Consider the following 144,179-nt stretch of genomic DNA (forward strand, 5'->3'; position numbering starts at 1 on the left):
AAATTCATCCTGATTCTCTATTTAGGATTTCTAATGGGAATATTGGCCTTGTCCCTACATGGGAAAAGAGGCCTTTGCCCGGTGGGATATTACAGGCTGAAGCGGATCTCTATACTGTGTTGAATTGTATCGCCAAAGGTTCAAGTCAAGACGTTCATGCTGACTGGATTTAAACGTTTTTTTAATCAAAAAACAACGCCTGTTCGCTGCGTCCACTTAGTGCCGTTGGCATGTTTAAAGAAGAAAATAAAAATGTCCCAGTACTCATTTCTATGAAAAAATTATGTAAAGTGTTCATTATCTCGTGTCTATTTTAAGATTAGCTTTCAGTTTTGTTCAAAACATTTTGTGATTTTTTTTAAAGACAAACTTCAGAATTAGGCGAAGTACCCACTTTGCGTCCACTCGTTGGACCACTTGGCATCCACCAGCCTAGAGAAGGAATTAAGAGATGATATTTTTATGATAACTTAAAGACAGGTGGGATTTTAATAATTTATTTATTAAAGAATTAGAGTTATTTAAAATTCAACATATTAACATTAATAAATCACTATAAAGAAAATAAAAATACCTATTTATTCTTCTAAACATTGATAGAACTTATAATTTAAAAACAAATTAGGTACCTATTTAGTAAGTAAATAGTAATTCCATCTTTGAAATTCAACAATTATCTGTTGTGTTAATTTTACCCTATAATCAGAAGGAATGTAAGTAAACTAAAAATCAGTCTTGATTAATAATAAGTTTTTGGCTTTATTGTAGCAACAAAACAATACAATCATTTGGTCTAATCCTACTACTAAAAGAAATGTTAAATCTTAATAATTATGAGACAAGGTGTAATTATTATAGCCCTAGAATTTTAATTAATTACACAAGTCACATTTAAAAGACTTATCTTTGGCCTGTAAATAACTTAATCCTACTCATCGCATGCATTTCAGATGATACCATCTAATACAATTGTCAAAGATAATGTTTTTCTCATCGTCTTCTTCTATACAGGGAATTAGTATATAGTCACATTCAGGACATTTCACTCGTTCCACGGCGGGTAAATTTTCTTTCTCAATTTCCACATTATTGAAACATTCGGTGACTTGAAACAGACTAAACAATAAATAATTTATTACTACAGCATTACATCAATGTTGCCAGTATACAAGTATACAAGTATGTATGTGTTTTAATAGTGCTATAACACACTCCCATATAAAAATAAAATATACGTTCCTAAACTTAGCAACATCACGTTACAAAGAATAAAAAACCTTTGCAGTTATTAAAGTTATTTCTCAGTTACACCTAAGTCTTTTATAAATTCAAAATGTTTTTGACAGCTATCTTTTGTGAGAATACCTGCAGGCATATCTTTTGTATTTAAGTAATTTGACAAAACATATTTACTTTCAATATCAGTTCTTACAAAATAATATCTGACATCGATATGCTTGCTTCTGTTATGAAAAACATAGCTTTTTGCTAACTTTTGAGGACTTTGAGTATCATTAAACAACAGTACAGGTGAATCATTTATATAAATATTCTAATAATAAAGAAAAATGGGCAAAATTGTATGGAGCGTGGGCTATTCGCGGCCAAGATTAATTTTGATATTTCTTGATATGGCGTAGTCCTACAATTACTGTGTAGAAGTTTATCGCCAACATGTACTTCTAAAACGGATAAAATACATTATTGTTTTAGATCGTTTTACTATGTGTTTTGGCTTATGTGCAGTGCAAAAATTGAAAAAGAAAAGTAAAATAAATAATCTAGATAGTACCAAAATATATTATTAAATAATGAAGCAAATGCTACACTATAAATAAATACAATTAACATACTATGTATACAAAGTATATTAGAAACTATATTACAAACTGTGTATTACATTTTTAATGCCTAGTCATGCTCTATAATGAGATTTAATTCAGCTGCTTGTAATCGAATTTCTTCCGGTTGGTTTCTTGCCCAGCCTAAATACCATATTACGCACATAATATGTGCACAGCGTCCGATTGTGCGCCTTCCACTCAGACATGAACATTGAACAATAATAATGGGCGATAGCTTGTCTTCCGTTTTTTTGCTGGTCAATTACTATATAAGAATAATAAGTCCTGGACCTTACATGTCTGGACTGTATCTGACTGACATGTACGGACACGTAACATCTAAATGTCTTGTTCTTCAATATATTTGCCAAGACCCGTTATTTGTTGCTCTCAGTACACTTAAATATTATGCAAGCTTTGTTCTAAGTGCTCAGCGTAATAACTGCGGGCTAACTTGTTTTGGTATGTACCAAGAACAAACAGAACAAGATCGTCTTCTGAGAGACTAGGAAAATCATCGAAAATACGCTGATCGTCACTGATGCTTTGGAACGTTGCTCTTTGTCTATTAATATTATAACGAACAACATAGTCCGCTAGATGATTCTGCATGTTCATGCATGCTGCATGTTCACTATCACGTATGGGCTAAAAAAAATTAAAAGTTCGCTATAGGTGCGAACACCAATGCTCAGTCAATTACGATCCTTTAAGATATACTCGTATATATAAAAAAATATAACAGTATTTAATTCATAGCAATGTAAAGTAAAAAATGCTATAATATTTCATATTATAAAATATAACAAAAAAGTATAATTACATGTAAAAAAATTTTAATCATTTTTATAAATTTCATAATTGTTGCCGATATTTTCATTTTCTTCGTCACTACTCCGCCAGTCGATGGCATAATTCGTTAGTTTCTGAGAAAAAAAAACAAGTGTATAAAATTATGAATAATTAGAAAATTATCTACAATAATAAAATATATCATAATAATTACATAGGTACTTGATTGAGTTTTGAGCGAATCACTAACACAACTTTGTAGTTGATCCCCTATAAAACCATTTGAACTTTTAGAGATTTGTATGTTCTGGTTTTTTTTTAAATCTGTTTCACAATATCTTTAAATCCTGAAAAGTCTTCTCCATTCAGAGCGTTAACAGTATATGGGCCCGGGTTTTTTCGAGAGAATTGAATTATCGCAGGTTGCTTTGACGGTGCCCAGACTATTGAATTTTTTATAAGAGTTTTCAATTGAGGCATGCTGCAATCAACCGGCATATACGTATGGCCCAGGACAATGTAGTTTATTTGAATTGTATCTATATTATCAGAAATAGATAAAGCATAACGCAGCATTGCCAGGATAGTTTTATTTTTATTCTGACCAAAAGCCGAGTCACAGTAGAGTATAACCCTTTCAGAACGACAAAAAATAATATCGATTTTGAAAACAAAAATTGGTAATTTAGCTTCTTTAATGAATCAAGTGTTTATTAAAAATAACTAAAAAAATCCCCCTCTTTTAGGTTGCGTTGGAGCCCCCTCCCCCGCACGAACGTGCGTTTTCGTTTTCAAATGTGCTAACGCACAATCATGCTTAAATGGAATTCAAGGTTCAACTTAAAACAATTATTGATATTTTCAATAAAGATTTAGTGTTAGCACAGCACTTTGAGATCATTTTAATACAGTTTTATGACTCAAAGTCACATTAAAAATGCAAATCGTGTACTTAAATTACTCAGTCTTCGTAAGTTACTAACAAAGAAACATAAAAATTCTCTTCTATAAAATTAAAAATATTATAACAAAGCAAAACAAAACTAATTTAATTACTAACCAATTAAGTAACGTAAAAAATTTTGAAAATTACAATCACTGAGTGATATTCTAAAAAACAATTTTGGTTTCTCAAGATGCACAAATACACGTTGCATTTTGTGCATCTTATTTTGGTGGAAGACGAACAGCTTTCTAGGCGACATTTCCTGCCTCTTGATAAGTCATCAGAAACAGGGAAATGGCCAAACTGATCGTATCGCTTATCAAAGGCAGGTGGTAATGCCGGCCTGTATCTTTTGTGAGGCCTCTCAACACATGGCAATGACTGAGCATCTTCATCCAAGTTGTCTTCATGGGTTTCTGTATTGCAATTTATAAGAGCATCAGCTAAATTTACCCTAAACCACAGCAAATCTTTGGCCTTAGTTTTTTTTGCATCACAAGCAATCTTATATTGCCTCCAAGAATTAACGACTGCAAGGTCTAAGAAATGGATGAGAACCTTTACAGTCCATTTCTTTGTCTTCTGGTACGTCCTATAATACTCAATGAGCTGGTCGAGAACGTCGACACCACCCATATTTTTATTGTAGTTGAGAACTATGCTTGGTGCAGCTACTGACACGTAAGACTTTTGTTTCTTGTCCCATCTAGGAATCAATGAAGTCTGGTTCCCACCAGTGCAATTGGAAGCCATTAAAACCCCTCTGTTGTCCTTCAATTTTACTAAAACCACATCGTTGGACGTAAATTGTAATACCTCGCCACGTTTCATGGCTCTGTCGACAACAAACGAGGTACTGTAGCAGCTGGTTCCCTCTCCGTCTGACAGCTCCAGGTCTGATAGGCACCCATCTCCAAGCAAATCTTCCAATAAATCGTGGTCCAGAGGAAGCCCTAATGACAAACAAAACACAGTTAATTATATGAATAATAAGCTCTATCGGAGCAGTTTAGAACGAAAGCGCACAATCGTGCGCTCGAAGTTTGTCATCGAGTTGCAATACGTTTTACGTTTGATTTTAATAAAACTGTGCACCCTAACAATAGATAAACAATCAAACTACATATTTTGATACAAAAGTTACCAAATCTTAAGGCTTCATTTAAAAAAAAAGGTACTTACGTCGACCATCACCGTCAATAAACATAACGTCCATCTTGACCGAATCTTGACGCGTCACTGGAGCGCCCCGACCCCGCGCGGCCTTTTACACTATGAAGCTAGATTAATGCACGAATCATCGCGCCCGTTTCCGTGCAGTAAAACAAAACATAGTGGCCGCTAGAATTTTTTAAAGAGTAACGCACGATTGGTACCGTGCGTTCTGAAAGGGATAATCTGTTTTACAGTGCCACGTTTGTCAACTTTTTTATGTACTCCAGCAAACATGTGGCAATTTTATTAGCTCCTCTTTTAGTCTGCCTACGCACTGGCGACCATAGACGCGGCCAGGCCGCCGCGGCCATGGTCGCCGGTGCGTAGGCAAGCGCGACATGTGGACGGCCGAAAAATTTGCAGTCGACTTCCAAGGATGTGTCAAGATGGACGTGCAGAAGATAATCACGCTAACTGTGCTTGTGTATTTACTACGAAAACGAAAACGGAAGATTTCACGTAAAAGACAGTTTTGGGTGCATCCATTACTTTGCGAGAGAAAGACTAAAGGATTATATTATACTTATTTTTTGGATTTAAAAATGTATGAGAAGAGATTCTTTAATTACATGAGAATGTCAACGAATACTTTTAACCTGTTACTGGATACAATAAAACCAAAAATTACTGGAACTGGTAACAACTATCGGAAATGCATTCCAGCAGAAGAAAAATTAGTAATAACAATAAGGTAAGCTTTTTCTTTTTTAAATACAGAATGTTTAAAAAATACGTGATATATTTTAAAGGATGTTTCGGAATGGAGTATTGTGTACAGGAAAAATAAAAATAATGTGATAGGGCCTTTTTTTTACTTAAACTGCTAAACGGATTTTTTTGTAAATTTGAATTATACAAGACTTGATTCTGAATCACCCTAAACCACCACTGTTGCGTTTTTCACAACAACCTGTATAATTCATTGACCAAGGTTTTGCCACTTTAAAAAATTTATGAACTATTGTTCAGTAGTATTCTACTTTACGACTTTGAAAAGGAGAGGAAAAGGGCTTGCTTATAACATGTTTTTAAATATTAAAAAACTGAAGTAGATAATCAAATTATTTGTATTTTCATAACTTAAAAAATGGCAATTGTGAACAATTAATCATTCAAATTGGGAAATAGGTCTATCATTTCTGAATTTTGAGAAATATCAGAATAATGAGTATGAGTATCGCTGTAATTTGAATCATCTGATATCCTGTTGGTAGTAGAATAACCTGAATAACTCGGTCGATGCGGGTCATATTCTTGGTCGTTAAGAGTATTGAAATTACTTGAATAGTTTATGCGCGCTGTTGTAGGTGTACAGTTCGGTTGGTATTTTTCTATAATTTCCATGATTTCCATTTTCGCTTTGGTCTTCATTGCAGCAGGGATTGTTTGAAATCTTTCGAGGAGGGATAAAAGAAACAGTCTGTCACAATTTGAATCATTCTGTGTAGTCGCTATGGTCTTATGCAGAACTGAAATTAGAGGGTCTGTATCGGATTCTTCGTTTGGTATTTTTTTCTTCCTTTTTGTTCTAAGCGACTTTGATGCAGACTGTTGAGTCTCAAGATCAGAAGATCTTGCACTTTCATTTTCTTGACTTGCCTCTTCGAGACTATTTTCTGTTGCGTTTGTGTCCAGCACTGATTTCAAAAACAGTAATTGGTTGAAATAGGTGTATTGTGATTTACGTTTTGCAGCAGAACCACTTTTGACATCTTTAAGACGGCGCAGCTCTCTTGTGAAACAGTCTCTAAGGTTTTTCCATCTTTTTTGGAGAGTAATGCCTGTAAATCAATAAATAAATGTAGTACATATTACAAAACTAATATTATGTTTATTAATGTGAATTTTATTTTCAGGTATTTGGCTACTGGGTGTTCTTTATCTCATATAAGTCATGAATACCGTATAGGGCTTCCTACAGTATCGGAAATAGTATTTGATGTTTGTGAAGCAATATGGGAGATATTAAAACCAATTGTGATGCCACAATTGACCAGAGATAAGTGGATTCAAACGGCTGAAGGTTTTCAAAAATACGCCCAATTTCCTAATTGCATCGGAGCCATCGACGGCAAGCACATTAGAGTTATCAAACCACAACATTCGGGATCTCTTTATTACAATTACAAGAATTATTTTTCAATCGTGTTACTTGCAATATGTGATGTAAATTATAAATTTCTTTACGTAGATATTGGAGCATACGGCAAATGCAGTGATTCGTCAATTTACAAAGACTCTGTATTTTATCATAGGCTTTTAAATAATGATCTCGATATTCCGAGCAATAACCCCATCAAAGAAAATGGCCAATCAATGCCGTTCGTTTTAGTGGGTGATGAGGCGTTTTCACTATCGGAACATATGATGCGACCGTATGCTGGGAGAAACTTGAATAATGTAAAGACTAATTTTAATTATCGACTATCCCGTGCCCGCCGCTATATTGAATGTACATTTGGAATATTAGCCAATAAATGGCAGATTCTTCACCGACCCCTAAACGTCAAGAAAGAATTTGCAGTTGTGATTATAAAAGCTCTATGTGTGCTTCATAATTTTGTGCGAGAAAGAGACGGATATGATTTCAAGGACACGTTAACTGTACCAGAGGCTTTATTAGAAATACCTGCATGTTTACCTAATAGAGCAAATAGAACATCAACCGAATATCGAGATATATTCGCAAACTACTTCAGTACCGATGGTCGCTTGCCCTGGCACAATTTGTAAATATATGGGTGCTCGCCGCGAGCCGCCATTGCGCGCCGTAAACAAAATGGCGTCGAACGCACATGCGGTATGAGTAATCTTTTTAAAAAGTTATTCCAATCATTACGAAAACCTGGGAAATTTTAGCAAATAATTGTCAAAACTCATGTGCAAAGCGAAAAATAGTAGAAATAAAATAGTTATACTTTTGACAATTACCTATTTGCTAAAATTTCTTAGATTTTGAATGAACGGAACAACTTTAAAAAAAAATCACTCATGTCACATATACGTGTCGAATGCTACTACAGCACCTGCTGCGTTTATTGTAGTTCATCGCATTATTAATTTACTTAGGCATAATAAAATAAAATACTAACCAAGTTCTGCCTTTTCTTTATCTTCCATGGATTCACCGCCAAATATATCGACCACTTCAAGCCACAACTGCCGCTTAACATCTTTATTGGAGTAATCATTTGATGCTAAATCCCATAAACCTCTTCTATTTTCAACTTCAATTATGAACCTTTCCGTGTCGAAATTGGCCATTGTAAAATAATCACTCTGTAGCTAGCTACACGTCTGGTCGCCGCGGCCGATGCGGTAGCACTGATGAATTTTAATACAGAAGTGATGTTCTCGACGGCCACGATTGGTCGCTGGTCGCGTGGCATCAAATTGGACGCCGCGGCCAACGGTGGCCGCTGGTCGCTGGCCGCTAAGTGCGTAGGGGCTATAGCGATTGCCATATAAAGTCCAGAATTCACTGGCCGCCGCGGCCAGGTCGCGGCGACCATGGTCGCCAGTGCGTAGGAGGCCTTAGGACCCGCTTCAGTCCACAAATTACAAACTCCTAGTTGTGTGTCGCTTTTATATATAGTAAAATTATACACAGCAATCTTTCTACTGTAATATAGTCATGCTCTCACCGTAAAGGGTATACATACTTTTTGAAAATCAAAGTTCGCGCATATGGTTCCTTTTTCTTTTTTGTGGAGCTGAGAAAAAGAAATTAACAAGGTACTAATATTTTGACATGAAATATGGACATAATCTTAAAAAATACTGACATTGTGAATGTTAGACGTACAAGAGTTATAGACTTAGTTGAGCTATATGTAAAACGAACAACGGGGTTGAAATAGTCATGAGTATACTGAAGAGGTTTCTGAATACTTGGTGAAAATTTTCATCAGCTTCCGCTGATTTTGTCTGGTGACTTTACGTCAATTTTGCAGATGAAAAATCAAAACCACTAAAAACATATCTTTTAGAAAAGTTTAGCTTACGTAGTAACAACAATCGAAAGGAATTGACAACGAGATATCGTACTACTATTGATATTGTTTTTTCAAGATATTTGCACAAAATAGAATCGCAAGCATATTATAATAAAACACAGTGGTGGCTTGACAAAGACTTAATTATTTTCATTTGTCATAGACACAGTACAGAGTACAAATATAATTTAATATTCAGTAAGCGGCGCTAGTGTTGCTAGAATTATTTTGTTATAACCTGTCTAAATAACACCCTGACCTAACAAAATAATCGAACACAGATATAATTACAAGTTATTTATTTACTAGTGACTCGCCCCGGCCTCGCACGGGTGCAATGCTGATACTAAATGATAGCGTGATAATATGTAGCCTATATGTTGACCAGACTTCCTAATAATAATCGTGTCAAACTTGAACCAAATCCATTCAGTACTTTTTGAGTTTATCCCTGACATATATACATCGATTGCAGATCACACCCCAAGTATTCTAAAAAAAAAAAAAAATATTCAATGTACAGTTTTGACTTTCCTACCATTTTATTATATGTATTTATTTATCAAATTTCTACCATACCAAGCATTTTTAAAAACTTATACCGCCTTATTCCAAAACGAAGACTAAATATAGTACCGAGTTTAATACCAACTTTAATTCATGGACTAAAATAAATGTTATTACAAAAACGAGTTTAACGCTAATACGAGGATTATCTGTAGTACTAAAGTTAAACCACTGTGACCCCTAGTTTAACTTCAGTACTAACCTCAAAACGTCAAATTCTCATTTCTCAGTTGTCGTAAGCGTTGCATTTGTATTTTATTTTAAATAAAAATCGACAAAAATGGACGTGAACTCGATTGATTCCATGGATTTCGAAGACTTGGATGTGTTGGAAGCATACCGGCGATCTAACATACCTCGTAATCGCGTGAATCCATTTGATTTAAATGATGATGAATTCCGGTATAAATATAGGTTCAACAAGAGGTTTGGATTAAAAATAATTGATTTAATACGCGACGATTTAGCTTACGATACTCGTGGACAGGCTCTTAGTCCTGAGTTGCAAGTAGTTTGCGCGATACGCAACTGGGCTCGTCATGAAGTAAGTATAAAAACATGATATATAATACAAACAATGCTAGCATGTCTCAAAGGCTAAAAGGTAATTTTTGTATTATTCACAGATTCAAGACGATACTGGTGATTTGCATGGAGTATCCCAGTCAGTAATAAGTAAAACATGCAAAAAAATAGCAAGCATTTTAGCACATATGTCTCAAAGATATATAAAAATGCCTACAACTTTGGATGAACAAGAAGAAAGCATGCGGAAATTTCGTAGCATTGCCAATTTCCCAAAAATAATAGGCGTAATAGACTGCACTCATATTCAGATTAAAAAAATAAGAGCTGATGGAGGTCTATTGTACATTAATCGGAAAGGATTTCCATCAATTAATGTACAGGTAACTAAAATAATTCACTTTATGAAATAACATTATTTAATTTAGTGTAATTAAAAAGTGTAAATAATTATTTACAAATTTCAGGTAGTCTGTGATGCAGATCTCAAAATCATGGACATTGTGACACGATGGCGTGGCAGTGTTCATGACTCTAGAATCTTCAGGGAGTGCCGTTTGAAACAGAGGTTTGAAGCTGGTGCATTCTCTGGCTTACTCCTAGGTGATAGTGGCTATCCCTGCACACCATATCTTTTTACCCCATTGTTGAACCCACAAACAGAGGCAGAACAAAGGTACAACAGGAGCCACATTCGCACCAGGAACACCATTGAGAGATGCTTTGGTTTGTGGAAACAACGATTCCGCTGCCTGCTAAGAGGCTTGTATGGGGATATCGAAACCGCCAGGAAGACTATTGTTGCATGTGCTGTTCTTCACAATATAGCCATTGACATGAAGGAAGACCTATTTCCTGGTGAAAGGCATGTTCATACTGAAAATAATATACCAGTGCAACCATATGTTGCAAACCCTATTAGAGGAAATATAAGGAGAAGGCAGTTTATTGAAACATACTTTTCATAACTATAATAATTAATAACATATATATATATATATATATATATATATATATATATATATATATATATATATAAAATTTACAATATATATATATATATTGTAAATAATAATTATAATTATGTACCTTAGTTGTTATTTTTTTTTTCTTTTTTATAATTATTTTGTTTGATATGTTATGTTTTAATGTATGAAAATTGAATTTTATTTATCTCTGGACTAGGTTTTGATTAATTTAATGTTTTAATTCATGACAACTTGACTCTGACTTGTCCTACTTAATTCAGTTTCACTTACAGTTTAATATCTTTTGATTTGATTTGATTTGATAATTTTTGATTTCACTGATTAATTCAAACCATTATGTATCTTGTCTGAGCTAAGTGTAATTTGAGTTCATTTTATGAATTAAGTTCCACTGATAAATGTTCTTGTAAGCTTTACTATTTTGGCTTAGTCAAATACTGGCTTATACAAATTTCTGCATACTAATCTTGATAATATTTCTCTTATAATAATATGTTACTGTTTGGCACCACAAAATTTAAAGAAAAAAAAATTCATCTTAAAATTTTATGCCTTATTTTTGAGCTCTTGCTACTGTTTGATCAAGTTCTCTACTATTGTTACATTAACAGGATAACTATGCATGTCGTGTTTGCTTTAATATGGTTGTGCATTTAGAAATGTAGTCTATGATAAAATTAATATTGTAATGTATTATAAATGTAGCAACTGCTAGCAAACCTTATTAAATAAATAAATAATATTTGTACTTAAATCTTTATTTATATTTATAATTATTTCTTTTGCTTTAATTAAATACATACTTTAATCACAGGATAAATCTTTTCAAATATAAGAACCCAGCATTTATTATAAACAGTAGTAAATGTGGCTACATGTTATGGTACTATTAAATTTTTATTGTTATCTGAAATTTTAGTTATAATTTTACATAATCACATTTTATTTTTCTAACTGTTATTTTTTTCTTGTTCTTTAGCAATAGATATTTTTTGATTTTCCAAAAGTTCAATTTCTAATTCAAGTTTCTTAATTTTTAATTCCGATATTTTTACACTGAATTTGTGCTCCACCTCCAACATTTCCAATTGTTTTTTCTTAAAATCTATGTTACTGTTTATTATAGCTTGACGGCCTTGTTCACTTCTGTAAAATTAAAATATTTCATTATTAATTGTTTTTATATTTAAATTTAAAGTGTGAATATATTATTTATTCAAACACATGTACATACCTATTATGAGAGACCTTTTTGTCCTTCTTTTCAGTATTTTTAGGCATATCTATAACAGCTTGAAAAAGAAAAACAAAGATAAATAAAACCAATTTTCTTACAAACATTAGTCTAGGAATATAGTCTAGTAGGAATCTAGTTTACCTTTAATTTCTTTATTAGTTGAGTTAATTGTATTATCTGCAGATAAAATTGGTTCTTTGTACTCCGAACTAGAGCCAGGCATAGGACTATCATCTATCTCGGGTGGAATTGTAATCTGAAGGAGGTATTACCACAAAGATTACACTTGGATATATGCAAATCATTTCTGTTTATAAAAAAATTATCAATTGAATTGAGGAGATTGGAAGTTTTTGGAAACACCAAAGAGATATGCATATGTATATATTGTACAGTACAGCATTTTTTAAACATAGACATATATTGTGAGTGCTACTCACATTTTTTTATTATATATATATATATATATATATATATATATATATATATATATATATATATATCTTTTGTTTTTATAAATAGAATAGAAATTCTTTTTGTATGCTTTAACACTTCTTACTTACCACAGCATCACTGTCATAATTATTTACGTCTACGACAAAGTCACAGGGAGCAATCGATTTAATTTCCAAGTCCACTGGAGAAGGTGATGGGGGCTTTTGACCACCTCCTGTCTGGAACTGTTCTCTTCTGTGAAGAGACAAGTTAGCCTTGGCTGTCAACTTCATTCGTTTCCAAGCCAATTTTACTTCTGTGTCAGTTCTTGCTTTTCCTACAATTTCATTTAGCCTGAAAACATGTAAAAAAAAAAAAAAATTATTGCCAAAGTAACAATTTCATACATAGTATAGCCAGGTATTTACAGGTAGGCCAGTTAAATTACATACGTTACACATTACTTACTTCATGGTTACATTTTTCCATTCTTTAGATTTCAACATATTTGTGTTCGTTTTTGTTGACTTATCTTCTAATATATGTGCAGACTGGGAAACAAGTTGACGTAATATTTCCTAGTATAACATGAAAATTCGTATTAATTATATTGAGAGGTTATTAAATGAACTAGATGTATGTTGATTTGAACATTAAAAATAATTCCTGTGACATCCTTAATAAGTAATTTAACATTCTATTTCTGTAATTTTGTTGTATTGTATTTTGTCATTGATATACTTATTTTTATATAATATATAATAACTCTATTTAATTCTGATATGTTTCATGTATGTTTGTATTAAATAAATAAACTAACCTTTTCTTCAGAAGTCCAATTATCACCCCTTTTTTCTTTTGTTTATGCATTTTACAGCACAAGTAACGTTCGTCGCACACAAATTCAGAACAAAAAATATTATAGGTACTATTCTTAAGAACAACGTACCGTCTATTAAGAATCAATCAAGAATCAATGAACAATAGCGGCTGTGTTTTTGACGCGACACGTTACAATAACAATATATAAATTTTCGAAAATTTTCGTTAACATAAAACTACTCGCGCTTTGTATTTCATTCCTTCATACGCTAGCTATCTAAAAAACAACTGAGAAATATACGTGTGTCATAAACAAGAATTAAATTCAAACTATTTCTAAGTACAAAGTAATAAAGATTTCAGATGTTTTAAATAACATAATAAATTTTATTAGCAAAAATATTGATGTATTCTTCATTATTTTTATTACACATTAGCAAGTTTTGAATGAAAAGGAACGGTGTAACATACTAATCAAATATTGAACGAACGAATGAATGATTTGTTGCTCATCAATCTGTGGATACAATTTAAGCCAGGGCGATCTTTGGTACTTGATAGACCACGATTGGTACTCGATTTGTAATAAGAATGAATTTTAGTCCGAGGTCTATCGTTAATACCGTAACAAATCAGGACTTCTTAGTCTTGATTTAATCTCGGTACTAGGTCAGTTTTTTGTAATAAGATTAATAATGTTTAGTTGCACTTAAACTTTTTGTAAATATGTCTGCTGGCATTTCCAAAGTTGATACATATTTAATTTCTATTTTTTTTCTTCAGATATACACGCTCTAACAAAGTGATGTCTTGTGTCAATATGTTTGATGCGCTTATTATGAAACATTGGCTTTGTTGCTAACTTAATAGAACTCTGTTTGTCACTAAACAAACATATTGGCACATATACAGTTATTTCATTTAATATATTAGTCTGATATATTGCCTCCTTGGATTATTCAGATAGGGCCATATATTCGGCTTCCGTGCTAGATAATGCTACTATAAGAAATATCTGGCCTTGTAAGCACAGACAAGTACATCAAACTTCCAATTAATTGTTGATATAGATAATTTTTCTCAAATTTATTGTTTACATCTTTTTCTAGTTTTAAATTAATTTCCATTGGTGTATCTGAATGTGAACAATTCAACATGTTTCTTTAAAATAGCCTCAACGAATTGCTGTTCAACTGTCATACTATCATTATTAACATTAACACGCATTCCAAGACATTGTTTAATTTGACCTAAGTCCTTTATTCTGAAAATTGTTACTAATACATTTAAAATTTCTTCATACATATTCTGACAGTTATAAAAAAAAAAAAAAAAAAATCTACAAACAGTGCTACATAGATTTTTGTATTTTTATCATTCTTTTTGAAGAGACATGGTTCATATAATGATTTTTTTAAATTTAAGCCTTAGCAAACATTCTTTTACTTGAGACCACTTACCACGCTCTAGCCGATTGCTTAAGGCCATAAATACATTTTTTTTTAATTTAAGAACTTTATTATTACAATTTTCAATATCTGAACATTCTGGTATTTCCATATATACTGTCTCTTGAAGGAGACCATTGAGAAATGCAGTAGGAACATCTAGATGATAATTTTTAAAACTTGTTCAACACTGATAGCTAACATTAGTCTCAAGGTAGAATATCTCAAAACTGGAGAAAAAGTTTCATTAAAATCAATACCTTTTTGCTGTGTAAATCCTTTTGCCACTAGTCTGGCCCTATATCGCACTTCACTATGTATGTATGTATTTTATATAATTACCACAAGCCAATAGTTTCAGTAATAGAATTTAATAATGAGAATTAATAAATAAAAAATTACCTATAATACTAATATTTTTTTTTTTTTTTTTTTTATATATAAATTTTCACTTTATAATTTGAATTATTAATTTTTTTTGTTTGACTTATTTTATTTTACATTATTTGTTATTTTCTAACATACTGAATTTCTTAAATACTATTATGTATTTAAATGAAAACTAATCAATAAAATAAAAATATATCAAGAACTAGAAAATATATATATATATAGAATTAAACAATTTTTTTGCAAATTATGGTGCTTTTACACTATCCGAAGGAACTTAGTTCCTACCTGGTGTCCCATGACTCCTGTCTAGGGTTGCCAACTGTTGAAAGGACCAACCCGGGAGACTTTGGGGAAAGAAAAACTCAATTAATTTTTAAATTTATATTTATTTTGCTTTCTAGCAGCATATAATATTTTACGGTTTTTCATTACAAAATCGTAAAAGTTTTTACATGTAAAATCGAAGTTTGTGAGTACTTGTAATTCTGCTTTTATTAAAGAAATACTCATTTGGTTTCTTTCCTTGCTCCATGCTTGTTCCATTATGCTGAATATACGTTCGCAAGAAGCATTAGAGACAGGAATGGAAAGAACAAACGTGATCATTTTTTTCAATTCAGAACAAGGATTTCTATCTTTCGATTTAGTAAAAAAGTCAACCCAGCGTAAATCAACTCGCTTCTCTTCAACGAGATGTGGCTGCATCTCACGCAAAAGTCGAAACTCATCGTAAAGATTGTCGCTATCTAAGTCAACATTTAACAATTCCTGGAGTCTAGTAATTTCTGACCATGTGATTGGTTCTTTTAGAGATAAAATTTTCATTGCTTGATATTCCAGATCATCAAAGTTGTACCACTTTTAATATGTTAAACAACGAGTAAAAAAGTTATTGACAACAGTTTTCAGATTTGTTTTTTGCTGTTCATCAAACTGCTTTAATAAATCCATGGCAGATTTACCATAAAATTGATCAGCTTGTCTGTTTTGTAACTTCGTTCTCAGATCAATCATTATGTCATGAATTTCAGTGCTTGTTACTCTGTCGGATTCCAGAAGCTTAATAGCGTTCTGAAAGACGCATTAGATTTTGCATAAAATAAAGAGTAAATAAGACTACATTAGTTTCGGCATCACTGACACAAAAAGTATTCCATAGAAATGTAGTACAATTTTCTTGACCTTGGTCTTTGAAATAAGCAATTAAAGCTGCCCACAGTGATAGAATTCTGTCTATGGCAGGTAGTAACGATAACCAACGAGTTGGCAAATGTCTTAATATTTCTCTAAACTCAATTTCTGCATCTAAGCAACTTATCATCAGCTCATTTCTCCTTTTAGCAAAAGCCAAAAATTCGCTGTAAACTTTCAAAACAATAAATTCCACATCAACTGACAGACCCTTCAAAGAATTTTTAATGCAGTTGTGGAGAATATGGCACTTGCAATTTGCTTTATATATTTTTGAGTTTAAAGTTTTAAGCTTTTGGTAAACAGAAACATTTATTCCATAATTTACTGCAGCATTGTCGGCAGAATATGCTGAAATTTGACTCACTTCAAGGTCATTTTTAGATAAAACTAACGGCCCGGTACGTGCTTCGCTACGTATAAAAAAATTAAATCAAATTCATTTATTAATAATACAAAAAAATATTTTATCAATTGCTAGCTATTTTAGAACTTAATCCAAAACATTTGGATAAACAATATTTTCTGTTTTTCCATTATGAATAAACAACCACACAAAACAGTATGAATAAACAAACGGCTCTGGAACAGGCAACATAAAGTTGGCCATGTGAAAAACATAATTCCTCCAAATTCCATTATAACGTTATCGATTTGATCAGGAGTTATTTTATGTACCAGCCAAATTAATATATGTGCGTGCGGCAATCCCCTTTTTTGCCATTCGATGGAGTACATATGGCAACGCACCTCTCCAAATACAATAATTATAAAATTAAATCCATAAGTGCTTTCAATTTTTGCCGAAAAACACGTGCTGTACAGTCATGACGATCAGTTGTTGACTGTCCTTCAAATAAATTATTTTTGATGTCATCCCACTGCGGATTAAATGTAAATGTAATGAACAGATCTGGTCGACCGTGTTTTCGTACATAAGACATTGCGTCTTGTGCATATTCGTTCATATGCCGTGGGCTATCAATATACGAAGATTGCAATATAGTTAAACGTCCAATGTCATTAACATTAGCATCATTTGCTATCGCATCTTGCAAATTAATATATTCTTCGGATCTTAATTTTGCTCGGTTGAAACGAATAAAATTAAGACGTTCAGTTTCTATTTTGGCATACATATCAATGATGTATTGATGATATAGTTTACTACATCTCAAGATATAATTGTGTGCTTGTGGATGAACCATCAATCGATACGAATAAAAATTCGTGGCACTAACTTTTTTCTGTATACATAGACCTGAAAATAAGTGCAAAATGTGACTTTAGAAAATTATATAAATGAAATGTTAACACACTGAAAGAAGTTCAATTATTTTTACCTGTTCGTCGATCAATCATTGGTATATTGATATGGTAGCCATCGTCACCTTTCCAATGCAATATTGGGTATTGTAATGCATCGTAACTACGATGAATTTCCGAAACACGTTGCAAATGCTCATTTCTGCGATGAAGTACAATATCACGGGATTGGAACTGATCACCAATAATTACAATTGCAACCTTGTCAATTGTCGGTGCATTGAATCGCCTTGCGTGCTCTCCAAAAGGTGTTCTATCAGCCCTTATTACGATTTTGTGTTTATCAGATAGCATAGATCGAGAGCAATTTTGAATAATTGAACTAATGCGTTTTGCTGATGGAAAAACCTTTGTAGCTCACGAATAATTTCTCGTCTTGACTAATCAATCTGACTAATGACAATCTGAATGTTGTAATTAAAAGCAGCACGCATTATTTCCGCCAAAACAGCACGACGTATTCGTGATTGCCGTTCAAGATTCAGTACAGATACAGAGTCCACAGATCTATTTCGTGCATTACGTTCACACTGCGATGCATTAGCTTGTGCGCGTTCATCTGCAGTCTGTTATCGTCTTAGTAATGCCACATCGTTTGCATTACGCTTTCGCCGACCCGTATTTGCTCGTCTGGCCCGTCGCATTTTTCCTTCATATAAAAAAGAATAAATCAAATTAAAAACAAATTGCTACATTAATAGTGGTGTATCAGTATTTACACATGAGCGTATATTTTTGTATGGAAATATATATGACTGCATACATCAATGTATATAAAAATGTCATTAAATAATTCATTTTTAAATCTGCGTGCTTCCATCTGTTACAAATGAATAAAACACATGTAAGCGCATAATATGTTTTTTCAAGTAAAGAAACACACATGCATACATGTAATTCACTTCAACAGCTCTAAAGTTACCGTTGTTTGAAAATTTAATTTAAATAAAGCCTGTAAACGATATGAAACACAGGCGACTCGCTAAAAAACTGAGAAAAGTACGCGCACATATATACATAGTACATTTGAACAATTCAAGACTCACCGTTTGTATTAATGCACTCAACAATATGTTTAAAAATATAAACACAAAGCAATAATTATCAATTTGCTTTAATCGAAGCACGTCCAAAATTAAATGACCTCATTAATCACATAACAACATGCTTATACTGTCAACATTGAAATAAGTATAAATTTGACAGCACAATCCCCATCTTAAAAAAAGTTTCAATTTGACACAAAAATCTCCATTAACAAAAGGATGATGTTACAAAAAATGTGATAAATGAAGAACCGCTCGACGGATTTTGTGCAAACTTCACACATACCATCTTCTAAATAGTCCGAACAAAGACTAAACATTTGGTTTGGATAAGTGAGCCCGTTCTTGAGTTATAAAATTACAACGAAAAATGGCATTGATTTTTATATATAATTTGTATTATTTGATCTTTTATTGATTCACTGTTTTCTTGGTAATCTTCGTAAAAATCCAACAAACCAGTTTGAATTCCATTCTCGAATGAAAAATATTTAATCAATAACGGATACATTTTCAAATTACCTTTATTTGACGAATCAATCGCTACTGAAAAATATTGACTTGTTTTTAAATTACTAAGTAGGCATTCTTTACTAGCCGGCCCTAAAACGTTTTCGGCAATACTGCTCGCTTTTGTCCTTCCTCATGATACTTTTTTCGCTGTCATCGAATCAGAAAACATGATAGCGTTTAATTTGTGTCCACAATCTTGACTATTATAACTGTGATGATGTTTAATACCATGGAAAGTTGAAGTAACTTCAGCAGCGGTAATTAAATCTTCTTCTTTACTGTTTTTAGACGAAAAAAAGACGTGATACCTTGATTTGTTTTGACATTCTTCATATAAGTTTGATGCTTCAAGGATTTTTCATGTTGTTTCACAGATCCAACACCGTCAAACTTAACCGAAAATAAATGCTGACATATGTTACATTTTGCTGTGAACTCATCTTTTTTTGATAACCACGTATGTTGTTTTAACCACAAGTCATTGAAAGAACAATAATACTTTTTTTTTTGCACCTGTACTACACTCACCTCCCGAGTTATCACGATCCATTTTTTTCAAATTATACCTACTTAAAATAATAATATGCAATAACCTCGTTAACGCAATACGCATTCATTGAATGAATTATCTAATTAGACTGAGAAGAACAAAACAAACAAACGCGCGCACATTTGACAAGCCGCGGCCTCTTCCTACAGAGCGGTGTCTGTCTCTGTCACGCCGAGGCGCACGCGGCGTGCGTGACAGAGACGACACCGCCGAATCGTCAACGCCGACGGCGCGACGGTGAGACGAACAGGTTTATACATGCAGCGGCCATGGTGTTGTGTGTGTGTGTGTGTGATTGCAAAGCACGCAAAGAGAGCGAGTAGTGACGTGCGAGCGAAGGATGTGTATAATTTTTAGAAAAACCGGAAAAATTATTGTTCCCCGGGAGGTCGGGAGATTAACTATTATTTCCGGAGTCTCCCGGGCGATCCGAGAGGGTTGGGAACCCTATTCCTGTCCTGATCATTTCATGATCATACTGTTACTTTTTGTCTTGAATATGACTTTAAATTTTTAAAAGAGTACCGAGACTTTTTTTCCTCCGGTTTTTTTTTCTCTCGGCCTACATACACTAGGGACATTGGTTTATATTATTTATTGTAATATTTAAGGGCGTCCCCTATCTGAATGACCTCGCGCGTTTCAACTCGCTTGACCGCCCCCTTCCCGCTCTTCACCTGACAACTTTTACGTATTTAAGCGCGTGAAGTAAAATACGACATCTAGCGGATTTGTTGCGTATTATTACAAAGCGCAGTCATCAATCGATTTTATAGGCCGAGAGTTGATAACGCAAACAGATTAAAATACCTAAATATATTTTATTTATAATTCACTTTGAAATATATGTGAATACTAACTTTGCAAATTATTTAAATACGCTACAGAGTTAATTTGCAATTAGGGATGGACTAAAAAGAAATACCTGGATATCTATTTGTTGGTAAGTAATTTAATTAGTATAGATGTGCTGATTATATATAGCTTTGGCCGACTAGCCGAATAGTCGATTGTAAAGAGACCAACTAGTCAGCGGGCCGAATAAATTAAAAAAAATCCTACTCTTTTTAACCGACTTCAAAAAAGAGTCAGCGGGCCGAATAAATTAAAAAAAATCCTACTCTTTTTAACCGACTTCAAAAAAGGAGGAGGACCGTGTATATTTTTTTATGTATGTTCGGGGATAACTTCGTCGTTTATGAACCGATTTTGATAATTCTTTTTTTTTTTTTTGGAAAGGAGATATCTTAGGTGTGGTACCATGATAAGTAAACTAGGATCTGATGATGGGATCCCAGAGAAATCGAGGGAAACTCGAAAATCCGCATAACTTTTTAGTGTACCGATTTTGACAATTTTTGATTTAATCGAAAGCCGATGTTTATCATGTGGTCACATTTAAATTTCATCGAGATCTGATTACAACTTTTGGAGTAATCTTTGATAATGCGTATTTACTTGACTAATTTTTTGTCTACCTGCGTTTTATTACTTGTCGATATAACTGAAGTCGGTTTTTTTTCGTTTGCCTGCAAACACAATTATTATATTGAGTACACGTGATTAAACATACACTCATTGATTTAAAATTGTGATTTTTATTTTTAAATATGAATCGGTTACATTTTTGCTTTTATTTATTTGAGTATATTTCTTAAATAATGTGTTCGGATCAATCAGTTCTGGAAGTATGCAGTCAATATAGAATTTTGTCAACTTTTGTTTTATTTCCTTCTGCCAAAAATTATCGTCTTTATTAATAATTTCGATTCTAAGCGATTCATTTTCACTGCCCCATACCGCATATATACATTTTTTGCTTTTTGTTACATGTAATTGACCTTGAATTTGGTAATACCAATTTTTGTTAATGTGGTATTGACCATTCTTATTTATTTTCCAGACGGTTATTTTTTTCTTCCTAATAGCTTCGTCTATGCCGATTCTATGCGCTGTAATGGGACATTTCACCTCAATGAGATGACGATGTTTGCCAATAACCTTGTGATTGTGGTCGTACGTATTTTCAGTGAAACTAGGCAAATTTATAGCTGACAACACTTCTTCACGTTGTGACCGGCCACATCCTATTGCGATGGTACCAGCTACTGCACATGCATTCAAATTTAAATAATTGTCTTCACAGATATCATTTTCGATTGTAAGAGTTACGTTATACATTTTACACTGAAAAGTAAATAATGATATCAGACTATTTGGATTTTCTTCTGTTAGTATTATATCATTCGATGAATACGCTAGATGGCCATGTTTACAAAAGTTGAGTAATTTTTTGCGTGAATTGAGATATGGCCACAATCTTCCTTCCGACGTGTTTAACGAATATAATTTCTTCCGGTTCCGTAGTAACAGTATACTGAAATTAAAAAAATAACTGAATCGAGAACAAAAAGTTGAACACATATTTTATTTGTTTACCAGAAAGAAAATGTGAAAGGTAAAATAATACAGTGATAACTAAAATGGAAATACTTCTTTTTCTTCACTTTCTAATCCCTGACAATAGGTTGAATTAAACCCATTAGTTGACTCTGCAAACTTATTCTTATGTGCCATAGGCGTAATTAAATCTAGACCTTGTGGCACTTTTTTGAAGGTAGTCCTAGAAAAAAATATACATTTATTAAGATAATAACATATTTTACATTTTGTACACATTGAATTAAGATAACACAACGTCTATCGAGACATTAGAAATTTAACACGTTCACTGCGTAGCTCAAAAATACAATATTTCCACTGGTGCGGTACAAGACGATATTGCTATGTACTATAATTTTTTCTAATGCGAAACAAGACTAATGTGTCCGGTACTCCATTTTTTTTTAAACTTCTATTTCTCATTAAGTTTTTACTTTATGGCAACTTTTTGACTTTTATCGGTATCTAAAAACCTTAAACTATATTCATTTCTCTTGGTTGTAGAATTGGACTACTAATTTTACATTTATAGATATAAACATCTTACAGGACTTAAATGTCATGTAGCGCACCTAAAGTGGTGAAATTTTCTAATAGTCGATAAACAGATAGTGATGTTAATAAGAAAACAAATATTTATCGATATTATTTTTATTTATAAAGAAAATTAATTAACAATATTTTCATGAGCTTTATTAAAACAGGCAAGACAAAAAACTTTCTTACACTCAACACACATCAATTTAACTTTTGGCACCTTTTTATCAGCTTCCCGGCTAGTCATTGTTTTACGTAATTCCTGATAGCAAAGTGTGCATTGTTTTCTTTTTGCAATTTTTTCTAAGCTATGGTACTTCTTTTTTTCTGAAGACTTAATATCGTCGTGGAATGTACATCCAGTGATGTTTTGTATAATAGATTCAACAAAATCTATCAATGTTTCTTTTTTCTTAGATATATTATTATGAATTATCCACGCATTAACAACACACGTACCGAAAAGAAAACTCATCATAAGTTTTCGGTACCATTTGATGCCCCTTCTTAATGACGAATAATATGCTGTCATTTGGTCGCTATAATCGACTCCTTTCTTATGCAAATTATATAAAGATATACACTCTGGCTTGTAAATTCGCTCACCATTTCTTTTCTTTTGGCCTATCTCTTTTACAGCTGCAACATGATTCTTACAAGTTGTTATCATCGTAACAGTACGTTTATCATGCCATTTGATTATTTTAACTCCGTTTTTGTTCATTTTGCCAATACACTGACCTCTCTTCAGTTTAGTCGATATAACATTTTTAGGAAGACCTCTTCTATTTATTCTGATTGTTCCACACAGTTCTGTTTTTTTCTTTAAAAGGTCTTCTGCCAAACCCAATGAGGTATAGAAATTATCAGCTATAATAGTTCTACCGCTTCCACCTAAGTCTTTTATTAATCTTAGGACGATATCATGGCCATGTGGCTGGTTTCCAGGTCTATCATTTTTACCTGTATAAACAATCATGGACCATGTATACCCTTCAGGTGTACATAATTTATATAATTTTATTCCGTATTTATGGCTTTTATTTTTTATATATTGTCGGAATTTCAGTCGTCCACGCCACGGAATCATAGATTCGTCAATTACTAAATACTGGCCGGGTGTTAAAACTTCATTAAATTTGCTCAAAATCATATTCAAAACATCACGAACTTTGCATAATTTGTCCGTTGGATCAATTGCATCATTACTGAAATGCCAGCATTTCAATAGCAATATAAATCTATCTCGCGTCATTAATGATTGAATGTATTCATTTTTATAACATGTCTTTTTTGACCAATAGTTACATAGGCTTGGTAGTTTCACCACTCCCATTGTCATTAAGATACCCATAAAAGTGCACATTTCCTCAAAACTTGTGTCTACCCACTTTTTCAGTCTAGACTTATTTTTGACATTTTCATCATTACAAACATTATTTGCATAATAATTTGTCTCTGCTACCATTTTATGTATAATGTCATCAGTAACAAATAGCTTATAGATTTGAAATGGTGATGTCACATTGGGTGGAATATTTATTACAGTTTCATTTTTAAAATGACCAATATTTGGCATCGAAGAGGTAATATCTACCCATTCGCTATCTTGTGGCGTAGTCAACGGACTCTTAATACTGACTGTATTTTCATCACCAATCATAGATACCGTCTCTGTATCACTTGAAGAACTTTCAGAACTAGAAGGCTCATAATTTCTGTCACTGTCTGTACTTATGTCGCTATAATTATGTGGGTTTTCATTTACAATCTGATTAGTCTCTGGATGACGAGCTATTGCATCCGTCGCGCAATAGTTTGAACTAGTATCCGGTAATGATAAATCTATTGCTTGCGAGGTATTAACTGCATTGCTACATTTTTTAATCAAATATTTGGACGTTATTGTGCATGTCTTATTGTTATTAATCTCCAGGGTTTTTTGTTTAGGATTACTATTCATATATGTATGATGAATATGATCTGTATCAATTTTTTTCTGTTTATTTGACTTTGGTGTAGATAATAATTCTTTTATAGATTCTGGTGTCAGCTTGCAATCAACATTTAATAAATTATTATAAGATAAGTCACTAAGTGAGCCAGCTTCACTGGAACATCCAGAAAAAGAGACATTGTGTAATACTGTATATGTATTACTAGTCGAGGGACTTTCATATGTATTTTTTTGATTAATATTTTTATTTGTAATTGACTGCTGAAAATGTGGCCCAGGTGATGTAGCTGTAACTGAATGCGATGGAATCTTTATATTATTTAAAACTTTGATTTTCTTACCAGGAGGTAAAATCTTTTGATTTGTGCCTGTGCCGTCCGATTTTATATTATCATCTTCCTTTTTATCTTCGAAAACACTCGCAAGCATTTTTCGGGAGCGCTTCATTTTGAATTTAAAGTTTTTAACTATTACGTATTTAAAGAGCGGGAAAATATAATAAATATCGACAAACGTCTAACTGCAATCAAAGTCAGATTATCACTAACACATACGCCCCCGCCACCAGTGCGATACCGGACATGCACAGACAAGTCGTATTCGTCCGGTAACGCACTGAACGCAAAGTTTTTTCGTTCTGTGCGTACAGGGCCAATATGCTATGTATTTTTTTTTCTATTGTAATAAAACCGTCGTAAAGTAAGAAGCAATAATATATATTTGTCTTCTTTTAACTCAGAGAATATCGTACCTAAAATTAAGCCGCACGAGCGAGAAAAACTGGTTTTTGACGCTCGCACCGCGGTAAAGTTCATTACCGGCTACATATGTCCGGTAACGCAGTGAACGTGTTAAAGTAACTTAATATTTTGATTATTTTGACTAAGTTAAGGTTGCATATAACACTGGGTATATTACCTAATTTTGTAATGTACCCAATGTTAAGATATATATTTTTTTTATTTTATTGTTTGATTTTTTGCTACCTTAATTTTCTTTCATTATTGTCGTTTATTTATTTACTTATTTGTATTATTATTTTTGTAAATGACATTATTTTGACTTTCGTTAAGTGTGTATATTTGACTTATGACGAAATAAATGTTTTCATTTCAATTCCACTTAATTTTGTAATTAAAAATGTTTCGCTTTTATTTTATATATGTAATTATAGGCAAATAATTTATTGCTAATTACTATTTCTTCCCATAATATCGTATAGAAAGATTTTAGAATTTATAGTAAATATAGATAATACTGCTTCTGTAACTGTGGATAGCTTAGAAATGCAATTTTTATTTTGTTTTGAAAATTGATTCTTTATCAATTATTTATATTATTCACACACATTTTACTGAAAAAAAAACTAAAGAATAGAATAAAAATTACTTACTATGTAGTTGTAAAATTATTTTGTCAAATGTTGATTTTCCCTGGCTGTCCGGTAAAGAGTACGACAAAAAAAAGGGGGAGGTAGATGAAAAGCTGACCCACAACATATTAAAAAATAACCTTAGTAAAAGTTTCACCGTTTTTAAGATATTAATTTTTTTGTACTTTTTTGGAAAAAAGACATTTTCTTATCTATTTTTTGTTGCTGTGTGTATTTTATTATCAAATCAAATTATATATATATATTATATGTCAAATACTCTCAAGCGGTTGATTTATTATTTCAAATATCATTTTCGGTAAACACAATTTTGGAATGTCTACAAAAAATTAATACTTTGTATTTTATCTTTTGAAAATTGATTTACACAACTTTGGTCTCTGCTACTGCCTATTATAGCAATAAATTACCTGTTTTATTAGGAATTTGGAAAGTTATAACAATCGTACCTATTCTGAAAAGTAAAAAAGTTGAAGCCTTTTTACTGCCGTAAGGGAGAGTTTAGGAATAAAGAGTAAATTTGATCAATAATTTAATTTCAATGCTTAGCAGTGTTACCACTGAAAACTTAAGTCAATTTTAGATTTTTTAAGATTTAATATAACATTTAATATATTTTTGTTATTTTCGGTATAAAAAGTCATGAATTAAACAGTATTTTACTCGAATGAATCAGCGAGCAGTGAATGTGCTCAAAAGAGTAAGTACCTAAAAGAAATGCAAAATAAAACAAACACTTAAGACAGATAAACATTTTATAACAAATACTAAATATTAGTAACATTTAATAAGTGTTCAAATTGGTGGCACTCCACACTGATACAGTCTGCGCCTTTTATGAAAATTGTCGTTTTAATTTTCTAAGATTTAATGTTGAAATTTCTTGAGCAGCTGTAAATATTTGCTCACGTAAGTGCTTTTCGTTTTGTATTGTTTTTTTATAAATTTTATCTTGTCAGCAGCCTCAGTAAAAAAAAATCAAGGGGATTTAGATCGGGCGTTCACGAGGGCCACTCTATTGCGTCCGATCGGCCAATCCATCGGCGTGCGTACAGTTGGTTTAAATGTGTTCTCACTTGACGGTTGTAGTGAGCAGAGCAGCCATCGGGTTGGTACCACGACGCACGCCGCAACTCCAGCGAGATGTCTTCTAACAAAATTGATAACTGTCTCTCCAAAAACTCTAAATAATTCTCAGAATTAATTGTTGGCGACAGTTCGACGGGTCCTATCCGCGTCCACAAATTTATTTTAAACTGGTATTGAGACCGACATTCTCCCATTTCATGCGGATTAACTGTCTGCCAACTATGGAGATTGTGAATATTGAAATAACCGTCCTGCTTGTATCCGGATTCATCGCTCTAAATGATTTTATTAAAAAAGTCTGGATCAGATCGGTGCCTGTCTAGCATTTCGCGGCAAAATCTTACTCTGTCGGGGTAGTCCCTTGGTTGCAAAGTTTGAACTTTCTGTACGTGATAGGGGTGAAACTCATGTCGTTGCAAGACTTCGTGGGCTGTGGATTTCGGTATCCCTGTACGTCTTTCAATAATTCTTACTGATGTTGATAGATCTGTTTCGACTTCGCTTAAGACAATATCATCATCGAACAATGCAAGCCGCACAGCCCACAGGCACTACGTTTTCCAGAAATCCTTTCTTCAGAAATTGCAATATGAGTTCGGCTAGAAACTTCATGGCCTGAATGCCAACGATTGGGGTAGCGTTCAGCATAAAGTCTCGCCGCAGCTCTAGCGTTGCATCGAGCTTCACCATAAATTAAGTGCATATCCGCATATTCATGCGACGTGTACATACCGGATGGTGATGCCATGGCCAAAATTTAACGAAATCCAATCACAAAAGTAAAACTAAAGTCCAAAGGTGTGCAAAACGTAGGTAAGTAAAATCATATTCAACAATATCCAAGTAGTTTTACAAATGAAAAATCGCAAATAATAATTTTGTAGATTATTTAACGCTTTTGTAGATTTAAGCACGCAAATGATCAGTTAAAATTTTCATTTTAATTTCAATCCCAATATCGGATTTAATTGTTAATGCCTTTGTCATGCATGAGCATTTTATTTTTGGCAAGGCTATTGAACATTCACAAAAAAAAAACATGGGCATCCTCTAAGCCTTTTTCGGGAGCCTCTGGTTCTTTTAGGTCTTGTAGTGTTTGTTTTGCGGTTCCACTAGTTGAGGGTAATGGTTCTATAATTTCTCCGCTGAGTCTTTCCGTTACGCATTGATCAGTGTGAAGCATAGCTATAGGAGCAGCGTACTGATCAGTGAACTTATCAGGATTTACAGGCCAAATTCCAGCGGCTGCAAATCCGTTGACTGCTTTTTCTGGAATAGCAACTTTTAAATATACCTTGTTAAAAAGAGGCGCAATGTCATAAGATGTCAACTTTCCATAGTTATTGGTTTTCATGTACAGATCACATTCTTTGTGATATTGCAGCTTTAGCGGTCCAAAAAATGTTAGGTCAAGTGGCTGAGTTCGGTGCGATGTATGAGGCGGCAATGAAAGCATCAGCACGCCTTTTTGACGACAAAATTCGTAAATATCTAATGATATGTGGCTCACGAGATTATCCAGTATGAGGAGGATGACATCCTCCAAAGTTGGCTTTGTATGTTCAACAAAGTGCTTCAGCCAATCCAAGAACAGTTCCTCGACCATCCATTCTGATTTTGAGCACCTGTATATTGAACCTGCAGGGCCACCTCTTTCTAACGCTGACGTCATTCGAATGCGCGGGGAAATGAATAGCGGCGGAATGAATTGTCCTGTAGCGCTCATACAACAGCAGACTGTGACGTTCTTGCCCCTTTCCCAACTTGTAGCAGCACCAACTTGTTTGTGGCCCTTGGGGGCAAGTATTTTGCCTGGCTTATGGACAGTTGTAATGCCCACTTCGTCGACATTAAAAATTCTATTCGGTGGTATGGTATTTTTTTCAAGCAAGTGAATCAAATTCTTAAAAAATAACTCCATTTCAGTCTGATTGAAAGCAGTGATCCTACTCACGCTAGTAGCTTCAGGTACTCGGACACTGATTTCTGGATTTCGTTTAAGGAAACCATAAAACCAAACTTTTCCTGCTTCTTCCTTCCCTCTGTTAAATGGATGCTTCATTTTATTTCTCTCAGCATACCGATAAACGCTTCTTCGCAATGCTTGTAGTGTTAACCCATAAAACATTTTGGATAACTTAATTAGCTCATCCCGGATCTCCGCTTCTTGCTCTGTAGTAAATACAGGCTTCCCTCCCAGTCTGGGTTTATATTCAGGGCCCTTTTTTACATGATCGTGAAGAGTCATTACTGGTACTCCATATTTCTCTGCTGTTTTACGTAATAAGGAACCTGTTTTTACTTCCTCTATAGCCAGTCTCATTTTGCGAGGTGACCAGATAAGTTTCTTTCCTTGAGGCATCTAAAAATAAAATTAAATAAATAAAAAATTGAATCAAATCAGAACATGCGGGTGATACCGTACTTGCGGCTGATATCGTACAAAAATGTGCGAACCGAACCGAAGCCGCCATTTTATGAGAAATGTTCGAACAAGCGAAAACAATCTGCGATTTTATTGAAAAATGACTGTACATCGAACCATAGATTAATAACGTACAACGTAGTTATAAAAATAATACAATTAAATAATAAATATAATTCTTACAGCGTAAAATCTTCACGACACTTCTTAAAAGAATTGGCGCGTAAATGTAAAACATGCTCTACTCGCGAAACCTGACGACTCACTGGCGCGGGCGGGAGCCAAGACACAACAGTGCCGTGTTGCGACCGTTAGACAAAGATACGCATATTCTCCATTCGGTCTCTGTTAAACACGTACGGTATCGTCCGCTGTACGGAATGAGCCGCCGCTCCCCTATATCGAGTAGGCCTGAGAATCGGTTAACATCTAATTGTTATACTCATAAATGATAAGAGTTACCCACCCTTAGATAAATATTTTTGTTTTGTTAATAAAAATGTATATTTTTATTTTAGTATAATTTGGTATTGAAAAATTCATACAAAACTAAATTTTCACCCTTCTACCACCAACCCCTATTTTTAATAGCGTTTAGCGGCAAGACAACGTTTGCTGGATCAGCTAGTATACTATAAACTTTTTGATGTGAATTTAAATAAAAGCAGTGTATAAATTCAACTCTTTAGTTAATACAAAGTTACAAAGAGAGTTTCCAGAACGTTACACACACAGCGAGAGAACTAACGTGATCGTTAAAATTAAACTTATTAAAAATTAACGGATGCAGTTTTACCAACCTATAAATCGACAATAATTTACTATAGATAACCTTTACTAAATGTATAAACATTGCCATATTCAACACTTTTATTTTGATTAAACATATTTGATAGCTTTTAGAAGTTTCTCAAATGGATCTAAATGTTTTATATATACCCGCCTCCTCCGCGAATACTCTGCGAGCCAAAGAGTACTAAAATAAACTAATAACTAAAATAGTCTTATAACTAATAAATAAAATATATTTAAGTAAAAAACCTAACATGAAATTAGGCTGTATGGTCTTAGACCTTTGTCTTTACAGTTATTTAGACAAAAACAATGAATTTATGCTTACATTGCTTTGGAGCGGAACGATAGGTGGCGTGCCATTTTTTTTAAGCATCTGTATTTTATACATTATGGAGCCTTAATTTGTTAATTAAAACTCAATATAATTTTTAAATTTAATTAATTGCTTTTAATACAATGTGACACCGTGAGAAGTTGAATTAGGAAGGGCCGGAAAAAGTTATAGACAATATAAGACTATGCAAAAGACAATGAATTCTATAAAGGAACTACAGATAATAATTATGCAAAAGATAAAGCAAACTACAGATACTAATTAATTAACTAATAATAGATACTACAATAATTCTACAATTACTACTATTAAAAAATATATAAACTAAATTGCGTTGCGCGGCAACAATGCTATCTCTCAGTTGTTAAACTTCAGTCGTATCGTTTGTTAAAAAATCGTGTGAAAACGATAAATTAACGTGTGAAATTTTAATATCACGACGAAGCATGAGTAACGCAAGTTGTATCGTTTATTAATCTTGCAGTCGAGATCGTTTTTACGTTCTCCTGTTCGAAAATAATTTATTAAAGTTGCAGAACGGCGCATGGGTGGCACTCCCCGCAGCGCCGGAGCTAAAATGAAGCCAGACGCTCGAAGGTATTATAATAGCTTTAAATTCTTCCTCTAATCTCAAAACTTTAACCATGGATATCTCCATAACCATGGGCTTTCGAAGTGTGGCAGTGTTAGCCAGTATAGGTCCCCCTACACCTTCCGCCCTCCACCCCCAAAAACCCTCATAATTCGATGGTTCTTAATCACAGGATCATGGTTGACATCATCCAACCTTGTAAATAAAGTTAAATAAATAATATACCGCGTAAAGCGTTATAAACATCGCAATATAAAAAAATATCGCCTACTAAAGGGTATAAACGCAAAGAACCATAATTTTACAAGCAGAAAAACTGTAGTAATCCGCACTAGATATGGAATTATTGATGTTGTAATTTGTAGACTATTTTTTTTTTGTAGAAAACAAATTGTCCTACCTATTTTTTGTTATTTACATCGTTTTATTGCTACAAAAATGAAAAAAATATGGCAATTTTGAAAATCCCATATTTTTTATTATCAGTCGTACAGTTACTGGGCATATACCACTCGACGCGTATTTTTTTTCTGACTTTAATGACACAATAAAAAAATATTTCGATGGGTGTTTTTACTACGTGTTTGCTTTCTCGCGTCGATATATATAGAGTTTCAATTTGAGAAACAAATAATTTAATATATCTGATTCTTCAAGATCTGAATTTTCTATACTTTCTTTCGTTAAATTATGAATATTTTTTACTGATATAGGTAATGTTGAAGGTATTTTTTTTTGGCAAGTAATTTGAAAGTAACGGCACAGAGTGTTGGCAACAACATAAAAATTTAAATTAATACTGGCAATACCTCGAGGTGTCAATTCTTTTTTTACTTCCCCTTTTTCGATGTAACGTGTAACCGTGTGTTTGATTTTTGTACCAATTTGCTTATAATCTCTAAACAATTAAAAATTCAGTGATTAGTGTGTTTACTTTCTTCCTGCCTATCAATAAAAAAAAATTCAGTCCACTCAATTAACTCTCCCATTACGCTTTTTATGGTCACACCATAAAAAATTGGTCCTTCGATCCGTCTAAAAGAAAAAGTGGTCCTATCGATCCGTCTAAAGAAGAACAACGGCGTGTCTCCGTGCTACCACGCAAATAACGCGCAATACCCTGTGCCCTGCAAGAAAAGGTAATATAATCCCTAATACAGCGGCGCAGCCACGTGTCTTCGTGCTACCACGCAAACCACGCAGGATTTTTCGGCGATCGCAAAGGAGTCAGCAGAGGAAGCATTTTAAAAGGAAATTTCGATTACACGCACTCAAAAAATCTTCGCATTTGTCGATTCATCCCTGCAAAAAAAGTCATCCATTTTTAGAGAAGAAAAGGTCATTAAGGTCAGTCAGCCATATTGTATCTTCAATCGATCTCGCAACCTATAGAGAAACAATCGTGCGCTTCACTTTTTAAATATCGCGCGCAATCAAGATTGATAGATAACCAATCGCTGCAAGTTTTATCTGATCGCTCATTGGACAAATTGGTACTCTCAAGTTGTTGCCACTGCGCGCAAACTTCACTTCGCGCAACAACAACCAATTACAAGCAAGTTTCTTCAGTTGGAAATACTACGTCATCCCACGATCCAATCGCGAGGCGAGCGTCCCGGCGACTGTGCGAGCGAGACAGCTGCCCTCGACTGTGCGTCGGCGTCCTTCGGCTGTGCTTCGGCATCCTTCGACTGCGCTTCGGCATCCTTCGGCTATCCTCGCAACGCATCGCAAGCGCAACGACGCCACGACGACGAACGAATCCCGCCATTTTGTACAATCCTTTTGATCGTGAGTCAACTAAAAGTGTGTTGTGTTACTAATTTCTATTATCACAAGTTTCCATTTAGAGACTGTAAAAGTTTTTTTAGTAATACTAAATCGTTACAATTAATTATACTATATAAGTTATTGTAATAAGTAGAATAGGTACTATGGCAGAGTTAAAAGCTTTGGTGGCCGGTAGGGGTTACGCAAAGGCGTCCATTACGAAATTGAAAAAGAACGTGGATACAGATGGCTACAATGACGCTACCCCGGAAAAAATTAGGGCGTCACTAGCCAGACTAGAATCTGTTTTTTCTGAATATAATGAATATTGCATCAAAATACTAGCTGTCGATATAAACGACTCTGAAGATTCTAGTATAATCGAGGACACCTATCTAGACCTAGTAACCAAACTAAACACTTTGTTGAATAAGTCTGCATTGCGGACAGCTACTCCATGTACCTCCAAAATAAAGCTTCCTAATGTAGTCATACCTACATTCACTGGTAAGTACACTGAGTATTACGAATTTATTAATATTTTCAATGCAATGATACACAATGACATTTCTTTAACACCAGTGCAAAAACTTTATTATTTGAAAGGTCTTTTAAGTGGGGAACCGCATGCATTAATTAACAATCTGCCCTTGCAAGATAAAAGTTACACTGAGGCTATAAAACTTTTGCAGGAAAGATATGACAATAAAACTAAAATAGTTCACGAGCATGTTTACACACTTTTAGATTTACCTTCTATGACGAAGTCAACAACTTCAACTCTGCGAAATATGATTTCGGAGGTGAAGCAACATCTGGCTGCACTCAGAAACCTGGACGAACCAGTAGACTCCTGGGACAGCTGGGACCATTGTATGTATTTTATCCCGGAAGCTAGACCCCTTTTCCAGTCGAGCTTTCCAGATGGACAGGGATAACAAGTCTCGTCCCACTATTAAAGAGTTTTTGAGTTACCTAGAAAAACGAGCACTAGCTCTGGACAACTTCTCAACGGGGAGCAGCTTCACACAACAGAAGCAACAGCCACAGCGGCTTGCCAGTCACGCCGTAGCTGCAAATCCTGCTTCTGCAACATGCATCTATTGTAAGTGTGCACACAAGCTTTTTCAATGTCCCTCTTTTAAAATGGCAGCACCAAGCAAGCGCATGGAGTTCGCTATTGCTAATAAATTATGTAAGACATGTCTGTCTCCACATAAATACAAATGCAAATTCCATTTTAGATGTGCGGAATGCAAACAGGAGCACAATACTCTGCTGCATCAAAATAGCTTTAACAACTCTAAACAAGCATCCCTAACGCCCTCTGTCACTCTCTTGTCAAATGCTTCGCATGGTCATGTTTTATTGCCTACTGCACGCATTAAGCTAATATCTCAGTCGGGTACAATAATTTATACTAGGGCACTGCTTGACAGCGGGTCACAAGCTTCTTTTGTCACACAAAAGGTTGTTGATTTACTAGGCATGAATACAAACACTAGTAACACAACTATAGTAGGTATTACAAATGCGGAACAAACAGTTGACCGAAGCATACGACTTGATGTGCATTCTATTGTCTACCCCTTCAAGGTCAATGTCAACTGTCATGTTGTAAAAAATATTACAACCAAATTGCCACAAGAACCGATAGACATCTCAAAACTAACATTCCCTGTAAACTGCAAATTGGCTGATGAAAGCTTTAATAAACCCGATGATGTGAATCTTTTACTAGGAGCAGATGTATTCTTCCAGGTCCTGCTACCACAGCCTGAAGGGAAAGCTTGTCCCACTGGCCAGCGTCCTGCAACAGTGGATACTCTGCACTCCAATGTACCAATCGTAGTTCACACATCCTTCGGATATATTGTTGCTGGTCGCAGTAGCAGTGCAGCAATTAACAATAAAAAAGCTAACAAGGTTGTATCCTTATTTTGTCACGAATGTAATGATAGTTTGAGTGATTCTTTGAGTTCTTTTTGGGCAACTGAACAGGTGCCTGAAATGTTTCCTGAAAAATTACCAGAGCATGAATTTTGTGAAAAACTTTTTAATGAAACTACTAAACTAGAGAATAATAAATTTCAAGTTACCATGCCTATTAAAGTTCCATTACAACAAGTTAACTTTGAGCTAGGGGAATCATTTCATTTGGCCTACACAAGATTTCTTAACTTAGAAAAAAGACTACATATGGATCCAACTCTTTTCTATCAGTATAAAAATTTTATTGATCAATATGTAGAACTAAATCATGGTGAATACTGCGATATAAATAGCTATGATATGTCTAAAGACCCAGTTTATTTTCTACCACACCATGCAGTAATTAAACAAAATGCTGTCACCACCAAACTTAGAGCTGTCTTTGATGGATCGATGCAAACTAATAAAAAAATATCTTTGAATGATATTTTACTCAACGGTCCAGTGGTGCAAAAGGATCTTTTTGATATACTTATTGCATTCAGACTAGAAAATTATTTCTTTATCTGCGATATAAAAAAGATGTTTAGGTGTATTGATTTGGATCCATCCTATAGGCCACTACAAAACATTTTATGGCGCGAATCTCCCGAACAAGATATTAGATGTATACAACTTAAGACTGTCACTTATGGGCTAAAATCATCATCATACCTAGCCACTCGTTGTTTGATAGAGCTCGCTGCCAGGTATAAAGATCAGTTTCCACTAGCATCTTCAATTTTAGAAAACAATACATATGTAGATGACATATTGGCAAACAGCTGTTCAGAAGAACAACTGCTCCGTATGCAAACTGAATTAATTCAATTACTTTCCCTAGGAGGGTTCGAACTCCACAAGTGGGCATCCAACTGCAATTCAGTCCTTATAAATGTTAATAAAACTTGTCAAAATTTAAATGAGCTAGACCTGCAAAAGCATGAAATTTATGTAAAAACATTAGGTATTACATTTGATATTGAAAAAGATGTTTTCAAAAGTACATGCCCCGATTCATATGTTAGTCGAAATGACTCGAAACGTGATATACTTAGTTACATAAGTAAGTTCTATGACCCATTAGGACTTATTGGGCCAATATTTGTACATGCAAAAGTAATTATGCAAAAGTTGTGGGCTACTAATACTGGTTGGGACTCTACTCCCCCAGATGACATACGACATACTTGGGTCAATTTTACTAAGAGCTTGACACAGATGGAGCCACTTAGCATTACTCGTTGTGTTAAATTATCCAATTCCATCACCACACAGCTGATAGGTTTCGCTGATGCCTCCTCCGTGGCTTACGGGTGCTGCTTATACTTAAGATCTATTGACGCTCAAGATAATGTACTCGTACAGCTACTATGTTCAAAGTCAAGGATTAATCCACTCCGAAAAAAGCTAACAATACCTAGGCTAGAGTTGAACGCAGCGCTATTACTTGCTAAGCTATGTAAAAAAGTACTCAATACTCTTAGTAACAAAATAAATATTAATAAAACTTACCTCTTCTCTGACTCTCAGATAGCTTTGGCGTGGCTGAGAACCGATGACGCAAAGTTACAAACCTATGTTGCAAATAGAGTCAGAGCAATAAGGGAGCTCTCAGAGAACTGCCATTGGCAATATGTAAATACTGAGGACAATCCTTCTGATTGCCTTAGCAGAGGTCTTCAGCCCCATGAGCTTAAGGAACACAATTTGTGGTGGCATGGCCCACCCTTCTTACAAAACAAAAGTCATACCTTTCAATCATCAGCTGTGTTAGCAGTGCCAACACAATTGTCTGACTTAAAGACCGATAATACCATTTTGTGTGCCGCCGCTACCACAACTGATTCCAGTATATTTGAAAGATTAAAAAAGTTTTCTAGTATAAACAAAATGACTCGTGTGCTTGCATATGTAATAAGATTTTGCAAAAATATCAAACCGCAAGCCAATAAGCAACAAGGCTTCTTAAAGGCCTTTGAACTTAATAGATCACTGATGATGATAGTTAAACATGAACAAGAGCAATATTTTTCAACTGAAATTAAATCTCTTAAGTCTCAAAAAGAGCTAACAGGTAATTTAAAGGCATTGACTCCTTTTCTAGATGCGAATGGTTTGATGCGAGTAGGTGGTCGTTTACAAAACGCATCAATCCCCTACACAAGCCAACATCCAGCAATATTACCTAAAGGCTCAGAAATCACTGCTTTGCTAATTAGAGATGAACATATAAAGTTAATGCATGCAGGGCAAAAGCTATTACTTTCTTCCCTCAGACAAAGATTTTGGATCATAGATGGATTGCGTACAATAAAAAAGATAATCTATAAATGTGTAACCTGTTTCAGATTGAAGGCTGTCGCTACAACTCAACTAATGGGTTCCTTGCCTACGCATCGAGTCCGTGCATGCCGCCCGTTTCAGAAGGTTGGTGTTGACTTCGCTGGGCCGGTCTCAGTAAAAAACAGTCGTATTAGGAAACCATTAATAGGAAAAGGTTACATTGTTTTATTTGTATGTTTTGTAACGAAAGCAATTCATCTAGAGCTCGCTTCCGATCTAACAACTGATACATTCCTCGCTTGTTTCAAACGCTTTATCGCGAGACGAAACCTGCCCAGTGATGTACACTGCGATAATGGGTCTACCTTTAAGGGGGCAAGGAACCAATTGGATGAATTGTACCGATTGCAAAATTCTCAGAGTCATCAATATCAAGTGCAATCTTTCGCATCGAAAAGATGGTTGTGTCAGAACTGTTGAACTTAAAACTCCCAATGGTCACGTTCACAATAGGTCAATAACAAAAATTTGCCTATTACCTATAGATGTTTAAATTATAGATGTCCAATTGTTTTTTTGGTATTTTATTTTATAAGTATATAGCATTAACAGTGTAAACTATAGTATTAGCTAAAATATTATAATAATCTAATATCTAATGTAGTGATAAATGTAAAAAGGATCTTGTGTTACTCCAAAGTGTAATTTTGTATTTTTTATATCATCGTTATCAAAATGTTATTATTTCATCATATTACTGTGTAACCAAAAGTTATAATTATTGTAAAAAATTTCTTATATTATACTGTGTAAGTAAAAACTATAAACTAAAGTTGTAAGAATTTGTTATATTGATGTGTAAGCAGTTAAAATGATATAAAAACAAATTATTGTACTATTAATTATCAAAGTAGATGTACATACCTGTGTAAGCAAACATACAATGATAATTATTGCCTACTTACCTGGAATGTATTTAAATGTAACTTAAAATTGTATACTTACTGCAACTTATATCTAGAAACCTAATAGAGTATAGATTCAAATCTATGTACATGTTTATTCGATGTGTACACATGCATTGATTTATAATGTAACGTTAATCATGTCGTTTGCAGACAGTTAACATGTTGTTTGTAACTAGTTAATTTTTCCTTTTTGATTGAAATTTGTTTCTCGAGGCCGCAGCTTATGTTGGCAACAACATAAAAATTTAAATTAATACTGGCAATACCTCGAGGTGTCAATTCTTTTTTTACTTCCCCTTTTTCGATGTAACGTGTAACCGTGTGTTTGATTTTTGTACCAATTTGCTTATAATCTCTAAACAATTAAAAATTCAGTGATTAGTGTGTTTACTTTCTTCCTGCCTATCAATAAAAAAAAATTCAGTCCACTCAATTAACTCTCCCATTACGCTTTTTATGGTCACACCACAGAGCAAAAGAACTTTATATAAATTATATTGTGATAATTCTCTTGGTATTCTAGATGTGGTGTTTGGATACGTAAAATGAAAGTTATTAATTTATTCAATTTTATTTTTAATACTTCATGGACCTTGCTTATCAACTTGAAGACTAAGAGCTAGTTCAGACATGGCGGATTCCGCGCGGATGCAAATCGCGCGGTTCTAAACGCAAGTGTTCAGACAGGCGCGGATGTACATGCGGAGTGCCGTTATTCGCATAGGGTGACAGTCCAATCATGGAAGTCGAAGAAGCAATATGTGTGTACTTGTTGCTCCGTAAAAAAGAAAGAAAGAAGAAACGGCAGTATTGGGTGCATCCAATATTACGCGATCGGTTTACTCATGGTCAGTTTCAGACTTTATATCCAAAATTAAGAAGTTTTGAACCAAAATTCTTCAATTATTTGAGAATGTCGATAAATTCATTTGATGAATTATTAGAAATGATGAGTAAACAAATTGAATCTAATGATACCCATATGAGGTCAAGCGTGTCCCCAGAAGAAAAACTCGTGATCACATTAAGGTAAGATATTTATTTTATACGTCAGAATATATATTTTGTACTATAGAAGACTGTGAATCGTCAGTGCTATTGCATGATAAAGGCGATGGAGACTCTCCTGGTACTATTGTAGAATATCCAGTGAAATATCCTTGTGGGTTTGAATATTGTTGGTTTTGCCAAAATACTGCATTAGGCGTGTTTTGCTGGCTCGTGATATGAATAGGCGATGGTAATTTCTGCCCTTTCTGTATTACCTGGAGCAATTCAATTTTAGTAGCCAATCGTTTATTTTCTGGAACTTTCTTTAACTCTTTATACAATGACATGCAAAAAAGTTTATCATCATCATCTTGCTTTGACATACTTTCTTGTATTTGTCTTTGTATTTTATCTCTTGATTCAATACTATTTTCTAATATGTTAGCCAATCGCTCTTCTGAAGTAATTTTAGTTTTCTTCCTTTTATTGGGTACCGGTTGTATTTCACGTGCATTTACAAAATTATCTAGCTTTTGGTCAATGTTCCGAATTTCTTCATTTTTGGCTTCATCTATGTTTGTGATAGTTTCTTTGTTTTCTATCGTCTTCTGAAGAAAAGAAAGCCGGTCGAAATACATGTATTTTGAACCTTTACATGCACCAGAACCAGAAGGAATTGATTTGCCTTTCTTGAATTCCTTATTATAAGCATCACGGATGTTCTTCCATTTTTTTTGTAATGATACACCTGGAACAGAAATCACTATCTTTAACAAATATAAATACAGTAGCGGTTAGGTAATTCAAGACACTCATTATGCTTTAACTAGCGGACCCGGCAGACTTTCAAAACGATACAGATTAATATTTTATTTTTCAGATATCTGGGTACTGGTTGTTCCTTTGGAGAACTACATTACAACTTTCGTCTTGGCAAATCTACAATCACAGGAATTGTCCGTGAAGTATGTGAAACTCTGTGGGAAAAAGTCACAAAAAACGTCATGCCTGAACCCAGCGAAGATATATGGAAGAAAATAGCTAAAGATTTTGAAAAATATGCAAATTTTCCCAATTGCATAGGCGCCATAGATGGCAAGCATATAAGGATTACAAAACCCAAAGATTCGGGTTCTTTGTATTATAATTACAAAACTTTTTTTTCCATAGTACTGTTGGCACTTTGTGATAGTAACTATTGTTTTACTTTCATAGATATCGGATCTTACGGAAAAAGTAGTGATTCTGCAATTTTTAAAAATTCAGCATTTTATAAAAGGTTAATAGAAAAGTCATTACACATACCAAAACCTAAACCAATATCTGAAACAGATCCTAAACGCGTTTGGTTTATCCGAAAATGTAATGCGACCCTATGCAGGTAAAGGGCTATCATATGAAAAAAAAATATTTAATTACAGGTTATCAAGAGCTCGACGTTTTATTGAATGCACTTTCGGAATTCTGGCAAACAAGTGGCGCATTTTTCATAGGCCTATAAACGTGAATATAGACTTTGCCGAAGACATAATAAAGGCCTGTTGCGTGCTACACAATTTTGTTAGAACTAGAGATGGTATACAGTATGAAGATACTTTACATACTGCGCCAATGAGTAATCTTATTACATTACATGCAGGAAGGGGTACACCATCATCATTAAACATTAGAGACAAATATGCTAATTACTTTGTGAATGAGGGTCGTGTAGAATGGCAAGACACGAAAATATGAAATTAAAATTGTTACAGTTCGCGCCAAATAACTAAACTCAAGATGGCGCGTCGCGTTGGTGGGTTGTACATATTACAGTTAATAGCTATACGTTACTGTGGTAACGTGATAGTTTTCCCGCGCTCGTTACGTACCGCCAAACAACGTTATACACATTTCAGTTATTTGGGGTGGACTGTCTATTACAAAACATGTAAACTACCCTGGTAAAATGTATAATTAAATGTCTACTGACCAAAAAGAACCTTCTTTTCCAAAGAATCCTCATTTTCTCCAAAAATCTCCACCAGCTCCTGCCAAGCTCCGTTTTTAATCGTTTTGTTAGAATATTCTGCACATTGGATGTTCCACAAAGCAGGTCTTTTTTCCACCTCATCGATGAATAGCTCGGTGTCGAAGCGATCCATTGTCACCGTCCGATACGCGCGGCTTCCGCGGAGCAACTGAACGCCCTCTAGGTACGTCAAGTAAATAAAACCGAGCGGCGACCGCGCGAATTCATTTTCTAGCGGTTGAGCCGCGCGGATTGTCAATCCGTGCGGACAGGTATGAACGATTTGTAAGGCGCTAATGTAATTAGGATCCGCGCGGTTCAACCGCGCGATTTGCATCCGCGCGGAATCCGCCATGTCTGAACTAGCTCTAAGAAATTGCTCCAAGTAGAACTACTCCAAGTAGAACAGCGTGAAGCTTGAATATGCGAATTCCATCCGCGAATCTCGGCACTCGTTTGAGCAACTCTTCCAAATTATTAAAAAATACTGCCACAGTTTCACGGTTCAATGAGGTAGCTCGTTCGAGACTTAGTCTGCCTACGCACTGGCGACCATAGACGCGGCCAGGCCGCCGCGGCCATGGTCGCCGGTGCGTAGGCAAGCGCGACATGTGGACGGCCGAAAAATTTGCAGTCGACTTCCAAGGATGTGTCAAGATGGACGTGCAGAAGATAATCACGCTAAAGGATTACGCAGACCGGGACGGCATGGCAAGGGATTTTGCCGTGAGTCAGCGCACACTGGCCGCTTAGATACCGCGGCATTCCAGCACTTTGCCACGAGGTTTGTTTTCTGTGCTGAATGAATTTTTTCAAAAACTCCAGCTCTTTTTCAAACTTGATAGGGCGTCGCTTTGTGTACGGGTCACCACTCTTTGTTTTTCTGTTATTCAGAGCTTTCCTAAAATTATTACGTATATTACCCCATATTTTCTGGCATTCTTCACCTAAAACAAAACGAAGGGCCGAAACACATAACGCAAACTGCTTATTTTTGCGGCGCCGCAACGCCAAAATCGGCAGTTGCGTTGCCGCGTTGCGGCGTCGCGAAACAGGGCATTATGGTAGGGCAACCATTTTCTCGTGATTTTTGAGTGTGGATAGACGTCTCTCTGCGATGGATCGTAATAAACTTATTGCTTATTTGTTATTAAGAAGACATTATTCTATCTTAAAAATACGGCAAAGAAGATACTGGATACATCCATTAAGTAAGGGTATGAATCCAAATGGCGAGTTCTTTTCTAAAAAATACGAAGCATTAAAGATAGACGAAAAAAAATTTGTTGCCTACTTTAGAATGAGTATATCATCATTTGAAGAGCTATTAAGCGAGTTATCAAAATATATACAGAAGAAAAAAAATAAAGGAAGAAAACCGGTTACTGCTTTGGAAATGCTGGGCTTAACTTTAAGGTAAAACAAATAGGTTTCTTATTTTTTTTTATTGATGTTTATGGCACTCGGAATCAAATGTTTAGTTTTATTTGTACCCCTGGCTTTATACACCTGTGGTACTAGCGGGGTGTCGATAAAAATTTTGCATCACTAGTGTTCATGGTTTGGGGGTACCTAGTGGTACAAAGCCAGGTTCAAATGAAACAAGACAGAATCAAATTAAGCTTTTTGCATTATACAATTTTCTTACTTTAAGAATACTTTAATAGGCCTTAAAAAATGTAATGATCAATTTAAGAAAAATCAAACTCCTCATCTTGTGAAACATAGGAAGTAGCTGACGTTTCGTCCAGTAAAAATGGTGAATTTATTGGACGTTGTTGGTTTGATGATGAGGTAGTCCTCTGTTCAGTAATCGAACTTCCAGGAGTAGAAGTGTGGTAGCCACTCTGAACCGTATTATCGTATCTCATAGTTGAATATCCTTGATTGTAACCCTGATGCTGATATTCTTGATTATAGCCGTGATGTGTATTTTGATGAATTGAAGGTTGAAGAATGTCGGTTAATATTTGAAGCACCCGACTTTGAAATATCAATGTTTGATTCTCATTTAACGATTGTAGAGATGGTAAAATCCCCTTGAAAAAATGCAAATGTCTATTCTCCGGTGTTTTTAATATTGCCAATAAATCTTCTTCAATATCATCCTTATCATCTGCCTTTCGTTTTCGTGGTTGACTTTTATAACGAGGCAATGCCGTTATTTCATTCTCAATATCTCCTTCCGCTACGCATAAACTGGAATCAGTTGCATTTTGTGAAACCTTTTTCAAAAACTGTAATTGTTTATTCAAGTGATATTCTTTAATTTTTGCAGCTCCAGCTCCTGATCGATTGGCATCTTTTAGTTTTTTTTGATATTTAGCAAAATTATCTTTTATGGCCTTCCACTTCTTGACTAAATCATTACCTGCAACAAAAAACTTCACAAGTGAAAAATAGTAATAAAGACTAAAATTCCCTAGATTCCATTTATACTACATATAAAATTTGATATAACTTTCATAAGTACTTTCGGTCCATCCAATTTCATATAAATGGCTGGCCGCCGAAAAAGAATAATTTTCTGCTTTTTCTTGACTTAGGCAAGTTAAAAACTGATTGACTTTGCCTAGAACAACCATAATGTAAAATATTTATTGAGTACTTCTTTGAAAAACTACCTGTCTATCTTTGAAAATCTATTCCTTTAGCAACACTATTACCTGCGCGGTTTGAGTTTGATTATACCTACATTTGTATTATTTTATTATTTGCCTACTAATTATTATTTCATTTTAGATTTCTAGCAACCGGCAGTGACTTTAAAACCATGCATACGAATTACTTCCGAGGAGCAAGTACAATAGCAAAAATTGTAAGGACAGTTTGTCGCGCCATATGGAAACATCTATCAAGTCAAAATATACCTCCTATAACAAAACAGGTTCTAGAAGATGTCGCTATTGAGTTTGACAAGAAAGCAAATTTTCCTAACTGCATAGGAGCTCTTGATGGTAAACATGTCCGTATTACATGTCCTGCGCACAGTGGATCACTGTTTTACAATTATAAGGGCTATAATTCAATAGTTTTATTAGCTCTTGTAGATTCTAGATATAGATTCATTTTTGTCGATATAGGAGCGTATGGCAAGGAAAGTGACTCCACCGTTTTCCAGAACTCTAAACTTTATGATTTGATTATGACACGCAAATTACCTATTCCTGTACCAAAGCCTTTACCAGGTTCTCAAAATGAAACTCCATTTGTTTTTGTAGGAGATGAAGCATTCTCAATTTCGAATAACGTCATGCGCCCTTACTCAGGAAAACATTTGTCGGTACAACAAAGAGTTTACAATTATCGACTGAGTCGTGCCCGAAGATATGTCGAGTGCGCTTTTGGCATCCTAGCCAATAAATGGCGCATATTTCATCGATCTATGAATGTGCAATACGAATTTGCGACAGACATTATCAAGGCATGTTGTGTAATGCACAACTTTGTTTTGAATCGAGATGGAGTACAAGCGACCGATGACATTATCTTTGATGATTCTGATCTGCAAATGTTGCATTTGACCACAGCAAATGAAAATAATTTAAGCCCACATCTAATACGGAATGATTTTTGTAATTACTTTTCCAGTGATGTTGGCGCCCTAAGTTGGCAATTAAACAAAATATGAATGTTCGTATACCTACTCAGTTCAAAATACAAATAATACCTTAATACATTTGATTCAAACTATTTAACATGTTGTGAACTGCGAATAAACAATTTAAATGGCAATTTGGTTTTATTTATAGTATTTGTTTACCTTTTTGAATAAGAGCGCGAGAAAAAAATATAATTTTAACTTAGAGAAAATCTTTTGCATAGGGCATTAAAATAAATGGTGTATTTCATATGATTAAAAAAAAAAGATACATGCTACTTACATTAAACTACAATTTAAACCGCGGATCAGATTTTTACGTTTTTACTACAGTAAAAATTGTAGTTTTATTGTGAATAGTGATCGCGTAAACCTAAGACCAATGATATTAAATAAAACAAGTAGCAGATATGTTATAAGCGCGCGCGCTGTGAAGATTCAAATACGTCCCAATTGGGACGTCTTGTAATTAGTCTGCATTGAGCTCTATCACAAGCGTACCGCATTGTAGGTCTCTGTGTACTTACCAAAAATAAATAAAAAATGCCATCGTTTGTGTTTCGGAAGTGTACCAATTATGACTCTAAAGTAAACAAAATACAAGGGATCTCTTACCACATGTGAATATGCAAAGAAACTTAGAATATTTTAGTATATTTCAATTATTTTTGCAAATTATCTAGTAACTAACGCAAGACGCCATGTTCAGGTGAAGAAAGAGAAAGCGATCTAGTTTTGACGCTAGAGCGATAAGGATGCGTGCGCTGCGACATAGATTAGTTAGTGCAGAATGAAATATTGATGTTAGCTTAAATGCCTACAGTTAAAGTTCAGTTGTTCTTTATGTTTACTTCGTTTTTATAATAACTATCTATTGTATGTAATGGACTAATGTAATCAACATAAAAATAATTTCACTTTGTTCTTTTCTTTACTATTAAAGTATACATTATACTGCTAATTTAGGATTATTATTGTTTTTTCTTTTAATGAATTAGGTTTCCGACTGATCCGGTCAGACTACAAGTTTGGATAGCAATTGTTCGTGACAAAGAAGCGAATCAGGCTGGATACCATCAAAAATCAGCAGAATTTGTAGCAATCACTTCAAAACTACTAACAAATATGTTTCGAAAAAAGGACGAACACTACTCAAAAAAATGATGTTCCATTTATAGAGGTAATACATCATTCTATAAAGTAGTAAGTATGTAGCAGCTGTGGCCTGCATTTTCATTCACGTTTAATTTGTTTGTTCAGCATAGGTACAATCTACTTCAATAATATGTCATTTTTCGAAAGAATTTTCTCTCACCTCCTAACCAGAGTTTCCCTCGATTTCCCTGGGATCATCATCAGATCTTGACTTGGTGACAATGGGACCACCTCGGAAGTATAAACTTTCGACCAAAAAAATAATATCAAAATCGGTTCATAAACAACGAAGATGTCCGCGAACAAACATAAAAAAAGCATATATACGGTCGAACTGAGTAACCTCTTCCTTTTTTGAAGTCGGTTAAAAATGTGTATTTTATTTCTTTTCTTTCATTATTAATTATTTCACTGTTAAAATTTTCAATAAATGTGATTTACTTTTGTAAGATGTTTTATTTCTTATCTATGTACTTTTGAATAGTTTTGAATCAAGTGTCCACTCTACGACTATAAATGTTACTCTATGCACAAGAAACGTTTGAAGTGCAACCATTAAAATTATAGCTATCTCTTTCAATTGCGTTTTATTTCATATCTTTTGGTTTGCTTATCAGTAAAACTTGCAAATGTGTGCAGTTTTGGATTGCTGGGAGGTAATGATTTAAACACAGGAACAGATTTAAAACGTAAATTACTATGAACGTAACTTATCTTTAGTTTAAAATATCATTGCCTAAGACTATATGTTACTACTTACCCAGTTTTGATTTTTCGGTTGAGTTTTTTTCCTTGTAATCAACATAAACGATCTCACAAATGCTTTTCCATGCTTCTTGTTTTATAAATTTGTCTTTATAGGTTTCGTCACTAGTATCCCACAAACAACGGTGTTCCTGAACCGAAGATATAAACAGATCGACGTCAACGTCAGACATTTTAATTTTAAAACTGCTTCTCGGTTGACACGTGTTGTTTGCAAGAGTGTTAGAAACAAACTGCATCCTTGTCAACAAGTATGACGTCATAACGCTGGAATTCACGTCGTGCGTTGCGGCGCCGCACCGCTATAGCGCACTGCCGATTTCAGCGGCGCGGCGCCGCAACGCGCTTATGTGTTTCGGCCCATAAGCAGGTAAAATGGTATAGAAACAGAATAAGTAGGTAATGGGAAAAGGCCTTAGATAGTGACTAGGTTAGCACCAGCTGTGTTTATGGGATTATATTGAGCTAATCTTTTTCTAAGTAGAAATTACCACTGGCATTACGGTGACGGAAAAATATCATGAGGAATTCATAATTATATATAAATACGTAAACTGTATTATTTAATTGACTTTGTTTAACTGTGCCCTGTCTTTCACTCTGCCTCACTTACCCCTAATTATATTATCTTTCAGATTTTTGATCACGGGAAGTAGCTTCAAGTCTCTAGGTTACAGCTATCGCATGGGGTTTAGTACAGTGCGCTCTATCGTACATGAAACCTGCCGAGTCATTTGGAATGCCCTAAGACCTAGTGTTATGCCAAAACCAACAAGGGAAAAATGCACGCGAATCGCGATGGAATTTGATGAAAAATGGAATTTCCCGAACTGCATCGGTGCAATAGATGGTAAACATTTCAGGATAAAAGCACCTCGCAATAGTGGAAGTCTCTACATAAACTATAAAAAGTTTTTCAGTATCGTACTACTAGCGGTTGTGGATGCAAATTATAAATTTGTGATTGCAGATGTAGGATCATATGGACGAAATAGTGATGGAGGTATAATGCAAAACTCAATATTTGGAAAAAAATTGACTTCTAATGCCCTCGATATTCCCCCAAAAAAACGTTTACCGAGGACAGATCTTGAGTTGCCGTATGTTTTTGTAGCAGACGAGGCTTTTCCGTTAACCACAAACATTATGAGACCATTTAGTGGCGATCGATTGACAGATGAAGCAATGAAAATATACAATTATCGTTTGAGTAGAGCCAGGCGTATCGTCGAAAATGCATTTGGTATACTTCAAGAACGTTTCGAATTATGTCAAAAAGGAATTCAGGTTCAACCAAAATATGTTGATAATATCATTTTAGCATGTACTTGCTTACACAATTTCATCATAGGTGGTACAAGCACAGAAAGCCAAAATATAGCAAGTGTAAGCATTAATTTAGAAAACGATAATAATATGAACAATGCATTAGATGGTATGACAGTACGGGAGATGTTTAAAGATTACTTTAGGTCTGATGAGGGCTCTATTCCATGGCAAAACGATATTGTAAATAGACATTAATACTGTGTTAAATCTGAAAATATAATTATAGTGCAAAAATATTTACTTACCTGTTTTATTCATTTCTATTCCAATTCTTTTCCACGCATTGTTCTTCATTTGAGTGTTCATATAATGTTTTGATGACATATTATATAAATAATCATAGTCTTGAACTAAAGTTATTAATTTTTCCTCCATGTTGGAATAAAAAACGTAAAAAACTGGTCTCCGAAAAAATCACGTAGCACAGTCGTCAAAGACGCGGGCGCAAATGGATGGTCAATATTGGTGTGCATTCCCCGTTTCTCTACTCCCGCCGCCGCACCCCGCAGTATATCACTACGAGCGCCGGAGTCCGTGGCATGCCGTTGCCTACCGCAGTATGCCACGGCATCCCGCCACGGGAGCCTGTGGCGCGTGTTGCGATAAAATCCCTTTCAATGCCACGGCATCATTTTAAAGCATAGCAATTTATGTCGTATTTCTGTACCAGTACGGTTGAATGTCCATTAGTAAAAATTAAAATCCCTTGCCTTGCCGTCCCGGTCTGCGTAGGCCTTAACTGTGCTTGTGTATTTACTACGAAAACGAAAACGGAAGATTTCACGTAAAAGACAGTTTTGGGTGCATCCATTACTTTGCGAGAGAAAGACTAAAGGATTATATTATACTTATTTTTTGGATTTAAAAATGTATGAGAAGAGATTCTTTAATTACATGAGAATGTCAACGAATACTTTTAACCTGTTACTGGATACAATAAAACCAAAAATTACTGGAACTGGTAACAACTATCGGAAATGCATTCCAGCAGAAGAAAAATTAGTAATAACAATAAGGTAAGCTTTTTCTTTTTTAAATACAGAATGTTTAAAAAATACGTGATATATTTTAAAGGATGTTTCGGAATGGAGTATTGTGTACAGGAAAAATAAAAATAATGTGATAGGGCCTTTTTTTTACTTAAACTGCTAAACGGATTTTTTTGTAAATTTGAATTATACAAGACTTGATTCTGAATCACCCTAAACCACCACTGTTGCGTTTTTCACAACAACCTGTATAATTCATTGACCAAGGTTTTGCCACTTTAAAAAATTTATGAACTATTGTTCAGTAGTATTCTACTTTACGACTTTGAAAAGGAGAGGAAAAGGGCTTGCTTATAACATGTTTTTAAATATTAAAAAACTGAAGTAGATAATCAAATTATTTGTATTTTCATAACTTAAAAAATGGCAATTGTGAACAATTAATCATTCAAATTGGGAAATAGGTCTATCATTTCTGAATTTTGAGAAATATCAGAATAATGAGTATGAGTATCGCTGTAATTTGAATCATCTGATATCCTGTTGGTAGTAGAATAACCTGAATAACTCGGTCGATGCGGGTCATATTCTTGGTCGTTAAGAGTATTGAAATTACTTGAATAGTTTATGCGCGCTGTTGTAGGTGTACAGTTCGGTTGGTATTTTTCTATAATTTCCATGATTTCCATTTTCGCTTTGGTCTTCATTGCAGCAGGGATTGTTTGAAATCTTTCGAGGAGGGATAAAAGAAACAGTCTGTCACAATTTGAATCATTCTGTGTAGTCGCTATGGTCTTATGCAGAACTGAAATTAGAGGGTCTGTATCGGATTCTTCGTTTGGTATTTTTTTCTTCCTTTTTGTTCTAAGCGACTTTGATGCAGACTGTTGAGTCTCAAGATCAGAAGATCTTGCACTTTCATTTTCTTGACTTGCCTCTTCGAGACTATTTTCTGTTGCGTTTGTGTCCAGTACTGATTTCAAAAACAGTAATTGGTTGAAATAGGTGTATTGTGATTTACGTTTTGCAGCAGAACCACTTTTGACATCTTTAAGACGGCGCAGCTCTCTTGTGAAACAGTCTCTAAGGTTTTTCCATCTTTTTTGGAGAGTAATGCCTGTAAATCAATAAATAAATGTAGTACATATTACAAAACTAATATTATGTTTATTAATGTGAATTTTATTTTCAGGTATTTGGCTACTGGGTGTTCTTTATCTCATATAAGTCATGAATACCGTATAGGGCTTCCTACAGTATCGGAAATAGTATTTGATGTTTGTGAAGCAATATGGGAGATATTAAAACCAATTGTGATGCCACAATTGACCAGAGATAAGTGGATTCAAACGGCTGAAGGTTTTCAAAAATACGCCCAATTTCCTAATTGCATCGGAGCCATCGACGGCAAGCACATTAGAGTTATCAAACCACAACATTCGGGATCTCTTTATTACAATTACAAGAATTATTTTTCAATCGTGTTACTTGCAATATGTGATGTAAATTATAAATTTCTTTACGTAGATATTGGAGCATACGGCAAATGCAGTGATTCGTCAATTTACAAAGACTCTGTATTTTATCATAGGCTTTTAAATAATGATCTCGATATTCCGAGCAATAACCCCATCAAAGAAAATGGCCAATCAATGCCGTTCGTTTTAGTGGGTGATGAGGCGTTTTCACTATCGGAACATATGATGCGACCGTATGCTGGGAGAAACTTGAATAATGTAAAGACTAATTTTAATTATCGACTATCCCGTGCCCGCCGCTATATTGAATGTACATTTGGAATATTAGCCAATAAATGGCATATTCTTCACCGACCCCTAAACGTCAAGAAAGAATTTGCAGTTGTGATTATAAAAGCTCTATGTGTGCTTCATAATTTTGTGCGAGAAAGAGACGGATATGATTTCAAGGACACGTTAACTGTACCAGAGGCTTTATTAGAAATACCTGCATGTTTACCTAATAGAGCAAATAGAACATCAACCGAATATCGAGATATATTCGCAAACTACTTCAGTACCGATGGTCGCTTGCCCTGGCACAATTTGTAAATATATGGGTGCTCGCCGCGAGCCGCCATTGCGCGCCGTAAACAAAATGGCGTCGAACGCACATGCGGTATGAGTAATCTTTTTAAAAAGTTATTCCAATCATTACGAAAACCTGGGAAATTTTAGCAAATAATTGTCAAAACTCATGTGCAAAGCGAAAAATAGTAGAAATAAAATAGTTATACTTTTGACAATTACCTATTTGCTAAAATTTCTTAGATTTTGAATGAACGGAACAACTTTAAAAAAAAATCACTCATGTCACATATACGTGTCGAATGCTACTACAGCACCTGCTGCGTTTATTGTAGTTTATCGCATTATTAATTTACTTAGGCATAATAAAATAAAATACTAACCAAGTTCTGCCTTTTCTTTATCTTCCATGGATTCACCGCCAAATATATCGACCACTTCAAGCCACAACTGCCGCTTAACATCTTTATTGGAGTAATCATTTGATGCTAAATCCCATAAACCTCTTCTATTTTCAACTTCAATTATGAACCTTTCCGTGTCGAAATTGGCCATTGTAAAATAATCACTCTGTAGCTAGCTACACGTCTGGTCGCCGCGGCCGATGCGGTAGCACTGATGAATTTTAATACAGAAGTGATGTTCTCGACGGCCACGATTGGTCGCTGGTCGCGTGGCATCAAATTGGACGCCGCGGCCAACGGTGGCCGCTGGTCGCTGGCCGCTAAGTGCGTAGGGGCTATAGCGATTGCCATATAAAGTCCAGAATTCACTGGCCGCCGCGGCCAGGTCGCGGCGACCATGGTCGCCAGTGCGTAGGAGGCCTTAGGCATCTTTTCCATTACACGGTTGTTCAAACGTACGGTGTGTAAGCCGTACGGTTGAAAAAACGTGCTAGCTTGTACATGATACGGCAAAATCACCGCGCGAGACATCGGTAAGTACTGGCTAGTAGCGCTTTTTACTCGGGCTGTGTAGGACGTGCTGCGTCATGAATTTTCTTACGAAAAAAAAGATTATAGTTGCTTATTACATATATAGGAAAAAGAAAATAGAAAAAAAAGGGAAGTAAGGTTTTGGATACATCCGATTTTAGAAAAAAGGGAGGAATATGGCGCGTTTCATACACTTGTCAAGAATCAATTGAGAGAAGATGAAGACAAGTTTTACAATTATTTTAGAATGCAGAAAACTACATTCGACAACTTGCTCCAAAAATTATCCCAGGAACTAAAACATCAAGATACTTTTATGCGAGAGAGTATATCGCCCGCAGAAAGATTGGCTGTAACTCTGAGGTAAGTAGGTACAAAATTAAATGACATATTTTAGTTTAAAATTGTTTATTGCACACAAACAAAATTATTACATGTAATTGAATTTTAATAATTATTAATTTAAGAACAAGTAAATCAAAAAATACACTACGCTGAAAATGCTACTCAAGTGCGGTACTAAAATCGAATTCGTCTTCAATAGAAACTTGAGAATCTGCCGAGATACTTTCCGCATTTACACTATGTACAGATAATTGTGATTCGGGTCGGTAGTGGATTGGCTCTAAACCAGAACCGTGTCCAAAATCATGAGAAGACGTCTGTGGACGACTTATTCCATAGCTCGATCTAGCAGCTGTAGAATATCCATATGTTGACGATTGCGCATTTGAGGATGCTGTACCACTTAAATATCCTTGATGGCCTTGATCCCATTGGTTTCTTGATGTAGGTATATACTGAGTACACTGTCTTTGTTGAATATTTTTAATTATTGAAATTACTTGAAACTGAAAGTCTATCATATTTTCATCACTGAACTTGTCAACTGTATCAGCGATTCCCATAAAAAAGTTCATACTACGGCTTTTCTTTTTCTCATCTCGTTCTGCTGAATCCATAAACTTCATAAACCTAATGTCAACTTCACTTAGTTCATTTTTTCTTTTTTTTTTAGCCCTTTGCGTCTCACTCCGTTCAGTGTATCCCGAGCTTGATTGATTCGGGACTGCACTATCAAAATTTTCATTACTGAGGCTAGAATCATGAACATGTTCAGTCATGTTAGAATCGGTCTTGCGATGCTCAACATTTTTTTTTAGGAACATCATTTCATCATAGAACATATATTTTCTTATTTTTTTTGCTGAAGAACCAGACTTACATTCATTAATTTTTTTGTCATATTTTATCCAGCTATCTTTCATATTGGTCCACTTCTTCATCACCATTTGCCCTGAAAATAAATAAATAATAATTATTAAATTCAAAATTTATGAAAACCCCCGACCTAAACTGAATCGACCCCGACCTAAAATGGGGTTTTAGTATTTGAACCTGAACCGTTTTGTTTTATATTTCAGGTATCTAGCAACAGGAGATACCTTTACTGACCTATACTACAGCTATAGAATTGGAATAAAAACCATAAGTTGCATCGTACGTGAAGTATGCCACTACATTTGGTTAGAACTGTATAAAGAATATATGAAAATGCCATCTAAAGAAGACTGGCTACACATTGCAAGCAAATTTCAAGAATCTTCCAACTTCCCGCTGTGCTTAGGAGCGGTCGATGGAAAACACATCAGACTTATTAAGCCAATTGATAGTGGCTCGATGTTTTTAAATTACAAACATTTTTTTTTCTATAGTTTTGATGGCAGTAGTAGATAGCGATTACAACTTTATATTTGTTGACGTTGGCGCCTACGGAAAGGAGTGTGATTCCAGTGTGTTTAAAGAGACCCCATTTTGGAAAAATTTAACAAACAACGGATTAAATCTACCCGATGCAACACGTTTGCCTGGAATTGACTACGATTTGCCATATGTGTTCGTTGCGGACGAAGCCTTTGCTTTGCATTATCACTTGCTTCGTCCATTTGGTGGTCATCAGCTTGATCAATTAAAACGTACATTTAACTACAGACTCACAAGAGCGCGAAGATTTGTTGAATGTGCGTTTGGCATTTTATCCTATAAATGGCGAATTTTTCACCGGCCAATGAATGTGTCCATCGATTTGGCAGTTGATATTGTGAAAACATGTTGTGTTTTGCAAAATTTTATACATAAGCAGGAAAACTTTCAGTTTCACAATGCGAGTGAAAATGAGTCCACCCTTGATTCAGAATCGGAACTAATCCAGTTACCTATCACGAATGCAGTTCGCGGAAGTTTGGCGGCTAATGAAGTTCGCAACAGATTTGCACAATATTTTGTATCTAACGAAGGTCGCCTCTCCTATCAAAACAACTATGCATAAGTAAAAAGTTAATAATTAAATATCTGTAACTTACCAAACTTGTTTTTCTCATCACCACTTAAATCTTCAAATGTGGGCTGGAAATGAATAAATATTTCTTTCCAGGAATCCTATTTAAGCCGCTTATTTTTATAATCGTCGATGGTCTTATCCCATATTACAGGCCTTTCTTGAATCAACGTAATTAATAATTCTTGATTTATGTTCATTTTATAATAAAATCGCGAAACAGCGTATATAAGCGGTCACGAATCCGTGCGTACGTCCGGCACCGTCGACACACCCCGATAGACTGCCATACAACACTGGTGAAAATCACGCCGTGCGTAGACGCAGCGCGCCGAGGGGCAGTCACGGCGCACGCGGCCGCGGCGCCGTGCCTTGGCGCCACCGTGCATGTCGACAAGCTCATATAGTGATCCATACCACACTGACGACCGTGCCTACACGCGGCGAATTAACCGTAGATTTTCACGGCGAGAAACCGTGTAATGGAAAAGAGGCCTTACAGCTTCTGGTTTCTCAACGAAATATCAGGATGTCTTTTTTTGAAGAAACGAAACCATTCAAAACTGGACGATTGATCTCTTTTCCATGAGCTTGTCATTTTGATGCCATTACGCATTGCCATTTCATAAGACACCTTTACTTTGACGATTAAACCGTAGAACATTAGTGCACAGTCCTTGTAGTATTTTAATAATATTTGTTCATGATCTTCAGTAAACACTTTATAATTATCGTACCTAGGTACTCTTTTCTTTTTCACGTAACGGGTGGTGTAGGGTATGGAATTTTACAGGTTTTTGCAGTCGTCTTAATGGATTTACCATTTTGTACCATTTGTTAAGCTGTTATTTCAATGAAATCTTCTATGTACGGACTGTCTTCGCACGGATCTTAAAAACAGTTAATCAAAGCTGCAGCAAATCTAAAATCTTTAACCCTTAACCATGTCATTCATGACACTACCACTGACAAATGGAATTTCCCAGGATCTGTAGGAGCGATTGATGGAAAACATATAAATATTTTTGCTCCTGATGACTCTTCAGATTACTACAACTACAAAGGAGGAGTGTTTCATCAATCTAGCTTGGGAAAGGCTTTGGAAAGAAATACTTTTAATTTACCAGAGAAATCAGTCATTGTAGGAGACGCTGCTTTTCCACTAAAAACTTATATTTTGAAGCCATATGGCACGACACCAACGCATACAGAAAAAATATTCAACTATCGTTTGTCTAGAGCCAGACGAATAGTTGAAAATACCTTTGGGATTTTAGTTACAAGATTCCGGGTTTTTCTGAACAATATAGACATGACACCAGATAAAATTGACACGATTACATTGGCTGCTTGTTCATTACACAATTGGCTTCGAAAAACGTCCGATATGTATATTACCCAACGATGTGTTGATTTTGAAGACACAACAATGTGTGTTGTACAAGGATCATGGAGAGATCAATTGCGCATAGCTATGGAAAGTTTACCAGCAACTCGAAGTAATCACGCCTTTCGACAAGCGGTGGCAATTAGAAACGCTTATGCACAACTTTTCGAAACAACAGAGGCATTGCCATGGCAAGATCATATGATTATCATATAACTTAATAGATAGGTATTAGGTACTTACCACCAAGTCGGATTCAACAGTTTCACGATAATCGTCCGTGTCTGCCATAAATGAATTCATTTCCATAAACCATGACATGGGTGGTTTATAAACGTCTGCTGCACCAGCTCCGGACCGCTTCGAATTGTTGATTTTTCTTACTTCGGCATGATACACAGATTTATTTATTTATTTATTTAAACTTTATTACACAACTCCAAAAAAAAAAAACAACATAACAACACATCAAGATAACAGTTGCGCAATAGGCGGACTTAAGGCCGTACAGCCTTATCTATCAGTCAACCTTAAGGCGTAAAAAATAGTAAAAGTAAGTGTTGAGGTAGGACTATAAAACAATACAAGCAAAATAAACATACGCATATAAATACATAAATATACATATACATATATACATACTACAAACAAAATATATAAAAAAAGAGAAAAAAAAATACGTTCAAACAAAAGTAAACACACGAAGAAATGTCATGACATGAAGTTATATTTAGTGTAAGCCTAAGATGAGGAGAGTAAAAAGATAAATAAGGAGGGGCTATTGACAGAGTTTTTTTAGGTACCACTTTTTAACCTGGGTTTTAAAAGAAAGTTGAGAAGGAGAGTTCCTGATGTTGACCGGTAACTCATTCCACAGTCTGATGGCATTAACTGTTAACACATATAATGCCTTGTCAGCCACACATGGCTGACATTTTCCAAACCAATTGGGCCGTGTCAGCCATATGTGGCTGACGGAATATGCTTGTTTTGAAAGCACGATTTTTCGTCGTCAGCCACGTTTTTTATGTTAAACTATATGTAGTATGGTTGACAAGGCCTAGTAAATTATAACTGTAATGATGGCATTGACACTTTTACTTACATTTTGAGAAATATCAAGTTTGTAAGTGGAAGTTTCGAAAACAAAAGAGTGATTACAAAAATAGTTGGTTTTTGCAAATAAAATTTATAGGTAAATGTTTTAATTGCTTTTATTTATATTTAAGTTGGCATTGGCAAAATAATAAATCAATTCTACATCAATCATCATGTTCAAACACGTTTAAACTCAAACATATCTATGGTTTATATTGAAACAGCTGATACAATAGTGTGGCTCATTCGGGCAGTCTTCGCAGTATGTTACCACTCTTTTGGTTTTATTTCGAGCATGAACTCTTCCAAATTGGGCACAGTTTTCTTTATAACACCTAACACAATATTTACGACAGGCAGAGGCCAATCCTTGCCTTTTCTTCAATTCATGCTTTACTCGCCTAGGTCTAGAGGAGGCACTAGTTTCCGGGACTCCTGTATGCACGAGGTAGTCAACCAACGCGGTTCTAAACTGGACGACAGAGAGCTTCTTCTTGGTTGTTAATTTATATAAAATATATGAATTTACAATCGCTGTATTCAATAATAACTCCATCGCCAATCTTTTGGGCCATTTCGTTGTCTTCCGAAGAGGGGTTGTGTAAGAGGACATTTGGTCTGACAGATCAACCGCTGATTTTGCATGATTATAATCTACCACAATCTTCGGTTTAATTTTTTCTTTTCCTTTTTTAGTTATTCTTCTGAAACTTACGGAGTGCTTAGTAGACAGCAGCAGTACATCCCGCTTGTCTTTCCATTTCATAATTGTTATTCCGTCGTCATTTTCTTGAGCTGAGAATTCTCCTGTCTTCAGTTTTGTTTGGACAACTGTTTGAGGTAAACCTCGTCTGTTTTTTCTAAGTGTGCCTATGAGATGAGTTTGTCCCGCTAGTAGTTTTCGTGCCAGATCCAAACTGGTATACCAATTATCTGTGCAAACCGTATGTCCTTTATTTAGATAATCGTCACACAAGGCAAGGACAACATTAGTCGGAGTAGTATTGACATTTTCATAATTTTTGCCAGCATAAACTTGCACTTTTACAGTGTATCCTGGGTTTGAGCACAGCTTAAAAAGTTTTATCCCATATTTGTGTCGCTTATTTTTATTGTATTGCCTAAAAATAACACGGCCACGAAATGGGATTAGACTTTCGTCAACACACATTTCTTGATTAGGTGTATAATGACATTTAAAATTAGCATTTAGCATATCTAATAAGTGTCTAACTTTAAACAATCGGTCCTCCTTATTGTGATTTATTTCATTATTGGCAAAGTGCAACATCCTCAAAATGAGTTCAAATCGATTTCGGCTCATAATGGACTTGACAAATTTCTGTTCAAAACATTTGTTAGTGCTCCAGTACAAAGATAGTTGAGGTAGTTTCACTATCCCCATCCAAATTAAAATGCCAAAGAACCGTTTAATTTCATGGCAATTTGTTGGCATCCATTTCTGCATTCGGTATGATTTTGTTGCACTTTTGTTCAAGGTTTGTAAAGCAAAGCGATTTGTTTCTTCGGCTATGTACTCGAATATACTGTCAGGTACTAGCAATGAATAAAATTCTGCTGGTTTAGCTGAACTCATGCTGGATCGCAATGAAAATGGCTTAAGCCCAGGACATTCAGTATATGGAATAATACTTGGTTGCTTACCCAACGGATTGAACCATACTTCAGTATTTCGTGAGGTTGGTAACACGGGAATCTGATCATCTTCACTGTCGGATAAAATCTGGCGTCGATGATGATTTTTGGTCCGTGCGATTGATACTGTATCATCGAGATCAACGTCAAATACTTGTGTAGCATCACTATTTGATAATGTGTTACATTCTTGATTATACACTGTTAAATCTAATTGCGATAGTTCGTAGTCCAAATCATCATAAAAATCTTCCATTTTTTGTTGAAAATCACAAATCAGTAACTAATAACTTGCTAAATCACTAACTGAACAACTATTTACTGCAGTCTCCTTCGATGCACAGCGACAAATGACGCGCGGGGGGCAAACACAGGCTGCTAAACAATCAAAATGGCGCCGGCGGCGGCGAGCGACGCGTTTGTTTCGCGCGCTTTTGAAATCATATGGCTGACAAAATGGCTGACGCGGCCCCATTGAGAATTTTATTACAGTGGCGCCGCGTCAGCCATATATGGCAGCCACCATTATTTATTTATTTATTTCACTATTACATTATGTAAAATGTAACGAAAATAGTGAATTAAGACATTCCTCACATTCCATGACCGTATTTTACAAAAAAAAAAATACAGTTAGTTCATTTGTTAGTACGGCATTATATGTGTTAAAGAATTAGACACAAAACCAGATTTATGAGAAGGTATGCATAGAGTAAGGTTAAGAGAAGAACGAAGATCCCTAGAATGAGTGTTAGAGAGAAAATTAAATTCAGATTTTAAATAAGAAGGAGCAAAAGGGTCTTAGGTTCTTCACAGATCTTAGGTTTTTAATTTTAGTTTTAATTATTTTCATTGTTAAACTTGAATCATTCATGTCCTTTAATAAAGCCTCATAAGCATTATTACGTGCAATATTATTTTTATATAAATGAGAATGTGTGTTCCACAGACATTCGTAACTTCCATAATGTGACACAAAAAGCAAAGTTTTTTCTTCTCCCCAACGCGACATATTGCGGGTTTAATTTTAATTAATTACATCAATTTTATTAATTGCATAAACAGTCGTCCGCCGCAGATCGAGACAAAATGGATAATAGCATGCTAATAAGCAAATATGTTCAGACGTGCTCGGAGCACGCCCCCCACCTACCCGCGCCTCAGTTAGCATGCTCGAAAATCAAACGTCGTTTGATTTTTGAGCACGCTCTAAATAAGCATGCTCATTACATTACACACGTGCTACTAATGAGCACTTGCTCAATAAAAGCATGCTTTCGTGCTAGTAATGAGCACGTCTGTCCGTACCTTAACTGTACCTTCACTATATTGTCAACACTTGTGGGTCTGTATCCCTTTATTTCGTCGCGATCCTTCGACGGATTTGAACGTTTTAAACGGTAATTGACGCTCCAGGATCTAACGCACACGGCAAGCACAGTATTTTAGAAAAACTCTCGAAAAAAACCACAAAAACGAATTTTTAACACGGAGCGATACTAAAACGATGTTGCTCGGTTGACGGCTGTCACCGAAGTCCCTATCTTCGACCCGACTTCAATCACCGAAGTCTTATGAACAGTAGAATGTTTAACCTCGCGGAAAACTCCAGAGGGCTTGGTCAGTTCTGGATACCGAGACAATAATTTATGAAACTTTGTTGTATCTGATATCGCTTTGATACTTGTCTGGTTGCAAGTCTTTATGGTCCCAGGTGTAACTAATGTTGTCACGCTGTCTGCCAGCAGGCCTAGCATGCGCGCGACGACAAAATTTTGTCTACCTCTTTTCTCGTATTATCTCTCTATGTCTACAGTAGCTAACATGCGTGCACGCGATACTCTTCTCATTACGTCAATAGAAGAGATAATCATTAAATTTTAGTGATCTGTGGTATTTATCTCTACGGGAGCTAACATGACATCGTAATTTTGTCGAATTTCGACGTGATTTCTCGTTTTCAATATTATCGACGAGAAAGACGATAAATAAAAAATAAATAAAACCGGGTGCCCATTTTTTGTATACCATGGCGTTTCCGTATTATAATTATATAATTTCGGTATACGAAGAGCGGGAAGCACGAAAAGTCGAGCGCAGACGCATAAGGGACATTTGTGATCCGTTTGATTTAAGCGATGGAGAATTGCAATCGCTTTGGCGGATCTCAAAACCAATGGCTTTTTATTTAATAAAAAAAGTCGCCGTTGATTTGGAGCCTCAGCTAAAAAACAACAGCCTGCCCGTTCATTTGAAAGTAAAACTCGATTCACACATATCAGTGAGCCCACAGTTCCGGTACAGTAACGTTACAGTTCCGTATCCGTGCTACAGTGGTGCGTCAGTGCTTCAATTCACACATATCAGGCACAGTACAGTTCTCTGCTGGTCTTCGTGCACGACGTTCCCTTCAGACTAGCTTTGACGTCGATTGTTTTGATGGCACTCTTCAATAACACAGAATTAGCTATGATAGCCATTACTTTAGACGAAGAAGAAGAAGAGAATCGAGGAAAAAAAATAAAATGGGTACATGAAGCATGAAAGTTAAGAGAATCTGAAGGAGAATTCGTGACATTATAAAAAGAATTAATTAAAGACGAAAGAAAGTATTTTGAATATTTTAAAATATCGGAAAGCTGTTTTAATATTCTCCTTCAGAAGCTAGGAAATAAATTAAGATAAGATACTCGTTGGAGGAAGGCTATATCTCCTAGAGAGCGGCTAGCAATTTGTCTAAGGTAGGTAAACCAGATTTTATTAACTTTATTTTTACCTTTTTGGAGGTAGGAACAGTCGACAACATATCAGTGAACACATTTTTTGCAGTGCAGATGTATCCATCCACTGACAGGTATGTTAAGGATAACTTTTTAATTAAAATTCTGAAAATATGTATTTAAATCAGTTTTATTACTTCGTATGTGGCACATAAACACATTATACTTTTAAAACTTTGTTAAGTTCTAGAGCATTATCATTCGTTAACTGTATAGTTCATAACAAATTGCTGCACATCACTATGTTGAAGGTATGATTTTGTGGGATCTACTATATTAGCCAATCCAATAGAGTCAACAATAGATTGCGATGTTAGATTTGTATTTGTTGGTTCAGTTGCAATATCTCTTGGATATAATGGTACATTTTGCTCTGTCGTCATCTTCATCTCATATTTTTGCACAGTAGTAAATATTTCAGTCTTAGCCAAATTTAAGTAATATTGATTCAAATTCTTTAGTGTGGGTGCAATACCATTTAAAAAAGCATCAACTGGGTGCTCGACGCGTTCAGCTTTTTCTTGATTTTTTTGAAGAACATATTCCATTAATGAAGATGCTGAGGATGGTTTTGGTGTGCATTTTGTCGAACCTTTCCTCTTTCTTAACCCTAGATCACTAAACATATTTCGTTGTTACTTTGTCACTAAACATTCGACTGACAGACTAACAAATAAAACTACAAATATTTGTTTTATTTATTATATTTATAAAAAAAAAACAATATGCCACAGATGAGTTATTACTATACTATTAAGTTTTAACAAATAAACATATATTTTACCTAGTTCTTACAGTCATTACAGGTCGGAACCGTGTGCTCCCCGCAAATGGCTTTCTTACACAGGTAGCACAAGTATTTGGTCATCCTGCGTTTATGATATGGGCAAAATACACAAAATTTTCGCTTGTTTGTTTCTTCTTGAGTTGAACTGGATGCAGCTTCATCAATTTTTAAGATATCTTTTATGGTTGCTTTTATATCCCTTCTTAAAGTTGGTGTAAAATAGCGTTCGTGCAGCCAAGGTTCAGTAAGGCCTTCAGCAAGTCGTTGGATGAGAGCTCTACGCTTCAAGGGCTTTTGACCTAGTCTGACCATATTAGACACATAAATGACATATATGTTGACCATGGTCAAATTTAAAATGTTATAAAATATTGCTTGAGGCCACTGATTAGTCTTACGACTAGCACATATACCCGAACACATTTGGTCGATGGCATCGACGGCGCCTTTGGTACTATTATAGAAATGAATTATTTCTGGTTTGCTTGTCGTGTCGCATTAATATTGGGTTGATCGTGAGCAGTGGACAGAAGATATACCATCTTGTTAGACTTAGGTTTGAATGACACTAGAGTTTTCTCAGCATCAAAAGCAAACATAGATGTGCCAACATGTCTATCTTTTGAGTTTTTCATTTCTGATGGAATCTCTTTCTTATTACTGCGAATAGTACCAACAATAGTCAACTTATAGGGATCACCCAGCAGTTCTGAAGCTAAAGGAACAGAAGTAAACCAATTATCCATGGTAATGTTTCTATTACTTCCATACAAAGGTTCACACAAATGCTTCACAAAGTACATTCCAAGAGACAAATTTCCTGTGTCAGTGCCTTTACCAAGATAAGGTGTAGCATTATAGGCATACCTGGAGTTAGAGTCTGCTACCATTACAATTTTTATACCATACTTATTGGGCTTGTTTGGTATGTACATACGAAAAGGGCAACGACCTCTAAACCCGACCAATTGCTCGTCGATTGTAACATAAGAGCTTGGTTTATACCACTTCTTGCAGTTGGCAATAAAATCTTCCCAAATTTTTCGTATAGGGGCAAATCTGTCTAATGCTTTTCTCTCTTGTCGTGTAGTTTTATCATCAAAACGATAGCATCTTAATAAAAAGTCGAATCTCTCTGCACTCATGCATGCCTTGAATACAGTGCCGCTTTTTTGGGGATCGAACAAAACTCTAGTTGGTATGATTACTTTTCATAGCTGCTGCTTGAATTAAAAGTCCCAATAAAGCCTTAATTTCGTTAGGTGATGTATAAGATATTGTGTAACTATCTATCTTGTACTTCTTCCTTTTCAAGTCGATTTCGACATTAGTATAAAGAACAATTTCGTTTACCATATCTTTGGGAAAAAACAAATGAAACAGAGGTAACGGATCAACTAAATTTCGCGCTTCACCTACAGGTCCTGGTATGAAATGGACGATATTACGGCTTGATGTACGACAGCTTGAACTACGCGGCTTGGTTGCCCATTTATGTTTATTTTTTCCATACATATAAATCTTACTTGACTGAAGAATCACATCTTGATTTAGAGCTTGAGATCGAGGAGATTGTTCTGGTGGGGTAATATCATCATCAGAATCTATTATCCTTCTTCTAGTGCGATTTTTTCTACTGACGATAAGGTCTTGGTCGGAATCATCCGATTCTTGTTCGCTTTGATCAGCGTTGATCACAAAATCATTCTCTAAATTGTCTTCAGTTTCAGAATCTGAACTATGAAAATTACTTACGTCTTGAGGTACTTCCTCTTCATCCTCACTATCGCATTTCTCAAGAATACTCAATTTTTTATCATGATCTTTTTCTATATTCATCTAAAACAGAAAAACAAATACATTTAAAAACACAATTCTACAATTAATACACACATACCTAATAAGAAACCTTCATATTATTTACAAAAACGGTAGTAGGTATACTAACAACAAATAATATTGTATTACATTTACATTTTTATTTTTTACATTTGTATTTTTTCATTGTTTACATTTTTATTTTTGTATTTTTGCTCACTCTTGGTGTACAATAAAGAGTTTTTATTATTATTATTACATTATTTTATAGAAGCATTACTAAACAATAAAAATAAAAAAGTAAAAACGCACCTTGGATTTTTATTCACACGTTGTCACTAAACATTCGTCTGTGGGTCGAATAATTCGTAATTTCTCCGGAACTGTTATGCGTGCGTCCGAGTCGCTTACGCATGTGACACTAATTAACCAATCAGGAAGGTACTCAAGCGGGCGGCGCGGTGATGCGTCGGGAACATACCTAAACACCGAATGCGGAGGGGGTCTGTCGACTGTGAGATGAATGATTAGTGATCTAGGGTTAAAGTAGATGTAGTAGATGGAGACGACAGTGATGGTGGTGATGGAGTGGATACATGGCTTGGTGATGGTGTGGGTGTGCGGACGTACAGTGGTGATGCAGTAGACACATGGCTTGGTGATGGTGTGGGAGTGCGGACGCACTGTGGTGATGGAGTGGATAAGTAGTTTGGTGATGGAATGGATGCTTCGTTACTAGCGACAATGGGTATATCAGGTGAAATGGATACGGTATTTCGAGGCTCGTTGGTTTCGGAGTCAGAATTTTCTTTTTCTGGTTCTACACTTTGTATGTCGGTCGTTCATTGAAATATTTTTTCAAAAAATGTAATTGTTCATAGTACTTGTATAATTTAACATTGGTCTTCTTTTGTCCACTTTTAGTTTCCGTTTTCTTCAACGATTTTCGATAGTTGTCTCTTATGTTATTCCACCGTGTTTTGCATGTTGAACCTGCAATGAAAATAATATTATACATAGATTTATTTGTTCCAGGTATCTAACAACAGGGGATTCTCTGAAGACAATTTCATTTAGTTACCGCTTGGGCCACAGCACAGCATATTCTATAGTTATGGAAACATGCAAGATAATAAAGGAAACTCTGATGAGTGAAATGCTACCTTTGCCTACAGAAGATAAATGGAAAATTATTGCCAATGACTTTAAATTGTTGTGGAATTTCCCTAACTGTGTCGGAGCACTGGATGAGAAGCACATAACAATTCAGGCTCCCTCGAACAGTGGATCTCTATATTTTGATTACAAGAAAACATTTTAAATTGTTTTAATGGCCCTTGTGGACGCGAACTATAACTTTATTGCCCTTGATGTTGGGTCTTATGGCAAAAACAGTGATGGTGGCATTTTTGCAAATTCCAACCTAGGAAAAAGACTACAGCAAGGAACTTTAGGTATACCTGGAAATTCTCTGTTGCCAGGAACATCAATAGAAACACCACACGTGATTGTGGGAGATGAAGCATTTCCTCTCAAAACATATTTAATGCGACCTTATCCAGGGCAAAATTTGAATGGGGACAAGCGCATTTTTAATTATCGTTTATCAAGAGCAAGAAGAATTGTTGAAAATACTTTCGATATATTAACACAAAAGTTTAGAATATACAATAGACGGATCAACCAAGCTAACCCAGAAAATGTAGATAATATAGTACTCGCTACTTGTATTTTACATAACTTCATCAAATATTTCAATCCAAATACAACACATGATTATGAGGGTAATCAACCTCATACAAGCAGTTTACTAGAAACTGTGCAACCTCAAAGCGGAAACGCCACAGCGGGCGCATTTCACGTTAGAGAAGTATTCAAAAATTATTTTATATCTGAGGCAGGATCAGTACCCTGGCAAGAAGATAAAATATGATTTGTACTTTGTCTATTAAAATAAAGCAACTTACACTGTATTATTTTATTTTAAAACTAGCGGCCCATTTCGACTTCTCACATGTAACATGTTGTATTTCAAATGCAACAACAATTTAATCTTTTTGCGTCGGATTACTATAAAATCTACTATCTTTTAAAATCGGTCCAGTAGTTTGTAGGTTCAAACACATAGACAAAAATCTAATCTTTCCTCTTTACAATAGCACTGTAGATAAGTAAATTTTGACTTACCGTCTACATTCATTTGTGTTCCTATTTTGTTCCACAAATTGTTTTTGTATTTTGTATCCATATACTTTGCATGAGATAAATCATACAAAATTTCAATCAACACCTCGTCCTCCATTTTGTTTTCGATGCAGCGGCGTCAGTGATCCGTGATAAAATATCGTCGTCGCCGATCACGTCCGTGATGGCCGGTGCCGGCACTGACACTGACGGTACTGAGACGACACTGACACTGACAAGTGTGAATACATCCATAGAGAATGTTTGAAAGAATAATTATTACTGATGCGGTACTGTGCCGGAACTGTGGACTCACTGATATGTGTGAATCGACCTTTAAGTCGGTATACTTCTCAACATTTGTATGTTTAAAGTACCTACATTACTTATTGGAAAAGTGAATTAAAATGACAGAATATAAATTCTCTATATCCCACTGGGATAAAAAGCATTCTATATGTTAATCAAGATATTATTCTATATGTGTGCAAAATTTTATTCAAATCCATTCAGCTGTTTAAGCGTGATTTGTCACAAACCTCTTCAAAAACTTTCGTATTTAATATCATATTAATCCAATTTGGATTAATTACATAATCATGCAAATACTAAACGCTGTTATTATAGGTATTGTTTCAATTTCTTGCCAATGGAGGGTACCAGAGGCAAATTGGGCAAGACCACAGCATGTGTCAGGCTCAAACTACAGTGAGCAAATGTCTGGACCAGTTTTAAAAGTCTATTTATAGAAGGTGCCAATAATAATATTTTAAATTATTATAAATGAAAATTTACCACCTGTATTCATCTTATTATATAAATTTCAGACTCTTAGCTGAATGGGTACATTTTCCTGCCACAGAATCAGCTCGAAGGCGTGTGGCTGCTGGATTTGAGGCTAAATTTAATGTGCCAGATATATTGGGGGTCATTGACTGTACTCACATAAAAATATTTTCCCCTCCTGGACCACAAGGCGCCCACTACAAAAATAGGAGAAAGGATGCACACTCCATAAATGTCCAATTGGTATGAGTGTTTTCATCTCACTACAAGTAGTACCAAAGATCAAGACCATATTTCACAACATTCAATTTAAATATTACTTGATAAGTCACTTGGCAGTATTATCAATTGCTGTTACAAAATTTTCAAATAGTTATACAATTAAAATGCCATTGTTCAGTAAACAAAAACTTACTTCAGTAAAAAATCATGTTGTCACTGAAAAATTAACCTTTAATAACAATAATAGGATATCTAGACATATCAAAACAGCACCTTTCTTCAAATACTTTGTTTTTATGCTTTCTTTAAATATGTTAGTCTACTGTCCACTGGCTTTTCAGTTGTATTCGACGAGTAATTAGCAGTAGTAATTAGTGTTAGTAGTAGCCATTTAAAATTCTTTTTCACCATAGATTTCATGAATAATTTTACAGGTTGTAGATGCAAATTGTAGAGTAATTAATGTTAATGCCCGATACCCTGGCAGGGTACATGATGCTTTTATTTGGCACCACTCGAGTGTCAGAAATGAATTGAAAAGGCTGCATGAAAGAAGAATTGGAAATTACTTCCTGTTGGGTATGTCAGCTAAATATTATGCACAAACTATATTAACCCTTAACCACTGACATGTCATTTCATTACACTACTACTGACGTACGAATGAGATTCGTCAAATTTTTTAAAGACCTCTCAGACAGCCATCAATTGTAATTCGGGTTTTTATTCACTCTTAAGTGATAGAACATTTCAAACCTAAAATGCAAAAATAATAAAACAGTAAAAATACTCATAGCAAAATATTTATTTACCAACATTCTTAGTGTTATTGAAAAAATAACAAAAAAAAAAAAAAATAATAAAAAAAATATGTTTTAAAGCAACTTTTTCTTTTCATTTTTATACATAAATAAGAAAGGTTTTATGAGATCAAAATCATATTAGCAGCTAATCAATAGTTTATGCACTTTTTAACGACAGTTATTACAGGTCGGTTTTGAACACTGTAAACAGACCGGCTGACCGCACATCGTACACCCGTAATGGGTTCTACGTCGTTTCTGCTTGAAACACATATAACAGTTTTTCAAAGTCTCAAACTTTAGAATTTCAGTGCTTTGTTGGTTTGATTCTATAGGCTTATCTTTACCTAAGATACGCCCCATAAGACTCTTGAGCTCGTGAGAAAGTTGTGGTTTTGCATATCTACGCTCTAGGTGTGGCATTACTAAACGTCTTCCAAGGTCTTTCATGAATTCCATGCGTTTTGAGGAGTTATAATTAGATAATATAAAAGTATTGACAGCGGCGACATCCAAAATTCTGAAGAATATGACTAGTGGCCATTGTCTAGACCTTCTTGCACAAGTGTATTTTGCACACTTTTCGTCTAAGGAATCGACACCCCCTTTTGTTGCGTTATAGAATGAAATTATTTCCGGAATACTTTTAGTAGAGTCAATACTCTCTTCGTGGTGCATTGATGAGATCATTTGGACATTCTTCTTCTTTTTTGGAACATAAGACAGCAGTGTAAGTTCTTTCGTGAAACCATACATACTTAAATGAACTTCTCGTTTTTTTTTCAAGAAATTCGGGTGGTATTTCTCTTTTATTTTTTTTTAATGTTCCTACGTATGTCAAGCCATTTTTTTTAAGTTCTAAGCAGACTTCAATTGAAGAAAAGTAGTTATCTGCAGTGATATTTCGATTGGTTCTCATTATCGGTTTCGCCAAACGCAGGACACACTGCGTTGGCACTAATAATTTCTTTTCTTCTTCAGTAAGCCCGTTTCCATCACTGCTTTTTCCTGTATATAGATACGCATTGTATAAATAGCTAGTAGCACTATCAGTTAGGCATTTTATTTCCAAACCATACTTACATGGCTTATTTGGCATGTATTTTTTCCATCTACATCTTCCCCTAAAAGATACTAACATTTCAGCAATTGTTGTAGTTTCCCCAATTTTGTAGTACTTTTGACAATTTGATATGAATTCACCAAATATGTCGAAATAGCGGCAGAAACATCAGTTTGTTTTCTTTGGTCTCTAGTAGACGCATCATCAAACCTTAGACTTAGGAGAATCATTGCAAAACGCTCCTTAGACATAACTGCTCTAAAAATATCTCTCCCGGTTCCGTCCGTTGCAAACAATGCATTTATGTCTTCATCGTTCGATTTAAACACTGCACTGAAAATCAACAAGCCAATGAACGCATCAAGCTCCAAAGCGTCAATATTTTTCAGTTCAGGCTTATTTTGGCGCTTATATTTTTCTCTTGTCATTTCTAATCTTTGGTTAGTAAAGTTTATAATTTTATTTTTGATACTCTCAGATATTAGTAACCCGAATAATTGAGATGAAGAACTGTCAGGTGGAAATTCAGTTGCTGTCGATGGTACTACAATGTTGTGCGCAGGAGTTCGAGTAGTTCTTGATGGCCCTTCTGCGGACCACTTCATACAACGTCTTTTACTGTAAAAGTATTTTTTGTGACGAGGTTCGTCATTACTGGTTACAGTCTCAGGTTCAATTACCTGTCTGATAGTTTCTCTTTCTTGAGAGTTAGCTCGGCTTACTAAACTTGACAATAGAATGTCATTACTAGAGAATTCAGAGAGATAAGAAGCCGCAGGTGTTGGTAGAACAGCCTCCTCATTTTCCTTGTCTTCTTCTGATGAAGAATTTCCGCAATCTGACTGTATACAATCTTCTTCATCTGCCGATGATTCCTCAGATTCACACAGCAATGATTCTATAAATTCATCTGATATATTGCATTTAATAGGAACACGTTGCATTTTCCGCGATGTAGAAGGCTCAGGCGAAGTATTACACCGCTTACGGTTCATTTTAACTATAAACGAAAAAAGAAAGAACCTAAAAAAGTTACACTAACACTGACCATACGAATGTCGTACGTCAGATGGTCGACCTCACTTGTTTAGAAGTGCGCCACACGTCCGCTCTCCCCCACTGCGCGCGCGTCACTGGCGGCTAGGAAACTACTAGAAACGACGAGCACGAATTCCCGCGCAAAACAAAATTATGAACGAATAACACTTTCCGCGACGAATCTCATTCGTACGTCAGTGGTTATGGGTTAACTAAGGGTAAAATAAAAGCAATGTAAAATTATATTTATACAGACTTATAAAGAATGAAAACATTTTATATTGTCATCACATTTATTTCAAAGAACCAAAACCAATTACCTTCATCACACACACATTTCAAAGATAAACAGAAACCAAAAGTTACTTTTATCACAGCTTCTATTATAATATCTAACTTACTAAATAAGGATCTCTTTTATTATAACTAGTTGTTATATAATATTTATAAAAAATATAAGAATTTTGGTATAAAGATAGGAACTTAAAAGTATTTAACATACTAAATATAATCTTCTTAACTCAATCTTCAATATTACAAACATCACATTCAAATCGGTCTTCAATATTACAATAATCACAGCAATAGGGTCAAATTGAGTCTTTTATTTTTTCGCCTCATTTTCTTTATTAGCACCACACCTGTAAAAAATATTTAATTTCATTTATTATTGCAGGTGACTCAGGTTACCCATTAGAGCCATGGCTAATGACGCCAATCCTACATGCAGAGCTCAACACTCCAGAAAAAAAAATACACAGACTGGCACTGTCAAGCTCGTAATACAGTTGAAAGAGCAAATGGCTACCTCAAAGGTAGCCTAAGATGTTTAAGTGCTGACCGGGTCCTCCACTATGCACATATTTTCAATTTAATGAAACATTTTGGGTATTAAAATAGTTTTCAGTATCCATTTTTCTTAATATAACTTGTGAACAATTTTTAATGATGTATTGTTTATTATAGTGTACCACTGGAGGAAGACACAGCAAATGAGCAGCAGAGAGATCAGCCTACAGGAATGGAGGAACCTAGGCACCTCATTAGAATTGGTCAAATCAGACGTGCAGAGTTAATTAATATTTATTTTAATTAAATGAAGATTTTTAAATGATTGTACTTGTAGTTATCATTAATTAGCCACCTGTCCTCATTTTGCTCATTTTAACCAATTTGATTTACAAATATTGTGATTTTATATTTAAAACTACACTAAAACTAGCAGTGCACCGTGGTTTCACTTGCTTTAATTTGATAAAAAAATAGCCTATAGCCTTCCTCGATAAATGGGCTATCAACATTGAAGCAAGCTAGGAATATAGGGGCAGATGTACATACTAGTTTTGTTAAAAAATATTTATAATTTTAATGAATAAATTTTAACTTATCATCATCATTACAGCCTATACAGTCCACTGCTGGACATAGGCCTCCACAAGCTTACGCCAAAAATAACGTGAACTCATGTGTTTTGCCCATAGTCACCACGCTGGGCAGGCGGGTTGGTGACCGCAGTACTGGCTTTGTCGCACCGAAGACGCTGCTGCCCGTCTTCGGCCTGTGTATTTCAAAGCCAGCAGTTGGATGGTTATCCCGCCATCGGTCGGCTTCTTAAGTTCCAAGGTGGTTGTGGAACCTTGTTATCCCTTAGTCGCCTCTTACGACACCCGCGGGAAGAGAGGGGGTGGCTAAATTCTTTAGTGCCGTAGCCACACAGCACAGCACAAATTTTAACTTACTTTGATTATATTATTTAACCCTAACTGCGCATTTAAAAATCTATCATGCGGCAAGGTTTGGCGAACTCTTCGTGGTGCTTTAATTTTTGGAACTTGTACTTGCTGGCCTGAAGTTGTAGTTTCTGTAGGCTCTTGACTGAACTAAAAGAAAGGAAAAATACATTGATGTTTGAATACAGAAAGATCAGTTAAGAGATATTTTAGAACAGTGGCGTAACTATACCATCTGAGGCCCGTGGCAAATTTTTTGGATGGGGCCCTCCGGCGTCCCACTAAAAATAGTCACGTTAGAATTTAATTTTAATAAACCACTGATGTATGTAGTTACCAAAAACTATAAATAGCATCATGTGCATTTTAGTTAAATATCTAATAAGTTTTATTTTCAAGAACATAGGTTACAAATATTTATAATGAAATAACAATTTACTTTTAATAAGATTTTTTTATTAATAAAATTCTTTTCTCCGAGCTTTCTGTTCTGCAAAAGTATCTACCACATCATCAAAGTTTAAAGATTTTCAATAGACAGAATAGCCAAGTTACGTAGCCTGTCTTGTGCCATAGAGTTTCTTAAATAGGTTTTTATTAACTTTAGTTTCGAAAATGATCGTTCAGCACTAGCTGTAGTCACAGGAATTGTAACAAATAACATTAATGCAGTACATATTTCAGGAAAGCTGCACGACATAAAATAATTCTTTATTATTAATAAATCAGCAAGTTCTCTAATACACGAAGTCTTTTTTATTTCATCTCTGAAAGTGGACCGAAAACTAAGAATTTCCCTGGCAAATGATTCAGATATGTCTTTTTTTAATATATTTTAACAAATTCTAGAGCTTTTTTTAATAAATCAGTGTCATTTAAAGTTTGCAAAGTGGAAGGTTGCAAAACACTAAAATTGGAAACAATTTCATTCATTGGAAGGAAACGTGATTTCAGTTGATTAATAATGAAAATACGTTCACTTTAAACGAACTTTCTGGATCTTGAAGACGCTCATCTTCGCAAAGTTCGTCAAAATGGCGTTTTATCTTTCTCTGACGAGTTTTAGAAAATTCAGGGTTGATGGACCATTTTTCTGCTACACTGTTTGCTTCCATTTTTACATCTACAAAATCATGTCGATACCTTTCCAATTCTTCTAGGCAATTTTTCAAAAGTTTTGAGGCATTTGAAAGATCGGTGGCTTTAGACTGAAGTGCTTTAGAGGCTGCATCGATAGTTTGTATAATTTTGCAATGGAAAACCAATAACACGATAAAATTATAGTTCTCTACCTTCTTCTTGAGTGAAATAGCTTCATTTCTTTCATCTGATTTGCAGTTTAACAGAATTGTTTTCGTTAACGCTTTTTGGACTTCAACAAACCGAACTTTTAAAGCAAAAATAGCATCATAACGTCCTGCCCATCTAGTAGGGTTCAATATTTTTAATGTTATTGAAGTTAAAGACTCACTTCTCTATTAGATATAAAACTTGATAAAATATTCCATCTTTTGATACTATGCCCAAAAAAATTATAAATTTGTTGAACTGTGTCAAAAAAAATGTTGCATATCAATAACCTCTCTTACTGCATCATTAAGTACTAAATTTAAGTTATGAGCAGCACAGTGAACATATAGCGCATTTGGCTCGATATCTTTTATGAGTTTTTGAACTCCACCATAAGTGCCTTTCATTGTGTTAGCACCATCATATCCTTGTCCTCGACACTTATTTAGAGGAATATTTTTGTCGTTTATGGATTTAATAATTTGGTTGGACATTGCTAAGGCAGTTTGATCCTTAATTTCATAAAATCCTAGAAACGATTCTTTAATGACGAGTGCCTTTGGGATTCCATTAGCATCTTTCTCGATCGTACAATAACGGTGAAGTTCACACATTTGATCAGTTTTTGAAATATCTTGACTTGTATCGAATATGATGGAGTAAAATGGCGCGGCATTTATTTCATTAATGAGTGCATTTTCTATTTTTAGAACTAAAACAGAAATTAGCTCATTTTGTATTTTTGGACTTAAGTATTTTATCTGGCCCTTTGGTTTACTTAACAATTCTTGTAAAATAGGATCGTATTTTCCTAATAACTCAACAATACTCAAAAAGTTTCCTCGGGAACTTGGATCATTGCTATCTACTTTTTCTCTATGGCCACGAAAGGCTAAATTGCACGTTGAAAGTAGCAGAGTAACATCAAGGAGTCTAGAAAGTACTTGGCGCCAAAAAGATTTTTTTTCCTGATCATGGACTCTTGCTCTTGATCTAGTGTTCCGTGTAGTCGCCACTGTTGATACGTAAGACAAGAATCCATGTGAATTTTCGATGTTTCGTGTCTTTCTATGCCGTCTACAATATCTTTCCAGTCGTCATAGCCTTCTATCCAAACATTTTGTATTTTTTTAGATGCCCGATTTGCGAATAGCCAACATGGTTCACAGTACGCTTTCTGAAGTATTAAAGAATAGGATAGCCATGTACGTTCAAGTTTCACACCAGATATGGAAATAATATAGTAATGTTTTTCTTGGAAAGATCTATTGTTACTATCTTTTAAGAAAGGTCCCTTAGGTTTACAATGTCCGTTTTCGATCACAAAACGTTTCACTTGATCGTTAGTTCTTTAAAATTACCCTTATCAGTGATATATGATGAAGATGCAATATCGTGCACACTAAAATATGATTCATTTTTATTTTTGCTAGAACCTTGTTGTGGTTGTTCTGGATCTGGATATACACTAGTATCTGGTGCTGCATGTGCTTTTAGTTAGGTCTAATTCTTCACTATAGGAGCACTGTTCACTCGCGTTTTCATCAATAAAGTCACCATTCTTAAAATACTGACTAATTTTAGGTAACTTTTTATTTTTTTCTTCAGTCATCCTCTTTCTCTTTCGTTTTTCGCTCCCACTTAAATATTTCCTAGAACTAGACATGTTGATATATAACTTTCACAATTAACTTTATTTTAAATCCAATAAAACAAAAACTACGAAAAATCAAAGATACAGATGACCAACTGTTACAACAATCAAACAAAGAATGCGCAATAGAGCCCTCCGTAAATGAAAAATATAAATCCGGGATTCCCCTACATTGAGAGGGTTGCCACACATTGAAAATACCGTCACGTGGATTTGAAAAATTTATATGTAAATCGATAGTTAATAGTACGCGTTGATTTAGTAAGCTGAAAATATGTTAAAAAAAATATTATTATAAAAAAACAAAAATGTTTTACTTTACCGCTGTTTTTGATGAATTTTAGTGCAATCAATAGGAAATTTCGTGATTCAAAAAGGCACGTTGAACCCTTCCCCAAAATGAAGTTTGAATTCACTAAAATTCATCAAAACTTATTATAATTTATACAAGTTTAACTATGATTATTATGATTTATATATAAATTTTAAACTTATTATGATTTACATAATTATTAAAACTTATTATGATATACATATAATTTTTTCAAATCCGCAATGATAGGACTTTCAGTGTCACCGGCTTCTAGCTTATTTAGTTAACAAAATGAGAAAATTCCCCGACTGTCACTAGCTCGCCCACGTCACAAAAAATGAAGCAACTAATGGATGCGTTCTGAAAATCGACATCTTTTCGTTTTGAATGTGTTGAAGTTTTAATGATTAGTTTGAACTTATGGTCAATTAATATATGGTCTTTAATAATAATAATAATAATAATAATAATAATTTTATTTTAATTAAGACTTACAGTCCACTTGTTAGTAACATTAGTAACTTACAACTACGTTAGTACACTTAAATTAAAAATTAAAATTAACAATTTACCAATTCACTTGCTTAACCTTTCTTGCCTCACCACTACGCCAACAAAGTGCTGAAGCATAGGCTCAGCAAGCTTAGCACTGAACATTTTCAGAATTTTGTTAGAACTGAGCCGCATTCTGTTTAATACTTTAGTTGTGCCCACTTTGATTGATTTTAAGTACATAAAAAAAATATAATTTTTTAGTACTTAAATACAAATTTTGTTAAAAATGTTAGGTTATTTCTGAGTTCGTGGCCTCTTGGGCCGGGGCCCTCTTGGGTCGGGGGCCCGTGGCTTTTCGCCACCCCTGCCACCCTATAGTTACGCCACTGTTTTAGAATTTATAGTAGTGTAAATACAGAAAATGATTAAAACTGAAAATACAGTGTTACATTCAATTTTAGAATTAAATATCATTAAAATAAAGGTCAACTGGTAGAGATTCAAGGGTGAAACAAATACACCTTTGTACATATTTAATATTTACAATTAGTTCCTTGGTTTAGATATTGATGATTGAAAATTGTTAAATATGATAATAACCTAACTTTAAAAATAAAAAGGCTGACCCTAAAACTGTGAACTAAATATTTTACTTACACCTACTGGTGACTCCTCTGGGCCACAACCTACTGCCATCTCCTTCCCAATTGCATTGAGCACCAATGAAGAATTTTCTGATAATGTTGGGAGCACAACAAAATTTCCAGTTGTGTTTTTTGCCTAGCTTAAGGCTCCCCCTCCTCTCTGGCTTTTTTTTTGATCGCGCCAACACTTAAAGGAAAATTTTATATTAAAACATTTTATTATATCTAATAGGATTTGAAATATATTTTTGTGCGAGTTGTAACCCAAAATTCATATAATTTTAATCATTCAATTCATTAATGTAACTTAAACTAAAAATAATGTGGCTCATGTACCAAGTTCGTCAAGGGCTTGCTTTAATGCAAGCCACTGCTCGTTATTATTCTTCGCCCCAAGAGGGGCTCGGAACTCACCGGCGCACAGTGGCACAGAACCGTGCGTACCGTCTCAAAAATCTGTAACTTTTTTGTTGATTGAAGTAAATCGCTGAAATTTGGTATTTAGTGTCTCCAGAGTACATACAATCCAATAATGAATGTATCATTGTCAAATGTTTAATAAATAATATAAAATAAAATAAAACAAAATAAAAATGTATTATTTTAATATTAAACCATGGTTTGGTTAACTTATTGAATTATAATTTTACAGTTTTATGATATTAATAAACCTATTTTATGTTATTTTATATTACATATGAATCTTACATTTAAATAAATGACAAATATACAATAACCCACTCCAAAAATATGTTTTACAAATGATGTACGAAATTATTTCGATTTAAATAGCTAAGAGGTTCTTAGCTTCCTCTAACAATTTCTTGGATATACTGACTGATGATTCAGTGAATGTTGATTCTTTGCAAATACTTCTTTTCCAATGAAATGCTTTAGGGTGTTTACGGTTATATAATTAAAATCATATTTCAAGGCAAGACTTCCACCGCTTTGTCGTATTAAATTACGTAAGATCTTTTCCGTAGCCAAGCATATAATGTACACGTCTTCTGCAGAATAACATAGACCACCCATGTCTTTTATAGTTATAAGTGTGTGATGTGGAAGTTTATTTGGTGTAGTCAAACTGTCAATGCAATCTTCACATTTTAACTTTCTTGTTAATTGTTTTGAGACATATCCAGATATGTAACCTACTATCAATTTTGACTCACATGTAACGGATTCGCGATCAAGCATTGTTGCAAAGATCGATATCTTTCAGTTATTTTCAGCTTCTAAATTGGATGTCAGCAATGGTGTACTTTGTAATATTTCATAAGGTTGTTGGTCATATCTATTTAAACAGGAAGTACTGTTAATTATGTTTTCGGATGTTGAATTTAAAATTGAGTAGTTATCCAGAGGAGTGCAATTGCCGGTAAAAGATGACCGAAGTTCAAGGTGATTTAAGGTTTTTTTATAGGCTGCTCTGAATTGCAAAATATTCGGATTGTTATTGTAGCCGCCATGTCTTCTTATTAACCCAAAAAATAGTTCTAGGTGATCTTGGTTTATCCGATACATAGATATGTAGCGAAGCATCTGCTTTTCTTCAACTAAGTAGTTATATAGTGTCTTGAGCGATTCAATACATATTATGGCACCAATGAATCCCGTTTTCTTTGCAGAGTCAATTATGTTTTTCTTGGAAATATGTAATAATATTCTGGATATGTACGATTTTATTTTTCTGTTACCCACACATTAGGAATTCTAAACATTTTTGAATATTTTTATTTTCGGTTTAAGCGAACCGTGGCGCCGTCTATACCGAACCGAAAATAAACGAACCGAACCGAACATAACCGAAAATAAAAATCATCATATCAAGAATTTCGCTCTAGCGGGTACATCATTCCATAGCTTAATTGGCTAGAGCGCCGACACGTTCAGTCGGAGACGCGGGTTCGAATCCCGCTGGAGCGGTCAATTTTTGATATGATATTCAAAAATATTCTGGATGTCTGGTTTGTTCGTTTAATTATTCTTTTTGATTGAGAACGAAATTTTAATGCAAGTATAAATGATTTAACTTAAGAAAATATTTCAGACTTGCTTTTTCTATCGATAGGACGCTTATAACCATAGAAATTACATTTCCTAGAATTCATAATGTCAAAAAAATTATTAATTAAAGTTATGAAATTCACTGTTCCCGATGAATCTTGAAACTGTCTCGAATTCAAAACTTCATCACATAGAAGTAAAGCTTTTGCTACGCTCATACTGAGCAGCTGTGTTGCAAGCTTTACTTTCATAATTTGCTGTCGAAAATTTATATGACGAGGTGTTAATTTATTTCCGAATCTAAGACCTTCATTTTGTTGAAGCTTATTAAGATTTATGAGTAGTTGCCACTTGATTTGTTTGTCATTATTATCAAACAACAAACAGTCTTTTCTTTTCGAACGTGTTTCGTATTAGTTATAGCTATATACATGTATAACATGGCAAGGGTCTATAAAAATGCAAACTTTTTCTCCTTTGCATGGATGTGGAAAATAAGTCTTCATATTACATACATCGGATAATTTACAACCCAAAATTTCAGCTGCACCAAAGTTTGCAGAACAATCATCAAACGTAAGACTTGAAACTATTACGCCAACCTCATGGCACTTTTGCAAGCATATTTTTATCAAATTAGACTTTGTTTCAGCATTTACACCGGCCGTCAAAAAGTATCCCACGGGTAATTTCCAATTTTCGTTTAGAGCAACCAGCATAAATACTAAAGCTTGCGTTGCCACAGTCTCGTCTTCTTCACCTTGCATAGGACCTGCACCAAAATTAATTGTACCCAATTTTTTATTGTTGTGAAAAAGCTTCTGTCTCCTGATAGCTATTTCGTCAAAAACTAATGAGCAGATTACAGGTTTATTTAAATTCGCATTGGATTGGGATTTCTTTTTTAAGGCTGCAAATGCTTCTGTCGTGAAACCGGGTTCTGCATTAACCGTTGAATACCATCTGCAAATTGTCCTAGGATGTGGAAGAGCTTTATTGTAGCATTCTCTAACGTACTTATATGCAGCTGGTGAATAGTAGTGTAAAGTTAATGCGAATTTACGCAAGGGTGCGGTGTATAATAAATAATGCCTGCTCTGTTTATTATTTTTCATTAAAGATTTAAATAACTCGACAGCTTCTGCTTTAGCCATTAAATCGATCTCAGCATTTAAATTGAGACCGAATTTCGCTATCTTTTGTACAATTGTTTTGTAAGAAGCATATTTTTTCCTTAAATAAATATTTTGCCTTTGTATTTTCTTAAATTTCTCCATGAGTTTCTTTTTAGCCACATATTCCTTGCGTAATTTATTTTTGAGTACAATTTTTCTCGGAGTATCAAAAATTGAATTTGAGCTGCTGACTGATTCAGACAACGGTTCTGATATTACTTGTTCACCACGTGTTGATGGCTGAAAAAAAAAGTTATGATCAAGTATTGCGCGCGCCTCTATTCCACGCGGACGAAGTCGCGCGCAGAAGCTAGTCACAAAATAAAGCAAAAATCCCAGCAATATTATACAATAATTTTATAATAATTATTACGTTATCACATGGTGCTGCAGATTTCTTTGAGTACACTCTTCCTGTTTTTGTGGTGTATTTGTCGTTTTCTTGGAAATGCACGGAACATATGCGTGAATAATTTGAAGGTAACCATGTTTCTTCGCTGCGATTAAGACTAAGTGAGTTAGAGCGCACGCGCTCTTAACTCTTGTTACAAAGAATCAAGTCGAGGCGTCTCCTCTAGTACGTAGTACATATATCTCAATGACTGAAGAAGGCATATTATACCACATATATTTTGTTACGTACAGTTGTGCGGTTGCACGAGTATATTCATTCTGGATTTACAGCAATACCGGATGCCATGGTTTGCAGAATAACATAGAACCTTTTAATAAGTTCCTCGGCAACCCCTGTAATTTCTGAAGCGCAGTAGTAGTTCTCAAAAAAACGCCGAGTTGTATTGCCGTCATTACTGTTTCCACTTCCTTGTCGGGGCTTATCAACGTGCAATCCCATCTGGCTTCGAAACAAACTTTGTACAAGCTTTTTCTTGTCTTCTTTACTTTTTTATCTTCTGAAATTCTCGCTGCCCATTTTTGAAATGAAAGGTTATATGAAATATGTAAAATTAGCTCCATGCACCTGATCCACGCGTGTAACGTAGACAAACCGTATTCGTAAGCATTTATATTATCTGGCTTTGATGCAATCTTCTCCAAATTATTCATTTCACTTGGCTTAACCCTACACACTGTACATACAGCTCCAGAACTTGTGTCAGTAAGAACTTGTGTAACTTTCCCATCCACCATAGTTAGAAATAGATCGTGACTTATTTCAATTACCTGCGTCTCCTTGTGTATCTTTGATGTTTGCAAATTATTAATTTGACCCCGAATATCACCAACCACTGATCGGGTTTTCTCGGGCGTTTCTTTTGCAAGTTCCATCAGAATTGGTCGACAATAACGAATAGAAGAACAAGCCGGATTTTGCCAAATTATCTCATGTGTTTCTGTGTCAGTCAACTTTATTGGTACCAAAGACACTATAAATAAGTTTGTATCTGAGACTAAGTCACTCTCATCTGTTAAAACTTGTTTATATTCGCTTTGCCCCGATGAACCATCACATCCCCACTTGGTAAACAATTTAAGAGATTTTCTTCTTGGGTTGTAAACATTTTCAATCTTTAAGATGCGAGCACAAGTGTGATCCAGCAAATTTTGTAGATTTACTTTAGCACTTATGTCGGTTATTTGAATGCTGGATAGTGGAGGATAACACAGTTTTTTGGCGTTCGTCAGTATATTATATGATGGCAATATGTCGAAGTTTTTGTTAATCAAACTTGCTCGAAGAAATCCGTATTGTGATTTCGAAAGATCTAAATCTGCAAACATACTTAAAGCTTCATCCACCGTAAAATCTGTTCCATTGCGACTTTCATGCAATAATTTTTTCTTTATGATCCTTTTTTCATTTCTTTCACAATAACGCATCATTGAAACAACAGTAGCTTCTTCGATTTCTCCTTCAGCCCGCAATTCTTGAACGTATGCATTATGTATATACTCGAGTCCATATTCTTGTACCAATTCCATATTCTTTCTTTTTTTTCGATTTCTCTGATAGATCTTCATAAGACTTTGGTGGACGTCCACGTTCTTCAGATGTTGTAGGTGTAATATCCATCGGTGCTTCTTCGAATTGTACATTAAATTCACCGTCTAACCACGATATATTATTACTAAAGAAACGTTCTTTTTTTGGTTAGATTTGGTCCACCGATCGTTAAACGCTGTTATAAGCGTTTTTTGAATACGTTTCACAATTAATTCACTTTTTTCAGACGATAAATGGTGGTGTTGTTCTAAGTATTTTTGAATATCTTCTGATTTTGTTCCATGGCCAATAAAAAAATCGCATAATACTCGTCGAGGCACAACAAATTCACTCATTTTGTTTTTATTTTTAGCTACTTTTTTTACCGAGGATGGTGAAGACTATATTATGTTAAAGCACACTAAAGTACTGGTAAATGACAACGTAAATCAATAACTTTTATACTGAAGTTTCGTGTGAAAATTTTGGTAAAGCTTTAGTTAAGTGGGCTCCAATTTATGGGGTCCTGGGGGAAGAGGGGGTGAAGGGAGGGGGGAGGGTGGGTTTTTTACCCCCCTCGTAGTGTGCTTTTCGCGTAAACCCCGTGGTTTCGAAGATATCGTGTTTGAAGTTTTGAGGTTAACTTTACGTGATTCAGAGATATTACAATACCTTAGAGCTCCGCGTCTGACTCCACCTTAACTCCGGTGCTGCGGGAAGTGCACTCATATGCTCTGTTCACCAACTTTCACACTTTATTTTCGAACAAATTTACGTAAAAACGATCTCGATTGCAAGATCAACAAACGATACGAACTGACGTTTAACGACTAACAAATAGACACCGTTGACCAAAATAAGGCGTCACTTAGCATTTCCTTTAAAACACAAAGCTTTAGATTAGGAAAAACCGAATTTCGGGACCGTGGGGGGAAGGGGGGGGGCGCGCGCTACCCCTGGTACCACTGTCACACCTCAGAACCCCATGGTTATGGAGATATCCATGGTTAAAGTTTTGAGGTTAGAAGAAGAATTTCGAAAGTTAGAGGAACGCTTGGCTCCGGCGCTGCGGGAAGTGCAGCTCTTCCGCCCTTGCGTGCGAAAGCACGCTCACTCATGCTCCGTTCCGCAGCGGAGGCTGGTCGCCTTCGGCGACCTCTCCTCTACGCATTCGTTCGCGCGCTTTCGCACGGCGGGCGAGGGCTGCCCTCCCTCCGCGCCTCCGCGGCACAAAAAAAACCCTCTAGGGGTAGGACAGACCAAGACCACGTGGACAGTGGGGTGCTCCGATTCGGTTTTGGGTATTTTTCGAATTTCTAAACCTATATTCTAGCACGCAATGTTACTAATTTTATTAGAATATTATGTCTGACGCGTTATTTTGTTTAAAAGTGTCGATTTGTCAGTCGTTAAGCGTCAGTTCGTATCGTTTGTTGATCTTGCAATCGAGATCGTTTTTACGTAAATTTGTTCGAAAATAAGGTGTGAAAGTTGGTGAATGGAGCATATGAGTGCACTTCCCGCTGCACCGGAGTTAAGGTGGAGTCAGACACGGAGCTCTAAGGTATTGTAATATCTCTGAATCACGTAAAATTAACCCCAAAACTTCAAACACGAAATCTTCGAAACCACGGGGTTTACGTGAAATGCACACTACGGGGGGCTAAAAAACCCACCCTCCCCACCTCCCTTTACCCCCCCCACCCCCATTTCACCCCATAAATCGGAGCCCACTTAACTAACGCATGACCAAAATTTTTTACTATCTAGTGTCATTATCAAGTTCCTAACCACTATCTATGAAGGTGGTTAGTAGTAGGTAGGTACTGATAATGTACACTAACAACTATAACTAGATACCACTTGCTCCCTTTTCCTTCACCGCGATAGAGAAATACATAAACTATATGAGAAACATGTAATTCACACAGTGATAACAAAACATTAACCACATCTGACCGCACGATAAAAAAAATATACTACATACTAATACATTACCCAAAACTCCCACTTTACCTAAAGATTGAGTAAATAGATAATATTGTTTAAGAAAAAAAGGTTAAAAGTGATCTAAATATCCAAAAATCTCATTAATCAGAACTAAAATAATTTTTGGAATATTTTTTATTTTCTCCCCATTAACCATTTTTCGTTTCATTTCAAGGGGGACAGATTCGGGCACTCAATTTTTTTTGCCCGGACTTTTACATTAGCTGCTCTATACGATGCTATCAAAATTACGACATGGGCAGACACCGCTAACTGTCAAAAGTCTATGCAAAGTTTCTAATAAGGATAGAATATTAGGTCCTGAAATAAAAATTCTTTACCTCCCCAGGTTTCACATAATGGTTCACTTAAATTATTTTTAAATAGAGTACTTCATCACCATTCTAACCATATATCACACTTACAAATTTGCTGGTAAAGTAATGCAAATATGACCATGTAAACTGGTGGAATTGTGTTCTACATAATTGACATAATTTTGAGCGTCAACTTGCAAGCCTTATTCTAATACAAAAAATGAGAAATAGTGTATTTAAACTGCTATATAATATGCATTGAACATTCAGTTAGACATATGCATTAACAAAATATTCAATATAGAACATTACGAAAAGCTATTTTTGAGACGGTACGCACGGTTCTGTCCCACTGTGCGTCGGTGCGCTTTAATAAGCTATCGAAATTGCTAGAAGCGGCGACGGCGGTGGCGCTTGTACTCGCTACTTGCTGATGCAATGGTGCCGATGTAACCTCGCATATTTTATCCGCTAGCTCCGCGGCATCGTCCAGACTGCTGGATGTTTGAGACACAATAATCGCTTGAACATGTGGCAAAAACTCGCCCGTAACTCCGTCTGCCGCTAACGTTTTCAAATGGCGTAAAAACTGCGACGGTTTTCTATCACCTTATTTCTCGTGAGACAGTAGCTGGGTAATTTGATGTTGACGGGAAATAGATAAACATTTAGTAAGTTTTTGTTTTAATTTTTCGTATTTATTAGTCAACGGCGGACTCCTCACTATATCTTTAATTTCGCGTACGTACCTTTGATCGAGCTGAGAGATAACGTGTTAAAATTTCTTAGTATCCTCCTTAGCGCCTGATATTTGAAATTGCGCCTCAGCCTGCACGAACCAAACCTCTGGGTTCTCCGGCCAAAATGGCGGCAAACGCACGCAGAAAAAAAATCAAACCACACTTCCACCAAATATATGCGTGTATTTTAAGCCAAGCAACAAGACATACAAGATATTATACGCAAGTGAAAGAAAGCGCGCGTAGCGAAGTGGCACAGATTCGATTTCGACACATTGTTAAAAAATATTACTTCATTGATACAAATATAGTATATTAATACGCACATGAGAGAAGCGATATCTGCAAAGACTAAACTACAAATAGCGTTATGCTATTTGGTGAATTGGACGAGCTACCGTTATTTGCAAGCGTTTTACAGAGTATCTCGGGCTGTAATATCATCGCTTATACCGGAAGTCACAGATGGAATATTTCACTCACTCACTCACTTCAGCCTATCGCAGTCCACTGCTGGACATAGGCCTCCCCAAGTTCGCGCCACACATCCCGGTCTTCCGCAATCCTCATCCAGCCTACACCGGCAATCTTACGTAGATCGTCGGTCCAACGGGCCGGAGGACGTCCCACACTGCGTTTGCCAAGACGCGGTCTCCACTCTAGGACCCGTCTACTCCAACGGCCATCGGTCCTGCGACACAGATGACCAGCCCACTGCCACTTCAACTTGCTAATTCTGTGGGCTATGTCGGTTACTTTCGTTCTCCCGCGGATAGTCTCATTTCTAATCCTGTCTTTGAGAGAGACCCCAAGCATGGCCCGTTCCATTGCACGTTGAGCGACTTTAAACTTGTGGACCAGTCCCTTGGTCAGTGTCCACGTCTCGGCTCCGTATGTTAACACAGGCAGGACGCATTGCTCGAAAACTTTTGTCTTCAAGCATTGCGGAATCTTCGAAGTGAAGACTCGACGGAGCCTGCCAAACGCCGCCCAGCCCAACCGAATCCTCCTATCGGCCTCCTTCTCGAAGTTGTTGCGGCCTAGTTGGATAGTATGGCCTAGGTAAATATAATCCTGAACAACTTCGAGAAGGGTACCATCGACCGATACCGGTATCGGTATGACTTGGTTGTTAAACATAACTTTCGTCTTATCCAAGTTCATACAGAGACCGACACGTCGGGAGGACCCGTTTAGGCCGGCCAGCATTTGGCCTAACTCATCCAGCGTCTCCGCAAAGATGACAATATCGTCGGCGAAACGAAGGTGAGAGATGAATTCACCGTTGACGTTGATGCCCCGTTCCCCCCAATCCAAGGTCTTAAAAACATCCTCTAGCGCAGTGGTAAACAGTTTCGGTGATATTACATCCCCCTGTCTTACCCCGCGCCGGAGGGAAATAGGTCTTGTTCTTTGGTCATTGACATGAACGGTCATCGTCGCCGCGTCGTACATAGATTTTAGTACCTCGATATATCGCCAGTCGATATGACATCTCTGCAGAGAGTCCAGGACAGCCCAGGTCTCGACGGAGTCGAAGGCTTTCTCGTAGTCCACAAATGCCATACACAGCGGTTGATTATATTCTTCCGTCTTTTGGATAATCTGCCGAACAGTATGGATGTGGTCCACGGTGCTGTAGCCATTTCGAAACCCAGCCTGCTCTGGTGGTTGGAATTCGTCGAGTCTTCTGGCGAGACGATTCGTAACAACCCTCGAAAACAGCCTATAGACGTGGCTCAGAAGTGAGATCGGTCTGTAATTCTTTAACAGAGACTTATCGCCTCTCTTAAAGAACAGCACCACCACACTCCTGGACCACGCCTCCGGCGTGGTACCTCGGTGGATGACGGCGTTAAATAGTCTTGCCAAGGCTTTCAGGACAGGTCGCCCTGCGGCTTTAAGGAGTTCAGTGGTAACTCCGTCATCCCCCGGGGCCCTTCCGTTTTTAAGCTGCCCGAGCGCTGCACCAATCTCATCCTCTTCGAAGTCCGGGATACACTCCGAATAATGGCGCAACAATGGTGCCCGTGGATCTTCGGTGTCCCAAGTCGCAGGCTTGCGTGCGCTCGACGAGTACAGCTGTCCATAAAAATTCTCAACCTCTTCTCGGACCTGAGGGCGAGAGCAGACGGTTCTGCCATCTGCTGTTTTAAGCTTCGCAAGAAGGCTTCTCCCCAATGGTCTTTGGAAAACTTTGGACCCCCTATTCTGCTCAATCAGAGTAGCAACCTCTCTCGTATTTGAGCAGCGGAGGTCTCGGCGAATAATTTTCCGTACCCTCTTGGAAAGAGCCCTCTGTTCTGGCGAAGCAGCCGGCAACTCGCGCCTCTGCCGCATCAGATCCAAGGCTTCGGGAGAAAGTTTGGACTGCTTCGTTGGCTTTGTTGGTGGAAAGTGCCTGCGACCCAGTGTACACACCGTCTTCACCACGTTGTCGGTTATCTCGTCCACGTCGCTAGTAGTTTCCAGCGAATCGAATCGGTTTTGGAGTTCCAACTGAAACTGCTCGGAGCCACATAGTATTTGGGGCAGCGTAGGTCGGAGAGTAGATTTCATCAAGCGGGTCCGCTCCTTTCGGAGACATATATTCAGAGTGCCCCGTACTAGCCGGTGGTCGCTGCCGGTGTTAAACCTGTTAACCACTGAGACATCTCTGAATATATGCCTTTTATCCGCTATGATGAAATCTATCTCGTTCCTCGTCACAGTATCGGGGCTTTGCCATGTCCACCTCCTTTGGGGCTTCTTCTCAAAAAATGAGTTCATCAAGAAGAGCCCCTCCGATTCGAGGAAGTTGACAAGCGTCTGCCCCCTGTGATTCCTGTGCCCCAATCCGTGTGGTCCGATGCTCGATCCGTCGCGGCCTTGTACTCCCACTTTAGCGTTGAAGTCTCCCATAACAACGCTGTAGAAGGTCGAAGTAGTGCCATGTATGGCCCTTGTGATATCTTCATACAAGGCTTCGACTTCATCGTCAGAGTGTGCCGAGGTCGGCGCATATACCTGTATCACTTTCAGGGAGTACCTGTCGGTGAGCTTAAGTACAAGGTACGCTACCCGGGTCGACACACTACTGACTTCCACAACGTTGTTAGTGAGAGTCTTGTGAACCAGAAAACCGACGCCACCTTGGGAAAGCCCATCACCTTCACGGAAGTAGAACAAGTGCCCGGAGTCCAGGATCATCGTGTCCTCTCCCTCTCTTCGGACTTCAGACAACCCCAGTATGCTCCACTTAATGTGACTAAGTTCTACCTCAAGTTCGGTGAGGTGATGGTCCAACCGTAGCGTGCGTCCATTATACGTAGCCAGGAATATTTTTCTATGGCAGCCTCCCGTACCCCGGTGATTCTTAGCACCCTCTACCCCACCGTTACCACGGCCGCTGCCGTAGCCGGGAATAGTGGGGCTGCCGGGAACTGAGGGCCTTATTTTTAGGTTCGAACTCATGGGGGTTTTTGCCCATAGTCACCACGCTGGGCAGGCGGGTTGGTGACCGCAGGGCTGACTTTGTCGCACCGAAGACGCTGCTGCCCGTCCTCGGTCTGTGCATTTAAAAAGCCAGCAGTTGGATGGCTATCCCGCCATCGGTCGGCCTTTTAAGTTCCAAGGTGGTAGTGGAACTGTGCTATCCCTTAGTCGCCTCTTACGACACCCACGGGAAGAGATGGGGTGGCTAAATTCTTTAGTGCCGAAACCACACAGCACAATATTGGAATATTTACGAGTACTTATTTAGAGAATTATTTAAAGGGACGTGTTTTTTTCTTACATACTAGTAAATAAAACTTTCGTCGTTGATATTGTGTACTGGAGAAGGTATTGGTATTTGCGGCGTAGGTTCCGCATAAGTCTCATCAAATTGACAAAATTCACTATGATAACTAACATAGTATCTGAATATGCAGTATACGGTCTTTGATTAGGTGGAAAAGAATGGGATTCAGCTCTTTGTCTTCCTTTCATAATGCCATATTCGGTCAGAATATTCTGAATTTGGTTTTGAGCTAGTAAAGCATTCTCTGCAGATAATTTTTTTAGTTGCAATGCAACACTCCTTCCAAATAAATCCAATACAGTTTCACTCTCTGAATTAAGACCTTCATTTAACTGTTTCTAATCGGAAACAGCTTGAAAATTTTCTCTTGTCTTCTTTTTAAAGGCATAGATAACAAACGCTTCGTTATCCTGCAGCCACGGCCTTTACGGTCCGTGATCAAGAATGGTTCAGCAAAATCAGTTGCAGTAGTCATAAATGATAATGTCTAAGTCTGAGGGTAATTCACTCATAATATGACCATGCCACTGCCATCAAATCTTCGGAACTTAAGCTTTTTTACATACATCTCGCGCAAGTTTACGACCGCCTAGTGGCCAGTACTGATCACGGATACTGGTAAGTAACAATTGGAGTCGAGTGTGCAACAAGCGTACATGCTAGTGCTGAAATATTAGTCTCGTTAAATGATTATTGCTCTTCAACAAAATAGGGTGGCGTTTATCATAGGCATAGTTTGAGGTAGTGGTCCTACCACCGACGCGAAGCAAGTTGTCTTCATCAATAAAAACATTTAGTTGATTTAAGTTAGATTTTCAGAGCAACGATTTTCTTTTTTGTAAGTATTCTATTTCTGCAGGAAATGATTCTTGCTGAGCGAATTTGATGACGTAGCCTTTTGCAGCTCGTCCGCTGATTGTATGCCCGAATGTTTGTTTTGCGGATTTTGAGGTAAATACCTGGTGACGTTTATAAACGACGCCAAGGGTGTCAACTCCGCCACTAAACAGCCAGCCAAAGCTTTTAATTCGGGAAGCTCCACAGCTTGAACGTCTGCACTTGGCCATGAACTCTCGTCCTACCCAAGAAAAGTTGAGCTGTGCCACCAAATCTCAGATTTGCTTATATTTTGTGGGTCTACTCCCCTGGAACACAGATCCGCTGGGTTCTCCGCTGTAGGTACATGCCGTCAATTCTCGGGGTCAGATAACTCAGTGATAGCGGCCACTCTGTTAGCGACGAATGTCTTAGCCTTGCACACTGATTTAATCCAACCTAACATTACTTTTGAGTCTGACCAGTAAACATGGCGATTTATTTTGCAGCGAAGTCAAATCTAATAAGTGATAGAACATCCGAACCTGCCATCTTTTACTTCGTGTCAAAATTTTATACCTTCCCATAATACTGTCAATCAAATCTACGCCTCCCATAAGGCGATTATATTATCCGAAGCTATGAGGGCGATCAATGTTGATGTATTTCTTATTGGCCTTATCGTGACGTCGTACTTGGGCCTTCGGCAATTCACCAGCAAAAGATACGAGTGTTGCAACTTAGTTTTCTTTCCATATAACGTTTGACACATCAATTCCGTCCATATTCGTCACATATTTAACGGAAAATCCGCGTTCTTTTTTCATTACTTCCTTGTCAGCGGATAGTTTGCAATCTGGAATGTGATTGCGTCGTACTGTTCCAAGACTCAGTATACCCGCTTTAGCTAAGGACTCCAGTAATGCCAAGAAAGTAAAGTAATTATCAAACTAAAATTGATAATTCTGATGTCTTGGTATGCCCCGCGCCACTACGACGACTATGACGTTAGAAGATGCTCCTACATTTGGTTCTTCGAGGAGCACAATATTTTCAGCTCCTGTTTCAGGTTCAATTTCATAGGCGAAACCTGAGACCCCACTTAGTACAAAAATCTTATAACCCCATTTGTGTGGTTTTTTTGGGACCATATCTTTTCAAATTACTTCTTTCCTTAGTAGAGTAAATCTGTTTGTCCACACAAAGGTATTTCTCGAGATCCATACATTTTCGCGGAACTAATGTTCTTTTATTTGGATAGGTCTTGACCTACTCTATCTCAGTGTGACGTTTGATTCACGTCTTTTGGAACACTCAGTATATATAAGACGTTAGACTACTTAATATTGGAATCGGAAAATTATACAATGTGTTGCTCTGAAAAAACAAAGATTTTATTATACAATTTTTCATTATACATTATGATACAAAAATAAATTATAAAAACCCTTAACCTACCTGAAAAAACAAAGAAACGACATTTAAAGTTATTTACCAATTCCTATACATAAAATTAAAATTAAATATTTCTTATATATGTGACTATTATAGAGTGTCAAAAATCTTTTTTTAAAACAATACATATTACTACTGCTATAAAAAAGGTACTATTCAAATATACAAACTCAAAGTAATAGATTCCTTTATATATATTTTCCGAAAACGCTTTTATAACCTCATAGTTTTTTAATTTTATTGGTTTTTGTATGCACAACTCTTTAAATTGCCAGAATTCATTATGTCAAATAATGTATTAAATTTGCGGATGAAATCTACTGTCGCATCAATTTTTTTATTAAACTGTTCAAGGCGAAGATCCTCCCAACATGATTTAATAGCATTGGCAACTGATTCACTAAATAACTGCGATACTAGCCTTATTTTCATTACTTGCTTTCTGTAATTAATATGCACCTCTGAATCTACATATTTCCTAGATGAAAACCTTCATTTTCTTGAAGCTCGAGCAGTGATTGAATGTAATTCTAGAATATTTTACGTTTCTCGCTACTCAGAAATCTTTTGTCACAAAAAGTATTTCTTACTAATTTTAGCCTGTGTGACGGTACGGGAATATGGCAACTTGTTTCCGTTGTATGTAAATACTGGGCTTATTACGTCGCCTTTGATATCACACCTCAACATTTTGGCCATTGAAGAATTTTCTGGGCAACCGTCAAAAGTTACGGATGTAATATCATGGCCACATTCACTTACTAAGTCTATACATGTTATCACTGAAAAAAGCATTTAAAATTTTTTTAGCGTTTCAAGAAATCGCTGTAACACATATGATATCTTAACTCATAGGAGCATCTTTTTTATTTATATCTTCTATCCAAACAGCAATCATTTGCACCATTTTTTTTTTCTAAAATAGCAGGTCTCGTACGAGTAATTTTCTTCACGCTAGAAGTTGTCCCATGTTCACTAGAACGCATTATTGTATCACGATCTTTCACAATCGTACGTACTGAGTATAAGTACTGTAATCGACTCTGAGAGACCAAACTCTCGTAAAACTTCTGTAGCCTTGCCTCTGTTCTCCATGTTCTTTAAATTTTTTATCTTCATCAAAAAACCGCTATAATTTACGTTTATATATTTACAATACAATTTGGTTTGGGCGTAATTTTTAGCAATCAACCACAGTAGTAAGTGCACGTGAAGTAATAAATCTCTTTTTTGCCACTCGATCGATGACAGGAACCAAATTATACCACCAAATATAAAAAATAGTTGCTCTACTTATAAAGGTAAAAACCTTTGTAAGTAGAGCAACTATTTTTTGAAGTTTTATTCTTAATGGTCTGGCTGTCAAGTCATGTCTGTCCGTTAACTTTTAACCTGGAATGAGCTCTCTAATGATTTCTGGCCAGGTGGGATTTACACACACACACACACACACACACACACACACGGGGGGGAGGGGGAGGGGGACACGTCATTGTAATAAACAGGTGACGCTTTCGTCCATCAACACAAGCATTATGCCGTATTTGTGCTTGTTGCACTGGCGGTTCAGTCTCGTTGTTATCATGTACACCTGATAGCGATCGTTACTCGTAGTATATCCGCCAACCCGCATTGGAGCAGCGTGGTGGATTAAGCTCTGATCCTTCTCCTACATGAAGAAAGAGGCCTATGCCCAGTAGTGGGATATTACAGGCTGAAACGTAACATACATTACATACTTTTTAAACAAGACTTTTATAATAATTTGATATTAATGATCTCCTGTTGGGATTTACATCTCTAACATTATTATCTACAGAACGCTGTATTCTTCCCTGGTGTAATATTTCTTCCCATGGTGCTGGCAAGTCTAGATTCAGGTCGTCTAAAGGCATGTGATCTCCTTTCATTTGTAGGATGTTGTGTTATACACCAGTAGCTACTATAATAGGTGGCGCATTTTTCAAGTTTACCCTAATTACAAGGGCTAACACCTAACACCTTTTCCAAATCCCAAGTAACCTCTCAACTGGGTTGCGTTTCCTGATTTGGGATTCATTATATAAAGATTTTGTTGATGTAGAAATCCTACCTAATGGCATCATCAAATAATTTCTATTCTTGTACCCACTGACTGCAACAAGTACTGAATTACCATGCATTCCCAATTCAAACATGGCATGTCTTCTAGATGCACAAAATATCCGTTCATCATGAGTACTTCTTGGCCACCTAACAACTAGGTCTGTTAATAACAATTGGACATTACAAATAGAACATTAATTGACTTTTTTATTCCTGAAGGTTTCTGCATGGCTTCCTCCTGGTGATATTATCTTTATATGAGTGCAATCCAATGCACCTAAATCTGACTTTGTAAAAATCTAGTTGGGTTTTTCTAATATTTGCATATATAGAATAGGTGCACAAATAGCATACATGCGGGTCCGACTGAAAACACCTTGAGGAAGGCTAATTCTGTTGAGAGATCGCCTGACGAAGTCATCCTTAACGCTAGCGTGGTCCTCTCGCAACCTTTGCGAAGATGCTTGTATAAAATTACGCTGTATTCTATGACACAAGTCGATGAGTGTTCTCGCGATATGTGTTTGGCCGGTTGACTTGTATATGTGGTATAATATAAAGAGATTAGATCCAAAAGCAGTGTTCGCAAGTCGGAAGCCTTTTGCTTTCCAGCCGGAAGTGAACCAATTCGTCTAGTTTGTCGACGTTAGTCTTGAATGGCCCGATTTCACGTAGTGAATTCAGCAGTTCATCGTCGACTACTACACGATACAGAGTCGCTCCCCGATCGAATATACGTCCGGTCATAACTGGAATGAATGGAAAATGGAATAAATTTCTTATCCTCTTCCTTCCGGATGATTCCTATGTACCCAGGGGCTGAGGTACGATCGCTCAGTACGAGACCTAGGTTTTGGCCTGTTGTGTGCAACTCAGCAAATGTACGCACATCAGTTGGCATGTTATAAGTCCTACTCTTGGGCCACACTCGATTAGGGCTACCACCCCCCACTAAATAGTTTTGGAAGGCTTGGGAACTGCTGTTACTGCCGTAGCTGTCTCGATCTTGGGTTGGTCCTCTGACTTCACAGGATTAGGTGGTGGTTGCGGTAATCCTTCGACTTTCACTGGTGCCGGCTCTATTAGTTGGGCCTGGGTGGGACCTACCGATTTCTTCTCCTGCGCCTCGGCCACTGGTGACTCTTACTGCTCGCCAGTTGCCGCGCCGGAAACCGCCTTGCATAAAAAATCTAAGTTAGGCAGGTCCGGATACTCTGAGGGGGAGACAGCCCACAGCTGCTTCGTAAAGTTGGGCACAACAATCGGATTGCTGAGTATGAGGATAAATGCTGGGGTAGAGACGTCCCTGTAGTGGTATCGTAGTGAGGTGCAGAAAATGTTGGAGACAAAGCCATTATTCATGGGTTGCGGCCCGTTCCGGCTAACCGTCTATATGATCCAATTGTCCACTGATATGGGTAGAAAAGTGGGGTTGGTGCGGGGAAGAAGTGATAGAATTCGAGGTATACGCCTGAAAGTGTTTCCTGTTGAGGCGTACCAAGGCAGAGCCAGCCTGGTTTGGGTGGTGATCTCAACATGTGAGGCCTCGTTTTATGTATGAATAGTCCACTAATCACGCCACATACAAACTATACTTAAGATGCAGTATATTCAGAACAGTATTGATCTCTATTTTGCGAATCAAATGTGTCATAATTTAAATAGTCACCAACATATGAAATCATAGAATTGTACTTAATATTTTTTCCTTTAATCATCTTCCAAACTTTCTCACATGATTGAATAATTTTAATCAGACCATCTGATGGGTAAATCAAACCTCCCCTAATCCTTTTTGTTTATTAATGAACACAAGAAATTTTCTTTTACGCCTATCATTAATGATTGACAAATCAAACAATTTACTACTTTAATCACTTTCCTTGCTATAAATCCTGCAATATACACTGTTACGTGATATGTGTAATCATCTAATGGAGAATAAAATATATTACTTAACACAATCAACATCGTCTTCATTAATATGACGTATATCCATCACATTTCTTTCGAAATTCGGGGTGGTTACATTAACAGCTAACAGCTTCAGTGGTTTCTTTTGTTGAATTTACTGTCAGTATCTGATTAGGTACTTTAAAGTCTTCATTTTGTAGCTTAAGTTTTGAACGTATAAGATTTTTCTTGTAAGCAGATTTAGATTGAATGACATTAGGGTTATCATTAGGGTAGAGCGGGGCTTAAAGGTCCAATTTGACTATTTTGCATTATACCGTGAAAACCGAGCCTGCTATATCAAAATATATAATGCTATTCAAACAAACAGTTATCTGACTATGTTTAACTCAATTTTCGGTTGAATCATGATGATAGAAATGTATCATTTTCCAATTTTTCTAGACCTTGTCGTCTGTCTCTTTTTACCCCATAGTTGGGGTAAAAAGGGACAGCCAGGAGGCAAAAAGATCCACTATTTAATTTGTATTTTTAAAAGTTTTTATGAAATAATAACAATACTTGATTCAATAAAATTCGATAGTTTATTTTTATTCCAAAAACCAAAAGTAAAAAACAACTATTATTTTCACCTAAAAAAAAATCTTTTTCATACTTAGATTAAGTTTCATAATATTTAAGCAGTCTTTTATAACAAAAATAGTATTTTTTAACAAATAAAAACTATTTTCTTCTAGATTTTCTATCATATCACAATAACTGAAACATTACATATGAATAATTTCTAACCGTTGAGTTTTAACCACTACACAGTCTCAATACAACATAGTTAAAAAAAGATAACACTTATCCTTGTGAATTTTGCCATAATATGACTCAAATCTTTTAACTTATTTTACTTAATTATTTAGTCTTATAACATAAAAAAATCAAAATATGTTTTTTTTAAAGTTAAACAAAAATAAAATTCTTCTAATAATAACTATAACATAATTAACGTTTTTGGTATCTATATTTCATCTTAATCAGACTCATCGTTTCCTGAATCACAATTATTACAAACAAAGTAAATGCGATTTCTATTTGAAATACATTTTTCATGGGCCCATTGTTTGCAAAGATTACATTGAATCCAACCTTCACCTGCAACACTGTCACTGAACTTCTCGTAGCAAATCAAACAAAAGTATTCATCATCAGAGTTAGAATCACTGTCAATCTCTTGTAAAATTGCTTTTTTTACTTTCTCAACTTTTTTATTTGGTTTGCTTTTCTGCTTTACTCCTTTAGCCTTTTTCTTATTCAAGATTTCTTGTTCTTGACGTAGACTTTCTTTTTCTGGTGTATCCGTCAAAATAGCAGTTTTGCGGCGTTTTCTAACAATAGTTGACTTTCGTGGTCCGGCTTTAGGTAGCGGTCGTACAATTTCGGGCGAAAAACTTCCGTATGGATCAACTAATGTTGATATCGGTGCACCACATGATGTTGATGGCTGCGGTTCCAACGACGTTGTAGGTTGTGGATCAGACAATACTTTTGGCAAGGGAGTAGATGACGTTGAAGGCTGTGGTTCGTTTCTCAGATCAGACAATACTGTTGGTAAAGGAATAGACGACGTTGAAGGCTGTGGTTCATTTTCAGATGCCTTAGAGCGATCCGTTACATAAGTTGATGCAAAATCGTCGTCGTTAAATTTATCTTGGTTGAAGGGGAATATACCAGTTTTTTCGAATCCACTCATTATGTTACTCGGTGTTAAGGCTAAAGGTAAAGACGTGCGGACGATTCCAGGGATATCGTAGATAGTCATAGTTTTACCAGCGTTATTTCGCATCCATGCATCTTGAGCTGAAGAAAGATATCTTTTAAAAGGTCCATATACCGACACGTCGAGTGGCTGCAACTTGTGGGAACAATGTGGAGGAAAAGAGAGCATGACCACTCCGTTTTCTTTAGCCAAATCTAAAGTTGGTGCAGATAAATGTGAAGAATGGTTGTCTAAAACTAACAGAACAGGAGATTCTTTACTAGGCCTAACATGCTTGATAAAATGCTGCACGAATATGAAAAATTCGTCATTAGTAATCCAACCGCTAGAATTCCCCACACCAATGCAATCAGTAGGACCATCCCTGATGAAATGTTCTTGAAACTTTTTGCGAGGGAAAATAAACATGGGTGGAATCGATGAACCTGTAGCTGAAACCGCTACTAATAGGGTTACATTAGTTCCACGTTCACCTGATGTTACAGATCCTATATTTCGCTTTCCCTTAGCAGCAACTATTTTTGATGGCTTAGTGACCGTCGATACGCCAGTTTCGTCAGCATTCCAAATAGAACAAGCTGTAAATTTAAATCGGTCCATAACTTCTGCTAATTTCGTGTAAAACTCTTGCACATTAGATTTGTTGAATGATGTAGCTCTGCTGAGACTTGTTGCTTCAGGTTTTCTAATAGAGAGACTTGTATTTCGTTGAAGAAAAGCAGTCATCCAATCTCTACCGGCCATTTTGTTGGTATGCCATGTTTCCGGTACACTTATTTCGTATTTAATAGCACAGTCATAAGCCATGCGACGAACTTCTTTAGGACCTATGCCGTGGAAAATTTGTGCAAGTTTAAGCAAGTATTCTGTGAGACAGGCTTCTTGTTGTTTACTAAATACCTGCCTTGGAGAACCATAACCAAATCTCAAGTTGACAGGATCATTTTTCATACGCTTAATAAATCTTGACAATGAAGTTTTACTTAATTCATAGTCACGACATACCTGTCTCAATGATTTATTTTCATTGATAACTAAATCTGCGGCACGTTGCATTAACTCCACAGATTTTGTGCCCCGATCAGTTTTTCTTTTATAGTTTCGCATACTGAAAGAAAAAATATTTTTTATCTTATTTTGCCAATATATTAACGATGGGCTAAAAGGTCCATAGTGGACCTTTTTACCCCAACCATGTGTAAGTGTATTAACAGGTTATAAAAAAAATTACCGTTCAAACTAGCTAAAAAATGATAATAAATCGTGATAAACAAATAAATTACCTATACGAATAAACTTCGTTTAAGCATGGTCAACGAAATAACAGTGCTCGAAACTAAAAAGAATAATAATGAAAAAATTTACTTACGTTAAAATTTCGAGACGCAGTCGTATATCTCCTGCTAGCGATGTCGCTCGACTGCCGGCGATACCTTGTTACGTCTCCCGCGCACCCCTCTCACAACTTGTATAGTCGGAAAGAACGATATGTCACTAGGTTTTTAGATACTTATGTGGACCTTTATACCCGCGGACCTTTAAGCCCCGCTCTACCCTATAACCACCCCTTGCTCTCATTTTTTCAAAAAAATGTTTCAAGGAAGTCTTGGTTAATTTTATACAGACACATAAATCTGAACTTTTCTTTGCCACTTAAATCCTCAAACATGTTGAGTGCTCTTTGTAAGCCTATTATAAATCCAATGAAATCAGTTTTGCGGTAAAGTACTACAAAATTCCCATTAGATAGTTTTAAATTCATAACATAATCTAAACTAATTTCAAACATTTCTAAAACTTTATGAATAATAGCAGTACATAATGCTTTTTTGTAACCTGGTGCTAACGTAGAACGGCTATTCAATATGTCAAATATGTCATTGATGATGTTTATAAATTTTGCTGTAGCTGTACAGTCTTTAAAATCATCAACATTATCCTTATAGAACATTAACGCCAAAAGCACTTTCATTTTCTGTTTAGAAAGGAAAATATAGGCTGGTTTAAGTTTATTTGCAAGGTGTAAGCTATTTTCCGTTTGCAAATCAAGCAATAAGCTGAGGAACTTAAATTTTATCTGATTGTCACCTTTATCTATTAATATCTCCAAATCACCTAATTTATTTCATATGAGTTTGATCATATGACACAGGTCATTAAATATATTAACCCTTGTTGTTTAATATAAAATATGGTTTTAAATTACTTATAGAAAAGTTGCATCCCAAATATGACGCCATATTTATTTTTGATGCAGCACCATCAAAAGTCAGTCCACAAACATACACTTTGTTTTTATAGAGCATTTCTATTGCCATTTTGACAATACTTGGCTTTCCAGTTATTGATGTTATAAAAAAATAAGCAATAGGCAACGAACAATTCATATTACTGTAACCATCAGGATCAACGCTTGTGTTGCCAAAGGAAGACTGTCATTTGAAATATCCGTACCTCTATCAACATGACCTTTATATTTATTTGTACATCCATTCCAGATTATATTTAATGATATCAGTACAGCGTTTCACAAACGCACGTTAGCCCACAGACAGCCCGGCTCGTGCCTAGGGATGATCGATATTCGAAAAACATCGATGTTGACATCGATGTCATAATCGAAAAAAAAAAAGCCCGACATCGATATTCGATATTTATCGAAAACTGAACATCGATGTTGGATATCATCGATGATTTATGCAATAATAACTGACAAAAAAATAAAACACAGTGTAAAAGTTCGGAATTTATTAAGAAAGAGATCAAATGATTACATATTCCAATATTTTTTATCAATTGACTGCAGGAAGAGTAATTTTGATAAAGAAGAACCTTTTAATCTATTTCTTTGTTGATAAAGAGTAGAGCCAGCTTTTGAAAACAGTCTTTCGGATGGCGTTGATGTCGCGATAGTACTCAAATATTTCAGCGCTATTATTTTTAATTTCGGGTAAGTGGAACCGATGACATTATTCCAAACTTGGATAGGATCTTGTTTAAGATCAGATACTGTATTTTTCAAAAAGTAGCTTAACTCGGAAGGCATTTCGTGATCATGAGGGAAAGGCGTAGAGTTTTTGACATTTACAAGTTTATAATGTTCGCTCCACAAATTAAATTCTTCTGTTGGATCTGGCGAACCACTCATAACTTCTTCAATTACTTCTGCTTCCGTTGTAGTAGTTAGTAATTCTTTGACTAATTTGATTGCTTTCGAACATGCTACGCGGTCTTGAAAGTGAATATTTTTGAACCTTGGGTCTAGCAATGTAGATAAAGCAAGTATTTGAACATGTTCCGAGGGTAACAAGCGTTTACTGATTTCAGTCATTATGTTCTGCTTAAGATCCTGACCCATAGAACTGTTTGTTTTAATGTTGCTCATTTTTAAGTTTAGCATTCGTGTTATGGGAATAACTTTGCTGCTGGTAACGTAGTCTTCTCCACAGATTTCTTTAGTAGCAACTTCTATAGGGCGTAAAACTTCAAAAATTTCAGTCAACTCTTCAATACCTTTTGCAGTTATCATTGGAGGAGCACTTGTATGGCAATTAACAATTTGATTAATTATTGGTCGCAGTTCTAAAAGTCTTTCCACCATATAAAAAGTGGAATTCCAGCGAGTGCTGACTTCTTGTATTAATTTTAGATCAGAATGCTTTCGTAATTCATCACTCGCCACTACACTATGCTTAAACCAAGTGACAATCCTTTTGACAGATCCAATTAATTCTGGCAATTCCTTTGTTTTTGCGATTGATTTTTGAGCTACCAAATTAATTAAGTGAGCAAAGCAAATAATATGGCATTTTTTTCCAAATGAGATATCTACAGCTTTAACAACATTTGCTCCTCCATCAGTTACCACAGCGGATACTTTTTCTGGATCTATACACCATTCATGACATGTCTGCAACAGCATTCTTCCAATGTATTCAGCAGTATGTGATTCGGCTAACTCATAAACTCCTAGAGAGACTGATGCCATTGCCATACGTTCTTCTTCATAAAAGTGTATAGTGACACCAAGAAAACTCCTAGTCTGCATGGTATCTGTCCATATGTCGGTTGTCAGGGTAATATTACTACGTAGGCCTTTGATTTTATTTTTAAAAAGATTCTGTGTAACTTCATATCGGTTCTCTAGCATTTTCTTGAAAGTATGCCTGGATGGGACTTTATACAGAGGTGCAGCTGCTTTCATTAAGTTTAGAAATCCTTCATTTTCAACCATTTGAAACGGCTGTGAATCTTTGCAAATCATAAACAAGATAGCATTTGTAAGGCGAATTCCTTTAGCTCCATTTTCAGAAAATTCAGATATGCTCCTGAAACTCTGATTTAATGTCGGCTGAAATATTTTTGTGCGAATAGACGATGCACTTATGTCACTTGCATTAAAACTACAATCAGAATCAACTGAACTATTTTCATGTAAAGCAGAGACAGGTGCGATTATCTCAGCAGAAGTAGAAGCAGTTGGCATTACAGGTTTTACGAATGTCTCCTTAAATGATCTCTTGGCGCCTGTTTTATGAACTGTGTTCTCCTCGTTGCTATTTTTCCTAATAATGAACTATGCATTTTTTCAATGTGCAACTTAAGATTTGTGGTGTTGCCACAAGTTTTTATGATTTTATGGCAAGACCGACATCTGGCTTCATTATTTTCAAGTCTTTCAAAAAATTCCCAAAAGCGACTTTTTGGCGGCATTTTTAATTCTGTTCCTGTATTCCTGAAAACAAACAATGAAATTTAAATAAAATTCAGACACGAACTCGAAATAACCAGAACATGCAAAAATATTCATAGAAAATACACAAAATAAAATGTTCTGTCACCTTAATATACTATTTTCAATGCAAGCAAAACAGTAAGAATCCACACCACAGCCGTAAAAAAAGAGATAAATTGTCTATGGCCCGAGACATTCAAATTTTGCGCGAAAGAAAACGATAATTGTTTTGCTCTATGCTCTCTTTATCTCATATACAGCATTCATAACCTTAACCTCTCACGTCCCGCTAACGCAAAATGTCAAAGTTCACTGCATCCCGAGGTCCGCGCGCCGTCGACAACCGATATGCACGATATCGCGTCCACGGGCGTTCATAGTAGCAAACTGTGCCATATACAGGTTGATATTTTTTTGCATACATAACTACGAGTAGGTAGGTTAAGAGTAAAATCATAAATGAACTGCATGGATTTTGGTATTTTGTATGTAGGTAGATCATGACACTATTTATCCAAGAAAATATTCCTGTGATATAATTCCCTAGTTTTTGCCCCGGCCTCGCTTGCTAAGTCTTACCTGTATAGGGACAACGAAAACAACTTTTTTAAACTTAGTAGTTTTATTCAAATTAAAAAATAATCTTACATAATACACAAACAAACTACATAATAAACTTACATCTAAAGGTTATTGAGTGTATGGTAGTCTATCCAGCACTGCCCAATGCATAACGGAGCACGGCATTTCTGACACATAACCGTCACTTGGGTGCGGACCTGACGCGCTGTGCATCGCACGCAACGTCGTCGTATGTGCTGTGTAGGTTTCCCACGGATCGTTTCTGTGTGTACCGGATAATGGTCCGAAGCATTATCCAGCCGGACTAAAGCCGATGGCATTTGCCGTATTGGGTGTGCTGGCTCGGCCCTGGGGAACCGCTTGCACAATCCATCTGCTAAAGCATAGCGGAACTGCCTGTGCGTTAAAGTGGATGTGGTTGGATGTTTCTGGTACATTATAAAAGTGTTCAGAATACTGATGTTAAGCAGTCTTCTGAACACTTTTATGTACCACTTCAGTCCCCTTTTCCTTTCTAACAAGTACATGGATAGCTTCTGATCCTTAAGATCGACACCGCCCATGTACTTGTTGTATTCAGAAATGGAGACTGGCTTGTTTATATCCTCTCCTGCACGCCTGCCGGCTACAAGTTGATCATCATGGTAAGTTGAAATTGTGGCTACTAGTTGAACGTCTTTCCAGACTGTGAGACTTATGTCACCGCAATGACAACTCACCACATGACCACGCACCACATCCTCTCTAACATTTTTGATGAGAGCGGGGACATGGCGACGCCGCCTGTTCAACGTTCCAATGAGGTCTGTGCCGCGTTGATTCAAATACCTGGTAAGGGGTAACTGGTTATACCAGTTATCCATTACCAGGCAGTGACCAGCATCCAGGAACCCCTCCATAAGATTCAGCACTACTTTTTCAGTAGGGGCTGCAAACCCATCGATGGGTCCCTCGTGCATAGAGGAATTCTTCCCGGCATATATGATGCACCTAAGCATATATCCAGTCGTTGCTTCGCAAATTTCGAAACTTTTAATTCCGAACCGAGCCGCCTTAGTGCGTATGCACTGTACCCAGCTAAGGCGGCCCTTCCACAAAATCAACGACTCGTCTATGCTAAGGTGCTTATTTGGCGTATATAAGGTGCAAAACTTTTCATTACAGTGTTCAAGAATTGGGGTTATTTTTGCCACCTTTCTATCGTAACTCCGCGTGTTGTTTGACATGTGATCGTTATTCACAAAATGGAGGAAACGAGTAATCATTTGGAACCTGTTCCTGGACATAAGGAGTCGAAAGTCAGGCATACCCAAGATGTTGGTTGCCCAGTACTCAGGTATATGCCCTCGAGGATTGAGTGACATATACATGAGTACTGCGAAATATCTGTACATCTCTGGCACATTCGTCTCAACCCAAGTGTCCAGGTTCGCGCTGATATTACCGCTTTCAGAAAGCTTCGCGATGGTCTGCCAGGCATACTTATTCGTCTCCTTGACAATGTGATCCATAATGGTCGAATCCCATACAAGCATAAAGAGCTCGAAAGGCACTTGTGTGCCGGCACTATCAGACAGCCCGGGCGTTCTCTGATATTCCATTTCTTGCCCATGAAACGTCGAATAATCTTGGCTCCAATCGAAACTAACGGGCATATCACCCCCACCAACTTCTCTGCTGGGCTCAGCTTCCTCGGCCTCCACCACTGCTTGTGCAGATTCGAGTTCGCGGAGTTCTCTCACTACCGCTCTCATCCCTGCATAATCTTCAAATTCATTCTCGTCGTCGTCGTCGGTACCAATTTCTACTTCGCTGCCAGAATCTTGCAGGTAGTCAAACGATATCGAAATCCGACGACGACGCTGAGGGCGGCGGGTAAGCCTGCGAGGGCGGAGGTTTCTATTGGATGGGGTAGACGGCACTACCGGCGTAGACGGCATTGCTGGCGTAGACGGCATTGCTGGCGTATTGGCAACGGTCGGTGTCACCGCAGGATTCCAAGTCTAAGGAAATAATGAAATAATTGGAATATAGTTAGGAAAACTGACCATAAAACTTAACTCTAATAGATGTAAATATTGACACTTACTACCACTCTGTCTTCAACCCGTTCACCTAAGAATGGGCTCCCGATAATATTTATGTGACCGCCAGGTGTTTGACACACATTATATATGGCAAAAAGCTGGCGAGGCGCGTCGTCGGTAGGCTCTGGGGCGGACATCGCGATGGGAGCGTTCACAAGAGCCGTGCGTTCTTCGTCGTCTCTTAGTTCCATCTTAGAAAAAACAATAAAGCATATTACCACACTAGCTGTGTCCCGCGGTTTCACCCCCGTAAGTCCCGATCCCGTTTGAATATCGGGATAAAAGGTACGCTTTATGTTATTCCTGGTCTCCAGCTATCTACATACCGAGTTTCATCGCAATCGGTTCAGCGGTTATTGTGTGGAGGAGTAACAAACATACACATACACACACACGCACACACAAACTTTCGGTTTTATAATATTAGTAAAGATAATACTTCCATACGTGTGTTTCCTGTCACTTTGTATAGAATAAAGTTAACACAATATAAGTGTTTAGAATAATTTACCTACTGATAGTAATAAAAATAGAAATTACTGTAAAGTTCATTTTTCTCTTCCCTTCGTATAACGAAGACTCGAACAAAAATGCATAGTCGAGAACATCCTGTATGCAATTAGTGTAAACAACAAAATGGCGGCCATTGTTTTTTCGAGCACACAGATTCAAACTTCAAAATGGATTATATAGCTCATTTACACTTTATTTATACATATTTTGACTTTAAATAATAACTACAATAACTTATTTCATTAGTAAATAAAGTTACTTACCGATTCATCCATATTTCACACAAAACACACGAAAAAACTGCACTACGACGTCACTTGTTTCGATGATAAAAAACGACTAATTTCAACTGTTCAGAATTTTGACCTACCTGTTCATACATGTAAAATACAAGCGAAAATATACCTTCTGCTGACAGAAATTAAGCAGAAACTCGCATGAAGTCATAGGACTCGATATCGCGACTTTGGGACGCAGAGAACACTTTTCAGCCGACCGGATATCGCGTCATCGGGACGTGAGAGGTTAAAAAATAACAATTTCGTTTAGCATGCACAGAAAGCAAACAGATGAATTCAATATTTAGAAGTCAATCAATAAATACTTACATATTGTTGTATTTCACGTAATATTATATGCACAATAATAGAATACTATCAAATGAGTAAATTAAAACAGCCGACGCACGCACAACAAATTTTTTTATCAATAAACGAATGGGAGGGGTCAGGGGAGTGAGAGAGAGCGAGCGAGGAGACGACGAAGAACGTACGACGAATAAAAGGAACGACCGGTGCGCCCTGAATGAATGAATACGCGTTCAAAGTTCAAAATAAACTTGATTTGTGTTGTGGATGCGTTCATAAAAGACATATTTTGTTTCGTAACTTCGTAAGTTGCATTGGTCGTGTCGTGCGTGAGGCCGTGAGTTAACATCGATGACAGATGCCGTTAACATCGATGTTACGATATTTTTCGTATAGCAATATCGATGTTAAAACAGCGATGTTTTTGCTTTCAACATCGATGATCATCGAACATCGATGTTCATCGAGCATCCCTACTCGTGCCTCGTAGGGCGTGGGGCGTGGCTTTCACCCTGTAACGCCCTAGCTTCATTTGCAGACTCATTATGAAGTAAATATGTATTGGAATTTTTGTCAAGTCAGTGAACATTGTCATGGATTTTTATTATCTACGGGTACTTATGATTTACTAAAAAAACCTTTGATTTTTATTCGAAAAAACGAAACCTAACCTAAACCTTTTCTTTTAGCCATTTCGTCAATACTTATACTAACAAATATTTTATGCTCTGTATTTTCTGCCAATGCTTCTAAAGTGTCAAAGCTTTCAGATGTAAATCCTGGCTCTGCATAACCTTTTTATACCAGCGTGACAATGTAGCTAGTTTGAAATAAAATTAATTTCGAGTGAAAAATAATGGCAGACTCAAGTTCAAGTAGCAGTTCAAGTGATATTGCTCTTTTGCAACAATTAAGTGACTGGGAATCTGACGAGGACAATGTGCCCGGTACAAAGCGTGTATATGAAGACCGTATTAACTATTTTCATAAATATTACGATTTCGATTTTGTCTATAGGTTTAGATTAAGCAAGAGTGCAGTAAACGATTTACTCACCGAAATATATCCATTTTTAAGAGTAACCTCAAAAAGGGTAAGTTCTCTTTATTCTAAAGCACATATATTTAATTGAATTTTTAAGAAATTGATATCAATTTTTATATTTCATTGTGAATAAACTTTATATTTATGGCGCTTTTTAGGAACCATGGAGTGCCACCTCTACATCAACTTTTTTTGACATTGAGATTCTACTCATTGGGTACCATGTTGGTTGCGGTACCTGATTACATAGGAGTTTCAAAATTTTCTGCAGGACGTATAATAAAAGATGTATCACAAGCTATTGCCAGACTTTACCCAAAGTACATATACATCCATAACAACACACAGGAAGATTTCTACAAAATAGCCAGATTTCCTCGTGTATTAGGTGCGATAGATGGAACACATATTCTAATGCAATCACCGGGTAAGTACATAGTACAAGTGTGTGGTTTTTGTTAATAATTTCTTAGAAAAAAGTAAAAATTCCTACAGATACTAATTAAAATATTTTTTCAACAGATTCTAATATTGGTGAAGAGTTTAGAAATAGAAAATCTGTTTTTTCTCTAAATGTTCAAGGTGTCTGCGATGCTAATTTAAAGTTCATGAATGTTGTGGCTAGATGGCCAGGGTCAACCCATGATGCTACAATATTTAACAACTCAGAGCTACGAGGTAGCTATTACATATATATATATATTATATGTTACTTATTACTAGTAATTAAAATAAGAGTAAACTCATATCACATACAAGTTATCAATTAAATTTTATTTTTAGCTCAGTGTGAAAGTGGTGTTTATGGCAATCGATGGCGATAGTGCATATCCATGCAAATCCTACCTTTTAACAACCATTACTGAATACACAATGTAATAATGACATAGACTACAACCGAGCACACATTCAAACTAGAAATACTATAGAAAGGTAATGAATCTACAATCAACATTGGATTTATTAAATATTAAGAACAAAATTGATTCACTGTTGGTTATAATTTACAGTTGTTTTGGAGTTTGGAAAAGAAGATTCCCAGTTTTGTCATTAAAAATAAGGCTATCTATGGAAACAACACAGACTGTAGTTGTTGCTACTTCTGTGTTGCATAACATTTGCAGACAAAAAATTTACAGGAAGTCGAACCAGAAATAGATATACCCAATTTGAATATAATTATTAATTCTGCAAATGTTCCGGATTCTCATTCTTTAAATCAGATTCAAGAACGTCAATCGTTAATTAATAATTATTTTAGGTAAATAAAACAAATGTTTTAAAACACTTTATTATAATTTATTTATGTTCTTCCAATTTCCTTTCCTTCTCAAGAATATCTAATTCTAACTTTCTTTTTTTTAAAACAATTTCCTCTTTTTGCTTTTTTTTTTGAATCGTAATACTCCGCAATGGCCCGATTCCTATTTTTGACTGACATCTTTATGTCCTCAGCCAGATTTTGGCGTTTTAACTTTCCTAAAAATCATATTAAGCAGTCATATTAGTATACAAGTATAACACTGAGGTAAAGGATTTTGTGGTTATGTACTAAAAGAAATATTTCTACCTTCTCCAGAGACAACAGTTATGAAATATTCATAAATTATAAAAATTATGTAGAAATAGAAACATACTGTTTGAACAAGTCATTTATTATAAAAAAATTACTTAAACAAACATTTTTTACTATAATTTACCATCACCACCACTATGAATTAAGCTAAAAACAAACTAGTTCCAGTTAAATTGCTTTGAAACTAAAATATTTCAAACATCAAGTATAATATATATATGCACCTTTACTAAAATAAATAAAATAAATCAAGTACATGTAAGCATAAACATGTAAGCTTCATTTTTCCTAATAAAGAATAATTCCCAGTTTTAGTGTACCGCTCTCCAAATAACATATATGAAATAAATAAACAAAGTAGTTAGACATGTCTATATAGAACTCAATAACAAGCAACCATATGCACCTTTGCTAATGGTGGATGCAAAAAAAAAACTTTTTGGACTTTGGGGTGTGCGGGGACAAAGCAGGCGAAGCAATAACTGGTGGAGCGTTCTCTATATATGGTACATCCACAACCACTGCTTCCTGCACCATTTCTTCCACCTCCTCGACCACAGCATCACCACCAAACGGAACGCTATAACCTTCACAGGTCGAACCTAAAATGGCTGCTACTTTATCCAGCGCTTCATCTGGTGGAATGTATTCTGGTTTTCCACCTCCAGTCTGAAAGTTGAAGGGTGTTATCAGTAATGTTACTGTCCGACTGCATTCACCAGTAGTCATTTCTTATTAAAATATACTTTATTTTTGGAAGACAAATTGCATTAATTTTACATTTACTATTTAGATAAAACAGCTTCATATTAGGTGTCTACATCAATGATTTATTCTATATATACACAAATGTTAATGTTTAATGTAATGTTTTCAAAATCATCAATATGACGTAAAATTTTGACACAATAATGACAAAGCCATCACATCCAATCAAAGTAAGAACTTTCCAAATTCCATATAATTTCAAGTTACATGAATGGCAATTGCATCTCCGTTTCGTCCTATTCTGCTGAGCAAAGACCCCTTGGTTCTTCTTTTCTTCTCAACTCAATGCAATTTCCAAACACTAATACAAATAAGACCCATAATATTGGTAAATACCAACTTCCAGAACAACTATACAAATGTTGTAAACATTATATAAAGTAATAATAAGACTTCATTGATGTATATTTTTCAATCAATATCTTTTTCAATGACTTTAATTTTTACTTACATGCTTTATTGTAAACGAAATGTTATCACTCTGCTTTGAAGTAGATGGCTGTGGTTCTATTTTTTTGTTGTATAGTCCTTTGTTTGGTCAAGACACATAAAATAACTCCAATAGCACTCCTGTTCCTTGCTGGTCCAGGTTTTGGTAAATTTTTTTATTCTATAATGAAAAGAATAAAATATGGTGATAAATTCATTTACAGGAAGATAAACTACCATTTACTAACTACTATACTTAACATATTAACTGCCCAAGGCATATAGTACACCTACAGCAACTACAGCAAGACGTCCAATGAAATAAATATATAGTAAATAAATAGCAAAAATAATAAATAGCGAAAATAATAAATAAATATATAATAATAAGCGAAAATAAAAAATAATAAATAGCAAAAATAATAAATAAATAGCGAAATCTGATATGATAGATGTACTGTAATTGTAAACAACCAAACTTGTATAGTCGCTGTTTACGTACCGGGTCCGGTGACCAGGCTCGGTAAGAATGGCCGGGCCCGGTTTGCAATCTCTAGTAGGTACCTAGCTTCTGTTCACGTAGTGGTCGCTTATCGAACAGACAGACAGAGTTACTAGGATATGGATTAATATTATGGATATGGATTAGTATGGATTGATAAAAGATTCTACTTACGAGACTTGATGTACTCTGCCGTGGGACGCATACACTGCTTAAAAATTCTGCATGTTTAAACCAGTACAGGGTCGGTACATAGACATCGTCAGAAGAGCAACCGCTTTTAGTAGACTGCTTTATTGTGGTTAATTCTGTTGTATACCGGGTCCTTATAGTTTTTATTTTATGTTTAATATCTTCTTCAGTAATCTCTAAGTTTAAATCACTGATTAGAGATTTTATAGAGTTTGCCCGCATTGTTCGGTCTTTGTATTCATCAATTTTGTGGTTCCAAAGGCATTGATAATTTTTAAAGTTCTCCAAAAAAAGTAATGTATTTTGATCGTTCCACTTGAATACCATTTTGCCGCATGAAAACAATATAATAACACACAGAAAAAAATATAACTTCGTCGACAACGTGATGTCCGTCGGCTACAGGACTCGAAACAAAATGGCCGAATCCGAATGAACGTTCTCTCAGTGTTCAGACCGTTCATTTCTCGTTCATTCGGAGTGGGAATGAAAGATACCGGATGCCAATATCCAACACTGTTGGATCGGTTCACTAATGAATTCATTCGGCACTCGTGTTTCATTTTTTGTTCAGACATTTCATTTCGAGTGAAATGTACCGAATGAAAGGTGAAAATGAACAAAAAATGAACCGTCTGATATCACCTATAACGACGTACAATACACTCAGTAACAAAATGGATTCCGACGAGAAAACACTGCTGTTGACTTTGTTACTTCGAAGACGCCGGAGACGAAAACGAAAACATAGACGAATTTGGGAGGATCCATAATCAATTAATCGAATGTAAGAGAGCGACTACTTTGTGTTGTTTTACAAACGAATCAAAAATAATCCAATACAATTTCGTTCCTTCCTGCGAATGTCAAGACTTACATTTTATGAATTGTTGCATCTGATAGAATCTGACTTAAGACATGAAGACACACATTTAAGATTATCAGTGTCACCTGAAAAAAGGCTCGTAATCACTATACGGTATGTTTCTAACATTAAATAAGTACACAGGATATAATTAATTATACTTGTTTATTATTATTAATCGGTGCACCTACAAATTATCAAAATAACGATGGTTTTAACACATATAATGCCGTACTAACAAATGAACTAACTGTATTTTTTTTTTGTAAAATACGGTCATGGAATGTGAGGAATGTCTTAATTCACTATTTTCGTTACATTTTACATAATGTAATAGTGAAATAAATAAATAAATAATGGTGGCTGCCATATATGGCTGACGCGGCGCCACTGTAATAAAATTCTCAATGGGGCCGCGTCAGCCATTTTGTCAGCCATATGATTTCAAAAGCGCGCGAAACAAACGCGTCGCTCGCCGCCGCCGGCGCCATTTTGATTGTTTAGCAGCCTGTGTTTGCCCCCCGCGCGTCATTTGTCGCTGTGCATCGAAGGAGACTGCAGTAAATAGTTGTTCAGTTAGTGATTTAGCAAGTTATTAGTTACTGATTTGTGATTTTCAACAAAAAATGGAAGATTTTTATGATGATTTGGACTACGAACTATCGCAATTAGATTTAACAGTGTATAATCAAGAATGTAACACATTATCAAATAGTGATGCTACACAAGTATTTGACGTTGATCTCGATGATACAGTATCAATCGCACGGACCAAAAATCATCATCGACGCCAGATTTTATCCGACAGTGAAGATGATCAGATTCCCGTGTTACCAACCTCACGAAATACTGAAGTATGGTTCAATCCGTTGGGTAAGCAACCAAGTATTATTCCATATACTGAATGTCCTGGGCTTAAGCCATTTTCATTGCGATCCAGCATGAGTTCAGCTAAACCAGCAGAATTTTATTCATTGCTAGTACCTGACAGTATATTCGAGTACATAGCCGAAGAAACAAATCGCTTTGCTTTACAAACCTTGAACAAAAGTGCAACAAAATCATACCGAATGCAGAAATGGATGCCAACAAATTGCCATGAAATTAAACGGTTCTTTGGCATTTTAATTTGGATGGGGATAGTGAAACTACCTCAACTATCTTTGTACTGGAGCACTAACAAATGTTTTGAACAGAAATTTGTCAAGTCCATTATGAGCCGAAATCGATTTGAACTCATTTTGAGGATGTTGCACTTTGCCAATAATGAAATAAATCACAATAAGGAGGACCGATTGTTTAAAGTTAGACACTTATTAGATATGCTAAATGCTAATTTTAAATGTCATTATACACCTAATCAAGAAATGTGTGTTGACGAAAGTCTAATCCCATTTCGTGGCCGTGTTATTTTTAGGCAATACAATAAAAATAAGCGACACAAATATGGGATAAAACTTTTTAAGCTGTGCTCAAACCCAGGATACACTGTAAAAGTGCAAGTTTATGCTGGCAAAAATTATGAAAATGTCAATACTACTCCGACTAATGTTGTCCTTGCCTTGTGTGACGATTATCTAAATAAAGGACATACGGTTTGCACAGATAATTGGTATACCAGTTTGGATCTGGCACGAAAACTACTAGCGGGACAAACTCATCTCATAGGCACACTTAGAAAAAACAGACGAGGTTTACCTCAAACAGTTGTCCAAACAAAACTGAAGACAGGAGAATTCTCAGCTCAAGAAAATGACGACGGAATAACAATTATGAAATGGAAAGACAAGCGGGATGTACTGCTGCTGTCTACTAAGCACTCCGTAAGTTTCAGAAGAATAACTAAAAAAGGAAAAGAAAAAATTAAACCGAAGATTGTGGTAGATTATAATCATGCAAAATCAGCGGTTGATCTGTCAGACCAAATGTCCTCTTACACAACCCCTCTTCGGAAGACAACGAAATGGCCCAAAAGATTGGCGATGGAGTTATTATTGAATACAGCGATTGTAAATTCATATATTTTATATAAATTAACAACCAAGAAGAAGCTCTCTGTCGTCCAGTTTAGAACCGCGTTGGTTGACTACCTCGTGCATACAGGAGTCCCGGAAACTAGTGCCTCCTCTAGACCTAGGCGAGTAAAGCATGAATTGAAGAAAAGGCAAGGATTGGCCTCTGCCTGTCGTAAATATTGTGTTAGGTGTTATAAAGAAAACTGTGCCCAATTTGGAAGAGTTCATGCTCGAAATAAAACCAAAAGAGTGGTAACATACTGCGAAGACTGCCCGAATGAGCCACACTATTGTATCAGCTGTTTCAATATAAACCATAGATATGTTTGAGTTTAAACGTGTTTGAACATGATGATTGATGTAGAATTGATTTATTATTTTGCCAATGCCAACTTAAATATAAATAAAAGCAATTAAAACATTTACCTATAAATTTTATTTGCAAAAACCAACTATTTTTGTAATCACTCTTTTGTTTTCGAAACTTCCACTTACAAACTTGATATTTCTCAAAATGTAAGTAAAAGTGTCAATGCCATCATTACAGTTATAATTTACTAGGCCTTGTCAACCATACTACATATAGTTTAACATAAAAAACGTGGCTGACGACGAAAAATCGTGCTTTCAAAACAAGCATATTCCGTCAGCCACATATGGCTGACACGGCCCAATTGGTTTGGAAAATGTCAGCCATGTGTGGCTGACAAGGCATTATATGTGTTAAGAAATATTATTCTGAAAATAAATCACTATAAATAGTATATTCAGCGTTACTGTTCTCGTCATAAACACTTGGGGAAGAATTAATTTGTTGCAATGAATTAGTTCGGGGTGGCTCTGGACTTGTAAAATATCCTGGACTTGGACAGTTTGGAGGATAGCTGTTAGACATATGCTTGTATTTTTTCAAAACCCCCATGATTTCCATTTTTGCATCAATTTTATAGTATGGATGAATTGATTTTAGATCTTCAACCAGAGACAACGCAAAGTTATATTCGGATTCACTTTTACCACTTCTTTTGTCTTTATTCATCCTCTCGTCCATCCTTTGTATTAACTTTGTAATCATTTTATCCTCAGCATCATCAGATTTTTTCTTCTTCTTCCTAATAAATCCCTAGAAAATAGTGGTAAAAAGAGAAAAAAAGGTGTTCGTAATGATCAATCTTATCAACGTAACCTTATCAAAAAAGCTAAGGTATCCGGAGAAGCTCATACGAATTGGCGTGGTCGTTATGTCCCGTCTAAAAATGATCCTGATTTTATTGATATGAACTAGTAAGTTTGCAAGTTTTAACAGTCAACATATTTTAACTTATTATTCGGGCTATTGTTGAACTAACAAAACCATGTTTATTTCAGTTGCTACAAGGAATGTATCAAGATGATTGCGAATAAATCAGGCAAGTCAAGTATTGATGATATATTGGTTTCCTTCTACAAGATGACCTCCAAAAATGAGCAAGATTTCTCATATTGTTTTCTAATGTTTACGCGAGTTTTACTCATTTAATAAAACACTTTTTTCGGATTTTATCGCGGTTTATTGTTAACTTTTGATTCCCGACGTTTCGGATGCTTTACAGCAACCATGGTCACGGGAGGACTGGAGGTCCTCGAAGGAATCCGAAAAAAGTGTTTTATTAAAGGAAGGAGTTCTACTCTGCCAACAGAGCGAAAACCGAAAGGGAAAAACCTTGATTATTTCATATTAGTAAACCGCCAGAGGATCAAAGTGTGTAAAAAAGCTTTTATGAATGTTCACAAAGTAACAACTAAACGTATTCGTCGAATTGCAAATCTTCTTGAATCAGATATTATGCCCCTGGACCAACGTGGTAAACATCCTTCTGCTAACGCCATATCATCAAGTGTCTGCTCTAAAATTCATGAGCATATCTCATCGTTTCCCCTTAAAGAATCTCATTATTCATCTTATATTAAATATTATTTATCTGCAGATCTTTCTGTTAAAAAAATGCATTCCCTTTTCAAAATTAAATACCCTGATTTAGATGTTAAATATCACTTTTACTGGCAATATTTTGTTACTAATTTTAACTTATCTTTCGGACGGCCAACTGTAGATGCTTGTACTAGCTGTGAAGCAATAAAAACTAAGTTGCATAATAAAAGCTTGAATGATAATGCTAAAAGAACCTATAATGGTGAGCTTATGGTTCACTTAAATAGGGCTAAAAAGTTTTATAAGCAGATACAAAATTGTACAAAATTATCTAAAGAGAATAATAAAATTCTTTCAATAAGCATAGATTTTATGGCTGTCACTGATTTGCCACGTATACCTGTACAGGATATTTACTACTACAGACAGCTTTCTGTAAATACATTTGGCATTTATAATTTCGCAAATGATAAAATACATACATACGTATATCATGAAGGTACAGGCCACAAAGGTCCTGATGAAGTTTGTTCTATGCTGCTGCATTACTTTAACAATTTTTTGGACCAAGACTATGATGAACTAAACCTTTTTTGCGATAACTGTGCTGGGCAGAACAAAAATCATTCAATGATAAGGTTCATGATGGCTCTGGTTGAAACAAAGGTTTTCAAAAAAATTAATTTATACTTTCCGATCCGGGGCCACTCCTTTTTGCCCTGTGATCGTGGATTTGGTATAATAAAAAGAAAGCTTAAAACTATTGACAGAATCTACACAATAAATGATTATGTTGAAAAAATAATATTAGAATGCTCTAATATTCATGAAAAATTTATTGTATATTTAATGAGTCAAAATGACATTTTGAATTTTCAAAGTTGGTATCAAATATTCTTTTATAAAACTAAAGTGGCAAACAATACTTTGCCTGGTCAAATTAAAGAAAAGTTTAGCATTTCCAAGTATCATGAATTTAATTTTAATTCTGATGAGCCCCATTGTGTGACAGTTAAAGAATTTATTAATGGTTTTATATCATTTCAATTTATCTTAAGAAAAACCAATGTACCCGATCTTCAATTACCAACAGAAAAAATGTATTCTGAAACTGTACCAATAAAAAAGAATAAAATGGATGATCTAAAAAAGCTTAAAGATTACATTCCAGATGAAGCAATGGAATTTTGGGGTGCTATTTATGATTGGTCAGTGGAATAATGTAATAAAAATTTAATTCGGTGATTAACTGTTGTTTTATTTTAAATTAATTTTTGTATGAAAATAATAGTGTTAGTTGTTAAAAGGGCACAATGTCATGTTTATTTCAAAAAGGACACTTGTTCTTGATTTTGTAATACATATTTCTCAAAAACTATTTATCAATATGAATTTTTTTTCAGACAGTTTTAGGATTATAAGTATTCTATCTCATGTGCGAAAACTATTATCCTCTTCTATGTATTTAAAAAAATATAATGTTTTTTGTGTCTCCTGTAAAATTTTAACCTAGAGAATACAGTGTGACAAGTGCCCTTTTAGAAATCATCGATTCAGCTACGGTTTCTTCCAGAAACATTCCACCTCAGTGCATGGACGTTCCTCTAAGCGACGATGAGTTCACATGAGGAATGCTACTGCATGTTTGCAGCCACCAGCTGAAGCTGCATAATCAAAGTACTGACAGGTAACAATTTTACCCTTATTCTCGTCTCTTACCAACGTAACGTCGTAATAGCTGCTCCCCACCTTGTGCTCAGGACAAATCTTATATTTTATTGTGCATAAGCCTGACTCGAGACGCAGTCCCACATATCCAATGGCATCATCACCATACGATTCCTTTGCAGACCTGCAAAACTAAATAAATTATAGCAAAAGTAAATAAACGAAAACGAAACTACAGCAAACTAACATCTATTGTTTTAATTTATATTTGGTAGTTTTAAATGAAACTATTCTGTTCGGTGAACAAACTTCGAAAAACGTTTTTTTTTTGTTCCTGACATTAACAAAGAAAAATAAATAAAAATTTAAAAAACATTCTATTATCATCACTACATAGTATAAAACAAAGTCGCTTTCTCCGTCCCTATGTCCCTATGTATGCTTAAATCTTTAAAACTACGCAACGCAACACCCTCATTTAATTTTTGTATCAATCCTTGTTCGCTATTCGAACTCTGAGCGATTTGGGCCCAGTTACGCGGTCTGTCAATATGGTTCACTCGCGTCACCGGCAGGTTCCTGCTCAGATAATCAGCGTGCGGCATCAGTACGCCCTTCCTGTATTCAATAGAAAAATTATAGTCTTGCAAGTGCACCCACCAACGTGCGACCCTAGGAAGTAAATATTTTTTTCGTTCTGTGGCCTTCAGAGCATTACAGTCAGTAATAATCTTGAATTTAATACCTATGAGATAGTGTCTTAAATGCTGTAAGGCCCTGGCGACCGCTAAAGTTTCCAGTTCATACGAGTGGTACCTACATTCAGCCCCTTGAGTAGTTTTGCTAAAGTAGGTGACCACGCGTTTCTTACCGTCACTATGAGTTTGTAGTAATACTGCTCCATACCTCACACTGCTAGCGTCGGTTTATATATAGTTCAGTAGCCAGAGCTGGGTCGAAAATTGGTAGTACGGGCTCGGTCGTTAATCTGTTTATCAGATATTGACGAGCAAATTCCTGTTCCGATCCCCATACAAATTTAGTATCCTTCTTCAACAAGCGAGATATACTTACGGTTTTAGATGCATAGCCTTCGATATAGCGACGGAAATACCCAGCTAGGCCTAGGAATTGACGAACTTGCTTCACGTTACTTGGAGCTGGGGAGCTTACTAACGCTGCCACCTCACCTGGGCTCGGCTTAACCTGACCGTGAGATATAATGCGACCCAGGTATTCTACTTGAGATGTAAGAAAGAAACATTTTTGGAGGTTAACCCGGAAGAACCCGGCGTCTGTCAATGTTTTGAAAACTTCGCGAAGTAATGTTATCCCTTCTATAATAGTTTCACTCATTAAAAGAACGTCATCAACGTAAACTAAAACACTCCCAGCTTCGATTAATTTTCGAAGAGTGTTATTAATTATCCTTTGGTAGACCGTAGGGGAATTGCACAGTCCGAATGGCATTTTAATAAATTCATACTGACCTTCGGGGGTCACGAAACCAGTTTTATGAATTGAAGATTCGTGAATGGTTATCTGATAGAACCCGGAAGCCATATCTAGACACGAGAAGAATTTAGAAGTTCCCAAACGATCGATGTGGTCTTCTATCAGGGGCAGGGGATATCGGTCCCTCACAGTAATCCTATTCAACGCACGATAATCAACGCATAGTCTATTCGAGCCGTCTTTCTTTTTAACTAGTAATATTGGATTAGCGTATTCCGATTATGACTCTCTAACTATACCCTTGTCTAACAAATCCTTAATTATTTTCCTAACTTTTACTCTTTCCTGGTAGGACAGACGATACAGGTGGTAGACTATAGGAGAATCGCTGGTGAGGTTTATATGCATCTTGCCTGTTTTAACTGTCGTGGTGGCGATACCGGATATTAAGAATTTAGCAAAGTCGTTAACAACCGACATAAGACTAGCTAGATCGCTACCTTGAAGGGGTGTATTGATATCGTTTGGTTTTAGCGAAGTTTGAATGATATTGGCGTTAAATACGTTACTTGAAGAATGTGTCAAATACTGTTTATCTTTAGTCCGTAAGTAGACAATGCCGTCTCTATTCAACACGTCCGTGCCTATAATAATCGGAGTATTAATACAGGAATCGGGTACTATGACTAAGTCAACGTCTAGGGAGATGTTTTCGAATTCAATAGTCAAAGTAACGTATTCGTTGGAAGAAATTTCATTAGCTCCAACACCTTTAATAACGCACTGAGTAGACTTACGATGGCAAGAAAATAATTTTACTACCTCGGAAGAGATAAGAGAAATATTAAGTGCACCGCTATATATCAATACATCCACTGAGACGCCTTGTATTACAGCCGTAGCGATATCACTAGCACGCGAACTACTTGAATTCTCCTTACATAAGTTAACTTTTTTGTGTTGATTATCATTACGGGCGTCCGCGCGCTGTTTAGTAAAACATTCGCTCTCGGTATGTCCTAATTTCCTACAAAAGTTACAAGTTAGTATCTTTGCGGCGTAGTTACGTTTCCCGGTTGCGTACGGAATTCCTTAGTAGTTCTCTTACGGCAAAGATTACTTTTATGTCCCGCTCGACCACACGTGTAGCATTTAATGGTCTCCATTCCACTTTTGTGCGTTTTTGTTGCATCTGATGGCGTTCGCACCTCGACCTTTGAACGAGAAGGCTTGAGGTAGATGGCCAAAAACGAAACGAGGTTATCTACCGTTAGATCGGAATTTACGGCGGCGACTCGCACTCGTAGATCAGTAATACCTCGAATGATAATTTGCACTACTCAAACCCTTCACAATACGCAGACGTAGCAACAAACGTCTAGCATATTCCGCATAAGTAGCGTATTTATCTGACGTCGTATTTATTGCTTCAAACAGGATATTCGCATAGTCTAATCTACGCGGGCACAATGGAGTAAATTCCAATTTGAAATTGGACCAAGATCGATCGTAAGTGACCCATTCATCGAGCCAGCTTTTAGCGTCACCCTTCAAGCAGTTTGAGATTCGAGAAAGACATTCGGCGTCTCCCCAACCGTTTGTCAATTTAGCGCGATCCACTTCCTCACACCACACCTCAATATCATTCGATGACGGATCAAAATTCGACACAAAATAGCTTTGAGATTTAGCCACTGTTATTGCACTTAAAAGGTCTGATAAGGTTTTACTTCCCGCGGATGCGTCGTTGTTCTCTTGTGGTGTGTTTTGAGGACGCGGTGGTGTTCGTGAAACCCCCTAGGAGTTTTCTTCTATAGCGCTAAGACGTGAAATTATTGAACTCAAAGCTAGCTTAATAGAATCGTCTCGATAGGAACGCGAACGACTACGGCCACGTGACTTGCGTTGAACACGATCGGTGGAGCGGCCGCGTGAAGCAAATCGTTTACGCGAACGGTTGGACGTGCGCTTACCTTTACGACCGCCATTGTTTGAGTCGGATGAGTGACTACGTGACCGCGTGGGACGGGGCATTTGGTAGTTTTAACGGTTAGTTGTTTTCTCGCAAAAGTTTATGGACACGGGCCTATCCCACTTCTGATTTTAGGAACCAGAAGTAGTAAGGGTTAAAAAAGACGGCGAGCACACAATGTTTCGTACCACTAATATTATTGACTAAAAGATTACAACTTACTTAAATAACTACGATAATGATAAACAATTATAATACCTAAGAGAAAACAATTAACCACGAATTGACCACTAATTAACTGCCTAAATTACGACGAGCTAACCGACTATTCTCGCACCTTACTGCTACACGCACCCGAGCACCGTTATACACACCCGAGCACCGTTACACGCACCCGAGCACCGTCGAGGAAGAGAAAAAGGCCCTAAGCCTCGGGATGAACGCTTTTAAACCCCCGTATTGGCCGTCGGCGTCGCTCGACTTTGATCGGCCAAGTTCGTGCCTTCGTGTTTCATTGCAGCTCATTGTACTACAGATTATAAAAATCTTGATGGTAACGTTTTGAAACTCATACTACATACACTAAATAATTAAAATAAAAATTAATTTTCTTGACGACCCTAATAATATATATATGTGGGATTATAGTTAATTAAACGTTTTAAAATAAGTAATATTTCTTTATTCTTTAATGAATAACTTCGGAACAACAATTAATACGTCTAACATCGAGTTACGTTATATGACAACTCTTTTGTGTTACCATTCTTACAAAAAATAAATCCTCTAGTAATGAGATGTACAGATACAAAATAAATTAAAGAAATTAAATTAACTATCTTAATATATCATACGGTCATCCTGCTTATTCATCTGACCTAGATGTGGTGGAATCTTGACCCATCCAACGCTTCATCAAATCAGCGGAGCTGGTGGTATTAATCGGACCTTCACCATGACCAACTTTCCTCACTTCATACCGGTCATTCCGTTTTTCCTGGACCACTTCATAAGGCCCCAAAAATTTAGGGTATAACTTGCTTCCCTGTATGAACTGGGTTCTCTTAATGGCAACTAAATTAACAATGTCATATTGATTAGCCTCTTTTCTGTTTTTATTGTAGCTTCTTCTGTTCTTATCTTGTATCTTTTGTATAGATTCTTTTGCTTTCCGTCTAAGTTCAGATCTATTCTCACTATAACTTGCAATGCTCTCTTCTTCAATTAACTTTAGTATCTCATCATTTTTGTCTTTCATCTTTACTCCAATGAGCAATTCAAATGGCGTCATTCCAATACTTCTTTGAAAAGTACCATTTATGGCACGTTGAACAGCTGCGACATTACGATACCATTTGGTAGGATCGGCTATCCTGAGTTATCTTAGAACTTCAATAATAATCTGATGAATACGTATTACTTGTCCATTTCCTCGAAGTTGTTCTAGTGATAGTATAATGAACAATATTCTCTTCCTCACAGTATTTTTTGAACTCATTCGACGTGAATGCAGCATTTCTATTGAATATGATTCTGTGTGGTGCTCCAAATGTTTGTTGCTGTAATGTTAGTTTGCTAAAAGTCTCTTCGGTTGTTAATGTTTTAACTGGATAAATGCACGTAAACTTGCTAAAACCGTCAACAATCGTTAAAATATACTTGTAATTCTTATTTGTTGAAGTGGACCAAGATGATCTATATGATACGTAGACAATGGTACATCACCTTTATCTAACGGATGTAAGTGTCCCTCTTTCTTTCCTCTTCCTTCTTTTTTGCGTTATAATTAAGCACCATCACCGGTTTCAATATTGGATTTCTTCCTTTGGACATCTTTATTTTGTGACCATGGCAAGTTGAAAGCACACAAACATCACGCTTATCGTGCCATTTAATGATAGTCGTGTTTTTCTTTTGCATTGCAGCCACTTCTCCTTTATACAGTTTCGCCTCGGTAACTTCTTTGGGTAATCCTTTTCTTTTCTTGTTGATTGTGCCTAGTAAATCGGTATTTCTCTGTTTTAAATAGTCTGCAAGTAACAAACTTGTATAGTAGTTGTCTGTCACAACTAGTCTACCCTCATCAAGAAGTTCTTCCGCCAGTCAACAATACTTCCAGACAAATCAAGACCTTCAATCTTTTTGCTCTGCCCGTCATATATTTCATATGACCATACATAGCCCTCAACAGAAAGCTTATAATTTAGCCCTTATTCGTGGGCCTTAGAAGGTATATACCGCTTGAAAAGCAGTCTCCCTCTGAAAAGCACCATTGATTCGTCAACTACAACACTGCCCTACTAAGCACAAAAGCGGTATCTCAGTGAAAGCTAGTTTAGAGATAATTGATGTTTTGTAAAATTAGGTTTTTTGTTAATTTATCTATTGTTATTTTTGGTTATTAAATGTAATTTATGTATAATATTAGGCATGTTTTCTGTCATAATAGTTAAAATATGTAAAATATCGATGGAAACGCCATAACCATGAGTTACTGCTACACCGCTTAGTAATTACAAACTTAAGAATTGAGTTGCCGCCTTTTGGTTAGCTTTTTATCTAACATTCTTGTATACAAAAGGATATGGATTTTCAGTCAAATAAAATACATATTTTTAAAAATAAAAAAAACGAATCAAAGTGCACTTATAAAGTCTTTTATTATTTAAATTTATAATCATTAAAAAAATGTTAAAAAAGAGACGTGTTCTATGAATTCTAATCAGTCAGTGGGGAGTTCTCTCCAAAAGGACATTCTATTTTGCGGTATAATATTTTCGAAAGATTTCAAAATATTATCTTTTTTGTTTGTAGAGATACCGTCTGGAGCAGTTTTCTTCGTCGGTGGCGGCAATACTCCAGTTTTTAAAATTTTATTTCCTATTATGCTAGTAGTGATAGGATCTTTATTGAATCCTGTTTTGTATGTCAAATCAAAACTGCCTCTATTGACTTCTACTTCGACCATTTCACTTATATATGGGCGCGGTCTCATTCGAAACAACTTATACTGGGTTGTGTAATCCTCCCACTCATAAAAATCTTGTACAGTCATCTCTTTCAGCTTTACGTTTTTTCCTGCAGAACTAACTGCCTGAGAAAAGTCTGCAAAATCATATATTTTATTTTTCATGCGTTTCATTGACAATTCCACCCTGTGGTGGAAAGAGTCGGCTGACATGAAGGTGTGCCCTGGTTCGAAATATTTTATTATAATCTTGTCGGCGCTGATACCATTTGAATTCACTACGTAAATTATGAAAGAAAAAAATGTCCAATTTTTATTCTGTGATGAACAATTGTCAACCCACTGTAGTGGTAAAAAAATACTTTTTCGCTTGTTCAAAGCAAGACGATTGAGTCTATGACCTTGTGAAATATGAATCGAAAAGATACAGAGCCATAACTAACTATCTATCTCTTTCGCATGATAAACGCCATCGTCCGATCGAGTGGCTCACTAGCTCAGTCTCGTTTACTCCCGCTCAGTACGTCAGTCTCTCGAAAATGAATCATAAGACTAGTGAGCTGGAGATATATTTGAAACGTAAGTGAGCTGATGAGAGACTAGCTCACTTGAAAAGATATGTTTCATTTGTATCACTCACTCATGAGTTACACAAGTCTACTTCAAAGCTCAATCGAAAGAACTCTCCGTATTACACCGCGCTCTTTGCTTGTTTTCTTGTGTTTGGATATTTACTGGTACCTTTGTTTATTCATTTACAACAAAATATATTAAGATTTATAGTACATATTATGTTGGTCGCTACCAATGCTACCACCAACAAAATGAAAACAGAGGAATGGAAACGCATCGCCGACCAATTTAAAGCAGTTGTTGCATCATGCCACCGTACACCTCAACAACTGCGTTTGAAGTGGGAAAATTTAAAAAAAAATCTCGCAAACGCAATACATTAATTAGGATGAACAACATTAAGGTCAGTATCTTGTATTATAGATTATGTATTTATGTACTTGCTTTAGGCTAAGATCTAGACTAGGTAAAACCGAATTAGAAAAACCGAATTATGGGGTTTTATGGGTGTGGAGGGTGGAGGGTGTAGGGGAATCTATACAAGGTAACACTGTCACACCTCAAAACCTCATGGTTATGGAGATATCCATGGTTAAAGTTTTGAGGTTAGAAGAAGAATTTAAAGCTATTATAATACCTTTGAGCTCGTACTGTTTGCATTGTGTGACAAATCGACACTTTTAAACAAAATAACGCGTCAGACATAATATTCTAATAAAATTAGTAACATTGCGTGCTAGAATATAGGTTTAGAAATTCGAAAAATACCCAAAACCGAATCGGAGCACCCCACTGTCCACGTGGTCTTGGTCTGTCCTACCTCTAGAGTGTTTTTTGTGCCGCGGAGGCGCGGAGGGAGGGCAGCCCTCACCTCCGCTGCGGAACGTAGCATGAGTGAGCGTGCTTTCGCACGCAAGGGCGGAAGGGCTGCACTTCCCGCAGCGCCGGAGCCAAGCGTTCCTCTAACTTTCGAAATTCTTCTTCTAACCTCAAAACTTTAACCATGGATATCTCCATAACCATGGGGTTCTGAGGTATGAAAGTGGTACCAGGGGTAGCGTTCCCCACCCTCTCCCCCCCTTCCCCCCACGGTCCCGAAATTCGGTTTTACCTAATCTAAAGCTTTACCTGGATTTTCAATTTATTTGAGTCATGAAGTTATGTTTTAGTGAGGTTATAAAGTGTTTTTATTAAAGTTATCGTAAAAAAAATAGGTATTGTTTGACTTTATTGTGCAATTTATGAGTACAATTTTTTGACATCAACGCAGCTGCAATCTCATTTCAATTATATTTTAATTTATTTCAGATCTATGTGGAATTGGTATACCATATATACAACGCTAGGTACACATGATCAATGTGTAAAATTTGCTGAGGAGCAGGGTCTCATTCCGACAAAAAAGATATGTCCATACCACCGGAAACCAATGGCTATTTATGGGACAAGTACCGGTCAAATTGGCAAATTTAAGTGCACGAAGCGCAATTGCAAGTCAAAAGTTGTGTCGCGTGCTGTACGGACATGGTTTGAAGAGGTGAGATTGCCTTTCACTTCCATTTTTCACATTATGTATTCATTTAGTGAAGGACTGTCTTACCATCAAACAAGAAAACAATTAGCGCGTAGGGATAGTCCAGTAATTTCCAGCAGCACAGTCGCTGATTGGATTAACTATTGCAGAGAGGTCATTGCTATCTATGAAATAAATAATCAAACGGTCGATGGAAAGATAGGGGGCCCTAATAAAATTGTGCAGATTGATGAATCAAAGTGTGGCAGGAGAAAATACAATCGTGGGCGACAGATTGAAGGCCACTGGATCATTGGAATGATCCAGAATGGTAGTGATGACCTTAGGCTTGAAGTGTGTCCCGATAACGAAAGATCAGCAGAGATATTGGTGCCACTTATAACATGTTGCAGAAGGTTCCATCATTCATACCGACTCATGGAGAGCTTATACAAGTCTTGCTGAACACGGATACATACATAAAACAGTTAACCATAGTGATCCAATTCACAAATTTGTGGCACCAGACGGGACACACACCCAGAGAATCGAGAGTCAGTGGAGGGGTTTAAAAAAACATTTCAGGCAAGCACAATATAAATTGGACTTTACTCTTTGGCTTGCAGAGTACTCATGGAGGAAGCGGATATATCGACGCCCCCGGGGAATAAAGTGGTAATAGAGAAAATTAAATTTTACAGGACGAGCAAAAAACAGTTTTTCTGTTATATCGCGTCTCCTAAATGGGCTATAATATTGTATTATACATCATTATTTTCAGCATTTTTTATGTAACATGTAGCTATAAAAATAAATTAAGTATCACGTGTACTTTTAAAGTTATCGCCAAAAATGTGTAATACTGATTTTTATATTAAATATTTACTAAGTAACGGCACATAACCATTTTATTCCCGTGAAGTTGTAATGTAATGAAAACTATTTGCATGCATTACGATACTCTTCTACAGTATTTACACGAATGAAATGAAATTGTAATAAACTAATACAACTTTGTTCTTGTAAAAGTTACCACCAACTTTTTTAGTATAGCTCTATAACGACTATGTTTTTGTATGAATATACTGAACCTGAACATCGTAATATATTGTAACTTTCATTAATTTTGACTGTTATTATTGTTACTTGTTACTGTTGGCCTCTGTCATCGTACTTCTAGGTAAAGTTTTCATAGTCAGCTGTACTTATTGTGTATAATAAAAAAATAATAAACATAATCAACATAATCTTTATTTTAGGAAATTAATAATAATTATTATTTTTGTAATAATACCCAATCAACCGGAATAACTTTAATGAGACATCATTACAGTCATTCATTTTCAGAGTCATCTTCATCAGGAACTACTTCAGTAATTGTACTTAACAATGAGTTGTAAAAACTGTGATAATTGTGAGGTATGGCGTTAATCCTACAAAGACTCTGCAGATCTTCGTGCAGAGCTTTGGAAATTGGAACTGGACCGGTATATGCTGGTTCTAAAATCACATCGGCGACAGATGAAGTTGTTGCGTTAGTTTTTCGTTTTCGTGTGTTTTTAGTAGATATTGATGTTGTAACTATTAATTCGTTAAAATCTCCATCATATTCATATTTATAGTAAAGTGAATGCGGGTTTGTGTAACATACTTTTATTTGTTTGATCTTTGACCAATATATTTTTATTCCATTTGAATCCTTTAACCAATTTTGTCCGGTAATTAATTTTTTTAAGTCGTAAAAGTCAGTTTGTCTCATTTCTTTCACATTGTATTTTTCACCAGTTTGTTTAGCATTCATTACTAAACCATAAAGTTGGTCAGGTGTATAAATTTTTTTATTTTTTAGGGCTCGTTCTATGCATGCGTGCATAGAATCACCTTCGTTTTGGCTGTGACCTGATTCAAAAAACCTATGAGTAATCTCCAACTTGAATTTAATAGCAGCATACAGATAAAGTGCAAACACGAATCGATTTTTATTTTGTCCTGCGCAGCCATCGGAATAAAATGAAATTTTATTTATTTGTTTATTGTGTTGTTCCTCAATGAAATTGTATAGACAGCTACCTATCTCTATTGATCCTCTTTTAGCAATTTGCGCATGCCACATGTAACAGTATCCCTTTTTTCTTGTCGCATCAAAAACGATGAAGTTATAAACGGGATACTTCCGCTTATAGTGAAATATCCCTACTTCTGACTGAGGTACGCCCAAAACCTTTTCTAAATCAAATATAGCCAGAGTAGAGTTAGCACCAAAATTTTCCTTTTCAGAATTTTTGATTTCACGAATCCTTTCTTTATTATTGATATGTTTTATGTATTTATCTGTTAAAGATTTTTTGATCTCGCCTTCAGCTTGTTCATAAAGCGTGCAAGTACTACATAAATCTTTCTTAGGATGAAAAAAAGAATAATTAAATTTTGTATTAAATATAGTCTCGTACTGTCTTTTAGTAGCCATCTGAACATCACTATAATGTTCGTCTGTCTGTTTTTTAAACCAATCTGTATATAAACGGTACATTTTTGAAATGTTTAAGGTTTCACATAAATATTTTCTTTTAGAAGATTTTCTGAGATAGTGTGATTCTTTTGTTGGAAATAATTTTATGTGTGAAATTATACTCTCTTCTGTTGGAACTGACATTTTGCGTGGTCGATTGTTATGTTTACCCCTATTGTCCATTTTGTCAAAATCACTACCGTTCTTTTCTATAGCAGTATAAACAGTTTTTTCGGATATTTGTAAAGTATTAAGGAAAAATACCTTACATACACGTACTTTGTCACTTTCTAATGGCAAATAATAACTAATAGTTTGAGTACGATTATTATTCCGAATAATTTGAAGTTTTTTCACAGATTCTGAAGTTACATATTTACTGATATACTGCCATTGAAGCTCACGGTTACCAAGTTTATAAAATTTTCGCATAATATCATTCCTAATTTCAAAAGAAAAGGTTTCACCACATTTCAATTTACATTTACAAGAAGGCCCTACTGATTTTGCAGGGTACTGCTTTTTAGAATGACATCCAACATAAGCTTGGCCAGAATTTTTTAATCTTTTACATTTATTGGCTATCCAATCTTTTTTATTTCGACATCGCTTACGGGTTAATTTTTTTATACAGAGAGAACCATCATCATCATCAATAGATTCCACGGAACTACTTGGTAAAGATCCTGATACTGAAACTGTAGATAATGTTCGTGATTCTGGTTCAGATGTAACTAATATTTGCGTTTTCTCAGAATCATCATTCTCGAATAAATCATATTGCGTTGGGCTTCCATCTCTACTTAAAGTTATAACTATATCATAAGGGCTTAATATAGATCTATCCTGGGGCGTTAAAGTCTTACTCAGATTAATATTGTCATTACTTTCATCGACTCGAGACTCTGCAATAATGGTGGAATCTTCAACGGATTTATAAGGTGATTGTATAACAATATCTTCATTATTTTCAATGGGTTTCAAAGTTTCATCAAAGTTTCTTTCAACTGAGTCTAAAGTAGTGACATTGAAATCACAATTAGCGTGAATAATGTAACCATCTGGCGAAGCAATAAAATCAATATTGTCTAAAATATGTGAAAAGTTCGAGATTGATGATGGTGTTCTTATAACCCGTTCATTAATGATGTCTATATTATAATCATTTCTTCCTGAACTCGATGGCAAGTCTTTTTCAGCGGAATTTTCAAGATTAAGGTTTACTGTTCGTAGTTCAAATATATCAAGAGATGGTTCTTGTTTATTGTCACCTTTTCCAGTATAAGAAGTCGTTGGTTTATCTAAAATAAATAAAATGAAGATATAAAAATTAAAATCATAAAATACAACCAACTTACCAATTTTATTCAAATTGAGCAGGTATACTTTTTAAATCTTTTGCTGCTTTATCATCACGAGGAAGAATGTCATTTTTTTCAAGATTATTATGTTCATCCTCTGAAATGAATAAATTTAAATCGTTATTAACAAATTCATAATGGTATTAAAGTCAGGCTGGAATGCTACCATGAATGGGGCAGCTCGACTGGGGATACCATCACACCATATCGAAATAAAATTAATCGGTGAGTGGGCTACCAGAGGCCCAGTACCTAACCTTCCTTCGGTCCTCCTCTACTGTAAAACCCAATACCTACAATGCGCGATCCTACTACCTTAAAAGTAACACTACGCTACTATTGCGGTTAATTAGTCAATTCACATCGAGTCAACAATATATGCTTAATTAAATCGACTCTAGGAAAATTATAATCCTGTGGAGGATTATACAAACAATTATTAAATCACGGATATGAATTACGCCCAAACTAAGAGCAACCTTTTATGACTCACACAAAATTTTGTCTCGTGTGAGAATCGAACCCGCAACCAATACAAGTCAGACGTCAGACAGATTTTCTGCTAAATTCAATGCAAATAATTATGATCCCTATGCTAATAAATATTGTATTCATCTGAAACGCTTTCGTTTTTGCATTCATAGAATGAATCAATGGTCATAATAGTACAGTTAACGTCACGTCAGTAGAAACATTTTAACATTGATAGTATCTTTATTACGTAAGCAATAAGGGCGGTTTTTGAACTGCAATGTATTGACTGTACCTAAAAACACGTAAGTACTTGGTAATTTGTGAAAGGATAATTTCGTCACTATTTCAATAAATATTTAGAATTAAAAAAAATACTTACCACTTTCCCATTCGTCAACCATTTTAAGAATCCTTTTGGCTCGTGATCCTTTACGCCAAGTTGCCATTGTATATAATATCTCAAGCAATTCAGTGTCACACAATCTTCAATTTTATTAAGATCGAGTAATTAATAATGTTTATAAACAATTTATAATATTATAACCCAACGCTCACGACAACATCAAATTATGTAATGATTGACTAAAATGTATGGCCAAGTCGCTCACGCACTGTAACATGAAAGAACCTGTCGCATTCTGAGTAAAAAAGACAATAATAGCCAATTACTCTACTACTAGAAAGAGAAAAAAATAGTATCACACGAATACATCACTTAAAATTCGTAATGAAATTTGTAAATCATGTTTACGTGAAATTGTATCGAAAATTAAGCTAATAATAAAGTAGTAATGTACGTTTACCGACCAACACTTACCGAACGTTTTGCGGTAACGTGTGTTACAGAAATTAATCATCAACTTATTTACGGGAATAAAATGGTAAAACGTCTTACCAGCTTATTGAGACAGATGTTCGTTCCGTATTATATGACTACGATATTATTATGGGTTATAATTGTGATTTGATTTCCGAAGAATAAAAATGTAAATTGTTATAACTTAATGGATTTAAAAAAAAAAAATCTAAAAAAAAATCAGAAGATGTATTACTACCTATAGATGCCGAAAATGCAAAAACATTAAAACAGTGGTAATAGCACTTTACGACTTTATTCCCCGGGGGCGTCGATATATTTATCATTTAGATCCATTTGATGAGCTTTTAAAAGCTATTAAATATGTATATTCAAAATATTTTTTTTTATGTCACTAGGTCAACAATAAGCGTACATCTTACCTGATGGTAAGCGATTACCGTAGCTTATAGACGTTTGCAACACTAGAAGCATCGCAAGCGTGTTGTCGACCCAATCCCCAATCCCCTCCACGAGCTCTGGTCACCTTACTCACTAACAGACCATAACCACGGTTACACACAAAACAGATAGAGTAAGTACCTTAATATAGTATATGAAATGGCAAAGTAACATTAATAATATTAAAAAATTCTAAAAAAATACAATGCTTAACAACTAAGCTTACAAATAAAAATTAGTTTATTAAAATAATAACAGCTAAATATTACTGACAACTTAGGAAATTTAATTTTATTAATTAGAAAATAATACTAATACCATTAAAATAATTTATACTATACTTTATTTATACATTAGAAACTAAAAAATCATCAATAATATTGAATTCCTCTTACAAAGTCGAAAAATATCCATTTATAAGCTCATTCCTTTCAACAATATCTTGCAATCCCAGAGCTTAAGATTGAGTGTCTGCAACAGAAGGATCTGTTACTAGGCTTGCTGGCAATTCTACTTCTGAAGGCATTTCTTGCATGTTGTATTTTCTACAGATATTGTGTAGAACTGCTGTTGCTATTATAACTGCTTGAACATTTGCAAGTGACAAGCGCAGAGGCAAAAAGATAACTGGGAAACGACGCTTCCATACACCAAAAGTACTGAAAATAAGTTTTTTATTAGTATAACATTAACAACAACTTATATTTGATTTTTATAGAAGTGTAGGTAGAAAATAAAAAAGTATTTGTAGTACCGTTCAATTAGATTCCTTGTTGCAATATGAGCATCATTGTATTTTTGTTCTGAACTATTACTTCGATTTAAAACTGGTGTTAGTAAATATGCTCTATTGGGATAGGCACTATCACCAAGTAACCAGCGGTTGCCAAAGGTCCCAATGTCACACTGAGCTGAAAAGAATAAATATATAGGCGAGATAAAAATCCATGTACATATGTATGTATTTGGAATTATCGCAAGGCTATGAATTTTAAAACTAGAATCCAATATTTAATTGTTACTTGCCTCTCAAAACAGAATTGTTAAAGATAGTAGCATCATGAACAGAACCAGGCCAACGAGCTACTACATTAATCAGTCTCAAATCTGCATCACATACAGCCTGAACGTTTAAAGAAAAGTAACCTTTTCTATTCCTGAATTCTTCACCAATTGCTTGCACTGAAAAACAAACCTATAAATCTTTTCTAAAAAAGTACCTTTTTTAAACTATAAATATATTTACTAACTTGGAGACTGTATACGTATATGAGTCCGATCTATTACACCAAGAACACGTGGGAAATGTGCTATTTGGTAAAACTTATTAACACTGTTTTGGTGCATATAAATGTACTTGTTATATAACTTTGCAATTGATTTCGATATATTTTGAACAATTCTGCACGCTGTTGACTTTGACACCCCTACAAAGTCTCCTACAGCAATAAGCATTGTGCCTAATGCATAGAATCGAAGAGTCAGCAATAGCTGGTGAAGCGGTGAAACCCCATTATTTCTGGAAACAATAAATATTGTTTTATGATTAATCCTCATAAATGTATTATTGATAACTGGCAATAGTACAACGCACAAAGGACAACAATAGATATTGAGACATTGTTTACTTACCGCTTTGAGGCTACTTTTATAAATGGCATAATTTCTGATAAAAGTAACTCTACCGCAGTTTTATTGATTCTAAATCTAAATGTAAATTCAGCTTCATTTAGTAAGCGCAAGTGGTTGATCCGCGTAAAACTTTTACGAGGCGCCGGAAGAAGTTCGTCATCATCCCAATCTGAAAGCTGTTCTAACACTTCTAACTCCAAGTCACTTTCACTGTCACTGTACATTTTTTACAATTGAATGCCGGATTGATGTTAAGGTGATTAAAGTAAATAAGGTGATAAAATTTATAAAGGTGAAGTACCCAATTGATGAAAAGTAATAAAGAAAAAAAGATCGCAACGGAAACCACTAAATGTCAGGGATTGCAAATTTGGATCATAGATAACTCAAATAAGATTTGTCAAAGTCAAAAGATTGGTTATTGAAACCCATCAACTGCCATTTTCAAACGGAGGACGATCCGAAAACCGTTCGAATCCGGATTGGTGCCTCTGACGGATCGCTTGCAGTTTTGGATTGCATAATCAATCTATGGTTCAGTTATTGAAACGGTTTCTCTAAAATTTAGATTGCAAACTTAAACTCAGATTAGTAAAAATGGTTTGAGATCGTTTATTGGAATCGGCCGTTAGTTGGTCTCGGTGTTGCTAAGTTTTGGAGGAAGATCGATGGGAACCAGCTTATAGGTTGATGATACAGCCTTCTCTTTATCAACTGTTGTAGAGGATTGCAGTTTTCTCTTAGATGGTTTCAAGCCGATCGGCACGACGTCTATTTGTGGTCGCGTTACTTCATCAGACCTCCTTGGTGGAGTCCACGGCTCTTGTGCATCTTTGAAGATGACAAACTGCTCCGGGTACAGCTCGTATTCCTCTGGCGCGTCCAAGTAGTGCCTTCGTTGTAGAAAGTTGATTCCTAGTCGAGTCCTATTTTCGGTTGACTGTGGAAGAGCAATGAATGTTGTTTCGGTCGTCCGTCCACACACTTCAACATTAGCGGAGAAAAATAGGACTTTTCGCCTTCTCACGACTCTATCCGCAAAGGTTATGTTCACCTCCTCTTCGTTGAAAGTTTGACCTTGCTGCCTTTAGGGTCTGAAATAACTCAAATGACGCCACATTTAATTTGGCACCTGTATTTATGTATGCCTTTCCATCGTGACCATTTACTTTGAGGAATACCATTGGCCTTGAATGGTTTTCTCTTTGGATGTTTATTGAGCAGAAGCCCAGGTTGCCTTTTTTATTGCTTATCTCTACTAGTTTTGCAGAGCATAGTTTGCAATTGCACCTGGAGTACCGCAACCATAACAGGAGAACTTGACATCGGAAGGAGAAGAGGTACCTGGAGCCGCAGCTGTGGTTGTAGCTTATCTTTGATCAATACTTCGATGCCCAATGCTTGGTGTAATAGATCGTCAAATGATTTTATCCCGTCTCTAGGTACTTTATCCCGAATGTGTAGGTTTAGAAGTCCATAAACGATGTCTAACTGTTGCTTCACCGTAAGTTGTTCGAGCTTTGGCAGCTCCGAAAAAAACAAGCTCGGTGGTTACAAATGTGTCAGTAGGTATGTCCAGTGTCTGCTTTTCACCATAGATCTCCATGTATATAACATATTCTGGCTTCTTCGGCGCGAAAGCCACTCTGAGTGCGTCTTCAAAGTCAGCCCACCGTGTGACAGAACACTTGGCGCCTTGCCACCATTTCGCTGCATCATCCTTCAGAATCATAGGTAAGCTCGTCAGCGCGTCCTCATCCGTGATATGTTCCAAACGCTTGAATACGTTTACGGGGGTGAGGAAGGCCTCGACGGTTTCACAGTCCTTTAGAGGACTTGTAGACGTCCGTTTTTTTCACCGGATAACGGACCGTCAATAAACGGCTATCCTTGTATACATATTTTTTTACCGGATGGATGGACTGCCGTCTATATGCGTTAGTTTTGAACTGGTAGTCAGAGATTACACACGTGTGAAATGTCGAATAATAAGAAAAAAAAACTCGTATTGGCCTACTATTTGTACAAGAAGAAACAAAAAGAAATAGAAAAACGTAAAAGGTCATCGTGGGTGCATCCTATATTATTGGAAAGGGAAAAATATGGTGCATTTCAAACTCTTTTTACGCAGTTGGAAGAAGATGAAACTAAATTTTACAATTATTTTCGGATGAAGAAAGAAACCTTTCAACTATTATTAACAGCCATATATGATAAAATAAGACACGAGGATACTGACATGCGTAAATCTATTTCCCCGGCAGAGAGATTAGCCGTTACGATAAGGTATGTTAAAGAGATGTTCAATTTCAAATTATAGAAAAGGGGATTGATTACCTGTATTAATTAAAACAAAATTTAGTAGGTAGTAATTGTTTTATTATACTCAAAAAATAAATTAAGGAGTTTTAGAAAAATCGAAATCGTAATCAGGCGATGTGATTGAACTTAATTCAGTAATAATTGAAGATTGGGAATCATCTTGCTGCATGAGTTCTTGAGGCATCCTGGATGTGGATGGAATGAGTTGTGTTGGCTGATATTCATAGGGCATCCTGGATGTCGATGGAATTGGTTGTGTTGGTTGATATTCGTGTATCCTGTAGTCGGGTGTAGCCGTAGTGTAGCCTCGATTAATATTGTAATTGTAATTTTGCTGCTGCATGGACGCTTGATTTCTCCGAGTTAAATTTCTCATAACTTTAATGACTTCATATTGGAATTCAACATAATCGTCATCACTATACTTGTCTACAATCGGAGCAATACCTTTGAAAAAACACATACTCTTACTCTTGTCTTCATCTTCAACTGATTTAATTAAAGTAAGCATTTGTCGATCAACTTCGCTACAGTCTGTCTTTCTCTTCTTGCTTGTTTTTGTTAAATTGGTAGTATTGGCTGGTGCGGTAGGGTCATTATTGGTTTGTGAGTCAGTTTCTTTGTTGTGAGATTGTGTGATGTTTTTTTCTGATGTAATACTTGCTTCCGTTGTTCGGCGAGTCACAATTTTACACAAAAAGAGCATTTGATCGTAGAATTTATATTTTCGTAGACTTTTTGCACCAGAGCCGGATTTACATTCCTTAACTTTTTTGTGATATTTCATCCAGTTATCTCTTGCATTGTTCCATTTTTTTATGATATCTTTGCCTAAAAAAGAAAAAATTGTTACAGATATTTAGCTGCAGGGAACACATTTAGTGATCTACATTACAGTTTCAGAATGGGTATAAAAACTATCAGCTGTATTGTACAAGAAGTATTTGAAGCATTGTGGGAAACCCTTTCTCCAATTTATATGAAACTACCATCGGAAGACGAATGGTTAATAATAGCAAAAAATTTCGAGACCAATGCAAATTTTCCTCATTGCTTGGGAGCCATTGATGGAAAACATATTAGAATCATCAAGCCAGAAGAAAGTGGATCAATGTTTTTCAACTACAAGCACTATTTATCAATAGTATTAATGGCTGTGGTAGACACAAACTATAATTTTGTTTTTATTGATGTTGGAGCCTACGGCAAAGAATGCGATTCAGCAGTATTTAAAGAAACAGAATTTTGAAAAAGAATAGTAGGCGATAAATTAAATATTCCTCGACCTAAGCAGTTGCCAGGTGCAGGCAGTGAGTTACCTTATGTATTTGTTGCTGATGAAGCTTTCGCTTTACATCAACACGTACTTCGTCCTTACGGTGGGCATCAACTTGACTCAATAAAAAAAATTTTCAATTATCGTCTCACAAGAGCGCGACGCTACGTCGAATGCACATTTGGTATTTTATCCAATAAATGGAGGATTTTGCATAGACCATTAAATGTTTCAACAGATACTGCTGTTAACATTGTAAAAACATGCTGCTTATTACAAAACATAATTCATAAAGTAGAGGGTATTGCTAATAATGCTACTGACACTGCTAGTTCACACATGGTGTCTACTCTATGCCATTTGCCTCGTTCCCATTCAACACGAGGTAATGTAACAGCAAATATGATTCGTAACAAATATGCAGAGTATTTTATGTCACCAGTAGGGCGTGTACCATGGCAAAATCAACATGCATAAAAATAATGAAAATAAAATGTTACTTACCAAAATCATTTTTTTCTTTCTCGGACATCGTTTCAAAACCTTCATTTAACGCAAGACAAATTTCTCTCCAAGCGGCAAAACTCGACTGTCTATTTTTATAGCACTCTTGGGTTTTGTCCCACAGTACAGGCCTATTTTCAACCAAACTTATTAACAATTCCATGTCAATATTACCCATTTTTAAAAGAACGCAGGTAGACGGCACTCAATTAAGGGGCATTCCATTGTGACTGGTGGGACATTTGACTCCAGAATTTGACCTACTTTGAGTTATAACTATATCATCGGAACTTACAAAATAGTGAAATATACATTTAACACCTAGATAAATAACTAATGCATCAAATCCCATTAAAAAGAAAACCAAACAGTTAATAAATTCTTTGTAAATTTTATTTAAATGAATGTGACTGGTGGGACACTGAAAAATCCCTCCCTTCTACCTTTGTGCACTCAATGACGAATTTCAGCCAAACCACTTAATTTTCAAATCTGTTTTTTCTGTGTTGTAAAATATATACTATATGCTTTCGTTTTCATTAAAAATTAGACTGATAACCTTCATAGGAACAATAAAAAAAATATTTGAAATTGTGACTGGTGGGACAGGTCTTTGTGACTGGTGGGACAAGTACAAAATATGTGAAAATAGTTGCTTATTAAAATCAGTTTTATTATCGTTTTTAACATTATTAATCTCGTTATTTCTAAATTTTACTGAACAGTATAAAAAAACAGCAACTACAAACAAAAATAATGCAAATAAGAGAAATAAGGAAATTTTAATAACAAAATCTCAATAAACTCTAGTTATTATTAACAAAAATAAATGAAACCTTTTGTTCACAACTAAAATAAAAGAAAACGAACATGCCTTGTTCAAAAGATCCTTAAACCTATTAATATTTTTCAAAAATGTTAAGATTTTCTGGAAATTTGTAGAATATTCGATCTCCCAACTGCTTTATTAAGGGATCAGGAAGGATTTCAATTATTTGATCTACATGGACATATGATACATCAGTTTCGTCTATGGCGAAAAGATTTGGTTCATTGCCTGGAGTCGGTTTTAAAAACATAACAATTATTTCTCCGTCTTCTTCTTTTTCATTTTGACACACTGCTTGCTACATATCTGTGCTCTTTCATTTGACCTGTTCTTCCTTTTGCCTCTAATTTAACTATGACGTTAGTTCCATTCTTGATATCTTTTGCATTTGAAATGCTTTGGGAACTTGCAGTTTCTGAATCGATTTTTGCATTTTCACTTTGCCCAAGCATTTCTTTTGGATCAATGTTCAGTTCCTGTTCACTGTGACTAGAGTATACATCAGAGTAACTTAACTTTCCTTCTTGGACCATCAGAACCTTTTCGGACTGAGAAGATGTTGCAGTCAGGGCATAAATGATGCATTTGTTTCCTTGGGATTTAAAATGGTGGTGTGTCTGTATATATGGGATCGGTTTAATGAGTTGCCATCTTTCGTCAAGGTTTTCTCGATGTTCTTCAATATCACCAACAGCAATAAAGAGAATATGCAATCGATTGATATCTTTTGATACTAAGTATTTGTAACAGTCCCAGCTATTTTCAATTACTGCTTTTCTTGTCATTATAGCAGACCAAAGTGTTCTTTTTGCTGTTGCTCCGATGCCGTCAACTGCCCCCTTACCATGGCCAGAGGCAAAAAAACTCCAAGTGATTTCAACACCCCAGTCCAATCTAGAGTAGCACAGGGTCGACAAAGTAAATCGATTTTTAAATTGTGCAGCACATCCATCAGAGCAAATTGTGACTTTCTTAAGGTTCGCAAACCGAGATTTTAAATCATCAATAATTTTTTTTATAAACAGCCATACAGAATATTTATCGTGAATTAATTCGTTGCTCACAATAACATATGAATGCTTTTCTTGGCCTTGGTTAGCCCATGCACATCCCGTAAACAGAGTCACTTGAAGATGGCTCCAATGTGCAGACTGAATTTCATCTTGATTTAGAATTGCGAAGTTTTCTGCGAAGTCGATTTGCAGTACTACTTCTTCCTGCGTACTTTCTTTAATTTTTGTATCAAAGTATTGAGATTGTTCGTTTTTTGCAAAAACATGGAACTTGAATTTTAATGTTTTGCTATCGAGTTCTTTGATAAGATCTTTTACGGTTCCTGTAGCATTTGTTATTTGACATCTTTTTTCGACTGATTGCCACTGTTTCCATGCTACTTTCAGTGTTGTATCTAATGTTAGAGGAAGAATATCTGATATTTCGTAACAGTTCAAACATTTACCAGTCATACACTTTTCGTTTGATATGTCACAAGTTATAGTTTTTAGAAATTCTGTAGAAGAAGTCGGAAGTGTTGGCATAATCTTTTTTAAAGCTTCTAGCAGAAAGTTGTAGTTTGCATGATGAATACACATACAAACATTGTGTGGCATTTCGTTCATTGGTCTCACATGCAAGGGTCTGAATTCAAAAAATTTGCTCTTACCGAGTTTTATATCAGGGTTGTCAATCAAGAACAACGAATACGCTTCAGCAATTGTCATCATCATGTGCCTCTTAGCTACGTGAGTACGTTTACCTGACTGCAAATCTTTTACCGACATTGTATCTTTTCTATTTGGAGAAGCACGGCTGATGTCATCTTTTTCGTAGAAACCTTCAACTTTTTTCTTAATTTCATCTGTAATAGGTGTGCTTCTATTATTGTCACTCTTCTCGTGCAGTTCAACCATTTGCGGCATAATGTCCTTCATCATGTGCCACAGAACTGCTGTCTGTTTAGTGGGACACTGAGGAAGAGCTTTCTTAGCTTTTACGACTGCTTTTTTTAAAGTATTCAAGGATTTGTAAGACCCTAGCGCTGAACTGCTTTTCTTAATACCTAGTGCTATTTTTTTATTTTCTCTTTGCTTTCTTTTACGTAACCTTTCTTTTTCTCTCAAAGATTCTCCCTTTTTATCATTTTCGTCACATTCACGTCTATTTTTTTCTCTCCGTTTTCTATCCCACTCTTTTTGTTTTTCTTGGACTAAGTTCCATTTATCCTTGTCCTTCTTCATCTTCTCTCGAGATTTCCTCTTTCTCTCTGCGGCATTCATCTAAAGTAAGCAAACAATCACCCAGTCAACGTTTAAGTTAAGCAAAAGCATGAATTCAAGTTAAGATCAAAGTTATCTGAAAATAAGCAAACTATCGCCCAGTTAACATTCATGTTATATGCAAAAAGAAGCTTACACTATTCCATTTTAGGTTAGAACAGAAAATAAAGCTACAATCAGCAGCATCCAAACAAAATCCCGCTTTAAATCAATTGTGAGCGAGAGTCCCACCAGTCACATGTGACTGGTGGGACATATTTCAAAACCGTCTCGAAACCATAATATGATCATTTTATCTATATAAAAACACGTTAGAATAGTACACCACGTGTTTATTGTTACTTCTGGAAAAAACTGCATTCATGAAGTCATATTTGAGGTTAGGAACACAACTTTTAGTATCTTTTTGCGTGACTGGTGGGACATGCGACATGCATCTGTTCAGAGAAGAATTACACAAAAAGTAACATACCTTTTAACCTTATTTTTAGGTAGTTATTAGTCTTTTCCACGCTTTCTGTAAAATACACGCGTCAACTTTCTACAACTGACAAAATGGCCGAGAACAGTGTTGTCAACGTAACCTAAACTTGTCCGCTGAGTAATTCTGTATGAAGTCAAAGTTTCCATAGACAAAAATGTCAGTTTTTTAATTATTTCTTTAAATATTTTTCTACAGATTCATAAAATATAGACATTTAGCTATAGGTTCTGACTGAATTAGGGATAATTAACACGTTGGTGGACAGTAACGTCCACGGACGTTCAGATAGTAAATAATGATACGACAGAACGCCTGTAGATGTCATAGTTATTACTCGTGTCACGGCAGTACGTCTGACGGCGTTTGATTTTCAATACTTTTACAAGGAAGAACATGTTGTAATGTCACCGCAAAAGTAATGCGGCTTTCCTACTGTCATCGTACATAGTTCTACAACATGTCAAGTTACACACACATTGACAGAATTCCGGTACCCCTCTCCCCGCACAGTACGCTCGTGGGCGTCGTGTTTTCATACATTTAGTCACGTAGTGCGCGTCGGCGGGAGGATTAGTGTCACCTCATACTTTCGCGCGCAAATAACGGTTCGAGTGCTAAGTTATCAACGTATTTTTGTGTTTTTATTTATCGAAACATTCAAATTCAATTCATGTAACTTACGTATAAGGTAATTGTGCTTCTAATATTAGTAGTTGCTTGTTTTGAATGCGGTTTTTTGGTATTGAAACAATAATGAATTTATCTGCAGATGGCGCCTGGAGATCCGTACGAAAGGGAACAAAAACGGTTGTTAGAATTGTTCAATGAAGTTGAAACTCCGGAATCTAGTGAAGATCCATATGCTGATGATGGGGAATACGGGTCCGACAAGGACTACTATCCTTCAGGCGACGAGTCGTTGAGTTCTGACGATGCTGCTGGACGCCGCCCACAAAAACACGCTAGTAACTCATCTGGTGAGTCTTCTTCGTCTAGTGATTCGGATGATAGTGAAAAAACATTTTGCCCTTCCGAGGACGAACAACGGAATGAGAATATTTCAGTTACCCAAAACCTTCATGTTTCGGAGGCGACGTCATCTGGCATTCCTTTATCGTCAAACGATCGGCTTATAAATCAAGATGATCGCCCCAATTCACCAGATATTTCTGATCAGCTTACTAGCCCAATCAGTCATGCTCCCAGGACATCTGCTGAGATACCTTCAGTAGTAGAAGGTTGGTCTGACACGGTGACCGATATACCTGATTTTAATTTTGATAACGCTGCTTCTCCTATTCAAGTAAACATTGATAACATAGAAAATGTTATGGACTTTTTTCATCTTGTTTTTCCACGGAATTTCGTTGAATATCTGGTAATATGTACTAATAATTATGGTAAATCTTTGTGCCAAACTAACAAACCACATACAAGATATAGCCGCAAAGCTGTCTTTCGTGAAACCAATTATGAAGAAATGCTGAAATTTCTAGGACTTAGCCTTCTGAAAGGTCATATAAAATGTCCTAAACAAAGGAACCTTTTTACTTTAACCAAAGCAATGTATTATCATCCGATCTTTACCTACACTATGTCAGGGCGACGGTATGAACAATTATTACGCTGTCTATATGCATCGGAATTGGAGGCTAAAGGACAACAGAAGATTATAAAATTCATAGATATGTTGACTATTAACTTCAGAAAAATATATAGTGCAGGCGAGAATTTGTCATTAGATGAGTCCCTACTTCTATTTCGGGGTCGGCTACATTTTCGACAATATATAAAGTCAAAAAAAGCCCGATACGGAATTAAATTCTATGAACTTACTACGTTTGATGGCTATGTACTCAATATATTGATGTACTCTGGTAAGGAAACAACAAATCAGAATATGGATGGCGATGAATCTAAGACAGAAAAACTAGTATTAAGGTTGATGCGGCCATATTTGCTTCGTGGTCATCACTTATTCATGGACAACTATTATAACTCTGTAAAGTTGTCACAGAAATTGCTTGATTTGAACACTCATAGCACCGGCACCTTACGTAAGAGTCGTAAAGATAATCCTAAATTTATTACGACAAAAAAATTGAAAAAAGGCGAGCATGTATGGGCTCGCAAAAACAAGGTATATGTTTCCAATTGGAAAGATAAACGCCCTGTCCTGATGGTTACAACTAAAGTTCATCCCTCGATTATAGAAGTTTCAAACAGATTTGGCAAATCCCGTTTAAAGCCTGCCGAAGTTGATACATATAACAGAAACATGTCTGGCATTGATCGTTGTGATCAGATGGTATCTTACTATTCTTGTCCCCGAAAAACCATCAGATGGTACAAGAAAGTAATATTTTACATGATGGACATTGTAGTGTGGAACGCCTTTTTTCTTTATAGAAAATATAAAAAAAATAATTCAAGCTTGTACTCGTACATAAACTACCGAGAAGAACTGATACAGGAATTTATTGGGCTGGACAAAAATTTGAAGGGAAGCGACTTGATAAAGACGTCCAGTATTCACGATAACAGGCGATTCCGACCCACGACGACATGCACTGCTAATATACCCGATAATGATGGGAGTGTAATTCAAGGTCACTGGCCAGAACAAATGCCTGCACGACCTGGAACTACAAAAAAATTTGCATTTTTGAAATGCAAATTTTGTACACAAAAAAAGATACGAAAGGAAACGAGTTATCGTTGTAAAGGCTGTTCTGATAAACCTCCTCTTTGCCCATCTTGCTTTGAACCATATCATGCAAGTTTACTAAATCCTGATGATGATTAAATTATATTGTAACGAGTTGATTTAAATAAGTTTTAACTTACAAGAAAATATTATTAATATTAAGGTCAGATTTTGTCATTAGATTGCTTCTTAAAATATAATGCTGGCAGACTACAATATTTTGATAATTTAATTTCGGAATTTAAAAAAGGCTGATTACATAAGTAAATTTAAATTAAAATTAACCTTATAGAATAGTATTGTGTTCAAGTTAGTACTTAAATAACATTGTTAGTGAAATGTTGCTGTGATTACTATCATAATACCTAGTGGTAAACGTACATCTAAAGCTAAAAGAGTTTTAATGTTTTATTTGAATTTCAATACAGGCAAGATAAAAAGATGATTATATTAGCAACTTGTTAATTATAAAAGAGGCTGATTAATTTTGTGATTATTATTAAACAAATTTATATATAAAATACTGGTTTTATTACTATTATCTGTATAATCAACTTTACGGCTATAGGCGTGTAGTCCCTATGCGTAGTTTTCATGACATGCAACATGACAGTACGCTCATAGACGTAAGCGCCTATAGGCGTTCTGTCACTCAACAACATTGTACATACAACCGCATTGACACTACGCCCATAGGCAATGTATGAGAATAAGAAGTGTCATTTAGGAAGAAATTCTTAACTTGTACTGTCCACCAACGTGTTAATGTAATTTTAAAATTTACGTCGTTTTCCTTTTTTACGTGGAATGCCCCTTAACAGAAAACAGGCAATACGTCCAACGCACCAATACACTGGCGTGGATGACCGCCATTTCTTACACCGGACCGGTGTCCGTCGCGCCGAGGGGAAGGGGTGGTGCATCCGGCGTAAATTGTTCGCCGGACCGATGTCCGGTGCATGTACACACATTCATTATAATTCATACACCACCGCGAATCCGGCAAAAAACACGGTCCGTTATCCGGTGAAAAAAACGGACGTCTACAAGCGCTCTTAGGCCGTTGTATGTAGCCTTGCACGTAGTCATTGAACCGTGACGTGGTGAAGTTCCAATTCTAGTTAAAAGCTTCTGGAACTGCTCTTCACTTAGTGTGACAGACATAGCCAAAGTACTCGAAGTATCCCTCTTCTTCCCAGTCGGGCACGTCGCTGTCGCTTTTCGTCCTGCTCTCGTAACGACGAAGGTAGTCGTTCTCCGAGGCCCACTGTTGGTCGCCACTATAGATGGTCGAGGTTGTGTTGGGACGGATGACGACGCGGTGGTGGCGAGAAGCAAGAATAAAGCGTGTATGGACTAAGGATGTATTCGACTATATCAGCTGTTTATACAGTAAACGACTTTACCAACACACACATACAGTTCCAATTTGATTTGAACGCTGAATTTATGTATTGATTACTTATAAAATGCTAGTAACACGTTCAACGGCTTGAAAGCAAGTTAGTTATGCGCTTTATAGGTCCCTACGATTCGATACCAAACCAAAATATTTGACGAGAGGTTATTCATTCAGTGAAACACAATTATAACTTGATTTAAAATACTAGTGGCGCCATCTCTTGGCTGCTGGTGGCATACTAAGGCCCTTAAGCTTTCCAATGATCGTTGAATTTTGTTACGTGTTATTACAACTTTATTTTTATAGAAAGTAATTAACATTACCTTAAATAGAGCAATAAAATTAAAGTTTTTACACAACAATATATTTTTTGTTACGCTTTCACGCAAAAACCACTTAAGCGGTCATCATGAAACTTTGCGCACATATTCTTGGAGGTATTAGAAGTAATATAGGATACTTTTTATTAAAAAAAAATGAGCAGTATAGTCAGATCTTGAATCGGTCATCGCAAATATTTTAATCCCATATTTGGCGGGCTTATTAGGATATATTGCCGAAACGGACAACGACCACGGAAGGGCTCAAGATTTTTATCAACCGTTACCGTATTTCCAACAAAGTAATGTTTTTTTTATAGCAACGACGAATATGATAAAAAATTCTCCAATTGAAGCCAGTTTGTCTTTAGCTTCCTCTTCTCTCGTGTATTTATATCATTAAATCTAAGACAACGCACTATGAAATAAAATCTTTTCCGAGATATTGTGGCTATACATACATCTGATCCAGTACCATCAGTTGTCCACAAATCTAGGGTATTCAAATGAGTCCCACGAAGTTTTCCAAAAAAATTGAGGAGTCCCGAAAAACCGAGCCGGAAGACTTACGCAGCGATGGT

The 144,179-nt window shown here is 35.9% G+C and overlaps 16 protein-coding genes, 4 long non-coding RNA genes and 2 pseudogenes across 21 annotated transcripts; 11 read left to right on the top strand and 11 right to left on the bottom strand.

The window, feature by feature from the left end:
• Positions 1-377: 377 nt before the first annotated feature.
• Positions 378-4,798, bottom strand: LOC123667309 (piggyBac transposable element-derived protein 4-like). The gene is made up of 4 exons (XM_045601261.1): positions 4,765-4,798; positions 3,825-4,535; positions 958-1,105; positions 378-432 (listed from the first exon to the last, which is right to left on the bottom strand). Exons 1-4 carry the CDS (start codon positions 4,796-4,798, stop codon positions 378-380), a joined length of 948 nt encoding a protein of 315 aa, XP_045457217.1.
• A 1,048-nt stretch (positions 4,799-5,846) lies between these two features.
• On the bottom strand, positions 5,847-8,257 carry LOC123666773. Its single transcript, XM_045600827.1, has 2 exons — positions 7,890-8,257; positions 5,847-6,578 (listed from the first exon to the last, which is right to left on the bottom strand). The coding sequence occupies exons 1-2, from the start codon at positions 8,059-8,061 to the stop codon at positions 5,902-5,904; spliced, it is 849 nt and encodes a 282-aa protein (XP_045456783.1). The 5' UTR covers positions 8,062-8,257; the 3' UTR covers positions 5,847-5,901.
• On the top strand, positions 8,125-10,852 carry LOC123667310 (putative nuclease HARBI1). The gene is made up of 4 exons (XM_045601262.1): positions 8,125-8,234; positions 9,774-9,903; positions 9,986-10,267; positions 10,352-10,852. The coding sequence occupies exons 1-4, from the start codon at positions 8,125-8,127 to the stop codon at positions 10,850-10,852; spliced, it is 1,023 nt and encodes a 340-aa protein (XP_045457218.1).
• A 949-nt stretch (positions 10,853-11,801) lies between these two features.
• Positions 11,802-13,119, bottom strand: LOC123666777. The gene is made up of 5 exons (XM_045600831.1): positions 13,014-13,119; positions 12,674-12,899; positions 12,252-12,366; positions 12,108-12,165; positions 11,802-12,019 (listed from the first exon to the last, which is right to left on the bottom strand). Exons 1-5 carry the CDS (start codon positions 13,049-13,051, stop codon positions 11,824-11,826), a joined length of 633 nt encoding a protein of 210 aa, XP_045456787.1. The 5' UTR covers positions 13,052-13,119; the 3' UTR covers positions 11,802-11,823.
• Positions 13,120-28,276: 15,157 nt separating this feature from the next.
• On the bottom strand, positions 28,277-29,575 carry LOC123667311 (MFS-type transporter clz9-like). The gene has a single exon (XM_045601263.1). The coding sequence runs from the start codon at positions 29,573-29,575 to the stop codon at positions 28,277-28,279; it is 1,299 nt and encodes a 432-aa protein (XP_045457219.1).
• Positions 29,576-33,592: 4,017 nt separating this feature from the next.
• Positions 33,593-33,948, top strand: LOC123666803. Its single transcript, XR_006745343.1, has 2 exons — positions 33,593-33,675; positions 33,916-33,948. It is a non-coding gene; the product is annotated as an uncharacterized LOC123666803 (long non-coding RNA).
• A 304-nt stretch (positions 33,949-34,252) lies between these two features.
• Positions 34,253-37,905, top strand: LOC123667312. Its single transcript, XM_045601264.1, has 2 exons — positions 34,253-34,273; positions 34,930-37,905. Exon 2 carries the CDS (start codon positions 35,179-35,181, stop codon positions 37,903-37,905), a length of 2,727 nt encoding a protein of 908 aa, XP_045457220.1. The 5' UTR covers positions 34,253-34,273; positions 34,930-35,178.
• Positions 37,906-40,277: 2,372 nt separating this feature from the next.
• LOC123666785 lies at positions 40,278-41,358 on the top strand. The gene is made up of 2 exons (XM_045600839.1): positions 40,278-40,662; positions 40,805-41,358. The coding sequence occupies exons 1-2, from the start codon at positions 40,388-40,390 to the stop codon at positions 41,115-41,117; spliced, it is 588 nt and encodes a 195-aa protein (XP_045456795.1). The 5' UTR covers positions 40,278-40,387; the 3' UTR covers positions 41,118-41,358.
• A 2,791-nt stretch (positions 41,359-44,149) lies between these two features.
• On the top strand, positions 44,150-45,126 carry LOC123666778. Its single transcript, XM_045600832.1, has 2 exons — positions 44,150-44,348; positions 44,613-45,126. Exons 1-2 carry the CDS (start codon positions 44,165-44,167, stop codon positions 45,020-45,022), a joined length of 594 nt encoding a protein of 197 aa, XP_045456788.1. The 5' UTR covers positions 44,150-44,164; the 3' UTR covers positions 45,023-45,126.
• A 2,545-nt stretch (positions 45,127-47,671) lies between these two features.
• LOC123667313 (protein ANTAGONIST OF LIKE HETEROCHROMATIN PROTEIN 1-like) lies at positions 47,672-48,481 on the top strand. Its single transcript, XM_045601265.1, has one exon. It carries the CDS (start codon positions 47,672-47,674, stop codon positions 48,434-48,436), a length of 765 nt encoding a protein of 254 aa, XP_045457221.1. The 3' UTR covers positions 48,437-48,481.
• Positions 48,482-49,615: 1,134 nt separating this feature from the next.
• On the bottom strand, positions 49,616-52,027 carry LOC123666772. The gene is made up of 2 exons (XM_045600826.1): positions 51,659-52,027; positions 49,616-50,347 (listed from the first exon to the last, which is right to left on the bottom strand). The coding sequence occupies exons 1-2, from the start codon at positions 51,828-51,830 to the stop codon at positions 49,671-49,673; spliced, it is 849 nt and encodes a 282-aa protein (XP_045456782.1). The 5' UTR covers positions 51,831-52,027; the 3' UTR covers positions 49,616-49,670.
• Positions 52,028-52,619: 592 nt separating this feature from the next.
• On the bottom strand, positions 52,620-55,146 carry LOC123667315. Its single transcript, XM_045601266.1, has 4 exons — positions 55,049-55,146; positions 54,823-54,982; positions 54,574-54,649; positions 52,620-53,507 (listed from the first exon to the last, which is right to left on the bottom strand). The coding sequence occupies exons 1-4, from the start codon at positions 55,144-55,146 to the stop codon at positions 52,714-52,716; spliced, it is 1,128 nt and encodes a 375-aa protein (XP_045457222.1). The 3' UTR covers positions 52,620-52,713.
• Positions 55,147-64,920: 9,774 nt separating this feature from the next.
• LOC123667316 (protein ALP1-like) lies at positions 64,921-66,007 on the top strand. The gene has a single exon (XM_045601267.1). The coding sequence runs from the start codon at positions 65,405-65,407 to the stop codon at positions 66,005-66,007; it is 603 nt and encodes a 200-aa protein (XP_045457223.1). The 5' UTR covers positions 64,921-65,404.
• Positions 66,008-67,076: 1,069 nt separating this feature from the next.
• Positions 67,077-71,289, top strand: LOC123666796. Of its 2 annotated transcripts, XR_006745336.1 has the most exons (4): positions 67,077-67,287; positions 67,701-67,845; positions 70,847-71,003; positions 71,137-71,289. It is a non-coding gene; the product is annotated as an uncharacterized LOC123666796 (long non-coding RNA). The 2 variants fall into 2 exon arrangements; XR_006745335.1 differs by lacking the exon at positions 67,077-67,287 and having other exon boundaries at positions 67,321-67,845.
• Positions 71,290-99,058: 27,769 nt separating this feature from the next.
• On the bottom strand, positions 99,059-100,774 carry LOC123667317 (zinc finger BED domain-containing protein 4-like). The gene has a single exon (XM_045601268.1). It carries the CDS (start codon positions 100,772-100,774, stop codon positions 99,059-99,061), a length of 1,716 nt encoding a protein of 571 aa, XP_045457224.1.
• Positions 100,775-101,706: 932 nt separating this feature from the next.
• On the bottom strand, positions 101,707-103,545 carry LOC123667318 (piggyBac transposable element-derived protein 4-like). Its single transcript, XM_045601269.1, has one exon. It carries the CDS (start codon positions 103,543-103,545, stop codon positions 101,707-101,709), a length of 1,839 nt encoding a protein of 612 aa, XP_045457225.1.
• Positions 103,546-105,639: 2,094 nt separating this feature from the next.
• Positions 105,640-107,123, top strand: LOC123666786 (annotated as a pseudogene).
• LOC123666805 lies at positions 107,114-108,729 on the bottom strand. The gene is made up of 3 exons (XR_006745345.1): positions 108,632-108,729; positions 107,819-108,081; positions 107,114-107,315 (listed from the first exon to the last, which is right to left on the bottom strand). It is a non-coding gene; the product is annotated as an uncharacterized LOC123666805 (long non-coding RNA).
• Positions 108,730-130,166: 21,437 nt separating this feature from the next.
• On the bottom strand, positions 130,167-131,702 carry LOC123667319 (annotated as a pseudogene).
• A 3,002-nt stretch (positions 131,703-134,704) lies between these two features.
• LOC123667320 lies at positions 134,705-135,049 on the top strand. Its single transcript, XM_045601270.1, has one exon. It carries the CDS (start codon positions 134,705-134,707, stop codon positions 135,047-135,049), a length of 345 nt encoding a protein of 114 aa, XP_045457226.1.
• A 3,478-nt stretch (positions 135,050-138,527) lies between these two features.
• LOC123666791 lies at positions 138,528-139,401 on the bottom strand. The gene is made up of 2 exons (XR_006745329.1): positions 139,158-139,401; positions 138,528-138,685 (listed from the first exon to the last, which is right to left on the bottom strand). It is a non-coding gene; the product is annotated as an uncharacterized LOC123666791 (long non-coding RNA).
• A 537-nt stretch (positions 139,402-139,938) lies between these two features.
• LOC123667321 (piggyBac transposable element-derived protein 4-like) lies at positions 139,939-141,975 on the top strand. The gene has a single exon (XM_045601271.1). It carries the CDS (start codon positions 139,939-139,941, stop codon positions 141,973-141,975), a length of 2,037 nt encoding a protein of 678 aa, XP_045457227.1.
• The last annotated feature ends 2,204 nt before the right edge of the window (positions 141,976-144,179 follow it).

Source organism: Melitaea cinxia, chromosome 27 (genome assembly GCF_905220565.1).
Source record: "Melitaea cinxia chromosome 27, ilMelCinx1.1, whole genome shotgun sequence".
Lineage (NCBI taxonomy): Eukaryota > Metazoa > Arthropoda > Insecta > Lepidoptera > Nymphalidae > Melitaea > Melitaea cinxia.

What these genes read in the sequence shown, in the direction of transcription:
- LOC123667309 (XM_045601261.1), bottom strand. Translation starts at nt 4,798, where the DNA reads ATGGACGTTATGTTTATTGACGGTGATGGTCGAC. An exon ending in GAAATGTCGCCTAGAAAGCT is followed by an intron (nt 1,106 to 3,824) that starts GTTCGTCTTCCA and finishes GTCTGTTTCAAG; the next exon opens with TCACCGAATGTTTCAATAAT. An exon ending in TTTGACAATTGTATTAGATG is followed by an intron (nt 433 to 957) that starts GTATCATCTGAA and finishes TTCCTTCTCTAG; the next exon opens with GCTGGTGGATGCCAAGTGGT.
- LOC123666773 (XM_045600827.1), bottom strand. Translation starts at nt 8,061, where the DNA reads ATGGCCAATTTCGACACGGAAAGGTTCATAATTGAAGTTGAAAATAGA. An exon ending in TAAAGAAAAGGCAGAACTTG is followed by an intron (nt 6,579 to 7,889) that starts GTTAGTATTTTA and finishes ATTGATTTACAG; the next exon opens with GCATTACTCTCCAAAAAAGA.
- LOC123667310 (XM_045601262.1), top strand. Translation starts at nt 8,125, where the DNA reads ATGAATTTTAATACAGAAGTGATGTTCTCGACGGCCACGATTGGTCGC. An exon ending in CGCTGGTCGCTGGCCGCTAA is followed by an intron (nt 8,235 to 9,773) that starts GTGCGTAGGGGC and finishes GTATAAATATAG; the next exon opens with GTTCAACAAGAGGTTTGGAT. An exon ending in TTCCATCAATTAATGTACAG is followed by an intron (nt 10,268 to 10,351) that starts GTAACTAAAATA and finishes TACAAATTTCAG; the next exon opens with GTAGTCTGTGATGCAGATCT.
- LOC123666777 (XM_045600831.1), bottom strand. Translation starts at nt 13,051, where the DNA reads ATGTTGAAATCTAAAGAATGGAAAAATGTAACCATGAA. An exon ending in AACTAATAAAGAAATTAAAG is followed by an intron (nt 12,166 to 12,251) that starts GTAAACTAGATT and finishes TTCTTTTTCAAG; the next exon opens with CTGTTATAGATATGCCTAAA. An exon ending in AAAAAGGTCTCTCATAATAG is followed by an intron (nt 12,020 to 12,107) that starts GTATGTACATGT and finishes TTAATTTTACAG; the next exon opens with AAGTGAACAAGGCCGTCAAG.
- LOC123667311 (XM_045601263.1), bottom strand. Translation starts at nt 29,575, where the DNA reads ATGAGACTGGCTATAGAGGAAGTAAAAACAGGTTCCTTATTACGTAAA.
- LOC123667312 (XM_045601264.1), top strand. Translation starts at nt 35,179, where the DNA reads ATGTTTCCTGAAAAATTACCAGAGCATGAATTTTGTGAAAAACTTTTT.
- LOC123666785 (XM_045600839.1), top strand. Translation starts at nt 40,388, where the DNA reads ATGCCTGAACCCAGCGAAGATATATGGAAGAAAATAGCTAAAGATTTT. An exon ending in AATTCAGCATTTTATAAAAG is followed by an intron (nt 40,663 to 40,804) that starts GTTAATAGAAAA and finishes ATTTAATTACAG; the next exon opens with GTTATCAAGAGCTCGACGTT.
- LOC123666778 (XM_045600832.1), top strand. Translation starts at nt 44,165, where the DNA reads ATGCATACGAATTACTTCCGAGGAGCAAGTACAATAGCAAAAATTGTA. An exon ending in CTGCATAGGAGCTCTTGATG is followed by an intron (nt 44,349 to 44,612) that starts GTAAACATGTCC and finishes TTGTTTTTGTAG; the next exon opens with GAGATGAAGCATTCTCAATT.
- LOC123667313 (XM_045601265.1), top strand. Translation starts at nt 47,672, where the DNA reads ATGCCAAAACCAACAAGGGAAAAATGCACGCGAATCGCGATGGAATTT.
- LOC123666772 (XM_045600826.1), bottom strand. Translation starts at nt 51,830, where the DNA reads ATGGCCAATTTCGACACGGAAAGGTTCATAATTGAAGTTGAAAATAGA. An exon ending in TAAAGAAAAGGCAGAACTTG is followed by an intron (nt 50,348 to 51,658) that starts GTTAGTATTTTA and finishes ATTGATTTACAG; the next exon opens with GCATTACTCTCCAAAAAAGA.
- LOC123667315 (XM_045601266.1), bottom strand. Translation starts at nt 55,146, where the DNA reads ATGACAAGCTCATGGAAAAGAGATCAATCGTCCAGTTTTGAATGGTTT. An exon ending in TCGTTGAGAAACCAGAAGCT is followed by an intron (nt 54,983 to 55,048) that starts GTAAGGCCTCTT and finishes CGCCGCGTGTAG; the next exon opens with GCACGGTCGTCAGTGTGGTA. An exon ending in TTGTATGGCAGTCTATCGGG is followed by an intron (nt 54,650 to 54,822) that starts GTGTGTCGACGG and finishes CGGCTTAAATAG; the next exon opens with GATTCCTGGAAAGAAATATT.
- LOC123667316 (XM_045601267.1), top strand. Translation starts at nt 65,405, where the DNA reads ATGGCCCTTGTGGACGCGAACTATAACTTTATTGCCCTTGATGTTGGG.
- LOC123667317 (XM_045601268.1), bottom strand. Translation starts at nt 100,774, where the DNA reads ATGCCAACTGCTTCTACTTCTGCTGAGATAATCGCACCTGTCTCTGCT.
- LOC123667318 (XM_045601269.1), bottom strand. Translation starts at nt 103,545, where the DNA reads ATGCCGTCTACGCCGGTAGTGCCGTCTACCCCATCCAATAGAAACCTC.
- LOC123667320 (XM_045601270.1), top strand. Translation starts at nt 134,705, where the DNA reads ATGGGTATAAAAACTATCAGCTGTATTGTACAAGAAGTATTTGAAGCA.
- LOC123667321 (XM_045601271.1), top strand. Translation starts at nt 139,939, where the DNA reads ATGGCGCCTGGAGATCCGTACGAAAGGGAACAAAAACGGTTGTTAGAA.